At 43.9% G+C, this 125,829-nt stretch overlaps 2 protein-coding genes across 6 annotated transcripts; one reads left to right on the plus strand and one right to left on the minus strand.

Annotated features, from left to right (window-relative positions):
• Positions 1-1,159: 1,159 nt before the first annotated feature.
• LOC306701597 (alpha-2-macroglobulin) lies at positions 1,160-35,092 on the plus strand (the record flags this gene model as incomplete). Its single annotated transcript, XM_079166953.1, has 36 exons — positions 1,160-1,242; positions 3,333-3,513; positions 4,257-4,413; positions 6,395-6,447; positions 8,182-8,202; positions 9,652-9,820; positions 9,937-10,021; positions 10,579-10,699; positions 10,791-10,905; positions 11,008-11,117; positions 11,471-11,626; positions 11,843-12,076; positions 12,625-12,688; positions 12,841-12,986; positions 13,960-14,109; positions 14,194-14,385; positions 14,605-14,695; positions 14,772-14,928; positions 16,676-16,901; positions 17,755-17,881; positions 19,347-19,468; positions 20,343-20,394; positions 20,897-20,980; positions 21,067-21,243; positions 21,794-21,875; positions 23,179-23,335; positions 26,915-26,989; positions 27,587-27,752; positions 29,081-29,277; positions 29,357-29,572; positions 30,077-30,195; positions 30,883-30,973; positions 31,055-31,123; positions 31,235-31,340; positions 31,853-31,894; positions 32,420-35,092. The coding sequence occupies 36 exons, from the start codon at positions 1,160-1,162 to the stop codon at positions 32,440-32,442; spliced, it is 4,416 nt and encodes a 1,471-aa protein (XP_079023079.1). The 3' UTR covers positions 32,443-35,092.
• A 58-nt stretch (positions 35,093-35,150) lies between these two features.
• phldb1b (pleckstrin homology-like domain, family B, member 1b) lies at positions 35,151-101,799 on the minus strand. 5 transcript variants are annotated; one of them, XM_079166115.1, is made up of 22 exons: positions 101,727-101,799; positions 100,610-100,711; positions 95,401-95,524; positions 95,051-95,221; positions 76,723-76,830; positions 68,523-70,030; positions 57,995-58,273; positions 57,499-57,645; positions 56,463-56,600; positions 54,941-55,069; positions 52,459-52,614; positions 51,423-51,533; positions 50,798-50,887; positions 48,793-48,942; positions 45,437-45,553; positions 45,212-45,314; positions 44,293-44,620; positions 43,054-43,144; positions 41,174-41,320; positions 39,758-39,977; positions 37,714-37,799; positions 35,151-35,419 (listed from the first exon to the last, which is right to left on the minus strand). In XM_079166115.1, exons 1-22 carry the CDS (start codon positions 101,760-101,762, stop codon positions 35,279-35,281), a joined length of 4,482 nt encoding a protein of 1,493 aa, XP_079022241.1. In that variant the 5' UTR covers positions 101,763-101,799; the 3' UTR covers positions 35,151-35,278. The 5 variants fall into 5 exon arrangements, with proteins under 5 accessions (XP_079022241.1, XP_079022240.1, XP_079022242.1 ...); XM_079166114.1 differs by having other exon boundaries at positions 57,935-58,273; XM_079166116.1 differs by lacking the exon at positions 54,941-55,069 and having other exon boundaries at positions 57,935-58,273.
• Between the last annotated feature and the right edge of the window lie 24,030 nt (positions 101,800-125,829).

The following is a 125,829-nucleotide window of genomic DNA, read 5'->3' on the forward strand; positions in this document are numbered from 1 at the left end:
AATCAAGAGAGAAGTAGAGTCATTTTCTCATAGACTTCTATACAATCAGAGGAGTCGCCCCCTGGTGGACACTAGAGAGAATGCAGCTTTAACACATGAAGCATCGGCTTCATTTTTCAGAACTGGAGGTTGACGTCTGGAAGTTTTATTAACTCCTCTGTCAAGACAGAAGAACCATTTTGGGCTTTGAACCTACAACCCGAGTAACAACCTGGAGGTGTGAGGTTTGATAGAGTTGAACAAAGAGACCCAATCAAATGGAACTAGATGTTGACACATAGCTCGACATATTAAAGGTGCCCTGTGGAGTTTTCTTGAAAACCAACTCGACGTTAAGATGTCGGCCATATTATTTGCTGAGAGAGTTGGGTTTTTTTGCTGCTTTTTTACATTCCTACCGATGCAAATTCAAAAAAATGAGTGCTGATGATGTTTTTCTGAAGTAAATCGATTATTTGAAAAACACGTCTCATGTTGTGAGGAAAGAGCCTGGAAGACGTTCAAATCAGGCCGTCTCATTCGTATTTACACCATTTAAAGCCCTTTACAGCCTCTCACACTCAACCATTGAACTGGTGGCGTCAGTGAGTCCTTGAGGGTTCAGGGTTTGAGGCTTTAAGGGGGACACTGGGCGCCGTGAACTATCACCCTCTTGCTCATGTATCTTCTGCACACTGCAAGGATTTAGGAGAACATCCTGGTATTTCTGTGCATTGGGACTTACTGAATCTAGATAATACGGTTTTAAGGGTGAGATGATCTCAGCATATGTCAGTCGGGCCTCTTGTTGCTCAGCTGTGTTTAAATTGCTCGGTCATCATGCTGGATCAGACAATGGCTCCTGTATGTTCACCTCCACAGCCTCACACCCCCATTCACTAGAATACTGGAGGAGTGGACTTCTGGCAGCAGCTTTTTTGGGAAGTGAAACTCTTTCGGGAATAGGGAGGAGGCTGCAAAGGTCCAACGAATTTGGGGGGGAGTGACTCCAGAGGGAGGTGGGGGTGTATAAACAGCAAACCACCGCCACCACCCCCCCTTCGTTGGTGAAACTTGCCCCGGCACATCCGACTTTAGTCCGTCCGCCTCTCCGTGACTCCAGGCCCGCTGCAGGCTGGAACTTGTCCGCTAAAAAAAGCCCCGAGTGTGCTCCGCAGACATGGCACCTGTCCTCCAAACGCTCGTGCTCATCATCGCCTCAGCGCTCGTGCAAACTGCGCGGGCGGCCCTCTTCAATGACACGTGAGTAAAAGAAAACTTCTCATGTTTTTCTGCAAAAAAAATGTAAAGTTTGCTTTGTGCGTCACGCCAGAGGACGCCAAGTGCGCGCGCGCCAGTGTTTTTATCAGGAGACGCAGCTGCAATCTGCACGTGATGAAGTAAAAAGTTAGATGTTTTTTATGTTGTGTTGTTGTGGAATCACTAAGGACCAAAATCCAGCAGAGTCCAGTGTTTGGCCTTAAAATACTGTTATGCAATCTGTGTGTGTGTGTGTGTGTGTGTGTGTGTGTGTGTGTGTGTCCATCTATTACCACTTAACTATTTAGTTAATAAGCTGCTCTATCAGCTGAACTTAGTGGGAACAGTGACTGCCAAAGTGTTTCTTGGTGAATCTACTAAACCATCTGAAGTGGTGACGTCTGTTCTTTAACGGAGATCTTTGCTCCTCTTCATATTGATTCTGTTCTGACCTTTGTTTTGTGTGTTTACCTGAATTCAAACGCCTCCTCGTAGTTTTTGTGTCAGAGTCCGATGACTTTTCATCATTGTTTAACTTCGGCTCTGGTCAAAACAGCATCAATATTCTCAGCAGCAGCAACCAAAACTCAATTAAATGTGTCCTTTATTTCTCATTGGCAGCCGCGGGCCTGTGTATGCCAGCCAGCCTCACACACAGCAGCAGAGCGGATGTTTACGGCTCCGTCCATGTAATTGAAATGGAAAAACCATTAAAATAACAACACATTTCAAATACTGATTATTTTTGTCTTTTTCAGGGGTGGAAAAAGTATTTACAACTCAAAAGTAAAAGTACTTGCTTTGTGACTGATGTTATATTTCTACACATGAAGTATAAAGTAGCATAAAATGAAAATACCAAATTAAAGTACTAATGCATTAAAACTGCAGCACTTGAGTAAATGTACTGAGTTTCTTTCTACCGCTGGTGTTTTTTGCACATTTCAAAAACGCAACACTGACATCGTCGTTTAAATGAATACAGCAAACGTACATTTGTCTGTTCACATCTACAAAAGACAGGAAGCAACAATAGCATTCTTTTGGAGTTGTGTTTCTGGACATTTGATGAATTGAAGTCCAGTATTCAGTCGCCTTTTTGCTCCGTTTTTGGTCTCCTCCAACTCCTGAGAAAAGCTGTTAAATGCTCCAGAATGTCCCTGGTTGGTAGGGTATCGTGAGTTTTTATCATAGATGGATGATGCGTCTTCACTTCATCCCACTGTACAAAAAAAGAAGCCAAAATATCCCTGATACGGGAGCGGCCATCTTGAGATCTGCGGAGTCGTGATTGGGCGGAGCCGGAGCAGCGGGTATGGAGGTCCCGCCCTCACAGCCACCCCGAGCCAATCACGAGCTGAGCAAAGCCACAGATTGTTAGCGTGAGCCACCTAGCTGCTACGTTAGCACCACAGGTAGCTGTTTGGCTAGAAAGACACAACAACAACAACAACAACCATAATATCTTTATGACTACATTTATTTTTGAACTGACACATTCTATGACGGAGACTCGTGACGGGTACGGAAAGTTAAAGTTATGTCGGCCTCTCTTGTACGATTCCCGAGACTACAACTTATTACAACCAAACTTATCCGAATACTTACATCAGCGTGATAAGAACGACCTAAAATGCTTGACGTGTACTGACGTTTTTTTACCCATACGCTAACATGGAGGGGGCGGGGCTTATGACCTCTATTGCAGCCAGCCACCAGGGGGCGATGGAGTTGTTTTGGCTTCACTGTTGGGGAGCCGTCACGTCGTCTTTTCTTTTATATTCTCTTGCTTTTTACAGATACGAGCGACACCTTTCACGTTAATCATCTGCATAGTGATTTGATTTGTTTTTATTGTAACATTTTGATTATGGTCTCTTTAATCTCTAAACTCTACCACCTCATTGCTTCATGTTACGCCAATAACTGCTATAATTTCCTCTGCCAGGATTTCAATGACATAGGAACAATATTCATACACTAGAATGATTATTATAATGCTGGAACAGAAACAAACATCTCTGCTTTTGGTTTTATTTGTAATGTTTTGTTCAGATCTGCAGCACATCTTGTCCTTTTTTCTCTACCTGCAGTATTTTCGCGGTGACTGTGAGCTCCCAGGTGCGAGGAGGGAAACAGGAGACCCTGTGTGCTCAGATCCACGGCCCCAGGGAGCCCGTCACCCTGACCGTGGCCCTGGAGCTGGGCTCCAGCAGAACCGCCATTCTGGAGCAGAAAGTCAGCGAGGACTTCTACCGCTGCCTGAACTTCCAGGTCTGACCCGACACACGCGTGGACACGGCTAACATGCATTTTGCTCTTTGGGGGCGGCGAGGTAGATCTTAATAAAGGTCTTTAGCGGTTAAATGCGTCCAAGAGGCTCCCGGGTAGAACCTCCGTTTAACGAACGAACTCTGGAGTCGTTGCTTCTCTGTAAACTGCTGCTCTGGTTTCTGTCACACCGCCGCTCGCTGTTATGCAACTTACTGGTGGGCCTTGATCCACAACGATGGAACCGACCCGCCGACCCCAATCAGCTCTGTGACAATAGCGCTTACTCTCACTTGGTTCCCCAGTGTTTGCCCCCCCGGTGCAGGCAGACCGAGTCTAGCATTTGTCTATCTGTGACTAAACAAAGGCTGCTTTCTGCCAAAGGCTAGATATGTACCTGCATTCCTCTGGACTACCTCCCCCAACCCCCCAACCCCCCAACCCCCCAACCCCGCTACCTTCAGTCTCACAACACACACACTGAAACACACCTTTCACCCAATTTTGGAAGCAGTCCCTGTTATTCATCAGCAAGTGGAAACATATGCTACACAAGTATGACGCTATTTCACTCAATTTCAGCAGAACTCAGATGGATTTGCTTCCCAGCTGTTTTTGTCATAGTTGACCAGATGTTTGAACAGCGAAAAAAACCGAAATGTACGATCTAGAAAAGTGCACAAGACTACGTTTTAAAAGCTTCCAATATCCCTCTGACGGATGCATGTTTTCTGGGTTTCCTGCAGGTCCCTACCGTGGACTTCAGAGCTGTGGCAAACGTTATTGTCACCGTTCAGGGTGCGAGCGGCTCGATGAGCAAGACGACCAAAATCGTCATCGAGCCTCCTGCGTTCATCGACATCATCCAGACCGACAAACCCGTCTACAAACCCGGGCAGACGGGTGAGTGCTGAGACCCGTTTGGAGGATGTTTTAAAGGGAATAGCTGCTGCTCTGCTGCAGTCGTACTGTTCATACCGCCCACGTTAGCCCCGCCGCGCTGCTTACTAATTCAGCTGCATTTGCACAATTCTGGTCTACATTAATATATCTGCATAATGCTGAGCCACTGCTTTAGGAACGCTGTCTAGAGTCAACACACGCAGGAAGGGTAGTTTCCTCAAGAGCTCCTGTTAGAGGTTGTGTTCAAGAGGAAATATATAAAAACATCCATCAAATCACAATTAAAAGCTCATGGACCGTTTTTAAAAATGTATTTAGTTTTTTCTTTAATTTTGAGGAAGACTTCAGCCACACAACGACCTTCTGTATCAACTACTCACTCAGTGAAGAAGAAGCAAAAACTACATCAGAACATCCGTCTTCAACCTCAAGCAACTGGTGCAGAATAATCCAACTCATTCATCCGGTCGAATGCATCTTCACATCTGTTGCTAAAATGGTCACTTCAACGGAAACGAGCTGTAAAACACAATCAGTATAGCAAACATGCACGCTTACATAAAACACACATTTGTCTGTTTACATCTCCTAAAGACGGGGAGCAACTTTAGCATTCATTTGGAGTTGTGTTTCTAGACATTTGATGAATTTAAGTCCAACATTCACTCGGCTTTTTGCTCCGTTTTTGGTCTCCTCCAACTCCTGAGAAGGTGCACGAGGATGTAGTGAAGAGAGTTTTTAAAAGGTGTTTGTGAAGGAGTGAGCCTCTGAGACTTGGATTATTCTGCAGCATTTGTGTGAGAGTTGGTAAACGGTTGTGTTGATATGGTTTTGCTGTCGTGAACTTTACATTTCTACATTTGTTGATTCGCTGCGGAGGCGAGAGTGAATTCAAGGTAACATGGACTTTGATGCACGCCCCCACAAAGACTGTGAGGGTTCAGTTCTGTCCTCATGTCTGCAGACTTTGCCCCAACGTCACTGCCCAGAGTTCACAGCAATGTGACGTTACACACAGCGTTACTAGGAGAAGCACGGAGACGTAAGAAAGAGACAAACGGAGGACGGCTCGTGTGTGTTCAGCCTGAAATATTACACTCTGATTTATTCTATTAAAGCTTCACAAAAACGAGCAAACGGATTATTTGACAAACGTCTCATCTCGTGAGGAAAGAGTCTGGAAGACGTTCAAGTCCAGGCGTCAAAAGTTAGAATAAATACCCACAATTCTACAGAACGTGACATGTCTCAGCAAAGTGCCGTCTCGTTCCTATTCACACTATCTCAAGTCCTCACAGTCAAACTTCTGCCAGGAGACGTCAGTGAGTCCCTGAGGGTTCAGGTTTAGGGCCTTAGAGGGACGCTGGGACGTCTCAATACGATGCCGGTGGTTTTATCAGGTCTTGTGTTTCTTTAAAGGGGCATTTCACACATTTAGTGTTCTAACGTCGGGGCGTGTGTGGGTTCTGACTCCAAGTCCGTCATATGGGTCAAGCATCAAAAACACTTCCCAGAATGCAACTCGATGGCGTCTGTCATTACGGCGTTGTCTCTGGAGGAGCGCTGTCTCGTCTGAGGGAAGGATCGCAGTGATGTCATCGGGGTGGTTTTGGCTCGTGCTCGGGGGTTTTTCACAGAAAGCCTGTAAAACAAAAAGGCACAGACTGTTGAGTAGCATTATGGGAATCTTTTGGAGCTTGGACCCCGACCAGGAAGTCTTTAATTTTGACTTTTCTTTTTGTCGGTCTGTACCAAAGTGCTGCAGAACCCCTTTACAACCTGGTTTCTCATAAAACATAAACTGCTGCTACTTTCTTTTGAACTAAAGATGAACAATGTGTGCCGTCAGATGCCCCTCCTCAGCTGTACTGTAGGATTTAATTCAATGTATTCTCTGTTGGCCTTACTGATTGTATGTATTGCTGTGTTTTTATTCAAATATGGTGATTTCTTTGTCTGTTTTTCCGTCTTTTCTTTAAAGTCCAGTTCCGAATTGTCTCCATGGACGCTAATTTCATCCCCGTGGATCGAGTGGTGAGTTTGAGTTATTTTTGTATTTTTTTGCCCTTGAAAATGATGATGATATTGTACGACGTGTGTGATAATTCCAAGCAGTGAACTTCTGCAGTCTGGTGTGATTTCTACCGAGCAGTCGGTGAATCTGAGGAGCGAGGTCTATTTTGGTTCAGGAGAGTGGGAGGTGAAAGGAGGGCTGTTTGTTGGTTTAGAAGACGGCGTGGGCGTGAAGCGCTGTGTGGAGTAGTGTGATAAACATGCTGTCAGAGTTCATTTGGCACACACTGCATCTGACCCAAACATCTGAATCAATACGGGGCTCAAGGCCTTTTCCGCTTGTGTTAGAGATGCTGAAAACACGACCGCGTGCAGCGAAATTAATTCAAATGTGTCGTATGACGAGGGAAGGTTTGAAATGGTCTCGTAGGAAACTGTGAAGCAGAAATCGATCACTTTCCGACCTCAGGTTTTCCATTTGAACATGTTTTCTTTTACCAACACGGCAACAAAATAATGTCTGAATGTCTGAATGAGATGAGCAAAGCTTCACACGGTCACGTGACTTAACACCACAGACTGTAAATAAGAAGTGGACGTAGTCATGGTGATGTCATCCATTGGTTTGTGGACTGATGTTTTGAAGCCTTGAGTTTGGCAATTTTGCCGTCACAATCTTGGATTACGGCCGAGAGAGAAGTAGAGTCATTTTCTCATAGACTTCTATACAACCAGAGGAGTCGCCCCCTGGTGGACATTACAGAGAATGCAGCTTTAGCACATGAAGCATCGGCTTCACTTTTCAGAACCGGAGGTTGCCGCCTGGTTTACACTTCACATTTTTGCTAACTTGGACTTTATACGTAATTTTAATTTTCAGTTTTTCAGTCATGTTATGATGAACAAATAGGAAGTAATATTTGAGGTAAAACGGAACATTAAAGGGTATCTTCTGTATTTTTCTTTCTCATGTTTTTGTTTCTAAGTGACTAAAAGAAACCCTTCAAGGACAGAAGTCTGCTGTTGCTCACAACACGAAAACAGATGAAGAAAACTCTAAAACGTATTAAAAAATTCAGCAAATTAGGTTTTCGGGACAAAAAAACCCTAATATGCATATTTATTTATTTGGACAAAAAGTATTGAGATTCTAGTTTGTTTCGGTTGAACCGTACTGATATCTGTGTCTTTATGAGGCGTGGATTGGTCATTCTGGTTTATCAGACCACATTCCAACACTCTCATATCCGGTTATCATGTCTTCAAATAGAAAAAGATGTGCGGTCAAAGGGAATTCTGACTGCTCTAACTATAATTTATAAAATCATATTTTTTATGTTACTTGTAGCTGCTGTTTCCAACACTTCATCAAAGATATGAGTAATCTGTCAAAAATGAAAGTATTCTATATGTTTTGTACATCATATTAAATTGGTATCACTGTATTTTTTTAAGATACGGTGGGTATCTGTTTCCCACACAAATATATATTTTAAGTTCTAGTCAAGATCTCAAGCAAAGTTTGTCAACAAAGTATGAATTTGTGGGTTATGTTGGGTTAAAAGGGAGAATGACATTTTTTTTTTTTCTTTTTTTTTTCCTGTTGAAGTTTGAATTTCTGTAGGTTTTTGCTGGATAAATAGAAGATATTCTCTTCTGTGAACTATCTTTACACATGTATTCTAAATGCATATTTTGTCCAAATTCCATTTACAGCTTATTAACTTTTATATAATTTTTCTTTTTCTTTTTCAGTACATAGTGGTGGAGCTCAAGGTAAGATCGACTAAAAGTTATTACATGAGAGACTGGCTCAGGTGCTTTCTGTATGAAACCCAGCATGGCACCTCTCCTGCCAACTGTTTAGCTTCCGTATTGTACAGAAAACTACAGGGATGATGTATTTCTGTAGTCCAACAGGAGGTCACCCTCCACAAACAGCCATAATATTTTTGATTGTTACAGAAAAAAAAACAACGTTTCTGATTCTTCCAGGTTTAGTTCATCAAGATAATCATAATGATGTTTGAAGTGTAAAGTAAAAAGCTAACGTTTAAAGGGAAGCTAAAGGAACTCCACCACGGTCACGTGACTTCAGGTCTCCTCCACTAAGCTAAAGGAGGACTAGTGTTCTAGTGAGGACGCTTAGTCGTCTCATTTACACTCCTTAAGATTCACCAGAGGGGTATTTACTGACCTATTTTATATCAGAGAAATAAACGTTAGAATCTCTTCAGCTTGTGTTAAACACAGACTTTATTTCAGACATCTGACCAAAAACACTTTAAAACAAAACACAACTTTGAGACGAGGGAACAGGAAGTACAAAAATACTGACTCATGTCTGTGTTTTAGGACTCAGACAGAATATTTTGGGACTTATGATTTAGAGGAGGATGTGATCAAATCGTTCAGGGACTTGATTGGATCGCTCTAAACTGTGGCTGGATTAGTCATCATGAATGTGTGGAGAATTACAGTGATGCACAGCTGTAGAAACAGTTTACCTCCTTTATATGATGACATGGATTCATTTAGATTTATCTAAAATAACATTTAGATAAATGTATGTATATGTTCCCTAATATTTTTAATGACGAGATATATCTTGACAAATATTTTAAAGTTTCACAGGAAGATAAGAGAGAGGGATTTGATATTCAACAGGAGATGGAAAAACAATTCAGACAGTTTAACCACATTTGTTTTGTGTTTCACTGCTTTTATAGATTAGAAGGACACGCACAGAAATGCTAATCTTTGACGTAAAAACGTAACATGCACATTGTGTGCTAATTATAGAATTATATTTACATACAGTACAGAAATGTAATATTGTATTTTGAAGTCCAACATTTTAAAGCTCCAATGTTGAGGATTTTAGAACTTTTGATTTTGGCGGCCTCAAGACATCAGAGCCGGAAGTTGCGTAATAGTTTTCATAATTTTTATGTCATTTTTGTACAGACAAAAACATTTGCCCTCTGAAAAATGTGAAAGATTTTAGAATATAAATTCACACATAGCGGATTGGAGTAGGATTCATGTTTCCTTATTACAGCAGGTAAAACAATCTTGTGGGCTTCTATGTTCTGAAACACTCCATCGGTCCACAGTCTACCTGGTCCGTCCTTGTTGACAGTTGCTTTTGCTGGTCATCTGCAGCAGATAGCCGTTAGCTCTGAACTCAACCTTCAGTCAGTGTGCCTCTGTCTTTTTATGTAGGATCCCAATTTCAACCGCATAGCCCAGTGGTTGGATAAGACCGTCGTTAACGGCATCCTTGATCTCTCCCACCCGATGATTCCTGAGGCGGTACAAGGAAGCTACATGATCGCCGCCTTGACGGAAAAGGGAGAGCAAATATCCCACAACTTTGACATCAAGGAATACGGTCAGCAGCAGTTACATGCAAAAAAACTACAAACAAACGTAGTTTACCAGAAATAATGATTTGATCTATGTACATTTTCAGCGGTAATATTTTTGATTCTGTTTCCTTTGCCTTAGTTTTGCCAAAGTATGAAGTAACGGTTCATCTACCCGGTGTGATTACCATCCTGGACCAAGAGGCAACGCTAAAGATTTGTGGAAAGTGAGTGTCCCACTTAATCGGGACAGACGGAGGTTTGAAAATGAAGTTTAGGATTCTACACTTCTTCAATACAGCATGATGTTCATTTAGTAAATGATGGTCCATTTAGAGTCAAACAGACCATAAAGCAGGGGATGCTTTAGGGGCGGGGCTACACAGTGATTGACAGGTCTCTACCAGAGACGTATACGTCGTCTCTACGTCACTCCTCCTCAGTCCACATATGGTCACTTCCTGTTCATTGGTTTCGACGGCTGTAATCCAAGATGGCGTCATGATGACTACGTCCACGTGTTATATACAGTCTTATGATATTACCACAACCTTTTGTTACCGTTTACTGTAGCGGCCATCATGGATTTTGAGGTCTGGGGTTGGTGAGAGTTTGTCCGACTTTCTGAGTTTAAGAATTTATGATGGATATTGTGCTATATATTGTCTTTCTCAGTGAATACAACAGTTCAATACCACACTTGCTGTCTGTGGGATGATACTAACCTAAAATGCTCAAATCTAATTTCTAACATCTCTGCATCCTTTGTGCTTTTTCCTTGCAGATACACCTATGGGAAACCCGTTGTTGGTTCAGTCAAGGCAGTGTTTTGTAGAAAAGCCGTCCGGGCATACTGGTATTCATCTCACCAAGAAAAGGACCTGTGCAAGACGTATGAAATGACGGTGAGTAATCCAGATATAAACCTCTGACTTGCTGTAAGCGCCGTTTTCTTTCACAAATTGTTTGAAATTGACTTGTGTTATTATCTTCCAGACGGATAAAACTGGTTGTGCCACACAAACTGTGAACATGACAGCGTTTTCCCTCAACAAGCACATGTACGAGGAGCACTTTGAGGTGATTGCTGAATTGGAGGAGTACGGCACAGGTAGGTCGATTTGAACACACGTCGACGGTTGACCGGATCATTGAGTAACCGGCGCTAGTTCCTGATTGATCTGTGTGATTCTTTATGTCCACTACCATCTAGGGGTCATTCTTAAAGGCAGTGGGCAGGCCAGCTTCAGCAATAAGATCCGAAAGGTCACCTTTGAGGACGTACCTGCCGCCTACAAGCCTGGCATCACATTTGAGGGAAAGGTAATCCGTCTCATTGAAGACCAATGGGAGCTGTGGCCTGCTGTCAGCACAGCAAAATAAAGAATATTTCTTTATATCCTCGGTGTTCACGAAGCTGTCAGCCGGTTCGCCACTTTTTGGTCTTTTTTCTGGTCACTTATCTGGTACTTTTTTCAGGGCAGATTTCCGTAAATGTTTCTGAACACATTTATACTCCCGGGGGAATAAACCCTTTAGCTTTTAAAACTTTGAATGACCAGCACTGCAAAGTCAGAGTTTTTAGTCCTGCTGGACGGCAAAATCATTTAGTATGTAGAAGGAATGATAAACTTTCTGCTGAGGGCGAGCTTCTGCTTTTCTGACTTGTTTTGCAGGTCAAAGTGATCGGTCCGGACAAAACACCTGTCGGCAACGAGACGGTGCATCTGTTTACCGGCAACTCTCTAAAATTAAGGCTCACTACAGACGCGAGAGGCATGGCTTCATTTTCTTTGGACACAACCCTCTGGAACGACACTGTGGATATGAAGGTTGGTCACAAGAATCAATTCAGTTCCTATTAATAACCAAATCAGTATTCATCTGTTACACAATCCATATCTAATTAAAGAAACTTTCCACCGTATCGATCACGTTGGAGGTGAACAACTTTTTTTTTTTAGATCTGGTTTATTGTGGGTTCGTTGGTAATGATAAGAGTGTGGTGTGAAATGTGACCTTTTGACTTGTGGTTGTTGTGTCAACAGGCGACTTCTGGCCAGGAGGAGACTGAGGGGTACGTTGGCAACGTGCGCAGACCGGAGTACATTCCGGCCTTCCACAACGTCGAACAATTTTACTCCAAGAGCAGCAGTTTTCTGAAGCTCATGCAGGTGAGCGGGAAGTTCGCCTGTGACAAAGATGAGACGGTGCGCGCTCAGTACATCATCCAGGGGGAGGAGCTAAAGGAGAACCAGGAAGTCCTCGACTTCTTTTACCTGGTAAGGCTCTTGTTGTTGAGTTCCTGTCAGAATTGCATACATCATGTGTTAAAAAGAAATCACTTAGATCACACATCTTGCCTACATTATGACTCTCGTAAAGGCTTTTTGCAAAAAGGAACTGCATCTAATAGCTCAGAACGCCTTTATGTTCAAAGCTCCCTCTGATATATCTATATATCTATATCTGAATAATCTACCTGTAAATATTCGTTCCATATCATCTTCTGTTCAAAAATGCTTCTTATTATAGGATCAGTTGTGCATGTCTCTAAAATTATGTGTAATGACTTCATTATGTAATGCTATCACTGACGTTAATACTTTTCTATAACCTATGAAAGAATTATCCATTTCCATGCTCTTAATTCATTTTATTTCAAGTTTTTGTCATATTTGTTTTTTTAAAATTATCTTATGTTTGTTAAATGTTTTGTCTAATTGTGCTTGCGTTGTATAATGTCGTTGAGGACCCACTTATTCCTAATAAAGAATTTCTATATTTGTGAAAGATACGCATTTAATTAAAGTGTTATGTTTCTTCGTAGGTGATGTCCAGAGGGGGGATTGTGCAGCACGGTCGTGTCCCAGTGGCTGTTAAAGCAGGAACTGGTAAAAACTAATGTTACTTAACTACGTCCACGTCTTATACAGTCTGTGGTCTGCGGATTTGTTGACAATAAAAAAACATAGTATATTATTTGTGTTTGATATGTTTTGATAGTTTCACACTCATTTCTTTGTCTCTCTGTTTCATGCTTCAGTCAACAAAGGAGAGCTGTCCGTCTCACTCCGTCAGGTTACAAACCTGGCGCCGTTTGCCCAAGTGGTGGTTTACACCGTGATGCCCAGTGGAGAGGCCGTGGCCGACAGCAAGGACTTCCCTGTTCGGCTCTGCCTCAATAACAAGGTACCAGCTGAACGACGCCTTTCTACAACATAAATGAGTCCAAGTCTTTGAAATACAATGAAATATTAACTTTAGATTATGTAAGTCTGTACTTCTAATCAACTCTGAAACTAGAGGTGTGACAGATCCTTGTTATGTGAACCTCAGATTAATGTCACAGTTTATCGTTAACCATCACAGTGTAAATAAAGTTTTACTGACTCAGTAGAACTTGTGTTTCTAGTCTCTGATCATGTTTCATTGTAAACAACCAATCAGTGTTTAGACCAGCAGGAGGAGAGCTAGTAACGTTAGCAGCACCGCTAACGGCTAACCAATCAGAGGAGAGCTAGTAACGTTAGCAGCACCGCTAACGGCTAACCAGCGGAGGTTCACTTCAGTTACATCATGATGCCTTCAGGCTCTGCTCAGTGAACATGAGTACTGGCTGAAGCTACATTATAACGTTATCATGATGTGTTCACATGTCATCTGTAAAATGTAGTTTTGGTGATAAACTTGAATAAATCCAGTAGTTTGAAGGAGATGTTTTCACGTGAATATAAAATGGATGTTAGAGATGAATTATGAACTGTTTAACTTCTAACACGAGCTCTAAACACATTATTATACTTCATTAAACATAATAATGAAGAGATTTATTTTAACCAATAAAAATACAATCTTTAATTTCCTTATCATTTGAAAAAACCCTATAAATTAATATAACAAAGTAAAAGGATAACGTTTCAGACTTCAGGTCGGTTGAAATGATTTTTGGGACGAAACCAAAGTCTGGATCCTTGTAGACCAGCTGCTCTAATCAAACAACAAAGGGATCTGTTTCTGTTCATATGGATCGTCAATGATCGGTTATTAGTATCGGTAAAAGTTATATTTGCTCCTTTTTTTTTCTTTTGTGCTGATCTGAAGCCTGAGTTTTATAATAACTGAGACGAATGACTCTCCACCTTTTGGTGTCTCCTGTGTTCAGGTGTCCCTGAAGTTCTCCTCTCTCCAGGAGCTTCCAGCGGAGAAGACCACGCTCAGCCTGAAGGCTCACCCAGGCTCCATGTGCTCCGTCAGGGCCATCGACCAGAGCGTCCTGCTGCTGCAGCCGGAGCAGGAGCTCACCGTCGACTCTGTACGTCGCCATCTCTGGCTCTAGTTTGACCCATGTTAACAATCGATGCTTTTAACACCTGAGTGTGTGTGTGTGTTGATGCAGGTGTACAGCCGGCTGCCTCTACAGAAGCTGTCGGGATACTCCCACGAAGTGGAAGACTTTGAGCCGTATCCCTGCCTCCCTGAGCCGATGCCGGAACTAGAACCGGAGATCGACGATCCAGATGTTCGATCGAAGCGCTCGGTCTACTTTGGACCGGCCAATCAGAAGAACGATGTCTACAGCATCTTTAAAGTAGAACATTTTGATTGGCTTTAAAAAAAAATACAATGCTGAAAAAAGATGTTGACATTCATCATATAATTTGTGGTCAGTCGTATATTTATCTGGGTCATTTAAAAAAAACGGTAACGTTTTCTGTTTCATTCTGTGTTCATCAGTAGTATTACTTCATATCGATGGCTTCTCTTATTCGTATTTGGTTTTACCATCTCTCTCTCTCTTCACTTCTAGGAAATAGGAATCAAAATTGTGACCAACTCTGATGTGAAAAAACCTCATGACTGCAATGAAAGGGAAATTAGACATTTTGTCTTATACGACGGTACGTTTTATGATTTCCCACTAATGTGTACCATTCATATTGACCCTACAAGAGATGATTTACTGTAACATTTAAGATCTGGTTGCAATGGAGGACATCGAGATGGATAGTGGATCTCCCGTTAGTGCTGTAGCAGACGTTGTCGTTGCCAAAGCAGCAGAGGCTGAAAAGACCGAGGAGACCGTTAGAACATACTTCCCTGAGACCTGGATCTGGGAGCTGGTGTCCGTTGGGTAAGTTTAGTTTTGTAATCAGACTTTTTTTTTTATACTGGTGTGTTCCTAGATTACGTAGACTCTCCGGTCCCAATGGCCAACAAGATGCCAAAGAGTGCAGCTGGTACACTGAAAGGTGATGAGGAGGAGGAGGAGGAGGAGAAAAAGGAGGAGACCATCAGGACATTCTTCCCTGAGACCTGGATCTGGGACCTAGTTCCTGTGGGGTAATAATCAAGGATCAAATCATCAATATACGTTTTTCTTATTTTCAGATGCTTGTGCGTTTTGAACTCTTGAGTCTTCATATTGTTCCAGACATTCTTAATTTTCAATAATTAATAATAATTTCATAATTATTTCACTAAAATATTTCCCATGAAGTGATGTAGTCATGCTAGCAGCGTGGCTTTAGGTACGACGATGTCGGACAGTTACTGCCACACATTGTACAAAACTTCATGGAAATCCATCCAACGGTTGTTGAGATACTTCAGTCTGGAGCAGACGTTCATGGTCCCCAGAGGCGACCATGAACGGTGATCCACCGACTGTTCTTCAAGCACCACGAGGGGGTTGATGTTTTTTTTAGCTTTTACTGAAAGATCTTGCTAACTGTGTAAAAGTTCCTAGCAATCCATCAAACAGACATTCATGGTGCCCAGTGGATAAACCCTTATGATTTTGGTCATCCTCTTAACTTTTTTAATTTATTGTTTTAGCGTCACCATCGGGTCAATATTCAAATGTATCTAATACTTTGGTTTATGACGAAATACCTGCAAATCCTATGAATGACATAAGCAAATGTTACGTTTGTACAGATATTCATGGTTCCCAGACGAAGCATCTTAATGACTTTAATATTCTGGCTTTTAGCACCAGAATGAGGTTAACATTTGTGGATTTGACTGAATATCTCGACAACTGGCTCAGCCGCCGCAATGTTTATAGCCGAGTGGAGACGATCCCACAATCATAGATGAGCAGATGGTATGTTTACCACGTTCACGATCATCATTTATAGATTCTAAATTCTAAATTCAAAGCATAACATTTGCAAGTTATCATTGACATTGAGCATCGTTAGCATGCTGATGTTTGAGTTTACCTCCAGAGCTTCTTTTACAAGTTGAGTTTGGGTCCAGGAATATACATTTCTTTCCACCACTGAAGACCGTCTTTAATCCCTGATATCTCCAGCTGCAGAATTGGCTATTTATGCTAGTGCACCTTGAGTAATAAGCCCCTTAACGTCAAACCAGGAGGCAACCTCCGGTTCTGTCGAGTGAAGCCAAAGCTTCACGTGTTAAAGCTGCATTCTCTCTAATGCGACTCCTCTGGTTGTATAGAAGTCTATGAGAAAATGACTCTACTTCTCTCTTGATTTATTACCTCAGTAAACATTGTAAACATGAGTTTATGGTCTCAATCTCTAGTTTCAAGTCTTCTTCAATACAGCATGATGTTCATTTAGTGAATGATGGTCCATTTAGAGTCAAACAGACCAAACAACAACATGGCAACGGTCGTAATCCAAGATGGCGACGGCCTTCAAAACAACAGTCCACAAACCAATGGGCGACGTCACCACGACCTCTTATATGAAGTCTGTGCATCAAACACACAGGATATCTCATCGTTTACTAGTGCAGATTGTCATGAAATGTGCTCCGCGTCAGTGTTTCCACCCGTAGAACTTGAAGAGGAACTCTGTGCTACTTGAACTTTCTTTCATTTGACTCTCGCTCGTGTGTTTTCTCAGAGACAGCGGCTCGGTGGACGTGGAGAAGACGGTTCCCGACACCATCACTAAATGGGCAGCCGGAGCTTTCTGCGTCTCCTCCGTGGGCTTCGGCGTGTCGCCCAACACCGGGCTGACGGCCTTCCAGCCGTTCTTCGTCAGTCTCACGTTGCCGTACTCCGTCATCCGAGGGGAGGTGTTCACACTCAAAGCCACCGTCTTCAGCTATCTCTCCAAGTGCATTATGGTAAAATACTGAAGGTCCTACAGATGGATCTATTTAAATGGATATATCTGTGTAGTCTGAGGGTATGATGAACTAAATGTTCTCCTGAATCTCTTTGCGTAAGTATGTTTTCACTAACAAGGACCACGCCAATAAAAGTATGAGTTTCGAGAGGTTTATTGCATAACGGAATGATTGATAGATTAGGAAGCGGAAGGGGTAAAGGGTAGAGGGATGAAGGGGAGTAGGGTAGAGGGATCATGGGATGTGGGGTAGGGATGAAGAGATGAAGGGATGTGGGGTAGGGGTTGAGGTAGAGGGATGTAGGGGTGTAGAGTAGAGGGATGAAGGGATGTGGGGTAGGGATGACGAGATGAAGGGATGTGGGGTAGGGGTCGAGGAAGAGGGATGAAGGGATGTGGGGTAGGGATGAAGAGATGAAGGGATGTGGGGTAGGGGTCGAGATAGAGGGATGTAGGGGTGTAGAGTAGAGGGATGAAGGGATGTGGGGTAGGGATGAAGAGATGAAGGGATGTGGGGTAGGGGTCGAGATAGAGGGATGTAGGGGTGTAGAGTAGAGGGATGAAGGGATGTGGGGTAGGGATGAAGAGATGAAGGGATGTGGGGTAGGGATCGAGGTAGAGGGATGTAGGGTAGGGATGAAGAAATTAAGGGATGTAAGGAAGAAGAAATGAGGAGGGTTTGTAGAAAGGAGGTTAGGCGATCGATGGGGGACCGTTGGTGTCCGGTGGCTGGCAAGAACAGAGCTTGAGCTTAAATACTTGTGCGGGGGAAATTAGCCGTGTCCTGGGCGTGGTCCCGTTCCTGAACAAAGTTTATAAAACTACATTTATGTATCTGTTTGTCTCTGCAGGTGAACGTCACGCTGGCTGAGTCAGACCTGTACAGCTCCAGAGACTGTGACGGCTGCCGTTACACAGTGTGTCTGTGCGGCGAGGAGAGCCGGACCTTCTCATGGATCGTAACTCCAGCTGCTCTAGGTAACGATAGAATGCTGGCTCGGTCCCATGTTAGATGTATAACCCATGTTATTCACCTTTACATAGTTATGAGGGCAGAACACCATTCAGTACATTCAGCACAAGATGAAGATGCTAAATGTCCTTTCGATGCCCCGTCCTCCACTGGGCCTCGTGGCTTCGATGTGTTCTTCTTACGACTTGGTTGCTTTTTTACATTTTATGTAATATCTAGAAATAAAACGATGGAATAAATAAATACAAGAATGATGTGGAGGAGATCACACGGCATGAAGATGACAAAAGAATGGTTGAATGATTCAAACAGATGATGTTCATGTCGTTCCCCATTTAAAGGCCCCGAAAACCTGGTTTCAAAACAAAGACGAGAAAAGTACATAAAAAATAAAAAAACACAAAATCCCTCGTGTGAAATAATCCAGTTTGTTCATTTAGGACCCAATAAAAGGCCTTTTACAGATTTCTAGACATTTTCTCTTTTTAAAAACACATAAATTAACGTTCATACTACAGATAATAATACAACTTTTACAACAATGAAAGCAGAGTCGTTTTATTACTGTATGGACGTTAGAGTCTGACTGAAGGATGTGAAATACGATGTGTGAACACACGACATTAACAGATTCAAACACTAAGTCATGAAGGAGTCGCTGCTCGTTTAGCAGCTCTCACACTCGGCACTTAGACCGCTGAGTTTTGATTTTAATATCCGTGCAAAAATAAATCTTCGGCGTCGAGCAGCCGCTGCCTCCTCGTGTTCATCACTGTCTCTAACGATATAATGCAACCTTCCCCTCTTCATCATTAAATACTGACGATGTTTGTTCCGTCCGACGCTCAAACTCACACTCTGGGTGACAAAGATGAGACGGAACAAGCTAATTAATCTCCATTAAGGGCGCTGACAGCTGTTGCGTCTGCACTGCTGGAAGCAAAGAGGGGGGGGGCTGAAAGAAGAGGATTTCCATCAGCCTCCATCAGCAGGGATGGAATACGAAGCTCTGATGAATGTCAAATTGCGCTCCCCTTAACTCCCCCCTTAGAGGAATGCTGACAATCACTTGTACTAACAAGTCAGGTAGCGTCTCTGACGAAACACTCCGAAACCGCTCCCTCGGGGGGTGATCTGTACTTGTCCTCTGTGTGAAGGATTGTGGGCTGTGAAGGGAGGGAGGGGGAGATGGAGCGGTATAATAAGGGAACAAATGGGGAGTAATGAGGGCGAATGAGATGGGAGACAGTGGGAGGAAGGCAAACAGACGGGAGGTGATGGAGAATAATGAGTGGGATTGAAAAGCAGGACGGGGGAAGCTTGTTTTTGTGGGTTTTTGCCTCCGTACACAAAAATGTGACAGTGTGACAGGAAGCGCTAATCAATACAGCCCCCATCTTTCTGAGTAATGTGTGTGTGTGCGTGTGTGTGTCTGTGTGTGTGTGTCTGTGTATGTGTGTGCGCACACAGGTCAGGTGGATCTGAAGGTCAGCGCCGAGGCCCTGAAGACCGACGTACTTTGCGGTAACGAGGTGGCCACCGTCCCCGACGTGGGCCGGATCGACACGGTGGTCCGCACGCTGCTGGTGGAGGTCAGTGACGCGAGCAGAACGTCCGGGTTCCACTAACGAGGACACGCATGAGGGATTAGGACTGCGGTGCAATTTCCCTAATTTTGCCTCTTTTACGCAACTTCCAACCAAACATCGGCTGCTTCAGTTCAAATCATTTTAATTCAGTAGATCTCACAAAAAACACGACATGAACCGACGAAGCACAGAAGTTTCTGACTCCGTTAACACACTCTGGATATTTAGTTTCACTGTTTTCCACATTCGACACTCTGACTCTTTTAATCACATTTTATGACGTAAGATATGAAGGTTTTTAAGACTTCTTAGACGTGTGTGTATATATATATATATATATATATATATATATATATATATATATATATATATAACATATATAACATTTCTTTCGATTTTATTTAAACTATGCTTTGACATATTTTTCCATACTTAACTACGATATTTTTTTTTTACTTTTAATACTTTCCTCTGATTATTAAATTAAAGTATATATATTAACTATACTACGACATTTTCATGAATTCTTTTTTTACACACTATTCTATGACGTAGTTTTAATGACATACTTTTTTTATGACCGTTTTTATCACATTTTTCCCGACGTAATATATTGTGACTACTTATGGAAGTTAAACCTCACGATTATAAATGTTTTATGATGTAAAACGTTAAGAAAAGTCTCATGACGTGATCACCTGTGTAAATTATGATTTTTTATGAAAACATAAATCTGAAGTTTAATGTTTTTAAAGGACACTTGATGTTATTCACACACACACACACACACACACACACACACATACACACACACACACACACACACACTGTCTGCGTTGCCTGTTGATGTCTCGTTCTCTGTGTTTCTCTCCACCAGGCTGAAGGAACGCCACAGATGGTCAGTCACAACGCGCTGCTCTGTCCAGCAGGTGAGCATCTCGAGGTTGTCCATCCTCCTCAAACTTTAGTTCACGTTGCGGCGTACAAACAAATATTTGTGTGAAATGTGAACTCTGCATTTGAACCCAAGCTGAGGTCAGACTGGAGATCTTTTGTCCGGGTCAGTGATTGTTGTCGTCTCTCAGAGACGAGTTAGTTTGAAATGTAGCAAACAGAACGTTTGATTGTTTTAGTCATTTTCCATCTTGTCAGAATAAAACATCCGTGAAAACACTGACTCATTGCAACATTACGTTATTAATGTTGCAATGAGATCACACGTCAGGGGATGTGTGTAACAAAGTTACTATTAGCTTAGCATAAAGACTGTAAACTGCTAGCCTGGTTGTGTCCTGTGTAGATGAATCAAACTACATATAACGTGTTAATTACTGAGCTTCTAAAGGATATGCTCCGCTGTGGTTTTATGCTAAGCTAATTAGCTTCATATTTACTCTCTTCTTCGTGTCTTATTCATGCGTCTGCTCTCAGAGGGGCCTGTGGAGAAGAACGTCTCCCTTCTGATGCCCGAGATGTTCGTGGCCGGATCGGCCCGAGCCTCCGTCTCCGTGCTGGGTTAGTGTCGCTGTTTATCTCAGGACTAACCAACGCCGTCTGCTGTTAAGCTTCCAACGCGCTAAGTGTCGAGTCCTCTTCTGCAGGTGACCTGATGGGCCGGGCCATGAAGAACCTGGACCGGCTGCTGGCCATGCCGTACGGCTGCGGGGAGCAGAACATGGTGCTGTTTGCTCCAAACATCTTCATCCTCAACTACCTGAAGAGCACCGCTCAGCTGACGGAGGACATTCAGAGCAGAGCGACGCGCTTCCTGGAGAGCGGTGAGTCCTCCTGTGAATAAAGTCCTGCTGCTCTCTGGACCAGAACCACCACGAGTAGAAGAACCAGAACACGTCTTTAGTGCAGAACAACAGTTATGATGACGTCAGTTAAAAAGAAAACACAAGCTGAATTTCTATCATCATTTCTTTTACAAAAATTCTCTCCTCTGCTCTCCTCTCCTCTCTCCTCTCTCCTCTCCTCTCTCCTCTCTCCTCTCTCCTCTCCTCTTCTCTCTCCTCTCCTCTCCTCTTCTCTCCTCTTCTCTCCTCTTCTCTCTCCTCTCCTCCTCTCTCCTCTCCTCCTCTCCTCTCCTCTCCTCCTCTCCTCTCTCCTCACTTCCTGTAGTTCAGTCAGAGTTTCTGGTTTCTGGTCACATGACTGTTGTTCTCAGATGAATCAATCCGTCGTTTTCTTGGATCCATTGTTCAAACCAAACTTCTGGGATTCTATCAGCGTCTCATCAGCGCTGGTTTCTGTCTATATTGTCTTAATTTAATTCTGTGTGTGTGTGTGTGTGTGTGTGTGTGTGTGTGTGTGTGTGTGTTGTAGGCTATCAGAGGGAGCTCACCTATAAGCATGACGACGGCTCCTACAGCGCTTTTGGGAAGAGTGACGAGTCTGGAAACACCTGGTGAGTGAAGTTCAAAGTGAAGACGTCGTGAACACACAAATAGAAACAAATGTAATATTTAATCGAATGTGAGTCTGTAGTAATGATGGAGCACGTTTCACACATTTATATATTAGAAGAGGCCATTTTATGAAGTACTTAAATAAGTGTTAATAATAAAATAGATTTACTTCTATTTCATGTAGAAAATGATTATGTTGAGACTCTAGTGTCATTAAACCCACTTTACTGAAGTGAAGTTCCACTAATAGCATGAAGAACAGAACATCTTCATGAACGTTGCATCATTCTGACAGAACATTTATTTAGAGCGTCGCTGTTCACATTTCTGGACTCAAATGTCACACTTCATTTGATGAGAGAACACACACACACACACACACACACACTGTGTCCTGTTTGGCACCGGCAAGTATCCTAATAATTTACTTTATAAGGAGCTGCCAGAATATATTAATATTTGCATTAAATGGGCTTAAAGCTCAGAGCCTCAGGGGATCCAACAAACAGTCTGCTGTTTGAAAGGGTGCTGGGCAGTGTGTGTGTGTGTGTGTGTGTGTGTGTGTGTGTGTGTGTGTGTGTGTGTGTGTGTGTGGCTCTCAAGTGTTCAGTTAAATTGGAACGGAATCGTCCAAATCCCTTTAAACCCCAGGACTCCCTAACAAGGAGAAAATCTGAATATTTGTATTCAAAGACGCATTAATAACACTGTTTCTGACCAATAGATCAACAGGACGGTGTGTTAAGGGACACGTGTTGATGATATCGATGAACCGACAGAGATCTCAGCTTTTTATCCTCTTTTTACCGCCGTTGTTTTCTTCTCTTAGACCCACAGACTGGACTCAGACAGCAGGAAGCTGTTTTTATTCCCCTTTATTCACAACACCGCTGCTGCAGAGTTATTAGCGCCGCTGCTAACAGTGAAGCTGTTTTGCCCTCATTGTTCATGTATTGTTCTGAAGTAAAAAGTAAAAAGAATAATCGATGTACATGACTATAACCAAACTGAACGATCTGTATCTGCCAACACGGATCATCAATGATTATAATTATCGCCGGTAAAGAAACGTGATCGTGGATCTTTTAAAAGTTGTATTTATATTTATATCTATATTTTCTTTTGTGCTGATCTAATCTGTGACTCTGATCCGTGATACGAGCCGAACTTTTATGATCTGTTGAAATATAATAATGCAATAAAATATACTGTATATATGTGGATATTTAACTTTCTGTGTGTGTGTGTGTGTGTGTGTGTGTGTGTGTGTGTGTGTGTGTGTGTGTGTGTGTGACCCTCCAGGCTGACGTCTTTTGTGATGAAGTCCTTCGGCGGGGCGAGACCGTACATCTTTGTGAACGACGCCCACATCGCAGAGTCCAGGAAGTGGCTGTCCAGACTCCAGCGCCCCGACGGCTGCATCAGATCTGTGGGGAAACTCTTCCACAACGGCATGAAGGTGACGAGTTTCAGGGTCTTTAACGTCGTCTGCTTTTTAGTGGCTTTCAGAGCTCTGCTTGGCTGAATTCTTCCTTTAAGACATAACCGCAGAATTGGCTCAATGCGAGGAGCAATTTGCATAAAGTTTCTGAGAGCAGAGATTGCCCCGGGCACACACACACACACACACACACACACACACACACACACACGGAGCAGAAGAAATATCCCAAACAAATTATTGCGAGCCAGTTCCTATCAAAGCAGTGTTTCCTGAAGCCGAGTAAAACCAAAAAAAGCCGTGACAGCTGTGTGTCTGAGACAAGTAGCTGTTATGGATTCAAATATCTGTAATCCGTAAAACACTGATCAGTGAGTAGTAGTGTAGCGGTAATCCGTACGGAAGTATCGAGATTAATGACACAGTTTATCGTTAACCATCACAGTGTAAATAAAGTTTTATCGTTAACCATCACAGTGTAAATAAAGTTTAATGTTAACCATCAGAGTGTAAATAAAGTTTTATCATTAACCATCACAGTGTAAATAAAGTTTTATCGTTAACCATCACAGTGTAAATAAAGTTTAACGTTAACCATCAGAGTGTAAATAAAGTTTTATCGTTAACCATCAGAGTGTAAATAAAGTTTAATGTTAACCATCACAGTGTAAATAAAGTTTTAACGTTAACCATCACGGTGTAAATAAAGTTTTAACGTTAACCATCACAGTGTAAATAAAGTTTTAACTTTAACCATCACAGTGTAGATAAAGTTTTAACGTTAACCATCACAGTGTAAATAAAGTTTAATGTTAACCATCACAGTGTAAATAAAGTTTAATGTTAACCATCACAGTGTAAATAAAGTTTTAACGTTAACATTAGTGTCAATAAAGTTTTAACGTTAACCATCAAGAGTGTAAATAAAGTTTTAACATTAACATCAGTGTAAATAAAGTTCATCGTTAACCATCACAGTGTAAATAAAGTTTTACTGACTCAGTAGAACTTGTGTTTCTAGTCTCTGATCTCTGATCATGTTTCATTGTAAACAACCAATCAATGTTTAGACCAACAGGAGGAGAGCTAGTAACGTTAGCAGCACCGCTAACGGCTAACCAACGGAGGTTCACTTCAGTGACATCATGATGCCTTCAGGCTCTGCTCAGTGAACATGAGTACTGGCTGAAGGTACATTATAACGTTATCATGATGTGTTCACATGTCATCTGTAAAATGTAGTCTTGGTGATAAACTAGAATATTGCTCAACCAGGCGATTGACAGTAATTAACGGGGGAAAACTGATTTGATGCAGACATCGAGCTGTTAAATCAGTCGAAAAATTATATAGTTCATCGTAATTAAAAACGACGGTGCTGCTCCGCTCTGTACTATTTCAACTTGTATGTACTTTTATGACGTTTTTCTAGCGTCTCGGTGTGGGCGGGGCCTAAAGCGAATGCTTTTATGTCAAATGTCGTCTTGTGTTGTAAACACATCAGTGATATATTTTTGGTGATCGAGATATCTCAGCAACACCTTCAGCAAATTTATTTGACTATAACTAATCTGTAAAATGTCATTCAACATAAATAGATATTAGAGATGAGTTACGACCCGTTTACTATGGAAGCCCATTTCCGCCCGCAAAAAAAAAAATAAAAAATCCACCCCAAAAAAAAATAAAAAATAAAATATCCACCCAAAAAATAAATAATATCCACCCAGAAAATAAAATAAAAGATAATGTTGTTTTTTTTGCATGTCGTATTTGTTCCGGAAAAAAGTAAAAAAGAAAAAAAAAAAGAAAATTATGATGTTTTTTTTTTTTTGCTAGCAAAAGAGATTAGAAGTGCGCATGCGCTTCAGTGACGATCTCCTCACAGGTCCCTTCATCCCCTCCAGTCTTTCCATGAAAACGACATGCAATTCTACATATTAATACGTATAATGATATATAACATCTAACATTTACAAAAGTCACCAGTAATAGTTACCTTGTGTAGAATTGCATGTCGTATTTCTTCCGGAAAAAAAAGAAGAAAAAAAAATGTTTTTTTTTTTTTTTTTACTTTTTTCCGGAACAAATACGACATGCAAAAAAAAAAAAAAAAAAAAAACATTTTCTTTTTCTGGGTGGATATATATATTTTTGGGTGGATTTTATTTTATTTTATTTTTTTCGGGTGGATTTTTTATTTTATTTTGCTGGCGTGAATGGGCTTCCATACTTTACAGTCCTTAAAAATACAATCTTTTATTTCCTTATCATTTAAATTGTGTGTTTTATGAAGAACAAACATTGAGAATAGTTTTGATGGTTTATTGACTTCAGAGATGTTTGAAATGGTTTTTGTGACGGATGGATCCTTGTAGACCAGCAGCTATAATCGAACAACAAAGGGAGTGTGTCTGTTAATATGGATCAATAACTAGTTTCAGCGGCAAAAAACACGTGATCGTGGATCTCTAAAAGTTATTCGCTCCCTTTTTTCTTCTGTGCTGATCCGCTCCGTGAGTTCATTGATCCGTTGCTCCTCTAATGAGGAGTTAACGGTCTCACAGAACCAGATCAGATTCAGATCCGAGTTTTATCCGCCGGGCTCAGACTCGGCGTGTCTTCGGTGGAGAAGGTGAGCGTTTCGTTCCTGTGCTTATTTCCTCGGGGAAGGAAAGAAGAGACGAACTGTTCAGTTGAATTCAATCAACCAGTTTAATGGCTGATGGGAGTTCATGTGCAATAAAACAGCGACGCTTCCAATCAGCAGTAACTGAATCAATTGTCACCAAGTGAAATGTGTGTCTCTCTCCCGTCATTTAATGGCGTCTTGTCTGACTAATAAAGGATTTAATGCCCAAAGAATACTTAAAAAATGTGTGAAATATTACATTTAACTTTGAGTTTCTCGTGATGAGGACAGTTTAATGTATGATAACGGTAAAATGTGATGGTGTATTAACATTGTTAGGGATTTGGTTGAGCTCTGTAAACTCATATTGTAGCTCTATGTGAGAACAAATGCATCCGAGGTCACTGGATGAGATCAAAAGTTAGCTAGATTTACCCCCAAAATATGTATACAACATAACAAAAGTAACTAGAGAAGTGCCCTCGTTGAAGCGTATTTTTTAACGTTGACTGTTTAACACTTGAACAGAAACATTCAGTCCTGCTGTGTTTTTGTTCCGTTAGCCGTTAGCCGTTAGCCCCGTTAGCTAAACAACAACGCACGACTGCGCTGCCCGCCGGCTGCTAACGGCTGCTAACGGCTAACTAGCCCTCTCTTCCTAAAGAAGAGCCGCTCTGTTCGGTATTTCTTTTTGCTAAATGAAACATATACTTACAAACACACAAACAAAAAAGTGTGAATAATTAAAAACTACAAGAGGTTCTTTCAGCATAAAGTAATAAATGAGCACGACAAATATGAGGCTGTCGTGTCTGGCAGTATGCGGACAGACGGACGGAGATGAGCACGCACGCGCAACCGAATACATAATCTCCTGGGGGAGATGATAATAACTACAACTGTCATTATTTGTAGTTCTGTTTTAGTTTGGTGGAGCTGTAAGTGTGTCTTTGTGTTGGTAACAGGGAGGAGTGAGCGACGACGTGTCGCTGACGGCCTACATCACCGCCGCTCTGCTGGAGCTCAACGTCAACGCAACGGTCAGCCTGACTCCTTTTATTATGTTAAATGTTGTCTTTTAGTGCATGAATGCATCTTTTTTATTTATTCATTTGTATTAAATATCATGTTTTCCGGTTGTACTTCCGTCCAGTCCATCTCAGGAACACCTTTAGCAAATTTCTTCAAATTTAGCACAGACGTCCTCCTGCACTCCAGGATGAAATGATTAGAACTTTTTCACTTTAGAAGTCACTGTGACTTTACAAAACACATTTTTGGCATAACTCAATAATTGTCTAATGGGATAAAATGATGAGGTGCTGACATTTTGGACAGACATGGATGTAAACGGAGGCAAACATCTGAGAGGCGGTCATTCTAATTCTAGACAGGAAGTCAGACTTAGAATTCCATTCACTCTGATCAATATTGAGCGGATGTGATCGCTTGTCATCTTTACTTCAGCGTGTGCTCCTTATTGTCTCTTCAGCTTTAAATAGTTTGTCTCGAGGGCTTCGTCTGTTTGAAGAAACTTTCATACAACTCTTAATTTTTTTGTAAGCCTGCAGAGAAACGATTGGTTCATTAAACTGTTTCACTTATTAAGAGTTCTCTCCACGTTGACGCATTGACAGGACTCCGTGGTGCAGAAGTGCCTGAGCTGTCTCAAGGTAGCGGCGGCCGGCCAGCTGGACAACCTGTACACCACCGCCCTGCTGTCCTACACCTTCGCTCTGGCCGGAGACCTGGAGATGAAGAGCAAACTCATCACGTACCTGCATCAGAAGTCCAACACTCAGGGTGAGAAAGTGAAACCATCAGCAACGTCTGCACGTCTGGTCTGTACAAACACAAAACTTAAAAACGGCTACATTTGAGAAGGTGAAATAGTAGTAAAAATGGAAGTGCAGACAGAGGTAGAAGTTTCAGTTCAAAGGCGAGCGTTGACGAGTCAATTTAAGGTGTTGAAGTCCAAGCACTGAAAGGAGTTGAAATGTAGGCGATAAATTGTGCAGAAAGTTTTAGTTGGAGTACTGAAAGATGTTCGTTGAAGTGCTGAAAGCAGTTGAAGTGAGTTGAGTATGAACAGTGGACGTTTACGTTTTTTGTAGACCTGAGGGTTTGAAGTGTCAGTGTTAAAGAGTTGACATTTCAACTACATTCATATTTATCTTCAACTGACATGCAAGTGTTTCAAGTAGCTGCAATGTTAGTTGAAGTGGAGACGCTGAAGTGTGTGTGTGTGCACTGTAAGCAGTTGAAGTGTCAGGTTGGTGTGTCAGCACTCACTGCAGTGAAAAGATGTTGAAAGCAGTTGAAGTGTCAGTAAGAGATGTAAGGGATGAAAGCACTTAAAAATGTAATTTAAAGGTTAAAAATTGCTGTGAGGAACATTTAACTGATTATGATCTCAATTTAATAAAGATGCCACTATATGACCTAAATAAGTAAAAACCATCAGCGAGAAGATTGAAGGGAAGAGAAGAGAGAACCAGGACGGAGCGGCAGTGAAATGAGAGCTTTTCTAATCTAAAGGGACTCTGGTGCTCAGAAACACTACCGCGTTAGTCCACAGGGACCGCCAGAGTCAACACAACACTAAAGTTAATGAGACGACTCAATGGGTCTCTTGCTGAAAGATTTCACCAGTGCATTTCTTTTCTTTTATATTGTCTTGCCTGTGCTTTCTTCTTTGTAATAGTAGTATTTTTATTAGACTTTAGTAGTGCTGCTCGCAGCGTTCTTGATATCGGCCCGTCGCTCGTTAAAGACGCGCTCTGCTGCACAGAGACCTGCTAATTATAGTTTGTTCATATTGAACGGCAGAGCAACACACTCACAAAGCGAACGACTCGGTGTGCCGAGGAGAGACGGACCGATTCCCTGTTTCATAGTTAAATGTTATCTTTGACCTTCGCTTTCTCTCTATGACATTTTTATTTTTTTCAAAGTGACGATAAAAAGGTTTGTAGCAGGTTCATCATTTCCATGATGAAATGTAGAAACAGCCGCAGTAACACACTTTAGTTCATCTTAAATCTGCAGGCTGTAGATCTTCCTGCTCACTGATTTAAGTGCACAAAGTGAGTCGTCTCTAACCTTCTAACGGAGGAACTTCTGACCGGCAGGTGGCACCCGTCACTGGAACAGAGCCGGGGCTTCTGGGAAAGGCCTGGACTCTCTGGAGGTGGAGATGACGTCCTACGTGCTGCTGGCGCTGCTCTCCGGTCCGGCTCTGCCCGGCTTCGGGTTGGATTACTCCTCGGGCATCGTCCGCTGGCTCGCCCAGCAGCAGAACCCGTACGGGGGCTTCTCCTCCACACAGGTAGGACGGATCACACGCAGGGTTGAGTCTCAAACCGTGTGGTTAAAGGCTTCCCATGAACCACCTCTCTGCTCCTCAGGACACCGTGGTCGCCCTCCAGGCTCTGGCGAAGTACGGCGCCGCCACCTACAGCGCGGAGGGCAGCACCACGGTGACGGTGACGTCGGCGGGCGGCCTGCACAAAGAGTTCACGGTGGATCAGAGCAACCGGCTGCTGTACCAGGAGGAGAAGCTGAGCGAGGTGCCCGGAGAGTACGCCGTCCGAGCCCGCGGGCAGAGCTGTGTGCTGGCTCAGGTACGCTAACGCTAACGCAGGACCGCCGAGGAAGACCTCCACGCTGCTGCGAAGGAGAGCCGAACGCATCGGCTCCTTTTCATTATTTAGTGAGAAAAAAAAGACATTTAATGAAGAAAAGAATCGTTTCTTTATTATTCTTGTGTGTAAACAAAGTCAACACAAGAAGTTCTAAAATCTTTAAAACACATTCTCCGCTAATCAATGACCTCAGTGATCGTCTCTCAGTGATGATCTTCTTGTGATCAAACTCCGTATGACGTCACTACCGTATGACGTCACTACCGTATGACGTCACTACCGTATGACGTCACTACCGTATGACATCACTACCGTATGACATCACTACCTGCAGTGGACGAGGATTTTTTGCACTTTTTCGTTATTGTGTAGTTTTTATTTTTAGCCTTTATTGAAAGTAATGTTAATATTTGCTGATATCTATTGATAAATATCTATTATATCTATTTATTGTTCCGTTCTGAACGTTTGTGACGTCCACAGATCTCGATGCATTACAACGTTCCTCCTCCTCCAGACTTCTCCGCCTTCAACGTCTCTACGGACATTATGGCCAAATGCAGCGTCAGCCGGCCTCAGCTCATCCTCTTTGTGCACGTCAGGTGTGTGTGTGTGTGTGTGTGTGTGTGTGTGTGTGTGTGTGGCTCTTAATCTTTCTGTTTTGTTCCAGGTGAGTTTTGATTTACATAACTTATAATATATAACTGGTGTTTAGAGCGCATGAAGATATAAAAACAGAAAATTCTTCGTCTGTTTTGATAAAAAGTAAAAAACATCAAAAGAAAACATTTAAAAATGGAAAACTAGAACAGATTTTATTATTTGACCCTCCGGGCTTCCGTAGCTGACGTGTGCTTTACTTCTTTTTTTTATGCCGAGATCATGTTTCATTGTTCCTTTAGCTGCGCTGAAGTCGACTAAAGCTTCTCAACTCAAATATTTAGAGTTTTCTTCTGTTGACGTTCTGGACTTCAGAGGATTTCACTGGATGAGGAAACTTTTTGCATCAGCAAACCGTGTTCTAATATAACAATATAATAAATATAACAGAACGTGTTTTAATTATGAGCAAAGGACCAGAAACCTGTTGGGCTTCAGTGACGGCTTTGACCGTTTGTCATCATTACAAACTTCTGGACACAGTTTTATAACTTGTGTACATTTTGTAAATGATGAATTTAAACACGTAGTAAATTCAAACTAAACCCGAATCTCAACGAACCCGTTTCAGATACTTGAGAAGAAATAATAAACATCAGAACCTTCTGTGTGTGTGTGTGTGTGTGCAGGTACCAGGGCAGGAGGGAGGAAACCAACATGGTCATCATCAACATCAAGCTGCTGTCTGGATACATTCTGGATAAAAGCTCCCTGAAGCTGGTCAGTTCTCCATCAGCAGCAGTCTTTGACGTACTACTTCATGTTTGGTAGTATTCTGAAGGTGCTTTGTGTGTTTTGTAGCTGAAGAGCGACCGCTCGGTGAAGCGCGTGGACGTGGAGGAAGGATTCCTCAACATCTACTTAGACGGGGTACGAAGCACAAACGCCTTCATGAACATCAGCACAGCCTTCACTTCCTGTTACGAGTCAGTAAATAGTGACGTATGAAGAGAACCTGACTGGTTTGTTTGTGGTTTGCAGCTGAAGAAGGACGAGACAAAGATCCACAGTGTGACACTAGAGGAGGACGTCGCCGTCAGGAACCTGAAACCAGCTGTGGTCAAAGTCTACGACTACTACCAGACCAGTAAGAGCTTCAGCGTTCTCTCTGTTCACGTCTTCTTTATCTGACCGTTCCTCAGGTCTCCAGGTGGAGTCCTCTGTCGGGGTACCGGGTCGTTGCTATTGGCCATCGGATCCTTGTGACAACACATTCCCGGAGGGTGTTGACGTCACTAATCCCGTCTGTGAATATTATAGACTGGATCTCAAGGAACAGCTGGGGAGGAGGAGAGTCTCTGGTTCAGGATTGTGTTTCTTTGCAGATGATGTGGTTCTGTTGCTGTCATGATACCGGGACCTTCAGCTCACACTGGGGCCTCCAAGTCTGAGGCCAGAGTTCTACGCTAGAACATCTGGATTTAAGTGTGAAGAGTTCGCGCCGAACAAACTTTAACTTTGCTGTGCATCAAGTCCACGGCGCTGTAACACCGTTCAGTCAGCTCGGTGTTGATCTCTGATCTTTAAACTAGACGTGGCCGTTGGTTGGTCTGGTGTTTGCTCTGCTGTTTATCCGACGTGTGTTTGTTCTGTTTTCAGGTGACGAGGCGGTGACTGACTACACTTCCCCCTGTGCAGAGTGTAAGTCAGATTCTATTTTCCTCTGTGATGCTACTCACGACCCGTCTACACATCTACGTCTACGCATGTCGTCCACGCGCAGTTTTAAGTTACTAAAACAACGTTTTGAAGAATCTGCACTTTAGTTTTCACTTTGTTTCTATGTCAACGTGTAAAACGATAACTTTGTGCGAAACATTTTACGCATGCTAATAACGGCGGACGATGATGTAAAAAAAATCTGTTTAAATAAAGCTTTAATATGCTGCTGTGGCTTAACTATCGTTTGATTTGTAAATCAAAGAATCTTCTTCTGTGGTATTTGATGAATCGTAGTCGTAGCCTTTATCGCCACCTGCTGGTACGGCGAGCGTTCGGACTAGTTTTGCGTTTTTAGTGTGGACGGAGTACAAATATCTGTTTTCCAAACTCGTGGTCCAATTTATCAAGTGAATTAATGTTTCAAATATCAAAACCACATGAATGTTATGTCTCTGAGCGTGTTGGCAGTTTAACGGTTAATAACTGAACGCGTTTTCCTTCCAGACGACGACGTCAACGAGCTGTGAAACCCTCGAGTGAATCTCCGCCGGACGTCTTTCACTTGGAAGAAAGAAACTTCTAAATGTTTGTTTTGTTAATTAGTTTAATTGTTTTTACTCCTTTTTAAACTTGTTTTTCCAGCTGTGGTTCGTGGTTGAATTCCACTTTTAGGGAAAACATTTGAACTTGTTCAGCGTCCCGGTCAGTAAAGAAGCAACAATCAGTCGACTCTCAACCCGCCGAGATCAAAGAAGACGAGATCCTGGAACAGTTCTGGTTTCTTTTAATAGATTTGACAAAATCCATATTATTCATACGTGAAGTCAACGCATGAGACATACAGGGTACCAATAACACAGTATGGTCCGAGTAGAGTGTGTGTGTGTGTGAGAAACAGGATCTACTTTCTAGAAATAAAGTGTGTGTCTGTGTGTGTGTGTGTGTTGCTGTACCAGTTTTAAAAAACAAACGGTAGATTGATACATCACTACCATACAATTTGAAATGTAACTGACTGACAATAAAATTTCTAAAATGACAAAAATAAGTAAAAATTGTACTTCTCTTTAATACAATACGGTTTCATTTCAATAGCACGATTATTATATTTCATTCAGGCATCCTCCTCTTTACAGTATATTTAGTTTCCTCTTTTCAACATCGATCACCACGCTAACGTCTCGACCTACTAATCAACAGAATGTTTAACAGCCGCGCCGTGTTGAATAGTTTGGTTTGCACGTGTTAAAGTAAAGGCAGGGGACAGAATATATTAAGGTCTTTACACTAGTTATTTATAAAGAAGTAAACGTGTCACTATCTCAGGCACCACAACCATAAATTAGTATTATTACTACTGTACCAACACATGAAACTAAACAGTTCCACATGCTCAGAACATCACAGCGCAGTTCGTCCGCTTCTACAAAAAAACAGTCGTGTTCACGGCCGATCGATCGAATGTGACGATCGATACAAGTTACGAGTTCCTCGGCTCACAGTGGGGATTCAGAGACGTGTGACGTTTAGTAAACACACTTAATAAGGCAAACTACAATCAAATATTTAAATATATATATTATACCAAATTTCCAAAGAGTATAGCGTCGTATCACCATTTATTTTTACATCTAATCTAAGCCGTCAGACGGTATTTACGTCGCTAGCATTTTCACACCATATGATTCAACAAACATCGGGGCAGTCGTATGTATTTACGAGTGTCGATGGAGCAGCTACGATGTTAGCGTAGCATAGCACCGATCGATCCAAACTCCATTCAGAAAACGAGCATTTTAAATTCAAAAACACAAATTCAGACTTTTTACAAATCTGTATTACGTTAATTCTGCATCTTTTTATCCGTTGATTGAGATTCCATGACAGCAAAATCAGGTTATTTTGGGTTCACGCAGCTTCAGTGCGGCTCGGTAGATCGTGAAACGTCTTGACTTTACTTCAGTAGATCACCGGCTGAACGAGCTGATCCCAGCTGTGCTCGGGGCCTCCGCACGTCCCCGTAGTGGAGAACGGTTCTCAGGTGAACGAAGTGAAATGCATTCATACGATTGAAGCCTTCACACTCACACAGACATCAACACGGTGAAGGCACAGTTCAGAATCCTGCATCCTGTGCTCGTGTGGTCTCTGCAGCGCCCTCTAGTGGTCGCTGCTGGCAGTGACGGTGGCTGCTCCCTCCCGGCTAGCTGTAGTCACGTCTTCAAGTTAGCTAAAAGGCTACTTGGCTGTTTACTTCCTGTTAATACGCAGTTTGAAACCTCGAGCCGGCAGCTTCATACAGACGGTGACTGAAGACTGAGAATGTGGAACGCTATGGTCAGACCAATAAAATGGGCTTTTTATTTTGGGAGTGTTGGATATCATCCTGTCCTTTTAAAATGTTGTTTTGCTTGCTTAGCCTAGCTTAGCACAAAGACCGGAAGAGGGACGCAAGTGATAAAGCCCTTCGACGTGTCCATTAAGTCCTGATTATGGAGACCTGAAGACATTATCCCGCTTAAACCACGGGTCACTTTGCCAAAGAACAAAACAATTAAGACCATTCATTTATATTTTCATGCAAACGTCTTTAATTATTCTGGGTTTAGTGGAGTATTTGAACATCAGCGGGCGTTTCAAACCCCCGTATTGGTGGAACCGTAGTGAGTCTGCAGAGTGAAGCCCTGAGCGTTCGTGGGTACTTTGGTAAACCTACGTGAACGTAATCGGACCCGGATGAAGCTCAGGAGAGTTTCAGTGTTTAAACGTCTCAGAGCAGCACTGAGGTGAAGTGGACTTTAATGTGTTTCACTGTTACAGACAAAGTGAGCTGCTTTCCATCATTTAGAATACGAGCATTTCAAACATCTCTAAACTGTCGAACCCTTTGATTGAAACTCCGTCTAAACACTCAAACAGAACATTGGCATTATGTCATTTGGCAATTTTCTCTATAAGTAAAAAAAAAGAAAGAAAACAAATAATACAAAAGGTTCAACAAACAGATCTCCATTTGGCAAATATAGAAAGGCTTTTTAAAAGTCTTTGACAGTTATACATTTTGGTTTATATACAGATGTGTGTGTGTGTGTGTGTGTGTGTGTGTGTGTGTGTGTGTGTGTGTGTGTGTGTGTGTGTGTCTCCTCCCTTTTTCAATCCAAACTGAATCACGTAGAAAATGTGGAGGTGAAAACATCTACACAGTAAAATCAAAGTGAGATTTAAAAAAAGAAAAGTAACAAACAAGGCGCCGTGTGTCCGGAAACAGGAAACAGGAAACAGGAAACAGGAAACAGTCCCTGCCCAAAAAAAAACGAATCTTCTCGTCACCTGCGCTCTCTGATCTGATGTGTAACGCGTCCGTCAGTTCATGAACTGTGTGTATCCCTCCGCCCCCGTGACGATCACGTCCATCCAGATCCGCATGGCGTCCGCGGCGGGCGCCACCATGTAGTAGAGCCGGTCGTGGGTCTTCACGCAGAAGGTCAGCGAGGGGTTCGGGCTCTGGAGGGGCCAAAGAGAGAAAAGCTAGAATCTAGACCTTCAACAATGTACCAGGTAGGAAGTAATACACCCGTAGCGTCGGCCCACAGTACACCCGTAATATATTTTGTCTTTATTAATAATAAATGAAATGAATGTGTCATTTGAAAGATTTCTGAATGTTCACATAACGTTTTAGACATTTTCTTTCAGTTTGTTTATTTATTTTTCTGGAGCGTATCTTAACTTTCGTGATTTATCTTCATCAAGCTGAAGTACGCAAAGATGAACTACATCCATGTAGTAAAATAAATAAAGAATAAGAAGGTTAGCTTTAAAGGCTCGTTAAAAGCAGCTTAAGCCCACTGGTGGGCCTCAGAGCGCCCTCTAGTGGGCCACTGGGGTTCTGCCACAACGCACCGGTTAGACTAATTAGAAAAAAGCGAGTTTATTTTATCTAAATGTGCTCAATAATTAACATAAATAACAAAAGAACATCAAATTAAAATGCACTACTTCAATAACTAATTACGTGTTTTCACTGTTAGCTGCTAACGCGACGCAAAACAAATCAGTTAAAACAAAAAAGTAAAAGCTCTAAAGCGTGAGGTGGAGAAATGTTATCCTGAATACATAGAATTTGGATTAATTATTTATTTATTTCACATAAAAAGCTTATTTATTTGGTCTATTATTTAGGAAGGCGGTCTTTCAACTTTACATTTTTTAAACAATCAGAAGTGGACGTTAAGTTAAAAGAGTTTGAGAACATCGGAATAAAAGATATGGAAACGTACTTTTACTTACGTACGTTACTCTTTAGTATTTCATATTTCTCGTGCAAAGAAACAAGAAGAAATATTTCTGGTTACAATCTTCAGGCTCAACTTGTTTGAAAAAATAATAAATCTTTGATGTGAGAAGATTCCTTCAGGATTCTGAAAACACCAAAGATCATCAGGTATTTATTATTTTACTTCTGAGCTCTGAATATAGAAGTAATACACGAGAGACTCACAGTTCAGCCCTAAAGAACCTGCAGCGTCAGTATTAGAACATAAAAACACTGGAACTGTCAATAACAAGCATTCTACATCTACCGGCTCAGACGTCATGAAAAACTCAACTTTAACGTCCGACCGACCGACCCAATTTATTTCCTCACGTGTTCCACTCGTCTGCATCACTTCTCCTCTAAAGCTTCTTCTCTCCGTCTCAGAACTGAATCAGACTTTTAAACTTGTTTCTTTCCTCTGTTATGTGACGAGTAGAATCAAAGTTCCAGCTGATCACAGTAAGAGAGAGCGCAACGCGGCGCACGCACGCACACACACACACACACACACACACACACACACACACACACACACACACACACACACACACACACACACACACACACACACACACACACACACACACACACACACACACACACACACAGGCAGCTTTATGTCGGAGATGAAAAAACAAATGAGGAGACGTGTGCGGCTCAGCTGGAGCAGCACGGATCATAAAGAAAAGAGAAAAGTGGCCAAAAAACGCCTCCTCCGGCTCTACAGAACCATCTCGTCTTAAACTCTTAAACTTCTGTGGAACCGGAACCTCTGAACCCCAAAGCATTTCAAAATGTGATTTCTTTGAAACTTTATTTTACAAAGATTGGAGAAGAATGGAATCTAAATATCCAACATGTTTACAAGTTTCCACAAGTGTTATAAAGCGTCTCTGTGTTATAATCACTGAACTATTTACATGCGTCAGCCTCTCCTTTAATGTTTTTACACACTCTGGTTAAAGTGAACGCTTTATTAGAGGAGAGATTTATAATGACAACATATAGAATTAAATGTTTCTGATGAAATATCAGGATTTTAAACTTCGTTTCAGTTTCTTTTTCTGACGGAACCGTTTGTCACTCATGATGCGTTCAAGGACCGACAGAAAGACAACAATCTGACCATAACGTCTGTTTTTAACGCTGTCGGTTCTCCATCCTGCCGGAGGGTTTGTCGGGGTTCAGAGGGTTAAACATGGACGTTCTCTCCTCACCTGGAGTCAAACATTAAGCGTGCTCAGGGTGTGTGTTCACACTGGGATGGACAGAGGGATGGGGGGGGGGGGGGGGGGTGATACATACACTGGTCACGTTCAGGTTGAACACTCCCCTCTGTGTGACGGCAGCCGGAGCACAAGAAGCAAAAGCACCAACAAAAAAAGAAGAGAGGAAGCAAAAGAAAGAGAGAATGTGCAGAAAGGAAGTTTTAAAAGAAGCAGATGAGAAAATGAGCAGCAGCGTGAAGCAGGAGGTTCACCTTGGTGGCGCTGCGGAGGTGATCGTAGTAAACCTCCTCGATCGCCTGGAAGTAGATCACGCCCTTCAGCTTGGCCTCGTGTTTGTCTGTGTGGGAGGAGAGTCACGCTGGTTACACACATATAAATACACACACACATATATATAAATATATATATATATAAGCATCGACTTGACTTCCTGTCACCTGGGATAACGACAGCAGGAACACACGACACGCTGGTTAAAGGAACAGAGATCTGACTTTGATCATGACCGATCCACGCTTTGTGATGATGGATGAGAAAAGACAAGCGCAGCACTTCTTCCTCCTCCTCTCTGGGTTTCGGGGCTCTCATTGTATTTCTTCAGACTTGCCTGCATTCTTACGCTGCTCTGGTACATCGTTGCAGTTTGTTTCATCAGCCTCTGCAGAGCTGCAGCGAGGAGCACCGTGTGGAGGAACTCTCTCTCTCTCCTCCTCCTCCTCCTCCTCCTCCTCCTCCTCCTCCTCCTCCTCCTCCTCCTCCTCCTCCTCCGGGCACAAACACAACTTAAAGAGGAGTAGGTAGGAGAACGCAGCGCCTCATTTCCAGGAACAACACTTCTACATTTAGTTTTCCTGTTGTTAAAACACGCAGCTATTATCCGCTAATGACCTCTTTAGCATTCAAACAGCCGTATCGTTCGCATCTCATCCAGACTGCGTCTAAATAAAAAGAAACGGCCGTCTGCTGGTGATTAGCGTGAATTAACTCCCGACGCTCAGGGTCAACAGACGAGGACGAGCGGCTGCATCTCAATCAACCTCAGGGAGGGAGGGGGAGGGGGAGGGGGAGGGGGAGAGAGAGAGTCGCGGTGCATTTGAACTAACTACCAGCAGTAATCTGGATACAGCTCCTCACACCCCGGCTGCTCTCAGCGGTACGCTTCCAGCAGCTTCCAGCAGCTTCCAGCTGAACCTTCATGAGGACTTCAAAGAGCTGCAGAGCTGCAGAGCAGCCGGTCACGCTGCGCCCGTCACTCAGCCTCTCTACAGGTTCAGGGTTTCACCCTCGCAACCCCACAAACGCTCTCAGGGTCTCCTGTCACATTCGACTCTCTGTGGTCTGAATATTCACTTCAAACTAAAAGAGCGTAACCTCTGAGGAGACAGAACCAATGTGACGAGAAGTAGAGACTCAAACGTGTCTTTAGAGCAGAATAACGGTTAGAATGACATCAACCACAAGAGAAGAAGAAAATCAAATTTTACAAAAATTGGCAAACAATGAATCTATGTATTCCACATGTGGGGAAGCAGACTGTTCATTGTAGGCCAGGTGTTAAATGAGACATGAGAATAAAATGCTTTTGATGAAATATCACAATTTTAAGTTTTGATTTGGTTTCTTTTTCTTGACAGAAGCGTTCGTCACACATGATGCGTTCAAGGACCATCGGAAAGATAAAAAATGGGACGATAATGACGGTTTGTACAGCTTCTGGTTGTGATAAACGGAGTCGTTTTGGCGATTGTTTAAAGAAAACATCCCGCTGGAGGGTTTTTAGGGTTCAATTTACAAACAGAACTTATTTTTACTGAAGAAAGTTCAGCTAAAAATAACAGACACAGTACACAGTACACAATACACAGTACACAGTACAACAGTAAAATACAACCAAAATCCAGACTGTAGTATCTGCTGATAACACTCCCAGAAGCGTTTTTCTGCTTTGGGAGTACTTTTAAAAGGTAACTTGATGTATAATAATGAGTTTAGAGCTCGTGTTAGAAGTTAAACAGCTCATAATTCATCTCTAATATCTATTTTATATTAACGTGAAAACATCTCCTTCAAACTACTGGATTTATTCTAGTTTATCACCAAAACTACATTTTACAGATTACATGTGAACACATCATGATGACATTGTAATGTAGCTTCAGCCAGTACTCATGTTCACTGAGCAGAGCCTGAAGGCATCATGATGTCACTGAGTGAACCTCGTTGGTTAGCCGTTAGCGGTGCTGCTAACGCTACTAGCTGATTAGTTGTTAGCATTAAAGAGCCTCAGAGTCTCACCGGCGTAGTAGGAGAAGGTCCTCTTGAGGCGGTCGAAGACGAACCAGCGCTTCTTCCAGGACTTGATCTTGCCGCCCATCTTCACCAGGTAGCCCTTGCACATCTTCTCCGTGAGGATGAGGTGGTAGCAGGAGTCCACGCTGTGGCCGGAGGACTCCACGTGGGAGCGCAGGTCGAACTCCTCCTTCCGGATGGGCAGGTAGCGAGTCATCGGACGGGCCTGGAGAGAGGAGGACCAACGGGAGGGTCAACAGCTGGACCAGACAGGAAGCACACTGAGATATATACATACACACATATGTATGTATGTATGTATGTATGTATGTATGTATGTATGTATGTATGTATGTATGTATGTATGTATGTATGCACACACACATATATACATACACATATATATATATATATATATGTGTGTATGTATGTATGTATGTATATACACACACACACACATATATACATACACATATATATATATATATATGTGTATATATATATATATATATATATACATACACATATATATATATATATATATATATATATATATATATATATATATATATATATATATATATATATATATATATATATACATACACATATATATATATATATATATATGTGTATATATATATATATATATATATATATATGTGTATATATATATATATATATATATATATATATATATATATATATATACACACACACATATATACATACATATGTGTGTATGTATGTATGTATGTATATACACACATATATATATATATGTGTGTATATACATACATACATACATACATACACACATATGTATGTATACATACACACATACACACATATGTATGTATACATACATACACACATGTGTATGTATGTATGTATGTATGTATGTATGTATGTATGTATATACATACATATATATATATATACGTATGTATATATATATATATATATACACACATACATATATATATACATACATATATATACACACATATATATATATATATACACATATATATATGTGTGTATATATTCACATATATACATATATATACACACACACACATATTTACACACACATACATATACACATACGTACGTATACACTAAATACATACCGATACACAGACATATACTACATGTTTTAAGAACATTAAATTAAGGGGTTACTTTGGTATAAAAACAATCAAATGTATATATTATTATATTATATAACTAGAATGTATATATGATGTTAAGAAGCAGAAGCTTTCTGCTCAGACTCGACTCATTTTCCACTTCCCTCCCCGTGACCACTAAATCTCGTCTCCTTTCACCGTGACCACTAAATCTCGTCTCCTTTCACCGTGACCACTAAATCTCGTCTCCTTTCCCCGTGACGACTAAATCTCGTCTCCTTTCACTGACCTGAGCGAAGTTCTTGGCTCTCATCTTGACCTCCTTCTCCACCAGCTGCTGCCGGTGGAACGTCTCCTCCTGCAGCCTCTTCTCCGCCTCCTCCCTCCTCCTCCTCTCCTCCTCCAGCATCTGACGGCGAGCCACGGTCTCTCGCTCCTGGAGGAGAAGAAGAAGATGATTAGAATATGTCTCTGATGTATGGAGGAGCTCTGCATGCTTCACCTTCACGCATTTAAATCTCTTTAAAACACATTTTTACAGACTGGCTTTTATGTGATGTCATATTTTTATTTGTTGATTTTACTAAATTGTTTTATTTTATTTCATTTATTGTATTATTTTATTATTCCAAAAAAATATTTATTTTATTTTATTATTTAAAAAAGTATTTCATTTATTTATTTAATTTATTTATTTAATTTATTTTAATTCATTTAATTTATTTTATTCATTTATGGTATTTATTGTATTTAATTTATATTATTTATTTTATTTATTTTATTTATATTATTTTATATTATTTTACTTATTTCATTTATTGTTATCATATGCTATATAAATAGTTATTAGTATTAATAAAACACTGCACGAGTAATAATACACAACCAGGAGGAGAAAAATAGAAATAAAAGTGTTTTTAATAAAATCCTGATGAGAAAGAAGAACTAACGAGGCCGTGAGGAGGTCAGAGGATGCATACCGATTAGCTTATTTGCTCACTTCCTTGAAGTCTCTACCTCTGAGGAGACAGAGGAGAGAGGAATCAAGGAAACATTTTTGGGGGAAATTAGATGGTTATACTTGAGTTACTTCTGTTTTTTATGGTCTGTTCACTTCAGTTATAAACAGCCTACAGAGAAGGAGTCAGGAAAGTACTTCACTGATGGGTCTCCTCACTCATGTCTCCTCACTCACTCGTCTCCTCACACGTCCCTCCTCACTCACTCGTCTCCTCACTCATGTCTCCTCACTCACTCGTCTCCTCACACGTCCCTCCTCACTCCCTCGTCTCCTCACACATCCCTCCTCACTCACTCGTCTCCTCACACATCCCTCCTCACTCCCTCGTCTCCTCACACATCCCTCCTCATTCACTCGTCTCCTCACACATCCCTCCTCACTCACTCGTCTCCTCACACATCCCTCCTCACTCACTCGTCTCCTCACACATCCCTCCTCACTCACTCGTCTCCTCACATGTCCCTCCTCATTCACTCGTCTCCTCACACGTCCCTCCTCACACATCCCTCCTCACTCACTCGTCTCCTCACACATCCCTCCTCACTCACTCGTCTCCTCACACATCCCTCCTCACTCACTCGTCTCCTCACACATCCCTCCTCACTCACTCGTCTCCTCACATGTCCCTCCTCATTCACTCGTCTCCTCACACGTCCCTCCTCACACATCCCTCCTCACTCACTCGTCTCCTCACACATCCCTCCTCACTCACTCGTCTCCTCACACATCCCTCCTCACACACTCGTCTCCTCACACATCCCTCCTCATTCACTCGTCTCCTCACACATCCCTCCTCACTCCCTTGTCTCCTCAGAGGACAAATAGGATTTGTGGGACTTCACGATGAGACTTCCAGGTCTTTTTGATTTTTACTCAACACGCTTACAGCAATAAGAGTGAGATACATTTAGTGAAATAAGTAAACTAAAGTAAATTCCAGACACATGAGAATATATATATGTACATATAGAATATGCAGCAGAAGTTATAGATCTGATGGTTTGTATTTGGTCTCCTTCCTGAGGACTCAGAGGAGGTTAGAACTGAACCATCAGTCTCTCTGGTGATCGATGCAGCGCTGCAGACAGCAGCTCATCAGTCACACGCTGCAGACTGAAGGATCATCTTCCTGTGAAGTCGTTTCTTACCCTCGACTCGATAAGTCTGGCTTTCTCCAGCTGAGCCTCCCTCAGCATTTTCTCCATCTCCTCGATCTTCATGGCGTCCGCTCCTCCGACACTGCAGTCAAAGGACGAGGCGTTATTACATGACGGTCACGTGACGGTCACATGACCTTACAGCCTGCTGACAGGCTCCATCCTACGAGCATCACTTCACAGCAGCACTCGTGAGTGAATCCCTGCAGATCAGAGGGAAGCCTGTTCTCCAGTCTACAGGAACCTGCTCACTGGAGAGACGTTAAACTTCGTCTGTTTGAGTCTGAAGATTTCTACGTTCATTCGCCTCATTTGCATATTTTAAAATGACATTTCTGAAAACTTGTAATACAATAAATAATCCTCTTAATGTGAGTGATGAACTATTACAATTGTTTCATCGAGCATCCATCTCACTATAACGGACTAATGAGACTTCAGTTTAACATCATAAGCAGCGTTTGATGCTCATCTCTGGTTTTAACGCTGCGTCTGCTGCTTCACGTCCTCTCGTCTCCGTTCAGCTCACAATAACCAGACGTGTATATTTGCCTCCTGAGAGCCGTTAACAGGCTGCTGACAACACGCTGAGCTTTATTAACAGGTGAGACAACCTGTGGACAAAGACTTCACCTGAGCTGAGCGACGTCACGGTCTGATCCATCATTCAGAGTTTAACCCTCTGAAGCCCAAAAACATGTTGTCTTTAAAACAATCATCAATCCTTCACCGTTTATCTCAGCTCTCTACTTCTAGTCATCATGGTTCTGTTTATATAGAGGAGCAGGACTTTTATTTTGAAGTGACGTTTGTTTTTTTGCAACCAGTGAACAGGAAGTGACCGTATCAGCCCTAAAGCATCCCCTGCTTTATGGTCTGTGTGACTCTAAATGGACCATCAGTTAATAAATGAACATCATGCTGTATTGAAGAAGACTTGAGACTAGAGATTGAGACCATAAACTCATGTTTACAATGTTTACTGAGGTAATAAATCAAGAGAGAAGTAGAGTCATTTTCTCATAGACTTCTATACAACCAGAGGAGTCGCCCCCTGGTGGACACTAGAGAGAATGCAGCTTTAACACATGAAGCATCGGCTACAGAGCTGGCGGTCGCTGCCTGGTTATTAGGGTCAAAGTTCGAGATGTTATGAGGGAGTAGTATGTCCCGACTGAATGCGTACTACATGTAACAGTGTGTACTACATGTAACAGTGTGTATTTGTACCTGGACATGTTGTCCGGCGAGCAGGCCGAGTTGTTCCCCGTGGACACGCTGGTGTCCATGCTGTCGGAGCTCTCCAGGCTCAGCGTGTCGTAGGGCTGCTCGCTGGACGACGGCGGCTGGTGGTGCAGGATGGAGTGGTGGACCAGAGGAGGGGGGGGGTGGTGGCCGCCGTAGACCATGACGGGGGAGTAGGAGGGAGACGAGGACGACGAGGTCATCAGGTGGGACTGGGAGCCGTGGAGCGCCTCCCACTGACAGTGGGCCTCCACCGCCGCTCGCTGCTTGAGCTCCGCCAGACGGCGCCGCTGCTCCTCGATCACCTGGTGACCTGTGGGGGGGGAGGGGGGGGAGAGCTCAGCATCTAATGCTCCTCTTAACGGCCACGCGGGCACGTTTAGAAACCAGATCCAAGGAGCTCGTCCAACATGCAAGATTTATTCTCCACCAGCAGGAGCAGCTCATGGAAGATTGATGGAAGAAGAAGAAAGAGCGTTTTCAATGTGTTACAGACAAAAGACGAAGAGATGAAAAGAAATGTCGAAGGAGGAGGGGGGGGGGAGAAGACGAGTTAACGACACACCAGAGGAAGATGAAGAGCGGAGCCTGAAATGAACTGTTGTCAGAGTTCTGGTTAATGTTTGATGGATGAATCAATAACAGTAACCTGCTGGACCGACAGTCTTTAGTCTGTTCCTGCTGCGTCCTCACAGCTTAAAACTTCATGTGAATGATGATGAACACATGAACAGTGAGCTCATCCACTTACAAATGAATCAGAATATGACAACATTCTGTCTTAGATATGGTTCATGTGAACACATTACTCCGGTTGTATATTCTGAATTATGTCTTTAGTGCGTCGTATCCTGAGTTAACTCATTACGCAGCGTTCACTCGCTGAGCGCTTCGGTGTCGTTACCTTTCTGCTGCAGAGCGATCTGTCTCTTGGTCTCGATGTCCTGCAGGGTTGCAGCCAGGTTCCTGGGCAGACTGCCGGTGCTGTTGGCCACCAGCAGGGGGCTCTAGAGGGTCAGAGGAGGGCCGACATCAGAGACACATTAAGAAGAAGAAGAAGAAGAAGAAGAAGAAGAAGAAGAAGAAGAAGGTTCAATGATGAGATAATAAATCAGGGGCTGCGGTCTACCTTTGAGCTGGAGTTGCGTCCCAGTGTTGCCGCTCCGTGCTGCAGAGGGGACGCAGAGCCGGACCTGGGCTGGTACAAGGAGAGGCCCGGATCGCTGTCCAGCTTAGACCGGAACACCTGAGGGGGGGCAGAGCGGGAAGAGATCCACATCAGAGGGAGGGATGAGAATTCAAGCACCTGCTGGGAAACTACAGGTTAGAAGCCGTGTGTTAGAGACCCGGATGTCCTCCAGAAAGACTCTGGACCAGATGTGTCCTAAAGGGGGTCCGTTCAGGTCCACAAGCAGACGTGAAGACAGACTCGCCGTCTCTGATTCACGTCGTCTCTCACTTTTCATGTTTGTGAATAAAGGTTTAGCAGTTTGAATAATGAAAACGGATTAAAAGAAAGTTTAGTGATGAATGAGACTTATGACTTTAGAGAATCTGTGACATTTTGCTATTGAGGCTTTCAGGGGGTCTGAAGGGGTCTGAAGGGCCCCCCCCCCCACTGAGAACCCCGATCAGCATCGAGTGCTACTGAACATAGACGTTAAAACAAAACGCTGGCTTTAAGAAATCAGAGGTTCAATCAGCAGTTTAAGTTTCAGTATCAAAAGAACAAACTATCAAAGACCACACACACACACACACACACACACACACACACACACACACACACACACACACACACACACACACACACACACACACACACACACACACACACACACACACACACACACCTTTGATTCGTTAATGCTGCGTTCATGCACCGTGGGAGTTTCCGTGTGTTAACGACTTGACGTTCAAAGCGGTGATTTGAAAGAGTTCACAACGTTTCGACTGAAGGTTTCCGTGGCGATTACTCAGCTTTACTACAAACGTAGCACTTCCTGTTTTACACCCGAGCAACAACTGAAAAGTCCCAGCATGCAGCTGGTGACCTGACGTCTGTTTCAGGAGGAGATGAAGTGAACTCTGCTTCTAGAGGCTTGAAGAGAGAACTTGTTACATGAACTTACGTTGTGAAGGAGAATGTTTTGTATTTATAATATAATTATAATACGCGTGTCATTTAATGGAGAGTTTTTAATAATAATAATTCATCGGCTGATTGTTTCCCTTTAAACAGACTACGGTTACTAAGAACCTTCTAGAAACACAAGAGGGAATTCTTCAGTAGCTGAAGGCTAACACTTAGAGATCAAAGGCTTCTCCTTAAAACATCCTGCGGACATTCTTATGCTGATTTTATCTACAGTTTTCTTCCACTGAGGCATCTTGAGTTTGAGAGCAACCTTAGTGAAGTGGTTTAATGCAGCCGGGTGCCGACAAGTCACGACTCTTCATCTTCCTCAAAGTGTCTCTGAGCTCCAGAGTCTCTTTAGAAAACCTTCCCTCCAGCGGGTCCAGCAATACGTCGTGGGTCTCCAGCAGCGAGGAGAAGCTCTGCTCCTGGAGGAGGAGGAGGAGGAGGAGGAGGAGGAGGAGGAGCTGCTGCTGCTGCCGGGAGCTGAGTTCTCCTCCTCCTGACTGCAGGTCCAAGAGCTGCAGGTGAAGCCGGATCTGGGTCTGTCCACGGTGGTCCGGTCTCTGCTGGAGGTCGCTGCTTTCTGGTGAACCTGCATGAGTTCATCTGGTTTCACCAGAACCCGACCCGGTGGCTCCGATGACGAGCATCAAGAATAACTCTATAGAAACAGACCATCTTCTCTCTGATGGTCTCGTTACTGATGGAGGTCTGATAGAGGATCAGGACTACACTGAGACTGGTTCAGGACCAGATAAACGTTCCCACACACACACACACACACACACAAACAGCAGCAGAATAAGTGGGAAAGAAGAAGAAGAACCCTCTACCTGCAGAACAGGTCTGCGACCCGACTTGGCCGGCAGAGAGGGGGGACAGAGCTGGACCTGGTCTGACATCAGGTCCTGGTACCACTGCTCTAAATCTAGCTTGGGGAGGTGAGGCCTACTACCTTCAGACTGGTACTGGAGAGACCAGCAGAGAGGAAACAGACGAGAAGAACAGGAGGTTAGAAAGCATTCAGAGACATCGGTTCAACACGTTGTTGGTGTCAGCTTCTTTGTGCTTCACACCCTCCGGCTGCTTCATCCATACTTTACACGTCTGGATTCTAACGCTATGTTGCAGCTGCAATGACCCACTTTTTAAGGTTTCATCCAATTTGAGGTTTTAATTCACTGGAGCCAAAAATGTGTTTAGTATCTCCACAGCAACATCTTAAAGAACAACACTTTATTCTTGTTACTGTCTCTGCTGTGAAATAAACACTTTAAAACAGCCAACAGGCAAGCTGCTAACAGACAGGACGCTAACAGACAAGCTGCTAACAGACAGGACGCTAACAGACAGGACGCTAACAGACAGGACGCTAACAGACAAGCTGCTAACAGACAGGACGCTAACAGACAAGCTGCTAACAGACAGGACGCTAACAGACAAGCTGCTAACAGACAGGACGCTAACAGACAGGACGCTAACAGACAGGACGCTAACAGACAAGCTGCTAACAGACAGGACGCTAACAGACAGGACGCTAACAGACAAGCTGCTAACAGACAGGACGCTAACAGACAAGCCCGCTAACAGACAAGCTGCTAACAGACGGGCCGCTAACAGACAAGCCCGCTAACAGACAGGACGCTAACAGACAAGCTGCTAACAGACAGGACGCTAACAGACAAGCCCGCTAACAGACAGGACGCTAACAGACAGGACGCTAACAGACAAGCTGCTAACAGACAGGACGCTAACAGACAGGACGCTAACAGACAGGACGCTAACAGACAAGCTGCTAACAGACAGGACGCTAACAGACAAGCTGCTAACAGACAGGACGCTAACAGACAAGCTGCTAACAGACAGGACGCTAACAGACAAGCTGCTAACAGACAAGGACGCTAACAGACAAGCTGCTAACAGACAGGACGCTAACAGACAAGCCCGCTAACAGACAGGACGCTAACAGACAGGACGCTAACAGACAAGCTGCTAACAGACAGGACGCTAACAGACAGGACGCTAACAGACAGGACGCTAACAGACAAGCTGCTAACAGACAGGACGCTAACAGACAAGCTGCTAACAGACAGGACGCTAACAGACAAGCTGCTAACAGACAGGACGCTAACAGACAAGGACGCTAACGATGACTGATCTGTAGTCAAGTTCAACCTGGTTATTAAAATAAAATCATATCCGACTGAGACATAAATCTGGGGTTTTCCCGAATTTATATAATTTTACAAACTAAAAACATTCAAATACAACACACTTTTTGGTTGAGCTGGTGACCCATAAAGGAAAGAGGGAAGGGAAGGGAAGGAAGGAAGGAAGCACACTACCTCCAGAGAGAGAGAGAGGGAGGAGCCGTGAGGGGAGAAGGCGGGGTCTACGGGTCCAGACTGCAGGGGCTGACGAAGCGGGGACGTAGGAGACGACTCCACCTTCGGCATCCCATACATGTGATTTAACTGACCCACTGTCACGTACTCCTTCAGGACAGACAGACAGGAAGGAGAGGAGACAGACAGACAGGCAGACAGTAAGGAGAGGAGACAGACAGACAGACAGTAAGGAGAGGAGACAGAGAGTAAGGAGAGGAGACAGACAGACAGTAAGGAGACAGAGAGACAGACAGGCAGACAGTAAGGAGAGGAGACAGGCAGACAGTAAGGAGAGGAGACGAACACGAGACAGGCAGCAGTAAGGAAACATATCAAGTTCAGTGTCTTCCTGCATCATGAAGCAGTAAATAGAAACATTCCTAAAGTTAACTTATCGAACAAACTGTCCTCTAAGGATCCAAAGAAAACAGTAAAGATTAATAAATATAAAAATATGTAGAAAGAATGTTTAGCACAGAAAGTCTTTCATCATTTCTCTCTCATGTTCTGTCTCGTCTCTGACTTTCAGCTTTCAAACACAGGAATAAATTATATATATATCAAATAAAACCCAGCCCTGCTTGTTGTACAACTATAGTTTTGTTTTACAGGATCAAGAATAAAGTTGTATTAGTTATTAATACAAAATATCAGCTTTTGGTTGCCTCAAAGCAAACCTGATTAAAGTCTGTTCTGCTGATATGATCCGTGATGTGTTCACTGTAAGACATCAAAGACTCGTGAAGCACAGAACAGTTCAGTCACTCTGAGCAGCACCACATGAAACAGGAAGTGATGCTACCGACAGACAGGAAGTGATGCTACAGACAGACAGGAAGTTATGCTACAGACAGACAGGAAGTTATGCTACAGACAGACGGGAAGTGATGCTACAGACAGACAGGAAGTGATGCAACAGACAGACAGGAAGTGATGATACAGACAAACAGGAAGTGATGCTACAGACAAGCAGGAAGTGATGCTACAGACAGACGGGAAGTGATGCTACAGACAGACGGGAAGTGATGCTACAGACAGACGGGAAGTGATGCTACAGACAAACAGGAAGTGATGCTACAGACAGACGGGAAGTGATGCTACAGACAGACGGGAAGTGATGCTACAGACAAACAGGAAGTGATGCTACAGACAAACAGGAAGTGATGCTACAGACAGACGGGAAGTGATGCTACAGACAGACGGGAAGTGATGCTACAGACAAACAGGAAGTGATGCTACAGACAGACAGGAAGTGATGCTACAGACAGACAGGAAGTGATGGTACCTCGCCAGCTAACGCAGTGTCTACGGCTAACGAGCGGCCGTGAGAGGCGGAGCTTCTGCCGTACATCTTACAAACGTCCGACAGCTTCATGTACTCCTGAGCACCAGAAGCCAACAACAATCAGACAGGACGAGAACATGAACACACACACACACACACACACTTAACCCGACTGTTTGATTCCTGGTATTACAGCTAAACGGACGGACACACAGGTTCACACCAAGCAACACAAAGTGCTTCTTAAGCATCACAACCGGCCGACACACACACAACGTCACACACACACAACGTCACACACACACAACAGGCACTTTAGTTGTCCGTTACACAGACCAGTGATGTAGCGGTGAATAAAAACATGCTGCACATGTGACCATCATAAAGGTATTAAAACCCCTAAAAGGCATCGAGTCATTTAGTCCTCCTCCATCAACAGCTCAGCCTTCTGGAGCGCTTCCTGTTTTAACAATCAGGAATAAAGTGCTTTTTTTTCTACGGACACAAGCTCTGGTCCAACTCGAGTTTCCCTCCGTTAAAGCGCCCAATGACGACGTGTCAAGAGTTAAACAAGTCCGTTACCAGATTAGTTTGCTCTCCACACACTAAGACCAGCACAGATCTTTATATTAGTAGAGTTAGAGCAAATCACAGCGAGGCGTAAATGAGTTCCCTCACCTCTCTCATGGCTGTGGAGGACTTGGGGAAGCTCCTCCCACCCGTCAGGCCGTGGTACCTCTTCTCCAGAGCTGACAGCCTCTCCTTCTCCTGAAACAACAACAACACACACACGTTAAGTCACAGGTTGTGTTAACCAAATAAGTCCTTTCTTGTGGAGCTCATGCTGCAGGATTTTCCTCCACCGGTGAAGCGAGCGCTTGCATGATGGAGAAACCCACGTTCACTAGAGTCCGGTCAGTCCAGAGAAGAAGAGAAGAAGAGATTCAGCCTTTAAACGACTAACGTCTGTCCGAGGCAAATACGGAAACATAAAATACGTGTGCTTCGTTCTGTAAATGAATTATTAATAACACAGCGTACTGTACAGCGAGCGCTGTTTCAATCCTCAAAACAAAACTCTAAATGTTTTTAAAAAGTGAGGAGATATTTGTTAAATTTGACAAAAGTGTATTAGATTGGAATCACAGACTCCGCCTCTAAATTTAACCTGTGTATTACAATCATTTTAAAACTTTAAATGGCCGGTAGAAATAGATGACAGAATTTTTACAACCATGTCCCTCCAAGAATCCCACTTTGGGTGAAATATTGTTCAGAGTGAGTTTGAACTTTCACTAAGTACCTTTTGGAGCATTTGCAGAGTGAGCGTCCGATCTTTGGCGAGCCGCTCGCACTCCTGAGACGCCTGCAGGCCGAGCTGGCTGGCCTGGTTCTCCAGAGCAGAGACCTTCTCCTAAAGAACGCAGAGAGAAGTTCTTATTGCAAGCTGAGCTACGGAAGCCCCGAGAGGCCAATAAGAGAGAAACAAATGCTTCCTCTCCTGTGTGACTTCAGAACAGGTGAGCAAAAGGTATCGCCAAGATAATCTCTCAAAATTCTTTTAAAAATTAGGGTCAAAATTTTCAAATTTTTAAAAATTTCAAAATTAAAAGAAAATCCTTTGTGAAGTTCTACCAGGAGAAAACCAGGATAACCACCACCACACGCTCCAGATAGGACTAAAAGCTGAGATTCCTTTTCCCCATGCACTGTAAACACAACGTACATACATTGTGTGTAAGTTAAAAGTCACCTGGAAGAAAACATGAATGCTTTTGGTCATATTTAAAACACGGGGATAGTCGTGCACTCTTTGCCTCTTGTGGCCAGAATGAGTACTACAACAACAAACACTTCTAATCCACCTGGCAAAACCTTTTATTCACATGTTCTTAAGTCATAAACACAGGAGAGGAAAACGTTCAGATCATTTTAAGAAAAAAAAAATTTCATCACACAAAATGTACAAGTTTTGATAAAATGAAATCTTCTGCTTCCATCGGAATGTGTTGGCGCTTAAACACAGGAGAGAAAACTGTTGAGATAGCTCTTAGAAAAGCGATCACCAGCGCTGTATATTAGCATAGAAAGTAATGTACAACTTTCTAAATCCACGAGAGGAAGGATGCAAAAATGAAACGTATGACTGAAAAGACTGAAACCTCTAAACGGCCATGGTGGGATTCTGATGTTGTAAATAAACTGAATTCACGCCCCGATGGAAATAAGCAAACCCTGTCCGGATGGTTGAGACTTTGTTTGGCTGCTAGCTCTCTGTAGCGGATTATTGGTAGGAGCTCCCGGGATATTCGGCCGTTAATAAAGTCCGTGTTGCTCACCTTCCTCTTGGCCACGCTGCCGTGGTACTCGGCTCTCTCCTGCAGCAGCTGCTGACTGATGGTCTCTCTCTCCTCCTCCAGGCTGCTCTCTCTCTCCAGCTGCTGGAACTCCAAGTCCTCAAACTTTTTGGTTCCCGTTTCCAACGCCTCTCCGTCCTGATGGAGGCCCACACACACACACACGTCAGCGGTTACATAAACAGAAATATAAGGCGCTCCTCTGAAAGCCAGCCACTATTCTCAGACTGAAATAGTTTAAAGTGTGTTCCTGGATGGCTGAAGCTCTTTTTGGGGGACAAGAACAAGCACACGGTGCTGTCATGAAGAACATGCTTCTGCTGTAAAGGAAATACACAAGGAGGCAAGCAACGGCAATTAACATAATGTGTTTATGTTAATTGCTACTTTGCACTGGAAGATTTGTGGTCAGATCTTCTACTTAAACTGCTAAAGAATTTATAGTACAAATACTTGATGGTAAAAAGGCGTTTCAGGATATTTGTAAAGAAACCCGACAGCCTGCGAAGTCACTTCACTTACGTGCAGAGTGTTCAAAACAGGAAAAAAACATCTACGGGAGGCGTTAAAGGTGCAATGTGTGAAATCTGGCCACAATCTCAACTTTAAAACATTCTAAAAAATTAACATCATGAACAGAATGTGAAGACGTTACAGTGTTGACGTTGCAAAGACGTCCATGTATTGTGTTGCAGAGATATCTAATGAGCACGCTAACCAGCTAGCCTCGTCGAGTGTTGTAATACCACGTGTTACCACTAGAGGCGATAGTGAGTCACTGTAGCGTCCAGTCTGTCCTCGGTCCAACACGAGAGGATGAAGAAGTAGAGTGTGTTGAAGGTACAGAGAGTTTGTTTATTGGATTAAATCCTAAATGGCAGAAACGATAAACTGCTCGTATATCTGATAGCTGTGAAGCAACTCAAATTCAGGCATCACAAACCCCAAATCTGGAGGTTCTGGTCCCAGGAAACGAGTCCTTTTTATCATTTCTGCCACTTCGGATTAAATCCATATTATGGATCTCGCAGATGGCCGACTTAAACTACTGGCCGACACCTGAAGATAATTTTGACGGGCTCTTATTTTGTAGTAGAGGTGAAATGCTGCCCCCTATTGGTTTGGAGCAGGTGGCAAAATATCCCACAGTGCACCTTTAAACAGAACCTTAACAGAACCTATGAACAATTAATTTACCCAACAAATACATGTAGACAATAACGCTTCACACTGGCAGAAAACAGAAGATTCATCTTTTGGTTTCATTTGCAGAAGAGAAGTCACAGGATGAGAGCGAGGGGAGGACAGAGGATGCATCTAGTCAAGAGTTCTATGTTAATTGATTAGTGAGCAGTTACACACATTATGCGAGCCGGGACAAAGAAACCACAGCAGAGATGCAGATCAGATTCACACATGCGGTGCAGCAGCACGACCTCATCACTTGATGCACGTTTTACCAGAAATGCATCGCTCTGAGGGCTGAGGTAGCATGACGGTGTGGAGGAGGGAACATCCCTGCAGCTCGTCTGTGAGGGGGCTTCTCATAAATACACTAACTGTGTGTGTGTGTGTGTGTGTGTGTGTGTGTGTGTGTGTGTGTGTGTGTGTGAGACCACTCGAGGGTTAACAGTGCCTGTAGCACTATGTGTGATGGTATGTGCTGAGGCCTGTTACATTTAGTACTGACACAGAAGCAGTGAGAGACGTTTAAAGTTTATGAGATATTTTGGTTATCGTGGTTCTATAAATGTAAGTAATGGTGCTGTTAGATTGCTGCTCGACCAACGCGTTAATGCAGGTGCTTCCTTTCTTTGTTTTTTACCGCATGTTTTAACATTGTTTAAAGGCTAACATAAATAGATTAAAGCAGAATATTTCGTTAGATAAAAACGAAATAAATAATATAAATTTATTTAATAAATTTATAAATTTCAGAAATGCTAACATTTATCTTTTTCGGACTTATTGGAAACGTTCGGATGACACAAGTCCGTAACAATCCTCAGCATCCACCACTGCAAACTAATCCAACAAATAGTTTAAGACTAATAATATTAATGCAACTTTAACTGGAACTGTGCACAAATACCAGGTTAAAGAGAATCAATAAACATGCAAATAAAAAAATAAATAACGCGAGCTCTGGATAGCTCTCTTGCTAGCTGTGTATTTGACTTTTTCTCTACATTTACATATATTTAAAATTCTAAATCCAAAATCAGGTGCTCAATACTAAATATTGCTTCAGGCCAAAGCACTTCAGCTGCAGTTTAGAAGAAGCTACCTGGTGAGGAGAGGAAGCTAAGGGACCGGGTTGATGCCACTCAGTGAAAGGTTGTGTGTGTGTGTGTGTGTGTGTGTGTGTGTGTGTGTGTGTGTGTGTGGTGATGTATTGGGGAAGGCTACTGGGTGAGGTGGGAGTGGGGGGGGTCTAGGTGCTTCTGCCGGACTGACGACCCACCCTTTTGAGCTGTTCCTGCAACTGTTCCCGCAGGGACTCGGGACAGTTATGGAGCTGGTTCTCCAACTCAGCGTGGCCCTCCTGGAGGCTCTGCAGGGCCCGACGCTCAGCCTCAACATTAGACCTCTCCTAGAAAGACACAACACACACACCCACATACAGGATGGATGGACGGGGGAGACAGAGCGAGAGAGAGAGAGACAGAGAGAGAGAGAGAGACAGACAGAGAGACAGAGAGAGAGAGAGAGAGAGAGAGAGACAGAGAGACAGAGAGAGAGAGAGAGAGAGACAGACAGAGAGACAGACAGAGAGAGAGAGACACTGCTTAAAATCCACGCCATGCAAATCAAAAGCTGTAAGGTGTTAGCAAAAGACATGTGACAGATTATTGGGGCTCTGCAGGAGACAGGAAGTAGGAGCTGATTGGTTCACAGATTGTTTTAAAATAGACAAATTCAATTAATGTCATTTTCAGTGACGATACGTTTGAGCGTCTTCGTCAGACAACCAGTGTCTGTAAATATCCAGAGAGAATCCATAATATCTGTCAACAAACTTCATAAGCTGCAAACATGAGGAACATCACGTCTCTCTGGTGCTGCTTCACTTTACGTCCTCACTTTGATGTCTGAAGACAAGCGGCAATAAAAAGTAAAAGACTTGTGTCTAGTGTCTGCAGAGTCGAGGGGAAGCTTTGAGGAGTTCTAAGAGACACCAACGAGTAGCACAGGGACACCTGGGGTCCCCCTTCATCTGCATGCTAAATGATGATCCAGGAAGGATTCCTACATAAGATAACTGGCGGTCTTGGGGTCATAATTAAGCCCAAAATATTCAAAGACAGGTTTATAAAGTGGAGGAGGAGGAGCTTCACTTAACCTCCAATAAAACAATCATCAATGACACCTTTAGAATCAGATCAGAACCAGAGAATCTGAATTAAAAAACGGTTTACTACCACGTGTGTTTGATCAATGTGGTGGGTGCATGTAACAAGAGAACATGCTGGTGGTTTCCACTGTCCACTACCAAGACTTACCGAACCAAAGACTACAGACCCAAGGACTAGAGACCCAAAGACTACAGACCCAAGGACTACAGAACCAAAGACTACAGAACCAAAGACTACAGATCCAAAGACTACAGACCCAAAGACCACAGACCCAAAGACTACAGAACCAACCAAAGACTACAGACCCAAAGACTACAGACCCAAACACCATCAGAGGACAGGTTCACCTGAGTCTGACATGCAGACAGAGAAGAAACTGAAGCAGCAGAATCAGGATTAAGGGTTAAAGATGTTGGTTAGTTAGTGAAGTCCAGCTGAGGAGGACACAGGTGAGAGTCCACCTGAGAGAAAACCACTAAAGGTGAAAACATGCTAAACCAGATCCTGTGTTCGGCCCTTTAAGTGGCTGTAAACGTCTGTGACAGACATTGTTGACGTGAAGAATTGAACACCAACAATGATGAACCAGAAGTCCAGAGAAGAAGACTGAAAGCCCCCCGCTCCCTGTACCTGCTCTTTCTCCCTCTGGATGGCGCTCTCCAGCTCGTCCAGCTTGTGCTGCAGCTGAGTGATGATGTCCGTCTCAGCCTCGATCTGGTCGAGCTCCGCCTGCCTCTCGCCCTGAAGCAAGGCACGCTCCATCTCTGCCTGGAAGAGAGGACCGAACAAGTGAGCAAAGATGATGCGACCACAACCCGTTTTACTACGGAAGCCCAGAGAGGCCAATGAGAAGAGAATAATCCTGGTGATCCGTGTTTTAAGTCTGATCTAAATACTTTCTCTCCTGTGTTTATGACATGAGAGCAGGTGAAACAAGGTTTTTACAGGATTATACAAGGAAAAACAAAAAGGTTGTTTGTTGTTGTAATACTCATTTTGGCCACAAGAGGCAGAAGCACACCACTACTCATTCACAAGACTAAACGTAGTTCTGTTTTCTTCCAGGTGAGTTTTAATTTACATAACTTTCTAAAACATAATGTATGTAGTTTGTGTTTGTGTGAAACTAAAACTCAGCTTAAAAACATGAATGCGAAGGAAAGAAATTGCTTTGTTTTCATCTTTAAAAAAACTGGTAAAAAAAACTATAGTTTCTGCAGGTGAACATTTATTTCTTTGTTTTTAAGTGTTTGTTGTTGTAATATTAATTTCAGCCACAAGAGGTGGAAGTGCATAAACATTACGTCTTTAAAAAGTCTTTGCACTCTAAACACAACGCAGATATATTGTGTGTTAGCAAGTTATGTAACTTTACTTTTGTGTCTTTCTTTCTGCGATAATCTGCCGTCAGAGAAAACGAGGTAGTGACGCACTTCAGCCTCTTGTGGCCAAAACGAGTATTACAACAACAAAAGAAAACCGTCAAAGCTTTTTTTTTTTCATGTGCAAAATCTTTTGTCCCCTCGTTTACAGATGATTTTGAAAAAATGAATTTAGATCAGTTTTACAAAATGGATAACCAGAACTTTTTCTTCCGTAGCATTCAGGTGGAAACTTGTCTTCCAGACAGAAGTTTTACTTCAGTATAAAATGTTGGTGCAATAACCTCCTGTCTGGACTCCTGGAGTTGTTGCTCGAGCTCCGTCAGCCGGCCTTTGAGCTCATCGATCCGAGCGAGGACTCGAACCCGCTCGTCCTCCAGGTAGTTCAGCTCCAGACGACCGGCGCCGCCCGAACCCGACGAGTCCTCGTGCTGCAGGAGGGAGAACGTAGGAGGTGAAGAAGAGAGTATCTCTTGTAGAGAACATATTTAAAGTCTCGCTGTACTGAGACATTCTCACTGTTTACACACCAAGTATTCATCTATTTATTCTCTGAATACTCTTTGCGGTCTGTGGTGCATTCAATGTCTTAAACCTGATCTGATATGAAGAGACGTTCAGGTGCTAATACACATTCTCCTGACGGTCCCTGAACCTCACTTTAAGCAGCACATTTATAAATCTGCACATGCTGGTGTCATGCAGAGCGTGACCTCTGACCTGTCCGTCTCCGTTGTGCGCTGCCGGCGGCGGCATGCCGAGAGCGGGCGGCGTCCTCACCTCCTGATGGGTGCTCTCCGTGCTGCTGCACTCCTCCTTCAGGTTCTCCTCGTCGCTCTCCCTCTGCCTCTGCAGGAGGCGCAGAGCGGCCGCCGACGAGGAGGACGCTATCGTCGTCGTCCCCGGGACGTTCTCCGGGGACGGTCTCCGGCACGAGCCGTCCACCGACCCCCCACCGGGGAAACCCATCCTCCCCGAGACCAGCGGGTCCAGACCGGAGGGCTCGCCTTTGTTGTACTCGGCACAGAGGTTGAGGATGGTCTCCAGCCGCTGTCGCTCCTGAGGACGAAACAAAGTTCAAATTAATAAAACCAGAAGTATTTATAAGATCCGGAGTCAACGGTTCTGCTGTCGGTACTTTAGAAGTTACGGAGTCACAAACAATAAAAAAAAATGCCCATCCTCGTCCACTGGAGGTAACGTTAGTGATCAACAGGGTAGCCCCGCCCCTAAAGCATCCCCTGCTTTATGGTCTGTTTGACTCTAAATGGACCATCATTTACTAAATGAACATCATGATGTATTGAAGAAGACTTGAAACTAGAGATTGAGACCATAAACTCATGTTTACAATGTTTACTGAGGTAATAAATCAAGAGAGAAGTAGAGTCATTTTCTCATAGACTTCTATACAACCAGAGGAGTCGCCCCCTGGTGGACACTAGAGAGAATGCAGGTTTGAAACCAGCCTGATGAGAAATAAGTAAATGTGTAAAGACAGCAACAGTCAAAACACGAGAATTAAATTGAATAAAATGTGCCACCAAGTCTCCGTTTGACTTCTCTCCCTCAGGTGCTGCTTGGGAGTCCTGGCTGTGTGACTGGTAGTCCATCTGTCACTATGAGGGGGGGGGGGGGGGTGTCAGCCCACCTACATGGGGGGCCCCGGGCAGACCTGGACCAACATGGTGGCCTCTGGACTCTAAACGTCAGCTGCTGTCTGCTGCAGACTCGGCGTCTCTGAGGTCTGCAGAGCCTCACAGACTGAGTGTTCGGTCTCATAAAAATAACTTACGTTTCAAACAGAGAGCATGATGGGAAAACCTCCACGCGTTTCAGTCGAGGACTTCTGTGACGACATTCAGACACAAAATCAAGCATTTCTACGTCACCAGTTTAGAGGAAAAGGTCTTTTTATGGCACCTCGAGGATTCAGAGCCTCACAGATGTTTCTCACTTTATGACTTTATTAAAGTAATCTTAAATAAAAATGTACCATTTTAATCTCAGAAGGTTTTTTTCTTGTAAAACCTTTCTCCTAATCATATTAAATATATTCATATTTCACCTCGTAGTTCACTTCCTGTGACCACATTATTAAATAATGTTAAATGAACTGAATAAACTACATTCTTTAGCTTTATGTCGGCTCATTAATTCAAACAAACTGAACGACCGGCCATTTAAACCGAGAAACATCCTCCAGCTTTAAAAACTCAAACATCACAAACTCATCGAAACAATAAAACAATAATCGGTGGTTGTTCTGGCTTCTTGTCGCTCTACTTAAATCGGTTTCCTGTCGCAGTAGAGACACTTTGCAGCTGAACGTTTCTCACTCACACCTTTAAATAAAGCTCCGGTGGGCCGGCCTGTAATCTGGGACCAGTCAGCTGCTGACGGGGTTCAAAGTGGAGGAAAGACGTCCTGTGGAGGAGTCAGACATTAACTCCACATCTGCATGAACGTTCACAGAAGAAACCTCAGAGATCTGACTCATTATATTATATTATATATGTTAAATATATGTGATTCCCAGACAGTCGGGCTCCTGCTGCGTGATGACTGAGGAGGATTCTAACCTGTGAATGTGTCTCCTCCACATGAATCAACCCGACGAGCACAAAGAGTTTAAATGAAGCGTGTTAAATCAACGGGCTGCTGACAGTCTGTTAAAGATGTTTCAGCGCCGCAGCGACGACGACGACCTCCGAACATTAAAACCTTCTTCTAGATCTGGAGTTTAAAAGTCCCACAAGAGACAAACACACACACAGGAACATCTTCAGCTTCAGAGTCCAGAAGGTTTCAGTCTGAACAGTTTAACACAAAGAACGTTTCCTAAAATATTACAAATAACTTCTAGTTTTTAATATCAAGCTAATAAAGAACAGTGGTTTCTTAACTTTTATCCTAAATTCTGTTTTCAATAAAGAACAAAAGGTTTACTCACTCTCATGATGGACGCTGTGACTCGTTACAACTCAAACCGTGAAATGAGGCAAACGGTGAAGACAGATGAACAAATACTGGCCTTTAAAAGGCACCACACACACACACCCGCACGCACGCGCACACACACACACACACACACACACCCGCACACACCCGCACACACACACACACACACACACACACACACACACACACACACACACACACACACACACACACACACACACACACACACACACCTCTCCTGTTTAAAGAAGCTTCTCACGCTGATCAAATATGATGCATTCAGGTTACATCTCAATAATTGGAGAAATGAGTTCCTTGACTGGGAAAATTGACGAGAGCGGAAACTCAACAAAACAACATTTTGATGACACAGAAACGTGAGGACAGAAAGTCAATGTTGAGTTAAAACTGGATTAGTTAGAAGTTATTTACTGAAGGGATGGATTATGTCCAACAGGAAGTCGTCATCACTAGTTCCCTCCACAGACAGCCAATGAGATGCTTCCATCATATTCTGATTGTTACGTGAAATAAACAACGTTTCTGATTCTTCCAGGTTTTAGTTCATCAATGATGATGTTTGAAGTAAAACGCTAACGAGGGAACAGGAAGTGGACGAACGCCGACTCATTCCTGTAGAACTGTCAGAATGAACCCTGATAAGCAGAGCACCTGAACGCACCACTACTACCACAGAACAATGGTTACAACAAAGTAAATAAACTACCTTACATCTTAATTAAGAGAAAGAAATCAAGCACTTCAGAGGCATGCAAAGTCTTCTTATAGCAATAAAAACCCGTTTCTATGAGTGTTGACCTGATACATGAAGCTGATCTCTGTTAACAGCTGAGAGCTCGGCTGTGTCGGGGGGGCATGAGGTGATCGAAGACGACGAGTCACAAGTCTAAACCACCAACACACACACACACACGAATACAAACTTTCCTTTGTCAGCTTTCTGCACTTTAAACTGCACCAAATGAACAATTAAACAATTCATACTTTCATGTGCGTGTCTCCTAGAAGAGGTTCTTCTCATAACTAACTTCCTGTAATGTCTGAGCAGACGAGTAGTCAGCAGCAACGTTAACAGCTGAGACCTCCAGACGACCAGCAGGGTGTGAGGAATGTCTGCTCCACGACAACAAAAACCAACAAACTCAGACAACTATGAACCTACGGACGTGTTCAGACTACGTGACAAGCGACAGCGGCAACACGTCACACATAATAAAAGCTCTCATCTACTATGGGTGGCAAAAGCTACGAAAACTAATGTAATGTGTAGACGAAAACATGATGTTATCCACGTAACTATGAACGAGGAAGTATAAAGAAGGCACAAAACATCAATAATAAACTATATTCTAGATTAAAAACAGCAACTCTTTTGTATTATTGCAGAAAATAAACAAACATTTATGATTCTTCCAGGTTTTATTTCAGCTAAAGTCTCATTTAAACGTTAACCATCGGAGTGTAAATAAAGTTTAACGTTAACCATCGGAGTGTAAATAAAGTTTTAACGTTAACCATCGGAGTGTAAATAAAGTTTTAACGTTAACCATCGGAGTGTAAATAAAGTTTAACTTTAATCATCGGAGTGTAAATAAAGTTTTAACGTTAACCATCGGAGTGTAAATAAAGTTTTAACGTTAACCATCGGCGTGTAAATAAAGTTTAACATTAACCATCGGAGTGTAAATAAAGTTTTAACGTTAACCATCGGAGTGTAAATAAAGTTTAACGTTAACCATCACAGTGTAAATAAAGTTTTAACGCTAACCATCGGAGTGTAAATAAAGTTTTAACGTTAACCATCGGCGTGTAAATAAAGTTTAACATTAACCATCGGAGTGTAAATAAAGTTTTAACGTTAACCATCGGAGTGTAAATAAAGTTTAACATTAACCATCGGAGTGTAAATAAAGTTTTAACGTTAACCATCGGAGTGTAAATAAAGTTTAACGTTAACCATCGGAGTGTAAATAAAGTTTTAACGTTAACCATCACAGTGTAAATAAAGTTTCACTGACTCAGTAGAACTTGTGTTTCTAGTCTCTGATCTCTGATCATGTTTCATTGTAAACAATCAATCAGTGTTTAGACCAACAGGAGGAGAGCTAGTAACGTTAGCAGCACCGCTAATGTTACTAGCTAGTAACGTTAGCAGCTAACAGCTTCTCAGCTTAGCTTCTGTTGCTTTTTCGTGATGTGTTTAAGGACCGTCGGAAAGATGAACATCTGATGATAATGATGTATTTAACAGCTTCTGCTCTGATAAACGGTGCCGATCGTCAGAGGGTTAAAGTCACTACAGAAGATCATCTATTTGTCTCTTCTTTGTCGTGTTTAAACAACATTCCCCCCCCCGTACCTTTGATCAGAGCGGTTTACTTTACGATAACGCCGCGTTTCACCTTCGTCACAGAGAGTCTTTACAGTCGTAGTATTTCCAGAGCAAACCGGGGAAAAAGTTCAACAAAAGCCTTATTCTCAACATATATCTGCAGGGACGGGGGGGCAGTCTGCAAAACAAACCCCCTTCATGATGAAGACCAGGATCCTGGGAGGGTTGGGGGGTGTTCATGGTCCCAGAGGAGGAACAAACACACATTCTTCTTCTCTCTCTGTGGAGCATCAAAGGACAGATAACCTCTAGCAGAAGGAGCCGGTGGTCCTCCGTGTCTCTGGATCTCTGCTTCCTGCTGAACCCTGGAGGCGCTTCTCTCAAAGTGAGGACCGGGTTCCAATTATCACGTCAAACTCTTCCAGCGAAGAGACGAGAACATCAAAAGATCCACAGATTAAAAGGTTCTTTTTTAACGTTCTCTAAACACCGCTGCCGATAATAAGCAGCCTCGTGGCTCCGTCGCTGTTATTATGGGATGGAGGTGAAGTCTGCAACGTCTCACCTCGGTTGCATCAGCGTTGTTGAGTTTAAACAATTCGCTGCGCACAAAAGAAATTAGGAGATTGAATATTTGATATCTCTCCCCCCAAATAACAGCTGATCAGCTGAACTGTAGCTCCATGAGAGTCTGTTCAGTCAGAACAGCAAACATCTGCCTCAACACACAGGTTACTATTAGAAATAAACTACTTAAAATATGCAAATGAGACCTGAAAGAAAACTAGTTTTAACGTTGCAAAAAAAGGTTTTGCAGATGTTGAATTATATTCTGGAATTGTGCCGAAAACAGTTTATGTAAAGAAACTAGACGTCTGCAGCCGAACCAGCACGCTAACGCCTTCATGTTTAGCAGGTAAAGAAGCGTTACGACCCGCCCTGTGCAGCATTCCAGCGCTGTGATTGGCTGATTTGTTCAGGTCCTTTGTCCTGACCAATGGGCTATCCTGACCCTGGAGGTCAATGCTTAAACTTTCTCCTCCATGTTGGTACTTTTCCGGCTCCATTGGAAGCAGAAGTGCGTCTGTTTACATCCTCACAGGTTCGTTAATCACCGCTAACCGTTAGCATCGTTACCTTCATGAGCGCCGCCACGCCGCTGAGAAGCACCGGCTTCTCCTGAGTCAGAGCGAGCAGATACAGGACGGCCTGCTCCCTGATCGAGCCTCTTCTCAGGTGGTACCGGTCCATCACACACACACACACACACACACACACACACACACACTAACACACTCTCTCTCTCTGGTAGCAGCACTGGAGGACGCAGCTTCCTCTCTCAGCTCCTCCTGGACTGTAAAGTGATTTCTGTGCTACTTTAGGACGGATGGAGAGAAGCCAAACCCTCTAACCAGACTTGTGAGAGGAGGTGAGGAGTCTAGGGGGGCGGAGTTAGGGATCGTAACCTTCAGGGACTTCCTCGGGTGGGAGGCGGCCTGCTGGTTGGGTTATACTTACCGCCTGCTCTTTACTTGAAATAGACTTTTAACTTCACAACAAGGCCTCTCACACGACGACACGACCTCTACGTCCTGCAGCAGAACCCTGGAAGCTGTAAACATTACAACACGTTCTACCTGAACTCTCTCTGTGACACGTTTCCTCACACTTGAATCGACGGAGTCTGTAGTTTGAACTGAAATAAAACCCTCGGCTCTGCAGGTTCTGAACTACTCAGCTATCTGCATGGTGGACCAGGACAGCGCCCCCTACGGAGGGAAACGTTACCAGAATCCACCGGCAATATGAGCCGCTGCTTTACTTTATATTGATTTGTTTTTATCGTTTATATTTGACTTTCTCCTGCTCTAGTCATGTTTTCACTTCTCATGTTTTAGTTTGGTTTGTCAAAGAACTTTGTGAACTCGTTTTTTAAATAACGTTCATATTATTATTATATAAGAGGAATAAATCAGCGATTTAAAGACATGTTGATATTTTTTTGTTTGAATAGTTTGTGTTATTATTGATATTCTTAATATTGTTATTAAGAATATTTCGGTTCGCTCTAAAGATGATGGAAAGAATGAAAAGATGCATTCAAATATAAAACAACAATTAAGTGATTCGTTAATTCACATCAAATTAATCTTCACCTATTTGATGATCAGTAAAAGTCATATTTTAACGTTCTCTTTGTCTGATGTGATAATTAAAATATTCTGAAATTAACTCATTTATTTGACTTTTTACCGCCTGAACGCTCAATTTATCAAGAAAACAATATAATAATATTATGCGCGTTAATATTTAACTGTAATTAAATAAACAGGACATTATGAACGAACAGCTCAAAGTGAAACAACACAAACAAAATGTTGCAACTCAGCTCGTTATCATGAAATATTGTTTTGGTTGATTCACTCTGTGGAGCGTTGAACAGTGAGACGACGCCCTCTAGTGGAGAGAAGGAGACACTGCAGGTTTACAGAGAGAAGAACTCAGCCGGTTATTAAAACATTATGAGAATAAGAAGCTGCATCAGGGACGTGACGCGTCCTAATCAGGGCAGAACACCAGCGCGGCGTGTCAGTTGGTGCCGTCTAACACCTGGACGGGAGGAGAGAGACGGACTTATTTCCTGTTTAAACGTTAGAAGTGAGCCTCGTGATGACGGGCGGGTTGATCCTGGAGTCTGAACATTCGTTGCTTTCTTTCTTATTTCTGCAGAAAGTCTCATTAAACTGTGTGCAGGAACTCAGTAAAGTGTGCCGGTCACTGGGTTTGTGCAGCGCCGGGCGTCTGTGGAGCTAAAGGATATATTTGGCAGCCGGGGGGGGGGGGGGGGCGGGTGGCCTGCAGGAGCTGGTGTAGAGATAGATATATATATAAATATATATATATATATATATACATATATATATTTATATGTGTATATATATATATATATATATATGTGTACGCACAGCCGGCATCTGTGACTTCCTGCTGGGATGGAAGGAGGACACAAAGAGTGACGAGCAGAGGAAACGAGACGACGGTTGAACTTTAACATCTCCAGTGAATCAAACGTCTGCAGACGTTATAGATCCGTCCAGAGACACTTTCTGGGGACTTTGTCCTTCTTTTCCCCACGCGAGCATCCAGAGACAGAGGACGTCTTACGTTTGTGATTTTGACGGATATTTTTAGGGTAATTCTACGACTCGTGTGGAGTTTTGTTAAAGACGCGTGGACCCAGAGGTCACGCTAACAGAGCGCGTTACGTCATTTAAAGACGCGGAGGCCTCACAACGGACACCAGAAGTCAGCTGATGAGGCAAATATGAGGATCAAAAAATCATATTTATTCATCTTCTCTGTGTGCGTTGACATGATCAGAGTCCACACGCTCTGTTTACATGCATCGTCTATAAGCCTGTTCTCTGCAGTAATGACTAAACACACAAACTACATGTTTTGATAAAACACACAATGTGTGAAATAAACTCAAAAGTTCTATTGAAGCGTCTTTAAGAGCAGCGTCTTCAAAACCAACACCAGCCTGTTCACAGAGCAACGCTGAGCCGGTCGCAGACAGACGACGCTCGCTGCGACTCGGCTCACGTGCCAAGTGTGTGTGTGTGTGTGTGTGTGTGTGTGTGTGTGCGTGTGTGTATGTATGTGTGTATGTGTGTGTGTGCCAGGACGGCGAGTCAGACAGACGGCCATGTGGACTCAGCGGTGCCAGGAGGGACATCTTGGCTCAGACCGGAGAGAGACCGGGTTCATCAGAGAGGCCGTTGAACTGACACCAGTCGGCTTCTGAAGGACGCTGACAGCAGAACAGGTTTCACACTTAAAGGGGAAGTTTGCCAATATTTACAAATATTCAGTGTTTAAAGGCTGGAGCACCGACTTCGTTTGGGCCGTCACCATGTTGGCTTTTTTACAACCAGTGAACAGGAAGTGAGCGTATCTGGACTGAGGAGGAGGGACGTAGAGACGAGTCCCCCGTTAGTCCACTTCCTGTTTGTCTTATTCTTATTAGAAAGAACTGATGACTTATGGACAAGCTGGACTCGAGCTGCTAATTTCTTTGAAAATATTTCAGTCTTCAGTGTTTCCTAAAGTTCCTCTGAATGCCTCAGTGTAAATATAAATACTACACATGAAGCGCTGCATAATGACGGGATATGAATCAGTAAATTAAACTGCATTCAAACAACACCGACGGGCCCAGAGCTGTGTTTTCCCAGCAGCCTTTGCTGCCCCCGAGCTGTGTGCTCCTGTTGATGTCACAATAAGTCCTCAGCAGACTCTGTTCACACAGCTTTGTTTTCTGGTGATCGGCTGTGTGAAGCGGTGGAAGAAGCAGACGCCGCGGTGAGTCGGCTCACACTAATTAAAGGCCCGAAGCAAAGAGAGGAAATAAAGAGAGGAAACTCTGAACGCCTCGTTCCCTCCACCAGAGACTTCTTCACCTCGTGGTATATATATATATATATCTAATGTCAATATTAGTCTGTGTGGCTGGACGTGTGCAGCGGTCCAAAGGTGGTTTAATAATAAAACCTTTCAGTGAGAACAAAGGATTTAAGGTTTGACTGAATAAATAACTCGTTTCTCCTCCAGGTGTTATCGTTGTAACAGTGATAAAGCTCGTATCAACGTCTTAATCAACTCATTACATTTATTTAGGTTAGTTAACAGCGTGGCGATCAGCTGCATTCTCTCTAGTGTCCACCAGGGGGCGACTCCTCTGGTTGTATAGAAGTCTATGAGAAAATGACTCTACTTCTCTCTTGATTTATTACCTCAGTAAACATTGTAAACATGAGTTTATGGTCTCAATCTCTAGTTTCAAGTCTTCTTCAATACAGCATGATGTTCATTTAGTAAATGATGGTCCATTTAGAGTCACACAGACCATAAAGCAGGGGATGCTTTAGGGGCGGGGCTACACAGTGATTGACAGGTCTCTTGAACAGCCTCGTTGTGTCGACCTCATGCTGCCTCTATAGCCACACACACACACACACACACACACACACACACACACACACACACACACACACACACACACACACACACACACACACACACACACACACACACACACACACACACACACACACACACACACACACACACACACAAAACACAGAAAGGCTGTTTGTCTCTGTAGCTTCATTCAGACCAGTTCAAGATGCCCCCCCCCCCCCCCTCTGTTCAGTTTAGGAAACAACAAACAATGTGGTTGCTATGGGTTACAGGTTTACCAAACAAACATGGAGGTCCTCCAGGTCACACGGGGTTCAGGTTAGACACCAAAAGCCTGACTCCTCTAGTGACGATCACACTGAGGAAAGTCAAACTACATATGACTCATTCAGACAAGAAACAATATTTACAGACTACTCGTGCAGCACAGTTCCAGTGAACACGAGCATCTTCTCTCATTTCTGTTTCTTAGTGACGATATAACACAGTCCGAGTGCCTTAACTGTTACAGTAAGGATTGTGACCAATGAGCCACCGTAGATAAAAAATGAATTCAGAATTTATATTTTTCCTGCTGAAACAAAAGCAGACCGAACCGTGACTTCTATAGTTTGTAGCTCTCCCCGTCCTGAACGCCTCAAAAACACCAAAATGAAACTAAACGAATGTTTCAGAAGTCTTCTCGTTCCCGTCACGAGTTCTGAGCAACAAGACTTTGGTGAGTTCACTTATTTATCTTAAATATTCTTCAGCTGACGAAGCAAAACAAACTGAACTGGAACAGAAGCAGCTACAAGTTTAACCTCGAGTTTAGTGACTCTCGAGGCTGATTTCAGGATGAACCGTCACTTTAACACCAGCATCAGAGTATCCGTCTTAACCTGAGCACCCTGATAAAACTGACCCAAAGTCACGAGCGAGACGAGGGTTCAAACCCCGCGACGCATCAGGTAAACGTGTTCGTTAAATACAGACTAAATAACGGTGGTTAGTCGTGTGATCCGGACTCACCAGTCTCTCCATCTCCTGCTCTCTGAGCCGCTCCTCTCGCTGTCGTCGGTGGTACTCCAGCAGCTCGTCCTCGTTGTCGCTGATCTCCGAGATGCTGTTCTTCCGCTCCCTCATGCCGGGGTGCGGCCTCCCGGCGGACATCTTCCTGCGGCTCCTGGGGCTCGACAGCGGGGACGAGCCGGGCAGGGAGCCCAGGCTGTAAGCGGGCGACAGGGAGTTCCCGAAGCTCGCCTTGCGTGCTCCCGATCCACCACCACCACCACCGCCACCCTCCATCATCGTGGAGGTCGGCGACGGACTGCGGGCTCGGATCCCCCTGCCGCACGTGGGCTCCTCTGACGTGGATCCGGACCTGCGTCGGAGCCTGGGGCTCTCCGGGATGAGCTTTCCCAAACTCGAGGGGCTTTCCGGAGTCCTCAAGGCGGGGGGGATCGCCCCCGGGAGCACCGGGACGCCTCTCCGAGCCATGGAGGGGCTGAGAGGCGGCAGCTCCCTCATGCTGCTGCCCCCTCCCCCTCCTCCTCCGCCGTTCAGCTCCATGTTCCTCCTGGCCATGCGGGGGCTTTCGGGGGGCTGCAGCGAACGGGGATGATGCTGCTGGAGCGGCGAGCCTTGGATGATGTGGACGATGGGGTCCAGCGGCGGCTGGAAGGCTCTGGCGGGTTGGGAAAGTTGCCTGGAGATGCAATCGGCCAGACCGGTCTGGTCTCTGAAAGGGCTCGCGGGCCTTTCCTGGAGCACCGTGGTGGTCTTGGTCCTGGGACTGGAGGGAGACGACGGGGATGGACAGGTGGGGAATTTGGGAGTGAGTCTGGGGCTACACGGCACAACGTTTCTGCCACTCAGAGACTCATTAGAGGACAGAAGTCGGGGGCTCTCGGACCCCTCTTGGCCTAGTCCTCTGCGGCTCGGCTTGGGGCTCTGCGGGGCCTCTTTTAGGACCTTCCTCTGCAGCCGGGGGCTCTCCTGAACCTTCTGGCCCACCCCCCCAACGCTGCCGCCGAAGCTCGGCAGTATGGTCCGCGGCTGGGGTACGGGCGGAGGCTGGGCGGCGGTGAAGTTGTAGCTGGAGGAGCGTACAGGCACCGGCGGCAGCAGAGCAGAACTCTGGTCCTGGGGTCCTCCGCTGGGAGACGGGCTCGTGAAGCTCCCGCTGCTGGCCGCCGAGGGGGAGGAGAGAGGGGAGAAGGGGGGCGACGTGTTCTCGTAGCTGGACCCGACGGACATGGCCCCGGGGCTGGTGGGAGGGGACAGCAGGTACCGACCCCCGCCGTTGACCATGGGCGACAGCGGGGAGCGGGCGACGGACGGGCCTCCGGCGGGCGTCCTGCCCTCCGAGGAAGACGGCTGGGGGTCGTCCATCACCAGAGAGTCCATGATGTCCTGGAGGTCCTTCTCGATGGAGCTGACGATCGCACTGTGCTCAGACTGGACTCTGGTGGCTCCGGGAGCGGGGGGAGACTGGGCCGGACTGGCCTGGTGATTCCCATTGACGTAGCTCTCCGTGTCTGAAGGGAAAGAAGACAGAAAACGACCCGGTTATGTTTAGTCTCTTGGGCAACCGAGTCTGGATTGGAAGTCTGAATTATCCTCAAACTGAAGAATTCAAACAAACTAGACTGTATATAAGAAGTGGATGCAGTTGCCGTGACCTCACTCGTTGGTTTGTGGATGTTTTAAAGCCTTGAGTTTAGCATTTTGGCAGTCGCCATCTTGTATTTTTGTAACCAGTGAACAGGAAGTGACCATATCTGGACTGAGGAGGAGTGACATAGAGACCTGTCAATCACTGTGTAGCCCCGCCCCTAAAGCATCCCCTGCTTTATGGTCTGTCTGACTCTAAATGGACCATCATTTACTAAATGAACATCATGCTGTATTGAAGAAGACTTGAAACTAGAGATTGAGACCATAAACTCATGTTTACAATGTTTACTGAGGTAATAAATCAAGAGAGAAGTAGTAGTCATTTTCTCATAGACTTCTATACAACCAGAGGAGTCGCCCCCTGGTGGACACTAGAGAGAATGCAGCTTTAACACATGAAGAACCGGAGGTTGCCGCCTGGTTCCGAGCCATTAAATATCAGTTTCTCAAACTAGCAATATGAACTCAAAGCAAATGCATCAAACACAACAATTACTTGAAATAATAAGTTCGTAAATCAGTGATATTCTACATATTTTCATGATTTTTTTTCCATATTTTACCGTGTTTTATCTGACTTTCCATAACTAATTTTGGGTGCCATCACGACCACAACATGTTCTTTCCTTCCTGGTTTAGTTAGGTTTCCGTGCAGAAAATATCTCAACAGGTTTGGTTCCGGTCCAGTCGGACTGAACATCTTGTAACACATGGACCGCTTAAGAGAATTTAAAAACATTTCCTTCAACTTCATAGCACGAGGACAGAGGAGGGATTAGCGGTGAGGAAACGAGTTAGGACGCTGCAGGAAGGAGACGACCAGACAGACAGACAGAGCTGTGCGTTCGGATAGCGATCAGGAGAAAATGTGCCTCGATAACCCAATTACTGTGTGGCAACAGGACAACGTAATCTAATCTCAACCGCCTCTCTCGAATGTCAGCGTAGTAGATTACAACAACAGAGACGCTCGGCCACGTGGGACGAACACCAGCGTGGCCTCGAGGCCGGGATCAGAGCGTCACTATTAATGCTGAATTAATTCTGTTTGAATAGAAACATGAGGGGTAAAGTGCAGCGTTGGAGTCATCAGTGGAAACAGACAACAGAGCGGCCATGACTAATACCTGATGTATTATAAATAATACAAAACGACTGAGATGGCAAAAAGAGATCTGAAATATAGAAGCTGCACAAATAATGCATGAGACGGGAGCAGCTTCCTGCCTTCATGACAAACATCTGACCACAGCACACGTCTCATTTACATGCACGATTTACAGCAAGACTTCAGCAGAACAGACATCGAGCCCCGTGGAGCAACTGCATGAATGTTAATGTCACATCGTGAAAAACGACTGGGGGTTGTGTGTGTGTGTGTGTGTGTGTGGGGGGGGGGGGGGGGGGGGGGGGGCAATAACAGCAACCGTTTGCTGAGGGAAAGCCCATGCAATGATGTCATGGGATCCAGCCTGAAGTGCACCGTGCCAGACTTCATCTGGCAAATCGGGCAATTTAACTGTCGACTCACCCGCCGATAAAACTGCGTGTTTGACATTATGAGTTAATTACATCATATTACATTATCGCATGCGGGGAGCGCAACAATTCCACGCTGACGTGTCTTAAAAAACACGCCGGGTTCATCTGATATTCACTCAATTTGAACCTCATCACTCCTCAGTGTGACCGAAGCCAAAATGCGATAATATCTCGGAATTAAAGACGCGTTTATTGATCACATGTCAGCCGAATGACGCGCGACAGTCCAGTGAATCACAGCTACTCTGTCATGAGTCGCACGTTCTGTGCACGTTTCCGGAAAAAGCGAGTGAACATAAACGGAGATATTTTTGAATGGAGTTTGGCGGTGAGACCTGAGGCTTCTCTCTTCTCCTGCAGGAGGGTTTACTCACATGAAGGAGCAAACCTGCGACCCGGTCAGTCTCAGTGCGGTTCACCTGCTAATATGACACACACACACACACACACACACACACACACACACACACACACACCTCCGGACCGCCGGTACCAGACCGGGTGTGACGGAGCTCCGCACGCACACCGAGGGAGCGGTGATATTTCAGCCGGTGGTTGGGGTGCTAGGCACCGCTGCTGCCAACGGTACCGCTGCGGTCAAGTTACTTAACGTGCAGCAACGCGTTTCCGGTAGGGGGCCTTCAAAATAAAACCACAACGTACTTTTAAAGTCCACGTAAAAATAAATTGTTCTCATTAACGCGAGTAAATAATATGAGGCTTATTGTAATGTCCATCTAAATGTGGCAGACACACATAATATAGAATACATAGTATAGAATACTAGCGTTTGCATTATACACGGCACTATTGTTTAGTTAGTTAATTTAAAATGATTCTATTTAATTGTATATATTGTGCAATTTTGTATTTAATATTTATACTCTGTTATTTTATTTACCTATATCATAATGCTGCTGTAGTGAACAAATTTCCCCTTGTGGGATTAATAAACTATCTATCTACATGTTTTATTTTGAAGGTACTATCTTCCCTTTTCCGGTGTCATGGCCACCTTGACGTGGCTCTTCCTCTCCAAGCCGATGTGAACTACTGCGAGATTTACAGTTGTAAAGAGTCACAGAGGGTTTATGGCTGCTCATTGTTATTGTCCGTATTATGCAGATTCTGTCAGTTTGATATGAGACGAGGGAGAAAAGAGCAACTAATGAACCATCTGGAGAACAAACTGTGGCTCATTTTACTGACATAAATAACTATGATTATTATACAATCATTCAAATATATACTGACCGAAGAAGAGTTCATTCCTTTAAATAAACTGATTTTTTTACTGCAATATAAAAACATGTAATTCTTCCAATGAAAAAGTCACTTGAGTAAAAAGTATTTTCAGCAAAAATGTACTTAAAGTATCAAAAGTATGTGAAGTAAAGGCAGAAAATGGTCCCTGTGTATATTAGACATATTACATATTATTGATTGTTGTGTGTGTGAGCAGCATTTTACTGTTAGCTGGTGAAGGTAGAACCGTTTTCTAATTATTTTACATTCTGCTGAATTTATAGCATTGCATCTTATTTTATAAACTCATCAGATGTTTTGCATGTTAAATGTTGATCTGCGAAGTATCTACATCGGTCATATAAATGTACAATAGTTCCCTGAACGAGTGGAGCAGAAGATATCTAAATACTCAAGTAAAGAACAAGCACAAAGTACAGTAGTTGAGTAAATGTACTTATTTAGATTTGACCACTGTTTAAAACACTATTTGGTGTAAATTAATGTGATGTTAAATGAGTCAAAGCAAAGAAATTTGGAAGGAAGAGTGAACTTAAAGTTACTACGAGGAACTTCTATTTAGTGTTGGTTCTGTCGCCCCCTGTGGACTAAAGTGGTAGTGTCTCTGAGCACCAGAGTCTCTTTAGAAAACCTCTCATGTTACTGCAGTATGGTCTGACAGTCTGCTCCTCTCAGTCCTGGTTCTGGTTCTCCCGTGCCTCCCTTCCCTCCAGCGGGTCCAGCAATACGTCCTGGGTCTCCAGCAGAGAGGAGAAGCTTTCTGGTGAACCTGCATGAGTTCATCTGGTTTCACCAGAATCCGACCCGGTGGCTCCGATGACGAGCTTTAAGAATAACTCTATAGAAACAGACCATCTTCTCTCTGATGGTCTCTTTACTGATGGAGGTCTATAGAGGATCAGGACTACACTGAGGCTGGTTCATAGAGGATCAGGACTGAACTGAGACTGGTTCAGCACCAGATCAAAGTTCCTCACAGTCACTTTAAGTATAACTACAGCCATTAAGAGGTTATTAAAACCAGCTTTAGTGGTCAAGTACGTGCACACATACAAAGAGTTTGTGTGAGAAACTTTTCCATACAAAATACTGCGATCTTATTGGTCCTTAAAAGAAAGGAGAAACTTTCCTCAGGGATGGAAATGTGGGTTCTTTTTGGTTTGTAAATGGAAATAAATGGTCAGGAAAGATGCTGACTGCCTTCAATGGCTAAAAGATTCTCTGTCTGTTTGTGCAAAAATGTCCAGTTGAGTTTCACAGATGGACACTTTATTACACAATAAAAGAAACATTATAACTGCATCTCACTCATTCAGCCATACCGGCTTCAGCCAGAGGCAGATACAGCAGCCAAATCACATTCAGTTAAATAGAATAGAGATGGCAGACATTAGAGTGGATCTGGAGGTTTATAAATAGTGTCTGAAAGAGACCCTGTAACTCCAGCCGTAAGTAAGCAGCTCAGAGCCACAAAGCCGTCTGCTGGCCCGGGACAGAGGGGGGGGGGGGGGGGGGGGGGGGGGGGGGCAGGAAACGTCCAATCAGTGAAGAGATAGGAGCTGAAGGACAGCCGGTCAGCTGACCGTCACTGTCCGAAGAAAAGCTTAAATAACAGACGTCAAAACAACACGTGTCCATTTACACTCGTTACATCCATACAACATAAACTAGTTAGGTTCAGTAAAAGATCGTGAAATATTTAGTTAGGTTTAGGAAAAGATCGTAAAATATTTAGTTAGGTTTAGGAAAAGATTGTGAAATACTTTAGTTTGTGAAGTGGCGTTACTCAAGAACAGTAGTTACGAGAAATAAATGCACTTTGACTTCTCGTTTCTCACAGGAAACGAACGTCCGTCTTCTGGTTGAAAGATCGTATTTTTCTGCCTCGTAACGAGCGTCACTGTTACACAACGGTTAACCGGGACGAGCTCCAAATCCACTAAACCAGCCTGAACATGAAACACTGATGAGTCTACGGAGCAGAGCTCCCGGTCAAAACTGGATCACGCTACACTGCGATTGGACAGTCTGCGTTTAAAGGGGCGGGACTTAACAAAAGGGTCAATTAGCTGGGTTTGCCCTCCATAATAGCTCTGAATTCATACACAGATAACAAGTGTAATTTACTTTGCAAGTGGATATGACGGATAGATTATCATGGGAGTGGTATAAGCAGGTTTTCTTTATCTGAATGCAACTGAGGAATGCATAATTGAGGGAAATGACAGGTTTCTAAACAACGGAAGGCTTTCATTACTGGACGAGGAGGTCCACAGCAGCCAGCATGCCATGTGTGCTATACTTAACCTCCCGGTAGACAGGCAGCGTCAACAGCGCAACGAGGGAAATAACAAGATGACAGATCCCTGGTAGAGCAGCCGGGCCAAGAAAAGGTATACACTTACAGTTCTGCCAGGAGGAGCACTTTAACCCACACACACACACACACACACACACAGCGGAAAACTTTGCCTGGAGACGCAGAGGAATGAGATGCTCATAAAACATGCATGGTGTGAACTCCAGGACCAGGTCCCAGCTGGGCACCTATTCAGGCTGCAGAGTTACAACTGGTCTTAAAAGGCCGATACAGACGACAACAACGCTGTTGTAACAGAGCTGCAGAACACGACTAGTCTTCATTCAATGTGGTTATGGGTAAATAGGACCATATCTGAGAGGGACAGACTGTCAGACCTGCTGCAGTGAGATGAGAGGTTTTCTAAAGGGACTCAGAGACACTACCACTTTAGTCCACAGGGGGCGACAGAGTCAACACAATGAAAGTTAGTTTTAATGTAAATAAAAACGGAAAGCATTCCAATTCGACTTTTTAAATATTGTCACATGGACGTTTCCGGCAAGACAGACTTCTTCGGTATTCTGTCAATTTCACCATCAATATTACAATTCTAGAATATATAGAAATATATAATAATTATTTTAACTATAGGTGACCACAATCTTTGCAGGTACCGAGTCACATGATGTAGAATATTCAAATATAAAATAAACAAGAAAACATCACACATTATTTTCACTTCATGAGAATAAAAGACTTAAATTTCCTCATTTATGACTATTAAAGATCGCTTATCTACACACAGGTTGGCATTCATCACGTTTACGCTGCTCATTTACAGTTATCTGAAGTTTGGAGCGCACAAAAGAAAGAAAGTTAAGATAAGAAGAGGAAAATGTTCTCGCATGAAGTGGAAACTTATTGTCTTTAAATAAAGAAAAAACTATGAATAATCAAAATAAACATACTTTTTCCTCTTTAAGGATTTCCAAGTTAAAAGACTCGAGTCCAAGTCAAATCACGAGTCATTGGTGGTGAAGTCCAAGTGGAGTTGAAAGCTTTTTTATTCTCTAAAGTCTTGCGTTCACACATGAATTCACTGTTCTAGTCCCATTCTTGTGCTTCTACGTCCTCCACCCTCTCCGGGCCGTAAAAAGAGGGAAAAATGCCAGAAGGTTTACTGCTGAGCAAACATCCACCTGTAAAACTCACTCTGCTCCACCTCGCCCCCCCCGCCTGCAACAATCACACCCATTCATCCTCACAGGCCAGCCGGAGGCTCTATTTTTCACGTACATAAGGTCAGTGTGGCTTCACACTGGATCCATGTTTGACAACAGAAACCCTGACACGACGTCAAAAGTAGCAGTGCAGAGTGAAAACAGGCTAGATGTGTAATATATACATAATAACGTATATATAATGTATATATGTGTACAGTACCTGGACATAGTCTGTAGTCTCCCTGGGGCATCATGCTCTTCATCCTGAAGGCTTCTTCAGGGTGGTTGAAGCGGAAGAAGACTGACTGGCCAAAACACAGCATGCAGCCTGGAAAACATCACACACACATCATTTGTGTTAGTACAGGAACTTAAAAACACACTTTGTGAGGTTAACTGAAAGTAAATGAGTCAAATTGAACCACAATCGCTGCAGTGAGCACGTCCTGATAATGTGGTGACCGTACGTCTTTAAATTAATGGAACCGTTTGACATATTTGGAAAATATCGTGTTTTTTGCAGAGCATTAGAAGATTAAGCATGTTTTCTAAAAACATGTAGAAAACACCAGTAACGCAGCTTTCATCAGTTTATACGAGGTGCTTGTGGGGGTCGTCCTGACGAAGCGGTAAGTTCTGAGTCAAGACTGACAAGTCCCGAGTCAAATCCCAATCACAACAATGAATGTGAAGGCGCATAAAACACGACACATGAACACTACTTTCATGTCTGTATGCTAAATATGAAGCTAAAGTGTAAACTATTCCTTTGTCCACAGAGGACCGTCGTATTAGCCAACAGAGAGGTGAGTGAGGTGAAGATCGGGCGTCAGAGTTGTTGTGACAGCATCAGAGGTGAAAGCAGTGCAAAGAGCTAAAACAGGAACCAACAACACCAGCAGGATGTGCTGACTCAGCCTTCACTGTCATTAACAAGAGACTCACAAAAAGAACAAAACACGAGGACAGCGAGTCCCTGGTCACCATGTAAAAGTGTTGATGGATGATTTATTACAATTTCCACAAAAACACACATATTTGCATTTCAAGCTGCATCAGAAGTGTAAATGACTTTTTCTAATTATTGAAATGCGCCCCAACATCAAATACGTCCGTCTTCTCTGGCTGATTGAAATCCCTTCGGTTTAGTTGGACTATCTGATGAGCCTCGCCCAGACATCCTGCAGGAAATACATCCAATTAAGGAGATAAGACGCTCTAAATAAAAAAAGCCCAGCAGTAAACAAAGTGATCGTCTACTTACAGTCAAGTCTGTTAGAAGTTCGTTAGCTGGTCGAATGTAAAAGTCTGAGAAGTCATTTGAGGTTTTTAGGTTTACCGTGTTATTATCTCAACAAAGTGCGGCCTCACTTTTCTGGGTTTAACTTCTTGGAGCTCGTCAAAGCACTAATCAATAATCTTATAATATTAATAATGGATGAAATGACTGTGCGATGGTGAAAAGGTATCACTCTCAGTGACGGAGCGACTTAGATTTATCACTAAACTCTACCTCGTCTCTACAGAGCGTTTCATTGTTCTTCAGCTCGTTTGTTTTGGTTTCCCGGAACGTAACGTTAACGTTTTGGTTCACTCTCACGGCTCTCATCAGCCGTTTACGGCCGCAGCAGAAAAGAAATCTAATAAAACTCACTGAACAACAACTGACAGCACCAAACAACTGATGGACAAAGGTCGTGACTTGAGACTTGAGATATAGCTCAAAGACTTGGAATCACATTTGTGAGCATCTCTGCCTCAAACTTGCTGAAATAAATCAAATTATTGGTTCAAGAGAAAGTGAAAGTTGCTCAACGTTGCTCTGAAATGTTAATCACAGTGCTCACAGTTCCACCCATGAGTCAGTAATATTGATTATTATTACATCCATTCATCATGAACTGACTGTTGATGCTGATCAGGCCTGTATTCACATGACACACTCGGTCTCTGTGGCACCATTCACCATCGTTTAGCATCCACTCACCATCCCGGTTTGAAACCTAAAAACCATAATGTGCATCAATAATTCATCCCCTTCATGAGCCACGAGCTCGACAACAGATAAGCGATCTCGTGTTTATTGCCTTCACCAAATATAGCAGCGCTGTCCTGCTGCGATTACGAGGGCCGAGATAAGATCCGTCGTCAGCCGGGAACACGAGATAGGAAAAGATGGAAACTTCTCCATTACGTGAAGGTGCCAGATGCTCTTTTATTTTGGCGGGACAGACACAGTTGACAGCTTTGTGAGGAAACCGCCTGATTATGAGCTGCGTGCAACGACGCAAATAAATGGAAAATGTGTTTAGATCAGTTTTAAAAAGCAGTGTTCTGTGCAGGTAATAGGAAAAGAAAATACATTCCTTTCTTTTTATTCTGTTGTGCACAAAAGACTATTGTAACGTGCAGCTGCACGCTACATCCTGTGCACACGGTTGTGTTCTCTGGAGACAGTTAAACTTTGAATCCTTTTTTATTGGTACAATAAAGGACCAAATGCAGCACTTCTTCTTCTTCGCCATCGGTTTCCGTTATTATAATTTCCGTCAGCGTTCCCTCCGGCGGTTTACGACACCGTCTCCAACATAACTTTGGTTGGTATTTTTTTCCACAGATTGAACTGGTTTGTGTGGATATTTGGAAGTCTCATCAGGATGTTAATGCGGCGGTCTGCAGCTCTGATTTCCTCTGGATTCTGTCTCTGCTGCCTCCACACTTCTACGCCTGACGTGCACGAACACGATCTCAAACCGCTGAAGATCAATTGAGCCGATTCTTCTGAGCGAAGCGCTGCTTAAAAGAACGTAGCTCGAGGCGTCTGGTGACGGATCTGATTCAGTTCTACTCAGCAGTTAAATGTGTCTGTTGGAGGGTTTGGAGGAAACACTGATGGAAGGTGAATAAAAGATCATAAGTCCAATGTATATAATGTAATAAAACACCTAAAATAACCCAAAATTAATCAGGAACAGCTCCTCAACCACGAGGCGCATGTGCTTATTTCTATTACAGAGTGAATGGATATGCAAAGGACGGAGCTTCAGGACTGTACTTATTGATTGTAGTTCACTTCTGCTGCTGGATGCTGCAGATAACCTGCTAACCAGACGGCAACCTACAGTTCTTTAAAGTGAAGCCAAAGCTTCATGTGTTAAAGCTGCATTCTCTCTAGTGTCCACCAGGGGGCGACTCCTCTGGTTGTATAGAAGTCTATGAGAAAATGACTCTACTTCTCTCTTGATTTATTACCTCAGTAAACATTGTAAACATGAGTTTATGGTCTCAATCTCTAGTTTCAAGTCTTCTTCACTACAGCATGATGTTCATTTAGTAAACTACACAACCTGGAGCTTCAGAGATTGTTCAGTGTTTCGTGGACATTCAGGACAAAGAGGACGCTACGAGCTGATGGATGAGAGGAGACGTGTCTCCTCCTCTTCATCGTCCTCTCACCACAAACTGCTGCCGGCAGCTGACACTCACTCTCTGCCCCTGTGTGTGTGTGTGTGTGTGTGTGTGTGTGTGTGTGTGTGTGTGTGTGTGTGTGTGGGGCCACCAGGGATTAGCACATGATGAGTCAGCAAAACAGAGCACACACACACACACACACACACACACACACACACACACACACACACACACACACACACACACACACACACACACACACACACACACACACACACAGTACACAAACACACAAACATGCTCATTCAGAAACAAAACACTGAGGTTGTGTGTTTTCCTCTGACAGAAGATAATGACCACTAAAGTTACTTTACATGCAACAGACATGTTTAGGTGGTAAAAACATTCAGCTAATTATTATTTGTTTAAATAAAACTAATGCGTCTCTAAATTTGGTGATTTTCAACTTTTCAGAATTCTAGTGTAGTAGATAGTCAAATATAACAGAAGTGGAAAAACACCAAACACACCATCTACTGACTCCTTTGGTTTCTTTAACGTATCTACATTGTGCGATTACTTCCTAGTTTATCTGTTTTATCGTAGTTTTCACACTTTGTTCAAATTGCCGACCAGCATGAGGAAGTAAACCTTTACGTTAAGTTCCTGCTAAAGCTGCTTCACAATAAAAGCATCCAACAAATCAACCAGGACTGAAATCTTAAAGATTGCTGTTTATTGCCCGTGTTTGCATGACTTCCATTTATATTGCTCAGATTTCTCTTTTTCTAGAATATACCTCAACAGTTAACATGCTTGACATTTACTGACGCTCATTAATAACTCTCACACGGTGACATTTTAAAGGAAAACAGGCCGTAGACACAGAAAGCTGACCTTTTAAAAGATGGTTTCAATAACAATAAAAAACTAATTAACGGTTGAGTCACAAAGCGAGGCCAATAAATCAATCGCTGAGCTCAACATGATATTTATCCAAATCAATCCATCTGGTTTCATCCATTACTGTAAATCTCTCGCTGCCACGATCAGCAATCATCAACTCCGCCACGACAACGCCAACCGGCTCCTCTCACAGCCAGGAGAGACCCCTTCAGGGAGCGTCCGACAATAGAGCTCCACAGAACCAGTGTGGATTTATGGAGTATTTATCCAGGTCCCCGGAGGGTTCTGGATCTAAAGCGGATGGTGCATCACACTCAGCGAGGAGCGTCGGGATCATAAATCATGTGGTTATTCATTACAGAGCAACCCGGCAAAACGTGTTGACACGGAGAAACTGCAGCGCTTCATTTCGCAATTACAGGAAATTAAATGTAATTCAATGGACGGGCTTTGGTGTGAAGTCAATAAACTGGACGTGGGGAGGTCTGCTGGGACGTTTTCCAGCTCCGACGAGGTTAAATGTTGCAGAAAGAAACCGGCAGCTCGTCAAACGCTTATCTTTAGTGTTTATGGAAGCGACGCGTCAACCGGTCTCCACTCAAACAACAGGGGGGGGGGGTTTCCAAACCTTATCTCCAGACGAGGAGGCTCTCATATTAAAAACAGGCAGCCGGGCGTGGGCGGTTAATGAGACCAGAAGAAGAAGCCGAACCCAAAACCACGCAGAGAAAACAGCCCCACCTCAAAACCACTAAGTCCTTGTGTTCAGACTGGAGCGGCTGCAGATGAAGATGTTTAGAGATGAGTTGATTTTTTCCAGCATGTCTGAATGTTGCTCAACACATTTTATGACTTTGTGTTCCTGACAACTACGTAACAAGACTCAGTAGAGAGAAGAAGAAGTCCACGCCCTCGTGGAAAGAAACATGGTAGTCAACGGCGAAAGATTGTTTAAGATTTTAACCATTTGGGCTACATCCACATTACTGCGTTTGTTTTAAAAGACAAATGAACTCGGTTCAGACGAGTGTTTTAGCCGTTAATCTCCGTCCGTACTACCACGTCTGAAATTAAGGAGGCAACCTCCGGATCTGTAAAGTGAAGTCAAAGCTTCATGTGTTAAAGCTGCATTCTCTCTAGTGTCCACCAGGGGGCGACTCCTCTGGTTGTATAGAAGTCTATGAGAAAATGACTCTACTTCTCTCTTGATTTATTACCTCAGTAAACATTGTAAACATGAGTTTATGGTCTCAATCTCTAGTTTCAAGTCTTCTTCAATACAGCATGATGTTCATTTAGTAAATGATGGTCTTAGAGTCAAACAGACCATAAAGCAGGGGATGCTTTAGGGGCGGGGCTACACAGTGATTGACAGGTCTCTACCAGAGACGTATACGGCGTCTCTACGTCACTCCTCCTCAGTCCAGATGTGGTCACTTCCTGTTCACTGGCTGAGAAAAAAAACAAGATGGCGACATTTTTTACTTCTATTAGGCGTTAGTGGTCTGCTCACATTGGTGTTCTTTGACTAATCTGAATCATGGAAGTCTGATGTTGAAGTTGACACAGTGATTGACAGGTCTTGAACATCGTGCAGTATCTTGAACATCGTGCAGCTTTAAGACACTTCAGCATTGACTTCCCTCTTAAGAACCAGAGGTCGCCGTCTGCTCCAGACATGAGTTAGTGAGCAGTGACTTGTGGGGAAGACGCAAAACGCCGACAACACATTCTTTCCTGATAGCCTATCGAGCACACTTCTCCCTCGGTGGTCCGGTCGAACTCTGGTTTTAACTTTCAAGGCCTCGTCTCTAAAAAGGTCCCGTTCTCCACAGGAGCTAATCAGCTGAGGTGACAGCAGAGAGGGTGGTCTCTCTGACGTGGACGTCTAAGTTTCCAAACTCAAACCTGAGGGAATGAAAGAAAACAGGAAAAACAAGCTCCTTTTGGGGTAAATGAAGGACAAATGTTGAAATATTCTCTCTGGGTTTGATTCAGATCTGCATGTTTAAGCGGTTTCCATTCAGTATTTTAATGCTGAAACTGACAATTCTGGTCTGTAGGGAGCGACACAGATTTACTGAAAGCTTCTTTCTCCACCAGCAAGATGAAAAAAAGGAAGATGTGATCTTTGTTTTTCTGCCCCTTCAGTTAAAGAAGCGTTACTTGAACAACAACATTCAAGACATCATCAGGATTCTTTGAAGTCCAAATGAAACTCATTTTCTCACTTTATTAGCTACTTTCCCATCGTATTAATTTCTCAAGAAATCTACTAAATTCAAACGGTTTAGTGTCCCCACATCAAGTTTACCCGTCCAAATCCAAGATGGTCTATTTCTATAGAGCTATTCTTGATGCTCGTCATCGGAGCCACCGGGTCAGATTCTGGTGAAACCAGATGACATCATGCAGGTTTCCCTCCTCCTGCTTCTCCTCTCAGGGAGCCGACACCGACACCACGCTGCTGGAGACCCGGGACGTGTTGCTGGACCCGCTGGAGGGAAGGGAGGCAACGGGAGAACCAGAACCAGGACTGAGAGGAGCAGACTGTCAGACCTGCTGCAGTAGAATGGGAGGTTTTCTAAAGAGACTCTGGTGCTTCTTTAAAGGAACCGGGCATACAAACTAAACCGCTCACATATTCTTCACTCTGAAAATGTATCCTCAAAGGAAAGAGCTCATCTCCAAACATCACTGCAGGGATGGACCCAGACTTGGGTCCTATTCCAATTTAAAATCACCAACGGCTCATTAACCGGGATTTGGATCAGTGCTGCTGCTGCTGCTGCTTGCTTTCATGTGCAGCAGTACAATATATCAGCTCCACATCTGGCAGAAAACACACAGCAGCAGATCTTCTGGAACGAAAGAACGTCAGGATTCTTCCAAGAACACTGCGGTTCAGGATTAGTTTTCTCCGAGGCTGAGCTCAGCGAAACCAGAGAATCCACTCAATCAACGGCTGTGCTTCCAAAAAAACAGGGAAAATATGACACATTGCCATTTTCCTAATGATAACAACGTCATAAGAGGAAAGCAGAGGCAGCGTTGGTAAGATTGGGGAGCGACTGTAGTGTGTCCTGTGAAAATCCAGCCAGGTAATCAGTTAGATTGATTCCCTGAACCGGAGCGAGAAACCAACTCAAACGCTCCAGGAATGATTCATCTAAATCGCCGCCGCCCAATCACGGTGAGTGCACTCCGAGTATTACTGCAAGATCAGCATCTTTCAGCCCGAGCGCCGTCCTCCAGAGCGGCTCCGCTTCCAACCGAGAAACAAGCGAACGCGTGCCAGGAAGAGGCTCAAAGGGTTGGTGCATTAAACGCTCCGCGGGCTGACATTCATCACGTCTGCAGAGAGCTTCCCATGTGGCTCGTCTTCTAGGAGTGAGGACACAAAGATTGTCACCACCTTCCCTCAAGGACACTTCAACCCCGTTCTCTAATAAAACTAAGTGGATTATAGAGAACATGCTGTGATGCAAACAAGGATCCTACAGACTGAAGGTGAAGATCTATTAATAGGACTCGTCCGTCAGCAAAATAGAAAACACACAAAGGCCGTCTTCAGTGTTTCATCCTCATGAGTACGCTACGAAAGATATACTATAAGATGTGTAATACTGGAAATATTCGTTATACATTTGAGAACCACATAAATTACTTCAACAACCAATTCACTTTCAATCAGCTGGGGCTGAATTAGCTGTCAACACACTTTTTCAGATACCAGATTTTAAATTATAATTTCATTCTATATATTTTTATGCACTATATATCTGGAACAAACTCGCAGAAAACTCTCTTCTGATTGGTTGGTACTCGTTTAAGTGTATTGCTGATGGAGAAGGTCTTTCTTGTAAAGTGCTCTCATATCCAATTATAATGTCCTGATTTTGGGAGACATTTAGTTTTTTAAATGTTGCTGATATGGATGGAATAAATGTACAGATTTGGAAAAGCTATTCGACATAACTATATAACACAAAGGACTTGCGCTCAGAAGTTATGAGCACAAGTCCTTTGTTGCGTCCAAAGTTTCCACTTTTGATCACGTCTTTGTGGTCGGCGATTTGTCCGGCCCTCCGCTGTGATTGAACGGTTGGGTGAAAAAAGTGAAAAAAGATGGGACCTTAATCAGAGAGCATCTATTAAAACTATTTATTTAATACCAGAACAGACGAGAACAATCGTTGTAAACCCGTTGAGAGTTTTCCTCTGAATCTAAATCCTGCCTCGAGCGTTCTGTGGCATTAAGACGGTTCGTCCAACCGATCTGACATGTGAGACCCAATATTCCATCATTGCTCCAACAGCATGGGTTGATTCCCTCTGGTATGACCGCATGACCTCTTTCCAGTGAGTCAGCTTTGAAGATTAGACCAGAGGAACCAGAGAAACCAGAGAAACCAGAGGAACCAGAGGAACCAGAGCAACCAGAGGAACCAGAGAAAAAAGAGAAACCAGAGAAACCGGAGCAACCAGAGGAACCAGAGCAACCAGAGCAACCAGAGCAACCAGAGAAACCAGAGAAACCAGAGAAACCGGAGGAACCAGAGCAACCAGAGGAACCAGAGGAACCAGAGCAACCAGAGAAACCAGAGAAACCGGAGGAACCGGAGCAACCAGAGGAACCGGAGCAACCAGAGCAACCAGAGGAACCAGAGCAACCAGAGGAACCAGAGGTGGTCGGAGAGAGAACGCTTCATGTTCATGTAGAGTCAGGAGAGACGCCACAACTCACCGGCAGGATTGATAAGATTGTTTTTTTTTTAACAAATCGGCAAAAACTTCACCGTTTATCAAACCAGAAGCTGTAAAACCAGACATTATCGTCAGATTTTCATCTTTTCAACGGACCTTAAACACATCATGTGTGACGAACGCTTCCGTCAGGAAAAAACAGCCAAAACTAAGCTTTAAATACTGAACTTCAGGAGGTGAACACAGAGAGGAGAGAGAGGCTGGAAGTAGAGGATGTTAAAATGTAAATAGTTTAATATTTAACACATGGAGCCTCAATTAAATGTTTCCAACATTGGTGACACTTGTAAACATGTTTGATATTTAGATTCCACTGTTTCCACTTTTTGTAAACGTTTAAAGAAATTCAACTTGCATTCTCTTTTTAATGATTGACGTCATCATAACTGTTGTTCTGCACTAAAGACGTGTTCTAGTTCTCTACTTCTAGTCACGATGGTTCTGTTTCAGAGGAGCAGGACTTTTATTTTGAAGAGAAAAACGAGACCAGAGAGTAAAATGTGACGAGAGCATAAAACTGCTTCAGTGTTGCTCACACTTCTCACGACGTGACAAAGAACTTCTCTAAATGCTCGTAGTAGCACCTCACAGCTGTGACTTCACATCCAGCTCAGCCTGCGTTCACACGTTACTGCCTCTCTGCAGCACGCTGCCCGTCAGCCAAAACACATTTCATTTAATGCAGCATGTTCACAGGAATCCTGTCATCCAGAACACCAGAACCAGAGCACCAGAACACCAGAGCGACCAGAACACCAGAGCACCAGAACGACCAGAGCACCAGAGCGACCAGAACACCAGAGCAACCAGAGCACCACAACACCAGAGCGACCAGAACACCAGAGCACCAGAACGACCAGAACACCAGAGCGACCAGAACACCAGAGCAACCAGAGCACCACAACACCAGAGCAACAGAGCGACCAGAGCACCACAACACCAGAGCACCAGAGCGACCAGAACACCAGAGCGACCAGAACACCAGAACCAGAGCACCAGAGTGACCAGAGCACGCAGAACACCAGAACCAGAGCACCAGAACCAGAGCGACCAGAACACCAGAACACAAGAACCAGAGCACCAGAACACCAGAGCGACCAGAGCACCAGAACCAGAGCACCAGAACACCAGAACCAGAGCACCAGAGCGACCAGAACACCAGAGCGACCAGAGCACGCAGAACACCAGAACCAGAGCACCAGAGCACCAGAACACCAGAACAGAAAGAAACACAGTAACAATGTGTGCATTCAAGCTGTAAGTAGTTTACTTGACTGGATGTATATTTGATGAGGATTCTGTTAGCGCTGTGTACCAGAGGAGCTTTTTATTTTTTTAAGTATCGAGATATTATCGTATCCTGACTAAAGATCCTGATAACATCGTATCATGGGACCTCTGGTGATTCCCACCCCTAAATAACAGAAGTATTTCCAGCACACATTCTCCTAAAAAGCTGCAGTTTGGTGTATTAAAGTTTTCCACTTGATACCACGATGAGAGCATAACTCATCCCAGCAGCATCGGAGGAAAGTCCTGACTGTGATTCACAGCAGAACATCACCGTCAACAACCCTGAAGCTGTGAATCTACACTTCATTCCAGAGTTCATTCTCCTCGCCAAGTCTCTTACTTGTATCAGTTGACTATGAGGAGAAACTCTGCGCATGTCGTGATGTTACAAACAAAAGACACGGTGACGTCTCTGAAGCAGACAAAAGAGATTCCCAAAACCAAAGCCGGCGGTTGCTATGGAAAGCTGACGGTTTACGGCCTCGGCAAAGGCCGGGGAGTGGAACCCAGCGGTTAATCAATGACTGTCTTCAAACACAGACGCACATACCAGAGGAAGATACGGGGCCGGTTTGAAAGGAGGAGGAGGAGGAGGAGGTCTGACCCAGCATTCCCATCATGTGGTGAAGGAGCGTCTGAAAGGTTGGAAGAAGTGATCACATGTTGGAAGCAGCCCGACGCCGGCGAGGTGCCACGATGGAAGATATCTGGAGACGGCGGCTGCTGCTCACACACACACACACATGTGCTTTTAACTTTAAGTTGCAAAAAAATCCAGTCTCACAGGTTGAGTCCTTTCACAGACGGAGATCATGGAGTTATATGCGGAATACAAATATGCAAATTTTCAGGTGGTTTAAAAAATAATCAATCAAATGTTTTATGGTTGGATGGGTTCTATGATGAAACCTCTTCATATACGCATTTTCTCTTAGACTGTAGATGAGAAGTGGACGTAGTCGTCGTGACGTCACTCGTTGGTTTGTGTTCTGCGGTTTTGAATCCTCAAAAATCAGCGTTTCGGACGTCGCCATCTTGGTCTTTTTTGCAACCAGTGAACAGGAAGTGACCATATCTGGACTGAGGAGGAGTGACGTAGAGACGCCGTACACGTCTCTGGCAGAGACCTGTCAATCACCGTGTAGCCCCGAAAATAGTCATTTTCTCATAGACTTCTATACGACCAGAGGAGTCGCCCCCTGGTGGACACTAGAGAGAATGCAGCTTTAACACATGAAGCACCTTCATGAGTAAAACCAGCGGACTGTCCCTTTAATTAAAACTCTTAATGAGATCTCGTTGCTCACAGCGTCTTCATCTCACGGACCAGATGTAGTCTACAGCAGGCTGTCAGCTGCTGGTGGACGCTCTCCACGGCAACACGTCCGAGGCTTGTCCGAACAGATGTTCCTCCCTCCCCCCCATCGTCATCATCCCTCTCCTCCTTTTGTCAGAACAACTAAAGCCAACCTCCTGCTGTGCAACACGCTCCGGAGGCAGATGGCTGCAGGTCTGAGCGTCAATAAACATGACACCAGACTGTGTGATCTACACGTGGTTTAGAGGAAGTCTGTGGAAGTTTTGGCCCTTTTTAAATAACCAATAAGTTCAATTTCTAAAAACTGCGTTTGTTGCTCAGCACGACTTTCAAAGTATTTCAGTTGGAGGTATTGTTGGCGCCTGCAGCAGGTTCTTATTTCTGTCAGTCGGGACGATATTACGCAACAAAACTAAAGTTAGGTTCAGGAAGAACATCATTGTTGGGCTTAAAATAAGTAAAGCCAACTTATGTTTAGGCAACGGAAGAAAAACCTAATTGTCGGGTACAAAATAAATGTTTAGAAAAGAATGTTTTGAAGGAGTCTCGAACGCCTCGTGGTTGTTAGTCCTGTTTTTTTTGGACTCGTCTACAATAAGCGGTTTCTCTCGACATTTAATACGACGTCATTGACTCTGACTGGTGCTAGGTTACGTGGATGCGTTTGATTCGTGTTTACATCATGAAAGAAGATCTTTATTGACTTTCATTCTTATTGTTTCCATGCTGAGCGAGCTGTAGGTTCAGAGATCTGAATCGAGAGCATCGCAAATAAACTAAATGCACTATAAACTAAATTAAACTGATTTCTTTGCAGTAATATTGTTTGTGTTCATTATTCTGAAAAACTGAACTCAGGATGCACTGACCCAACACGCTGGACTGGTTCACATCCAACGCCTTCCTTCAATAAAGTCTTTGTCGATGTTTATATCATTGTTTTTAGTCCCCGGCTTCATTTAAATTCACATTCAAGTCAAAGAATAAGTTGGATCGGTCCCCTAAACTCAATGTTTCACTTGTGATAAGAAGTAAATCTTTTACGATGAAACTTTCTGGGAGTGAAATGTTTCAATAAAACTCAAGGACTTTCAATGAAAACACCACACGAGCTCGTCCTGCTTCCATTCGTTCCCCTTTACGTGCGCCACATGTTCTGGAACCACAAACATCCTCATCACACACACGGGTGAACATCAGAGTCACCAGATATGATCGGCAGCGAGGAGCTCAGCACAAAGGCCTCTCCGGTGTCTCTTTGCTTGACCCTCGGTGTCGTCGGGAGGATGTAGCGGTTCACAGAGTGTGTCAAACACAACATGCAGCAACACGACCAGCTGCTGCCAGCTTCCCCTCCTCACACGTCTGACCTGGTCTCTGGGCCCCGCTGGAGAACCACATCACATCCACTGAGGACTGTTTGCAGAGGGGGGGGGGGGTCTCCTCTCTCTGACTCCTCACATCCTTTCCCCCCCCCTCTCTTACAATGGGGTCAACGCAATGTGTCAGAGAGATGACAAGTGTTGAGGAGGTGTGGTGGAGCAGAGAGGAGATGGTCCTGGTTTAGTACTGCCCCCCCCCCCCCCCCCCCCATGGCAGACTGGGACCTTCAGATCCACAGCGGTACTTCTAGTACATGCATGACAACTCGTGGACCCAGAGGCCTCTGGATGAGCAGAATGCATGAAAGCAAAGCTCAATTCTATTCCAGGTAGCTGGCCCGGTTAGGTCACATTGGCACCCAGGAATAGCAGTGTAACAGTAGACAGACACAGGGGTCTGGTCATGCCAGGCTGCATGGGGGGGGTCTGCAGATCTGGCAGACTTGTATATGTTTGTAGTCTATAAACAGAAGTCACATGGAGGCAGGGGGCAAGTCAGCGCTGAAGAGAGCTGGAGACAGGAGCAGGTGTTGCATGTGTGAGGGGACAAACCAAACTCCGTTCAAAAGACTCGCAGTTTAAAGTGTCCGAGCCTTCAGCGGGAATGTCTTTCATTGAAGTGAGACTTAAACAACTGGGTCTTGTCTGAAGAGTATTTCTAAAAGAATCGGCATGAAAACTAGCCCGGAGCAGCTCTTTGTGTAAATAACATCCGTGTTTGTTATGTGCTAACATCGCTAGCTGTGACCCAGCGAAGCTACATTCCAGAGGACGAGCAGCCCGTGAAGAGCGGGCACGAACAGGAGCTTCTGGAGCCGCTGGAGTCGCTCACGTTCGGTGGATGTAAGCCGAAGTGAACAATGACTCCTCAGAAACCTCAGAAAGACAAAACTAATATTCTATCACATGTACTTTACCGACTTGAGAGCACAACGTTACACTCCACGGCTTTCTAAACGGAGTTTGGTGCGATGAGCGTTTTGACCTAAAACTTGCAAGAAACTGAAGCGATGCAAGAACGAGCAGGTTTCCAAATCAGCGACAACTAATGCCCTCAATCTCTGACAAGTTAGCCCCACAAACAGCTCTTAGACCCCCGCAGTCTGTAACTCCATCTACCGGCTTCAAACTCACTGCAAAGCCGGGGCAAGTGCTGCAGGCAAACACCGCCACAACCACTAACTTCAAACCCACCTTTAACAGAAAACCTCCAAATATTTAAAAAGCAACTTACTTTAACTCCTCTGCACGAGCCTCCTCTCTGCCTCGGTGCTCATCGCGTCTGCTCCGCTCAAATAAAGCCACGTGTTCGGGATTTATTGAGGAGCGTTTATGGCTCTTTATTGTCCCGACGCGCTTTTGTTATGATAATCCTTCTTCCACAGACTCTTTAATATATGCTGCAGATATGAGAGTGTTCACACAAGAGAAGCTGTCTGTTTGCCCCACTTGTTAAGAACACGGGTCCACGGAAGCGTTGCTGTATTCCAGTTTATTATTATTAAAATAAAAGAAAACTGTGCGGGGTTTTTAAGTCATTGTTTTATCCATTGTCTCTCAGTGTAGACGCGATCAGGAAGAAACAGCTGGTTCTCAGTCCGCAGAGAGAGAGAGAGAGAGTCGGGACTGTCAGAGAGGAGGAGGAGGAGGAAGAGGAGGAGGAGGGGGAGGAGGCGGAGGGGGGAAAGAAGGTGGAGATCCTGAGTCAGAGTTGTGCAATAAGAGACAGGAGGAGGAGGGGGGGGGGGGAACCACACACATCTAAATCCACAACAGAGGAACTTAACTGATCAATAACATGTATTGATCATCATCATAATGTCAGAACATCTCTTTAAACACACACGTGCCACTTTAATAGCATACTTGTCTTAACGTACTCTTTATTTATTGATTTGTTTATCACATTTTATTGTTAATTGTCATGTTGTCTATTTTTAAATGACGTCTCTTACTGTTGCACAATGTCTATTGTCTCGCACCGATCCCTAACATTCCCTTCATGTGTGAAGTATTTGACAATAAAACGTTTCTGATTCTGATTCTATCATATTTTTACAAACATCAATAAAGCCGACACAGATCAGCCAAGGTGTGTCTCTCTCTCTCTTATCATTGTATCACTAAAAGAACAAAGGTCAAAGTATTACCAGATGTGAAAGCCATATAAATACACATTAAAGGAAGTATTCAGTGTTCCCTGGAGACACATAAATATGCGTGCGTGTGTGTGTCACTTATCTTGACTTTAAATAGAGTGAATGTGTAACAGAAAGACAAATTAAGAACCTGTTCCCGTGTAGAACCGGGTTTCGGGCGGCATAACCTCTCACCTCACCACAATCACAGCAATAGCCAGCATGCTAGCGATTAGCATCTGCAACTAGCATTAGTGCTATTAATTTAGCAGAAGCTAATTAAAAAGGGTAACTCCCAGCGTGAACAGTAATATAAAACAAAACAGTAAAGTCTGGCTAAATTGTAAAAGCAACGCAATCAAAGCTCAGCAGTTCATGTGGGTTTTTACATGTTCTAGAACTGTAGCATTAAAGCATGGATAGCTAGCTAACTAGCTAGCTAACTAGCCAGCCGCTAACTGAGTAGAATGAAACGTAATGCTTCGTCCACACACAGCGTATAGGAAATCACATAGAGAGGCGAAGTCCCGCCCCCTTTTTACTGTGTCCCCCAATGGGACCTTATTTTGGCGACAGACGAATGACATCATCACTATGACATCACAGTGTTTCCATGGGCCCTAATGAAGCTTCACCTCTGCAGCAGAAGTCCATATATATATACAACTGGTTTTCACAGGCTGAGTATAGTCATAGTGACTGAATTTGATGTTTAAAAATGGTGGAGTGCACCTTTAAACTTTCTAAATTATAAAAACATAGGTGAAATATGGTTGTTTATCGCTCTGTAAATGGGTTTCAGAAGTTTATCCCTCAACTGGCTCGTCTTAACGTCCTCCTCTTCCCCGTTGTTGTTCCTTTAAACATGTATCCCTCTAAAACATCAGCTCATCCCTCTTTGAACAAACCGGATTAGTCTTTGTGTATCACGAGCCCTTCATTGTTGGGATTTCCCTCCACTTCATTTATGCCGCAAATCCAAACAGATTACCGCTTTTCATTTCGCAACAACGCCGACGTGTCGCTGCTCGATCGACGCCGGCGCTCGACTACTTCTTTGCAAAGTAAAAGAAAAACAAACCGCATTACATCAGCGACTGTCTCACTATGATGCATCCTCTACTTTATTAAGTGTACTGTCTCATGGTCAGTTTAATGTTGTGCAACCAGTCACTTCCTGTTGCAGCTCTTCTGATCCTGACACATGAACTCTGGTTTACCCTCACACGCCTTCTCCTGCCTGAAACCCCCTCTGGGGCTAAAGTGGGATCCATGGGGTAAATATAGCCCCCCCCCCCCCCCTACCCCGCTCAGGTTACCCGGCCAGAGTCCAGGTTGAAATACCAAAAGACAAGAGGGGACAACGCTGACGGACGACACACAGCTCTTCTTCTGCATTCTCTCTAGTGTCCACCAGGGGGCGACTCCTCTGGTTGTATAGAAGTCTATGAGAAAATGACTCTACTTCTCTCTTGATTTATTACCTCAGTAAACATTGTAAACATGAGTTTATGGTCTCAATCTCTAGTTTCAAGTCTTCTTCAATACAGCATGATGTTCATTTAGTAAATGATGGTCCATTTAGAGTCACACAGACCATAAAGCAGGGGATGCTTTAGGGGCGGGGCTACACAGTGATTGACAGGTCTCTACCAGAGACGTATACGGCGTCTCTACGTCACTCCTCCTCAGTCCAGCTATGGTCACTTCCTGTTCACTGGTTGAGAAAAAAACAAGATGGCGACGGCGAAATCTCCCAACTGGAGGCTTCAAACCATCAGTCCACCGATGAGACGTCATGACAACTACGTCCACTTCTTATATACGGTCTATATTTAACCATTTAACCATTGACGGTTACACTCTGTAGAAACCTGAGTAGATTCGGACATCAACCAAACATTTAGATGTTGGTAACAGTTTTAATTCAACGTTTATAGTTTTTAAAGTCGTCTGGATGTTCTGTGGAAAATAATGACATTTCTGCTGATAACATATTCTAGATGACGTTATCTTATAAGGAGAATTATGACCGGAGGGTGTGATGACACAGCAGCAGAGGTAGGAGTTCACATCCTGTGAGTCATGATGAGTCGTGTCCCTTTAACTTACTCACATTAATCCCTGTACTTCCTCTAAAAGGTAAACTTCTATGAATTTCCATGACTACAGTGTAGTCTACAGCTCTACTTCCTGTCTGATTGGTTGAAGCAGCGCTGGGATGAAAGGATATGACTGATACAACATTTAGATTGTTTTTCTGGTGTTTTAGGAAATCTCTTTTTTACATACAGACGGATCTTTTCACTGAAGTTATCTTTAGACCTTTAGACCACCGCTTCCTTTTCCTTCAAAATAACAATCCCAGCGGATCATTTTAGTGAAATTCTCAGCTGTGATCAATCTAAGCTCCACTCAGTGTGAAGCAAATTGAAAATCAATCCGTCTCTCCCTCTGGTTTCTTCAATATCATGCTTGAGCTTGTTAGCTTGTTAACACAGGAGCCTCGGGCCGTTCTCTAATCGATCGGCCGTTTAAAAAGCATTTTATCGACCAGACCGGCTGGCTTGAACGCTGTAAAAAATGTTGTTTCATGTGATGTTTGTTTGGAGAAAATCCAAAGTAATCAAAGTAAAGTGCTGCAGAGACCCGTCCAGTCCAGCAGAGCCTATCACGGGCCAGGTGTGAGACCTGGTTCCTTAGAGACAGGTGTGAGACCTGGTTCCTTAGGGACAGGTGTGACAGGTCTGAGACCTGGTTCCTGACGGACAGGTCTGAGACCTGGTTCCTTACGGACAGGTGTGAGACCTAGTTCCTTACATTCAGGTATGAGACCTAGTTCCTTAGGGACAGGTGTGAGACCTGGTTCCTTACGGACAGGTTTGAGACCTGGTTCCTTACGGACAGGTGTGAGACCTGGTTCCTTAGAGACAGGTGTGAGACCTAGTTCCTTACGGACAGGTTTGAGACCTGGTTCCTTACGGACAGGTGTGAGACCTGGTTCCTTAGGGACAGGTGTGAGACCTAGTTCCTTACATTCAGGTATGAGACCTAGTTCCTTAGGGACAGGTGTGAGACCTGGTTCCTTACGGACAGGTTTGAGACCTGGTTCCTTACGGACAGGTGTGAGACCTGGTTCCTTAGAGACAGGTGTGAGACCTAGTTCCTTACGGACAGGTTTGAGACCTGGTTCCTTACGGACAGGTGTGAGACCTGGTTCCTTACGTTCAGGTGTGAGACCTGGTTCCTTAGGGACAGGTGTGAGACCTGGTTCCTGACGGACAGGTGTGAGACCTGGTTCCTTAGGGACAGGTGTGAGACCTGGTTCCTTACCTTGTGACAGGCGGACCGGCTGAGAGACCCGGAGCCCATCGATGGCACAGAGGTTCCCACAGGGGTGCAGCATGATGACCCCCGACCTGTTCTCGATGTAGCAGTGCTGGGCCGCCACTCCGGGGCCCTGGATGTTGACGTCCATGGAGCCATGACCCAGTGTGGTCCGTCCTGTGGGGGGGGGGGGGATGTAAAAACATACATCATATTATTGAGAGGTCTCTGAGAGCTACGAGGTGGAACTGGAGCGGCCATGTTGGATGGACAGACGTCTCTTAGCCGTTATATTGCTCGCGTCACTCGTAGTGTGAACTTAGCATGAAGCTAACAGTTTGTGAGTTGCGTCTCACCCTCGGGTAGCGGCAGCAGGGTGATGGCGGTACTCAGGCGTCCACTACCCAGACTGACCAGGTGGGGGCGCTCTGCCTGGAACTTCAGCCCCTTCCCGGTCTCGATCAGGTCCAGAGGAGTGCTCTGCAAACAGACGTCAAAGGTCATCAGTGAACTGAGATTCATGATTGGGATGAATTAACCTGTTTTCTGGTGATTATGTGTCTTCATCTTTCTCTGGACAGGAAAATAAAAACACATTTGTTGTTTACTCATAATCCATGTTTATGTGCTTGTTTCTATTTTAGTTCCATTTACTGCCAACATGTTTCCCTTTTTACAGCAGAATTACTATAAAAACACACAGAAATCACAGGAGCTTTAGAGGAGCATCAGAGGAGCATCAGAGGAGCATCAGAGGAGCATCAGAGGAGCATCAGAGGAGCAGTAGAGGAGCATTAGAAGAGCAGTAGAGGAGCATCAGAGGAGCAGTAGAGGAGCATCAGAGGAGCAGTAGAGGAGCATTAGAGGAGCATCAGAGGAGCATCAGAGGAGCAGTAGAGGAGCAGTAGAGGAGCAGTAGAGGAGCATCAGAGGAGCAGTAGAGGAGCATTAGAAGAGCAGTAGAGGAGCATTAGAGGAGCATCAGAGGAGCATCAGAGGAGCATCAGAGGAGCATCAGAGGAGCAGTAGAGGAGCATTAGAAGAGCAGTAGAGGAGCATCAGAGGAGCAGTAGAGGAGCATCAGAGGAGCAGTAGAGGAGCATTAGAGGAGCATCAGAGGAGCATCAGAGGAGCAGTAGAGGAGCAGTAGAGGAGCAGTAGAGGAGCATCAGAGGAGCATCAGAGGAGCAGTAGAGGAGCATCAGAGGAGCATCAGAGGAGCAGTAGAGGAGCATCAGAGGAGCAGTAGAGGAGCATTAGAGGAGCATCAGAGGAGCATCAGAGGAGCAGTAGAGGAGCAGTAGAGGAGCATCAGAGGAGCATCAGAGGAGCAGTAGAGGAGCAGTAGAGGAGCAGTAGAGGAGCATTAGAGGAGCATCAGAGGAGCATTAGAGGAGCAGTAGAGGAGCAGTAGAGGAGCATTAGAGGAGCATCAGAGGAGCATCAGAGGAGCAGTAGAGGAGCAGTAGAGGAGCAGTAGAGGAGCATTAGAGGAGCATCAGAGGAGCATCAGAGGAGCAGTAGAGGAGCATCAGAGGAGCATTAGAGGAGCAGTAGAGGAGCATTAGAGGAGCATCAGAGGAGCATTAGAGGAGCAGTAGAGGAGCAGTAGAGGAGCATTAGAGGAGCATCAGAGGAGCATCAGAGGAGCAGTAGAGGAGCATCAGAGGAGCATTAGAGGAGCAGTAGAGGAGCAGTAGAGGAGCATTAGAGGAGCATCAGAGGAGCATTAGAGGAGCAGTAGAGGAGCAGTAGAGGAGCAGTAGAGGAGCAGTAGAGGAGCAGTAGAGGAGCAGTAGAGGAGCATCAGAGGAGCAGTAGAGGAGCAGTAGAGGAGCAGTAGAGGAGCATTAGAGGAGCATCAGAGGAGCAGTAGAGGAGCAGTAGAGGAGCAGTAGAGGAGCAGTAGAGGAGCATTAGAGGAGCATCAGAGGAGCATCAGAGGAGCATTAGAGGAGCATTAGAGGAGCATCAGAGGAGCATCAGAGGAGCATCAGAGGAGCATCAGAGGAGCATTAGAGGAGCAGTAGAGGAGCAGTAGAGGAGCATTAGAGGAGCATCAGAGGAGCATCAGAGGAGCATTAGAGGAGCAGTAGAGGAGCAGTAGAGGAGCATTAGAGGAGCATCAGAGGAGCATCAGAGGAGCATCAGAGGAGCATTAGAGGAGCATTAGAGGAGCATCAGAGGAGCATCAGAGGAGCAGTAGAGGAGCAGTAGAGGAGCAGTAGAGGAGCAGTAGAGAAGCATCAGAGGAGCATCAGAGGAGCAGTAGAGGAGCAGTAGAGGAGCATCAGAGGAGCAGTAGAGGAGCAGTAGAGGAGCAGTAGAGGAGCAGTAGAGGCTCCTCTCTGTGGGGGGTCGTCTCCATCGTTAACAGACTCCTCCACACACACTGGAGGGAGGAATCAGTCCTGACTCCCCGCTCGTCTCCCCCTCGTCTCCCCCTCTGCCTAAAGCGCTGCAGTGTGAACTCGACACAACGAGAGGGGGAAGGGGGGGGGAGGGATGTCGCCATGGCAACAGCACTTTCCGCAATTAAGAAAACCCGATTCTCCTCGAGGTTCGCTCAACGAGCGGAGCGAGAACAACAAAGACATGAAGACAACTCTGCTGTTTCGTCTTCTTCTTCGTTCATAATGACGTGAACGTCAACATGTTGAGTTCACACAGTAAACTACAGGAGATCAGGACCACGTGAAGGTTTCTGGCTTCACAATATGCAGTTTTACATCATTTTTGGCTACTAAAACGCCCCAAAAGCTTAAAGACTAAACTAGTTAAATAATGATATTATTTCACACGTCACAGCCTTCATTTAAAGGCTACAGCATTCTGGCAATGTGTTGCTCTCTGTATTTACTGTAAATCAAAAGAGGAGATTTTAAATACTTTTAAATACTTTAAATACTTTAAATACTATAAATACTTTAAATACTTTTACTTGTTGACAAATAAAAAAGCTGTGATGTAGAGTTCCATTTTTTACAGAAAGGTCTTGAACACTGCTCAGGATAAATCACAGCCAACGATATTTAAATGATTTAAAACGTTTAAATACTCGAGTCTCACGGGACCCGGTCTGCTCATCAAGGTCACGACCCCGAGCTTGAGAAACCTTCCTTCCTGGTTTTACTGGCTTCAGAGATGATTCAGCAGCTTGTCATGCTTCAGCGTACAGTCGACCATCCAGCAGGTGAAGAGTTAAATAAACTCATTTGCATATATTTAAAAGCTGCTGTGTCTTTTTGTCCCTCTTTGGAGCCCTTACACTTCTTATTTACCACCAACTCCGGCGTCCTGACGGGATGACGTGAGGGCGGAGGAGACCTGGAGGATCCTCAGCACCTCCTCAGCACCTCCTCTGCTGCTCCCGTGTGGTTCACACAGCAAACACTCTGCGTCTTCACATATAAACTCTTCACGGTAAAGGTCTGTGTTTGTACCTCATTCTGTCCTGTGCGTCGTCTATTTCTCCACTTTTCTGCTTTTAGTTTCTTATTCCAGACAGATTTGAAAATAGAGAAGCTTTAGAAACAGGAAGTGTTAAAAATCTACATTTTAATAAATATTTATCAGCCAAATCAAATAGTTTAGAGGATGTTCAACCTTTGATTCTTTATAATACATAAAGAAAGGTTTGTCTGAAGGTAGTTTATGAATATGAGATATGAGTTTATAGATAATTATAATGCCTCCTCTCTAGTGGAGGTCAGTTTAAGGTGTTTTGCCGGAATGAGCAGATTGCTGCTTCCACTGGTTTGAATCTTCACAGTTCATCTGTTTGACCGTCCTCTGGTGTTAATAATGCAGCGTGTTGATCATGAACACCTTCGTCCTCCCGTCCTGTGAGTTCTAACAGCAGCCATGTTGGTTGTTTATGTTCCTGGTGATCGTTTAGGTGAAGCGTCTTCAGAGGGAACGGACTGTCGGTGTAGATTCAGAACTTTTAGATCAAGCGCTGCAAGATGCTTTCATTGTAAACGAGGCGGCGACGCAGGTTTTTAGGTTGGATCCTCTTTAAACTCTTAATTTATCACGTTTACCAACAGCTTCACGTGGAAAAGTGTCGCAAAATAATGAATAAGAAAACTTAAACAGATCGTAGACACGTAAAGAAAATCATCCCAGTTCCCCCTAAAGGAGTCATTAAAGTTTATTCTCATTCGGTTTTATCTTCCATTCTTTGCCTCTTTACAAGAAAAGACTGAACACACACACACACACACACACACACACACACACACAGCCCCCCCTTAAAGCCTGATGGGATTGTCAGACCCAGCAGGTGGCGAACGCAGACAGCCAATCTCCGGCTCCGTCTAATTACTGGCTGACTGAAGGTTTCCTGCCTTCAGAGGACGTATTTACTGACATGTGGTGTCAGGACGCGTCTCAGCTGCCTGATCTGAACCCGCTGCCTCTTCAACTCTACTCATCGCTCATGGAGAGTGTGAGAGCAGCCAGCGTGGTGACATTTAACGTCAATGGATCCGCTGTTATCAGAAGAAGAGAGCGCTCACTGTGAGAGCGAGCTGGAAAACATGGAACAAATCCGTCACTCTGATAACATGAGACTGTGTTTTCCTGTTGCCGTCTCAGGCTCTCTCTCTCTCTCTCTCTCTCTCTCTCTCTCTCTCTCTCTCTCTCTCTCTCTCTCTCTCTCTCTTTGTTTCTTCTTCCATCCAAGCGTCATCCTCCGGTGTTGACGAATGAAACCAACGCTGAAGTGCTGAAAACTGTAGTTCATCAAATGGCCACTTGAGGCTCTAAAAGCGAGTAAATCCCCATAGAGCTCTATGTTAAAATGCACCACCTCACAGCACAAATAAACACATTTACTACCTGGAAGAAAATATCTCGTTCATGACGAGTGTTTTATGGAACTCACTCCTTTAAATTTTATCAGGGCTAAAGGGCCTTTCACACAGAACGCAACAACAGCACCACTGCTCTCTGAAAAACACCCTCGCTCACCCTCGCCCTCCCTCGCTCACCCTCGCCCACCCTCGCTCACCCTCGCCCACCCTCGCCCACCCTCGCCCTCCCTCGCCCTCCCTCGCCCACCCTCGCCCACCCTCGCCCTCCCTCGCTCACCCTCGCTCACCCTCGCTCACCCTCGCTCACCCTCGCCCACCCTCGCCCTCCCTCGCCCACCCTCGCCCACCCTCGACCACCCTCGCCCTCCCTCGCTCACCCTCGCTCACCCTCGCCCACCCTCGCTCACCCTCGCCCACCCTCGCCCACCCTCGCCCACCCTCGCCCTCCCTCGCCCACCCTCGCCCACCCTCGCCCTCCCTCGCCCTCCCTCGCCCCTTCTGATGCAAAAAACAAGATTGCGATTCCAAAACACCATCCCAGGCTTGTTAGCTTAGCTCATTGTGCTAAAAGACACTTTAAGGAGTCGGCTGTTCATTTTTGGACGGACAAAAACCAAGATGACAATGGGCAAAAACCAAGATGGCTTCCTACTGTGTATACAGTGTTAGCTCCACATCCCTCACATCCTTAAGCACACACACACACACACACACACACACACACACACACACACACACACTCACTCACCTGTAACACCTGGTGGTTTTGTCGTCCACACTCGGGCATGTTGCTGTTCAGGCGGTCCATGTCCACTGAGCTGTCCACGGCTCCCTGAGACACATGAAGATCCTGGAGGAGGAAGTGACATCATGACGTTAGAGAGGAACAAGAGTCATCATGGACGACGACAACGGTTAGTTACAGCATCCAGATGTTGTGCGTTTTGGTGTTTTTGTGGTCAGAAATGTTCTCATATTCAGTGGCATTCCCCCTCCCCACTCTGCCTACACACAGAGTGCTGTGTGTGTGTGTGTGTGTGTGTGTGTGTGTGTGTGTGATTCATGCTGTCAGCACACACACACACAAACAGATGGTAGACAGTATTTAGCAACACACTCTGAGGAAGTGACACACTTGAAACACGCACACGCATTTAAATCTCTTGGTGGTTCACACATTCACTGGAAATCCGCCACCTTGGCTGAGCTCTTGTCTCTCAGTCTTTATGAAAACACACACACACACACACACACACACACACACTCACCGTGCCCAAATCCCATACATTCCTCCCTCCTTACTCATATTTTGGGGTATTTCCATCGAGTCAGCACTGAACAAATGTCTATAAATATGCTCCGTGTCTATATCGGTGCAGGTGTTAAACGGCCAGATTCTGTAGAAATGTGTGTGTAGAATGTGAAGAAGTCATTATAGGAGATGTGAGAAGCCTGTGGTTGTGAGGAAGCACAATAAAAACCACACGGAGCGGTTGGAGAACACTCGATTATAGCAATCACTGAGATTCAGAGTACCCGGAGTCATTTGCGTGCCTAAAATGTTGTGCAGCTGGGATGGAAAGTGTGTTTGTGATGCTCTCTGCCCTGCAGGAGAACTAAACACTGCGACAGCATCGTGTTTGCTCTCCTGAAATGATATTCAGTCGGGGCCGCGGGGAAGCCTCCAACAGCAAATCACAAAATAATCAGCCAGAAAATAAGAAACAAATGTTGAGAATATATTATCTGCAATGAGGAACTCTTCTTCTGAGCCAGAAGGAGCAAGAAGTCTGCAGACTACAGCGTGTTTCCTCAGGTTCAGGCTCACCTGTCCTTTTGTTGTTGTCTCTACATGTAAGAATTACCTTTCTCCTGTTGTCCAGCACATGCACAGCCTCCATGGCAAACAGCTGCTCACTCAACCCTCTCAGTGTGAACTTGATGGACCAGGACGCCTCTGAGACCAGACCGTCTCTTTGTCCTGATCTCACTTCTTTGTCCTCCGCTATAACTCCCGTTCCAGGAGGTGGACCTGTTGCTGCTTGCTCCGCTAAACTAAGACCTACATTCCTGACTGGCAGCAACAAAAAGCCCCGGATAACAGAGACGTGAGTGTGTTTACCTGACGATCAAAAGAGAGGAGAAGAAGAAGAAGAAGAAGAAGAAGAAGAAGAGGAAGAAGAGAAGAGGAAGAAGGGAGAGTGGTGACTGAAGTTTGACAAGAATAAATCTTAGAATAAAAGTGGTGGAAGAGGAAGGAGGAGCTCTGTAAAGGCATCACGATGCTTCCACTACACAATTAATCGTATAACACAATGTGCTCATTTGTTTATTTCCTGCAGAAAGACAAGAGAAGCTGAGCAGATTAAAAGCTTAACTGAAGCTTTACGTCATGCTCTTACTGCAGCAACGCTTCAGTCCAGATAGCTCGTTCGTACCAGTTATTTTTATAATTTTTGCTGTTTGTACACAGAACATTCTGAAACAGATTCCTGTAAATATGTGTTAATGGCTGCGTGCGCTCTGTGTTTGAGTGACACGTAGCAGACGACTGCTGAAGCTGAAGTGAGTCTGAAAACACTGGTCCGCCTTTGTGTTTATGTTTGTCCTCCAGGAACTTCATGCATCCAAGTCCTCTGAGACTGTTGAGGTAATGCGTTCATTAATCATGGCTGGAGTGATATTTCTTTTGAAAAGGTGTAAATGGAGCCGAAAACTTCAAGTCCAGTCAAGTTTCCACTGCTGCTCAAACTCCTGCCAGGAACCAACTTCATGTGATTCAATTGATCAAACACATGCCAAGTCGCTTTTTTTTTAAGTGCCTGTGTAACAAATCATCTGGCGGGTCGGGTTAGGTTAATGGGCTTCAATGAAAAAATCAGAGCATCTATTGACTCCACACAGCTCTCAACATGGCGGCGGCTGAGCCAGCAGCGGACGGTGCTAACAGCGCTCACAACAGCAACAGTGCTGACAGAGCTAACAGCGCAACGTATCCTCACACAACGGTTCTATGATATCCTGCAAAGAGTTACGTTTCCTTACAAAAGACGAGCTACACGTGAACATTTAAGTTTGTTACATGAATACGGTCTTTTCAAAATAAACTTCCTGAGACCAGCTTATACTTCACATAGATGATAATTCGATGTACTGATGTTCTGAATGTCGTATAGAACCTTTAACATTAAAAATAAAACGTAGCAGTCTTGCTTTTGAAGATGTGAACGTTAGCAAATTAGCTAACGAGCTAGCCTCGCTGGCCTAACCTCAAACTCACTCAAAAGTAAGCTAGCTTTGTTTTGTGTTCATATTTTCTCTTTAAAGTTCCTTCTTTGCCGTTAAATTACAATTTCTAAACTCCCACATTGGCTGTGAGTATATCTGTGTTCTCACCACATCAAAGCCCGTTTCTCTCGACTGACGTCGGCAGCTTCTCTCTCTCTCAGATCCAGAAACTCACTGGAATACACAAAGAAGTCCATTTCTGTCCCTCCCCCCTCTCTCTCCCTCCCTCCCTCCCTCTCTCCCCCTCATGCCAGGGCAGAAAGGCTGGCATTGTTTCCTGTCGGGCCGGCGTGGATCTCTCCTCACACATGAGGGAATCTTGCTTTATTAGTATTATTATTTGAAGGGGTGATGAAAGCGAGGGAGGGGAGCTGGACGGCCGACTGGATGGTGAATAAAAATGACGATGCGATGATTTGTTTTTGTTGCTCCCGTCACATTCTTGTCTCTGAACGGGAGAACGGGAGTAAAGTGAGTCCGTCTGTCTGAGGAGAGGACGTTGTGCCGTGATGTCCGTCCTCTGGGACGAATAAAGCGTTTTATTTGAACGGTCGAGGGGCCGTCTGAGAGGAAGTGGAGATAATCAGGAATGTGAAAACAGAGAGATGGAGAGCTCTCTTCATACGGCATCGAACATTCCTCTAATGTCAGACCGATGATACGTTGTTCACTTCTGCACACACGAGCAGTGAGCACAAATGTTTGACCTCTAACTCGACTGCATTTCTCCAGAGATTTGATTCGTTGAGACATTTTGAACATAAGAATTTACTAAAATATCTCTGTAGAAGTTTCACTGTCCAGCTGTATACCTTTACGTTTATGTATTTTTTAATAATTAACATTTACAGTGAGTAACTTTTATCTGGTCCTGAACCAGTCTCAGTTTAGTCCTGATCCTCTATATGAACCAGTATCAGTGTAGTCCTGATCCTCTATATGAACCAGTCTCAGTGTAGTCCTGATCCTCTATATGAACCAGTCTCAGTGTAGTCCTGATCCTCTATATGAACCAGTCTCAGTGTAGACCTGATCCTCTATCAGACCTCCATCAGTAAAGAGACCATCAGAGAGCAGATGGTCTGTTTCTATAGAGTTATTCTTGATGCTCGTCATCGGAGCCACCGGGTCGGATTCTGGTGAAACCAGATGAACTCATGCAGGTTCACCAGAACCTCCTTCAGCTCAGAGTCCAGCAGAGACCGGTCCACCGTGGACAGACCCAGATCCTCCAGCAGAGACCTGGTCCACCGTGAACAGACCCAGATCCTCCAGCAGAGACTTCTGTCACTTCCTCTACTCTGAACCTGCCAGGTGGAGTTCTTCTGTTGGAGTTCTTCCGTCAAATACTTTGTGACTACGGTTAAAGGTCAAAGGTCACTGTTTGATGTTAAGGAACAAATGCATGCCCTAAAGCTGCAGATCCGTGTTCTATGTGATAGAACCACTACCGGCTCGTTACACGTGTGCAGGTTTGAACGTGTGTCAGAGAACAGAAGCCTCGGGGGGGGAAGACGCTGAGTCAGCGAGACGCTCACAGCAGGAAAGTCACAGCGACGAGGATTTGAATGAGCGGAGGTGAAGGAGGCTCTGAGGCTCTGAGGCTCTGAGGCTTTGCAGGTGTGTCACACACTTCCTTGCAAACACACCTGGCGGCTTTATGGAGGTCCAACGGATAAAATAAAGGGGGGGGGGGGGGGGGCAGAGTAAATAACACCACCTGTAAAGACACCTGAAGATGACTAGTCTGTGTCTGTGTCTGTGTCTGTGTTGTGAATGAGGTCTTATAGTATTTAAAACCTCATTCAGCTCATTGTTCTCTACCAGAGTCTCTTTGTGCGTTGAACACACAGTTAGTAGAGCTGCAGCAGAGACGATGTCCAGAAGAACAGAAGCAGAAACATCATGAAGGACTTGGACATCAACAGGTTTATAAGAACAAACATCTTCTAGAGAAGCTGTTAGAAGGAATGAAAGAGGTCCAACACGTCCTCCAGCGGTTACTCTGACTAGAGTGTGAACAGGAACATTAATATTGTTCTTTTCAGAATAAAGGCACAAACTGTGATATCTGGTGCATTTAATCGAGTCAATGAGAAGAATGATTGAGACGAACCTGAAACACGTCTGCCTGGTTTCAGCTTCAGTTATTAGTTTTATTGTATTTTGTTGCGGCAACTTAAAATCAGTTGCTGTCCTGATGAGAGGCAACAAAACGCACAAACACAATATTCATCTCTATTTTTATATGAATCATCTTAAATCTCATAACATCTCCCTTAAAGAGACTCACATCAGTCAAATAATCACGTTTTATCTGAAACAAATCAAATGCAAATGATCGACAAGATGGAAGGAGTTTAAGGAAAACACGAATAAAATAAAGAGACGAACGCAGTAAAAACAATCAGAGTGAAACTAAATAATCAATAAAAAATGTATAATTACTGAAACCATAAACATGAATATGGATACAATCAGATGTAATAATAATAAAAATCATGAAATGATTAGATTACATTTCATTATAATTAAATTAAATCTTTAACATCACGATCCGTATAAACACAAGAAGATGATTTACAATCTGCTCATTAAACCGTCTGTTTGTTTTCAGAAACAAACCACAGAAATGAAGTAAACGCTGCCGTGGGAGGAAGACGGCTCCTTGATGTTCACCACATGCTCTGAATACATATTATTATATATTATATATTCTATAAAAGATGAACCTTTTGAATTCATTCCAGCTGTGAAGTGTAAAGTTAAAAGTGCTCGTTTCAGTTCAATCCTCGTGGCTCTGCTGATAAAAACATCTGAACAACAATGACAAGATGGTTAAACATCTGGAAACCACAGCATGAAGTCTGCACACACACACACACACACACACACACACACACACACACACACACACACACACAGCTGAGAGTGAATTCATGGCTCCTACACAACATTTAAGTGAAACCACAGTCTGAGAACACCCAGCAGACAGACCAGCGCTGTTTGTTCTTCATTCAGCTGTGAGAGCAGAGCGCCAACAAGAAGACTACGAACGTCCAGCAGCACGAGTCAGTCCACACTCGTCACATGAATACAGTCCTTTCAAAATAAACAGATGTTTCGCCAGTTCGGTTTAGGAGGAGACGGATGTTTTGGTCTAAAATAACCACGGACGTTACTGAAGTATGGAAGTCACGTTGTTTGTTGAGAGCTCTGGAGCCGTTTGCATTTTGTTAGGAGACACAGCAAGAAGTCCAACTATGGAAGTTAGTGAATGCCAAATCACGTCCACCTTCTCTGCGCAGTGTTTTCCTCCATAGTAAACAGCAGACTGCATATTGTGGCATCGAGAAACCTAAACACAGCCTTTACGAGCCTCGTGGGTCGACCCTGGACCGCTCTCTGGTCGGTGGCGTCTCGGCTTCAAGAAAACAACTGAGACGACTTTCTCTTGAATGATTTAAATCCATCAAACAATGTGAAGAACGGTGGAATGTGAAGTATTTGTGATGGAAGTATTGAGCGGTTAGCTTCACTCTGAACAAACTGAACAACGTGTGCTATTAAATGAATAATAACAGGATTCAAGTCAATATTCATGTCAGAATAAAAGCAAAATTTAATCAAGGTTCAGATCAAAGAAATTGACCAATTATTGGGAGGATGAAAAAAGGTATTAGAACACATTTATATACAACAGAGAGCTGCAGGATGATGTCTGTAGTCCAACAGGAAGTCATCATCACTGGTTCCCTCCACAAACAGCCAATAGGATTCTTCCTTTAGATTTTGGATTATTACAGAAAATAAAAACATTTCAGATTCTTCCAGGTTTTGTTCATCAAGATAATATTTAAAGTTCCAATCACCTCAGCTTGGTTTAAACACACATCTAAACTAAAACACACTGACTTCCAGACGAGGGAACAGGAAGTGGAAAAGTAATTTCCTGGTTTTAGGACTCATTCCTGCAGAACTCTTAAATGTAGTTCACAATGCAAGATGGGAATATATCTCCTCCGCAGACTCAACGAGAGAAAGGAGCAACAGGAAGTGTGTGACATATAGAGGAAGAAGAAGAGTCTTCATATGGAGACTTCCTGCACAACGAACACTTCCTGTTAGGGGCCACAGGCCGAGGTCCAGGTTAACCTCTGACCTCATGCTCTGAACACGACTGAAGTTTGTTCTCATCACATCCGCTCAGACGTCTTCGTTCTGTTTGAGTTCTGGTTACAGTAACGAGCGTGATGTACGATGTGTTACTCGTTTATTTATTTTCTCATGACGACTTGTACGTCTCCTCTGATGTTCGTCTATTCTTTTCTCACTGAGAGTCGAGCAGATCGATGCTGCAGAGGAGACGATATAAAAACAACCAATAGGTGTAAAGTCATTCCAGTATGTTTTAGCGCCATTTTAAGAGTTTTCTGAATATTTTGATGATAATCGGGATAATATTGTAAATCCCATTATTTTGATGGTCTTTACTTTCTAATATTTTGTATGTAACTATCTGCTAACATGGCAGCCAGAACATCTTTATAAAGATGTGCTGCTGCCCCCAAGTGGCCCAAAAAATAAATGTCTGCAGCTTTAAACAGCCGGAGAAACGCTTTCAGGCTCCGGCGTGTGTTTGGGTTGCAACCAGGGCATCAGTTTCTGTTTCAATGCTTTTATGAACGGACTCAAGCAAAGCTTCTTCTGGCTAAACAAACGTTTGATGTAGAAAATGAGATTTGGTTTGGAAGCGCACTGACAAACCAGCCTGTCAGCGTTGGTATTGTTCCAATCAATGAATTGTGTGCTGACATCAAAAAAACGGCACAACAGAAGAAACGCTCCGGAGTTGGAATCAGAATATTGTATTTTTCCACAGATAAGACGAAGCCCGACCAGCGCGCATTAAAATGCAAATCTATGCACAGCGAGGAACCAGCGCTTCCCTCTTAGCCTGATAGCATGAGTGAACACAGATTCATTATGCTGGCATGAGACGCTATCAGCCGGCAGCTAAACGCACCAGCTGCCCCGTCTCAGAGTCTCCAACACACACACACACACACACACACACACACACACACACACACACACACACACACACACACACACACACGTTACAGAAATGAATTCCAGGACTGAATGTGGAAAAGAACAGAATGAATATGCCTCTCATCTTCCTCAGTGAGTACTACTGAGATTCTCTTGAGCAACACAACTGTGTATAGGCTTTACACACATGGGGGGTGTCACGAATAAACAACAAGGAAATAATACATATCTCGGGCTTTTATTGTGAAGGGCCGAGTGGATCTGGTAAGAGCTGCCTCTGTAAACGTGGAAAGAAATAATTTGCTGATATTTATATAGAAAAATCATAGAAATAGAATAGGAGTAGAACGGACATTTGACTGGTAAAAGAGAAAAGTAAAGCATGGTGGAATTAGCTAGCCAGCTAACTAGCCAGCTGTCCGCCAGTTAGCTGGTTAGCTGGTTAGCTTGTTAGCTTGTTCTTCTCCGGAGCATAACTTTCCTACTCCACTGCTCGTTTTAGTCGTTACTCTAATATCTCCCCTCAGTGAGTCTCTACTCACCGTTAAGTCGGAATAGTTCATACAGAAGCTAACCCGCTACAACGGTACACATCAAAAATGGCCGCCACTCTGACCGTCCTGTATGTTGATTTGAATGGGAATCTGCACCTTCTACGACTACTTTATTTTTTTATGTGAAAAACTGCACAACGTTATTGGTTGATGCCTTTATTTGCGGCGCAAAAGCTCAGAAAAATTTAACTTTTTCCCAATAAAAGTTATGCCGCATATATCGACGTACGAAAAATAATCACTCAACATAATGTGTAATGGATTTAACACTAGAAATCCGTGAAAAATATGATAACAACATGAACACAGAGGTTAGATCCTGGCTGCTTCATGTTACAGTCGTGTGTCACCACCAGCAGAGACGTGTGAAACTGCAGCACAGCAGCTCAGAGGATCAGAGAGCCTCTCATTATCACATTATCGTCTCCAGTGACACTGGAAATTATACCTCAAAGCCTCCAGGAAAGAATACTTGTTGTCTCCGTTCAAACCACTGCGATCCACTAGAACCACAGGCCGACATGAGTCACTGTTTTCTCTGGCTGCCTCTCTGCTCAGCTGGTTTGTTGCAGTAAAGTATTAAATATTTGAATCTTTGTCGCCTCCCTGTTAAGTCCAGTTGCAGATCTATTGCATTAGCTCAATGTTTCCACTTGCTGTTGCTGTTGGCAGTGAAAGGTTTACAGCACTGAATAGTGAAGAGTGTCAAACACAAGCTCCCTGAAGGAAAAGACTAAGAATGATGGTAACGTGCCGTCTTTACAACGAATACTCACAGCTGAGGAGTGAAGGTGACCAGCTTAAAGGAGGTTAAAGTCATGAAGTATGAATACTTTGCTGGTAATCTATAATCAGACTGGGATTCAAGACTTCCTTCATCACCGAGTTAATGTTCCTGCAAACGGCACCACCGTTGGTCAGTTTGGACGCAACCAGAGCCGATGTTGAAGTGTTTGAAGTAACAGATCCTTAAATTCCATCGGATGTTTTCATCCAGGAGAAGACTAACGACATGGAAGTCCACTGGAACAAGTCTCGTCTCCTAACCCTCTCAGAAGTCAGTCAGTTTAGTTTTATTGTCTTATTTAACCTTTATTTAGGAGCATAATCCCATTGAGGTTTTTAAAACTCATTTCCAAGGCGGTCCTTACAACAAAGTAAGTTGTGTTTTACACAAGTAGTTAAAGGTGATAAATGCAAAATTGAGTGTATATCTATTGCACAGCTCTCAACATGGTGAGGGCTGAGCTGGTGTCTTGCTGCTAACAGTGCTAACAGTGCTAACAGTTCTAACAGTTCTAACAGTGCGAACAGTGTTAACAGTGTTAACAGTGTTAACACTGTTAACACTGTTAACAGTTCTAACAGTGCTAACAGTGCTAACAGTGCGAACAGTGCGAACAGTGCTAACAGTGCTAACAGTGCTAACAGCGCTAACAGCGCTAACAGCGCTAACAGTGTTAACAGAGCTAACAGCGCTAACAGCACTAGCAGTGCTAACAGTGCTAACAGCGCTAACTACGGCAACAGTGCTGACAGAGTTTAACTGAGGGGGAACAAAAGGATGGATGCTTTGGATTCTTAATTTTTTTTAAATAACGTATGTCATAACTGTGTTATTCTGCACTTAAGTCATGTTCTAGTTCTCTCCACTTCTAGTCATGATTGACTATTGACTAGTTTCCATAGAGGAGCAGGACTTTTATTTTGAAATTTAAATCGAGGCCACAGAGAGTAAAACGTGGCCCCGTGACTGCTTGGAATACAGCAGTGAGAGTAACGGTCACGTTTACTCCCTAAATAGGGGCACAGAACAGGGAAGCCAGTGGGAGTGGGTGACTGGGAATGTGGTACTCCAGTGCTCAGTGGTTCCGTTGACTTTTGGCTCAGTGTTTCAAAGACGTGGAGCTGGACAGACATTCCAGCCTCGCGGCCACAAAGAGGCTCATTCAACAGCAGTAATCCTCTGGAGGAGGAGTGGGAACGCTGCCGGCCTGCTGCTGGATACTGGACTACAGGACCCGCAGGTTCAAACAACACAGTGACCCTGTTACACCTTGTTATGTGGGGTCAATACGGGGCTTTCATCAAGCTGTATTGAAGAAGACCTGAAACTAGAGATTGAGACCATAAACTCATGTTTACAATGTTTACTGAGGTAATAAATCAAGAGAGAAGTAGAGTCATTTTCTCATAGACTTCTATACAACCAGAGGAGTCGCCCCCTGGTGGACACTAGAGAGAATGCAGCTTTAATACATGAAGCGTCGGCTTCACTCAGCAGAACTATAGGTTGCTGCCATTATTAAACTATAGTAACCAGCAGCTTTGTTGCCATGTTTTAAAGATGTTTCTTTGCTTTAAAACACAGTATTGTTGAACTGCATAATAACTCTCTGTAGCCTCTTCACTAAAAGTGACCCATATTCACATTCACAGTCATTGCAGCTTTAAGAAGGTAAGAAATTAGTACATTCAATCAGTATTTCAGCACTAATGGTAATGTCAAAAAACGTTTTTTCGTACAAATGTAAAATCTTTATGATGAGAAAAATCACAGATTCCTCTACTGAAGCTCTCCGTGTGAACATGTGTTTGTGTATTAGAATGTGTTAAAAGTTTCCCACAGACAACTAATCGAGTATCGATCCATTCAGCAATAAATATGAAGTAAATCCGAACATCTCATCAGACTTGAGGCGGATGTGGCCTCACAGATCACAGAGCAGGTTCACTAATGAACATCATCCTATTTGTCACCAAAACAAAGCCGACAGCATGTTTCTGTCCATGAAGGAGGAGCTTTACCTTAATAACACACATAAACACTCCACACAGTGCCACTCACCCTCCTCGCTCTCTTCTGTTCAGCTCTCATTCAAAGCTTTACAAATCCACCCAGCGTCCTCTCTCTAACACTTCCAGACGTCCACGCAGCTTGTTCATGTGTAGGAATGAACATTGTTGGTGGTAAACTATGAAAGAAGGGAGTGACGGGGAGGAGGAGGAGGAGGAGGAGGAGGAGGAGGAAAGGAAGTGAAGGGGAGAGGAGGGGAGGGGAGGCTGGGATATCCCTTTGAGTCATGGAAAGTGGTCCAAAGAGCAGACATGTGTGTGTCTTTGTGTTGTCATTCAGCCTCATTAGCTCTGGAAACACTCACTGTACTTCCTGATGGAAAACATGCATAAGATCACCGATGAATGAACACACGTATTCTCTTTGTTCACCGCTGTGTCGTGTTCATTTTCTTTTGTAATTTTTCTGCTAGTTTCACTTTTTACAAATAAGATTCCATTTAATGTTAAAGCCACTATAAGGAACTTCCACTTCCTGTTGACTCTGTCGCCCCCTGTGGACTAGAGTGGTAGTGTCTCTGAGCTCCAGAGTCTCTTTAGTAAACCTCTCATGTTACTGCAGCAGGTCTGACAGTCTGACCCTCTCAGTCCTGGTTCTGGTTCTCCCGTGGTCTCCCTTCCCTCCAGCGGGTCCAGCAATACGTCCTGGGTCTCCAGCAGTCTGGTGTCGGGAACTGAGCTCTCCTCCTCCCTCCGGAGCTCCGGATCTGGGTCTGTCCACGGTGGACCGGTCTCTGGTGGAGGATCTGGGTCTGTCCACGGTGGACCGGTCTCTGGTGGAGGATCTGGGTCTGTCCACGGTGGACCGGTCTCTGCTGGAGGATCTGGGTCTGTCCACGGTGGACCGGTCTCTGCTGGAGGATCTGGGTCTGTCCACGGTGGACCGGTCTCTGGTGGAGGATCTGGGTCTGTCCACGATGGACCAGGTCTCTGGTGGAGGATCTGGGTCTGTCCACGGTGCCGAACACGATCACATCTATTTATATCCTCTTGTTCTTGGTGTATCTTGTTATATTTTGCTATATCTCTGTAAAGATCATCAAAGTTTCCTTTATAGTCTACGACACACACATCAGTGAGCTCACAGATTTTCCACCAAAACAGTCATACAAAGAGTGTGTGTGTGTGTGTGTGTGTGTGTGTGTGTGTGTGTGTGTGTGTGTGTGTGTGTGTGTCCCAACAGGCCAGGTGAAGATGAGGAGCAGCCGCCAAAAGACCATGACATCACCCTTTACAAGGCTGCTGCCTCTCTGCCAAAAACGCTGCGTTACTATAGCAACTCCACAGTGAAAACACTGTGTGTGTGTGTGTGTGTGTGTGTGTGTGTGTGTGTGTGTGTGTGTGTGTGTGTGTGTGTGTGTGTGTGTGTGTGTGTGTGTGTGTGTGTGTGTGGGGAGTAACTGCAGCATATGCCTTAGAGTTGTTGTAAAACGTCATATTATAGCCAGCAGCGCCTCTCACACAGCTCCTCTGTCGTCGTTGTGTCGGCCTGAAGGCTCGCTGCTGACAGAAGACAATGAAGGGAGGAAACGATGGGGGAGGACAAAGAAAGGGAGAGGAATCTGCAAAAGGTCACATCCCAATCTGCAGATGAAACGCATTCTGATTGGCTGCCTGATCCGTGTGTGTGTGTGTGTGTGTGTGTGTGAGAGAGTTGTGCATGCTGCAGCTGTTGGGAGAGGCGGCTCCAGTAGACCGTACAGCTGTTTGTGTGAATAACAAAGTGGACGGAGCCGTCAGTGACCTCTGTGGTCCTGATGAGCTGCTCGTTCTCACGGCTTCTTCCTCCGTCAGTAACGAGCTCCATCGTCCCTCTGAACGCATCAAAGCCCGACCAGAGGTGGAGCAACAAGTGACCCTTCTCTATGCCCTGCACACTACACACACTACACACTACACACACTACACACTACGAACTCTTCAGTCTTTGCTGAATGCAGTCAGAGAGTGTCACCTTTAAGTAAATGGACATGAACCAATCAGCAGCACACGGAGGTCAATTACCACTCAAAGGACGCTGATGTAGAAGCTGAGTGGATGTGATGCAAATTGCCCGACTCCTGCTCCACATTTAGCACATTTCCCCCCGTCTATGAATGCACTCACGTCCCTTGAGGTCTTCTACACTAAAGCCGCCGTGATGCACTGAAAGCACGAGCTTATTACAGTCCACCTTCAAGGCCACGAGTGTATCGCTGACAGCAGAAGTGGAGCACCTAGAGGAGGCATCCAGACCAGGGAGCGGGTCTGGATGGATGGGTGATGTGGTGGTGGTGGTGGGGGGGGGGGGGGGGGTAGATAGAGTGCCTCTGTGCTTGGCCTGATTATGCTCTCAACAGAATGAGCTCACACAACAAAGGATTTATTATCACGGGCTGGAGAGTCGCTGCGGTCTGGGAACTCCGTACGGACGGTTTTCTTCTGCCAGGCAGCCCCGAAAAATGTGGCCCCGGCTCCGCCTCCTCGGTCGGGAGGTTCAAACAACAGCCGGCCCTGTGTCGGGTCTGTGTCGGGTCTGTGTCGGGTCTGTGTCGGGTCTGTGTCGGGTCTGCGTCGGGTCTGTGTGAAGCAGCCGGTGTCTCTGCCTCTCACGGGCCCACGCTGTAGCTGTTCTTCCCTCCGTCTACAACCTCTGTCCTCTAAATACTGTAACACTGTCCATCTGGGCTTCACGGTGAGCTCAGGTCAAAGTCACTGCTAATGTTTAAAAATGATTTAAAACGTTTTAAAGAAAGAAGAAACAAGAAATTACTCAATTCAACGCACTCTGTCTGATACGACCTCAAGCTGATGGTGGCTACTGTTATCAGACATAAGTATACAAAACATAGTTTAATATTTGCAATATATATATATATATATATATGTATATAGCTATGTTGTTATTTTATCATGTTTTTTGTTATTATACTTAATGCATTTAGTGTGTAATTTCGGATTCAAACAAAGACTCTAAACTCGAAGCGCAATTAAATCGTTTTCAATGAAATAGAAATTGTAAAACAAACCAGGCTGTTGCTACTTTAAAGTAATCACACATCTTAAAGCAGACATGAAGGATTTTCTTTCTGGTCTCTAAGAGGCAGCAGAACAAGCTGAAACCATAAAACTGGCATTCTGTCGTAAAGTTTATACGGCAAACATAACAATAAACTCCCACATGCTGCATAAACCAACATGAGCCGGGCTTCACGGGGAGCAGACTCCTCCAGTCTGGACTAGTTGTGTCTGCTGCTGATAAGAAGAAGGACACACTCAGCTTCCAGAGAGGGAAACATCCCGACGATCCCACGCAGGACAAAGACGAGACATTATGTTCACTGATGAAGGCAGCGGGAGCAGCAGCTCATTGATTCAGCTCCACGTTAAGTCTAAGAGTGCATTCTTGGGTTATCGCAGTAAAAACACAAAAAAACAGAAACGGAAACCAAGGTCGTCCAATCAAAACTACCGACCTCATGCTACGGAAACACTGATGTCATTAGGTCATCATGTATTCAGTCACTGATAGCGCTGCTCATATTATCCAGACTGTGTATGAGAAGTGGTTTGTGGTCTGCTGTTTTGAAGCCTTGAGTTTGGCATTTTGGTCGTCGCCATCTTGGTTTTTTTTTGCAACCACAAGTGACACAAGAGGGTGGAGCTAAGTACAACAAAACTTTCATGAAGTGAAAACAAACTCTGAAAGAGTTAAAGTTGTAAGATGAAAACACGGACAACGCCGTGGTAGCGACCTGTCAATCACTGTGTAGCCCCGCCCCTAAAGCGTCCCCTGCTTTATGGTCTGTGTGACTCTAAATGGACCATCATTTACTAAATGAACATCATGCTGTATTGAAGAAGACTTGAAACTAGAGATTGAGACCATAAACTCATGTTTACAATGTTTACTGAGGTAATAAATCAAGAGAGAAGTAGAGTCATTTTCTCATAGACTTCTATACAACCAGAGGAGTCGCCCCCTGGTGGACATTAGAGAGAATGCAGCTTTAACACATGAAGCTTTGACTTCTCTTTACTGAACCGGAGGTTTCCTCCTGATGTTATCAAACTAAACCACAAGAAACCAAGTATCACTCCAAAGAACTCCAAATACATAAATCCATTCTCATACATTATTAGCCAATACTTTAACCAAATCATTTTTTGCGGTTCTTTCAGACATTTCCAGGAGCTTCAACACAATAAGTGCATGGAAATAAATATAATAACAGTACGATACAAGAAGTATACTTTGCAAATCATGACATAAAATAATTTCCCTGCTTTTTCAAATCAGACTGCAATCTAAAGACATAACAGTAGCTCTATGATCAAACTGTCTGACATCACAAACAGCATGAGAACGTGTGAAGCTTCTACTTTACCTGGTGGAGTGGTGGTTGTAGTTGTGTGTGTGTGTGTGTGTGTGTGTGTGTGTGTGTGTGTCTGTGTGTCTGTCCGAGGTGGGTGGGGGGTCCAGTAACACCACAGGACTACACAAACACACTGCTGCTCATGAAGACGGGACGCAAGCAAAACTCCAAAACTGTCCTCTCTCTCTTTCTCTCTCTCTCTCTCTCTCTCTCTCTCTCTCTCTCTCTCTCTCTCTCTTCTCGTCAGGGTCTCTCACTCACTGCCTGCACACCCACACACACACACACACACCCACACACACTGTCTGTTGCTGTCATAACACACACTGGGCTAAAGCCATGTGGCTGCTGACACACACTGTCTGACTGGCTGCTGCTGCTGGTCGCCTCCCTCTCACTCTCTCTTGACTTGCATGCTCACTCTTTCACACTCTCTCTTTTTTGCCTTTACTCTCACACACTCTCTCTCTCTCTCACACACACACACACACACACACACACACACCTTAAACACATGCACCCTGCGGGCGTTCCTGGTCCGGTCAGCCTCGCCCCAACACGAGGGGACACAAGGCGTCCATTCTTTCGGATGAAGAAATGCCGTGTTGTTCATGAAAAACCTGCAGAAATGTTGGGACTCGAAGGTAAACTAGGTGGTGAAAGAGGAGTGTAGTACAGTGAGGGTGGGGGGGGGTCATGTATTCTCTCACACTGGAGCTACTGTTACTCTGAGTCACATAATCCCACATGTTCACCTCTCAGCACTGAGTCTGCTCTAATAAACGGGCTTCTGTATCATTTAAACATATTTGATGTCGTGTTTGAATCACAGAAATGAAATAGGAGCAGGAAGGTCAGAGCGGCGGCCATCTTTATGTGTACCGCTGTGGCGGGCTAACTTCTAAACTAAACTGACTTACAAAAAGTGGAGGACTCACTGAGCTCAGGCTTTGCAGTAACGACTAAAACGAACAGTGGAGTAGTAACGTTAGGAAGCGTAGTCAGATTTAACAACTTAGTGTTTCATCCACACACTCTTGTGACAGTGTAGGAAGGCGCATTGCTAACAGATGAGTGTTTTCTGTAACCAGTTTGGCATTTAAGTTTGTAAATTCACAAACTAGCTAGCTAACTATCAGGCAGCTGGCTGGTTAGCTAGCTTGCTGATTCCACCGTGCTTTAATGCTACACTAGTGTACAAAAAATCAGCCGGAGAGTGAGCTGGGTCTAACGGTCCCCTCTGCCTCACCCCCTGTCGCTCCGGAGAAGGACAAGCTAACAAGCTAACAAGCTAACCAGCGGACAGCTGGCCAGTTAGCTAGCTCGCTAATTCCACCATGCTTTAATGCTACACTGGTTACAGAAAATTACTGACTAACTAACGAACAGAATAAACTAGTCTGAGCACTAGAGCAACAAATCATAAAACTCATAGCAGATACAGATCCCTTTGTTGTTTGATTATAGCAGCTGGTCTACAAGGATTCATCCGTTCAAAAAATAATTTCAACCGCTCTGAAGACAGCGAACCATCAAAAATACTAAATGTTATACTTTTACTTAGTTATTGTAATTTGTCGTGGTTTCTTTCGTCATAAAAACACACAATTAAAATTAATAGGAAATCAAATATTGTATTTTTATTGATTAAAACTAATCTCATCATCATTTTTAATGATGTATAATAATGTTCTTAGAGCTCGTGTTAGAAGTTAAACAGCTCATAATTCATCTCTAATATCTATTTTGTATTCATGTGAAAACATCTCCTTCAAACTACTGGATTTATTCAAGTGCTCAAAAAACAAATGTAAATGGTCTATTATTAACGAGTGACAAGTGTTCAGTTTACTGTTTTCTTTACACTCGAGAGCTGCAGATGTGCGTGTGGTTCTGTCTTTCTTTGGGTTTTTTATTGAGCTGAGTCAAGATGTACACCCACAATGTACCAAAGCAAACTCTGAGCGATATTTGTTGCCGTGCAAAGTCGTTCGTGCATAGAAGTGAAATAATTCTGTAATGCTAATTCACATGAGCTAAAAACAGAGTAAAAGTAATGCCATGTTCTAAGTCTACAGTACTTTGTGCAGCCTGCAGAAACACTGCAGACCGTCACCACCGTTGAACAGCTGGTTGCTCTCTGACCAAACTAACATCATTTAGCCCAAATTCCAGCTGTAACCACTGCATGCATCTGTGCTGATCTGGAAAGTCTTTTTGATTTACATGACAAACACATGTCTAACATTCCTGTAGGGCTGAGTGGGACTTATCATGATTTATATGTATATATATATATATAAGTGCCCTCATCATCTGTCAGCTTAAATCACACAGCTGGGCTGTTGCTGAGGAAATCATCCCAACCAAACCGTCTGAGACAAATTCAACCTGTTTACTCAAATGAAACTCTGGTGCTGGTTGTGGCAGCTGGTGGGAAATCTTCTCTGCAGACACTTCAAATTGCACAAATTGTAACTGCTGTAAATATATCAATGTGGGCTGACGAGTTAATCCCTGAGATGTCTGTCTTTCAAAACTCCCTTTTCTTGCTCAATGCTCAGTTCACCTCCCACCGTGACCATCTATGTTCCCACATTTCCAACTGCTCAGCAATGTTACAACAATGCACGACGGTCGGTTCTCAAGCTAAAATGCCTGATGTTGCTGAGTCCTCCCTGCAGCATCAGTTTGTGTATTCCTTCTTAACTAAACATTTGTGTTGGCAGTAAGTAGTGAGCTCACACGTCTCCATTGGGAAATTATATTTGATTTGCTGCTTACTGGCCTCCAACTGTGCTATTGATAGAGGTCACTTGTTTTTATTGGCCCAAGGTCTAAACCGGCCCCATTTTATTTTTGCTCAGGATACACAGGCTATTATTATTTATAGACCACATTTCTGTTGAAGTAAATATGTAGATGTATTTTTGTGGATGGAGCATAGGGGGAGGCAGAATCACGTTAGCTAACACTGGCTTGCACATTTTGTTGCCTGAAATAAATACAAATTTATCTCAATATATACGTTCACTCACTCCTCTGGACGGCGAGCACGTTAGCCGATTCCTACACTGCTAGCAGACCGCTCTGCCGGGAGGAGAGCAGACGGCAGCTCCAGAGAGGACGGCTAGTTAGCTAGCTAAATAGTCTTGGAAGCTACCGCCTGCTCCCCTCCTGGAGAAGTATCGACAGCTTTCACATTACGCATTTGATCCGTTGGTAATATTTTAATATATATATCGCTAAGTGGTCCTTTAAAGGTGCAAGATCAGAGATTGGAAGCATTCCTATTGCCTCTCAACGACTCTCAACATGTTGGCGGCTCGCAGCTAACGATGCTAACAACGCTAGCAGTAATAATAGTTTAGCCTATTAGCAACATTTCTCTTAATATCTCTAATAATTTAGCCTATTAGCAACATTTCTCTATAATACATATTGATATTGGCGTTTTAAGGGTGCAAGATCCGAGATTGGAAACATTTCCATTGCATCTCGGCGGCTCGCAGCTAACGATGCTAACAGCGCTAACGGTGCAGCAAAACCGCTGAAAGAGCAAACAGTGTTAACCTGAGGGGTTGTTTGCTGCTATATTAATGATGAATACAGCTCTTTTAAGTGACGCGCGGCTGGTGAACAGAAGGCTATGCACCGACAGATCGTGTGCAAGATTACCCAGAGCAGCTTTGATAAGCACGCAGTGAACATACAAATAGACGCGCATGTATGATTGTCCTTTACGTTTCACGCTTAGCATCCGTCTGGATGGATAGACGCTAACCAACACGTCACTGAGCCTCATATCCTCGTTGCTGAAGCAGTAAAAGAGGCAGCAGACAGTAGCAGTGCATGGACGAGCCTCCAGGTAACCACAAACCACCTAAAGGTCAACGGTTCACTTCTCTTTTATGTGAACACACACACACACACACACACACACACACACACTTAGCATAAACAGACATCTGAAACAGTAAAAGCTCTCTCGCTCCTTTCATCTTTAATGAAAAGCATATTTGGTTCTGCCCCCCTCATCCCCTCCCCCCCGACACCACACCAGCACCCACGTACCCATTGAAACCCTCACGTCTTTATAGAAACACACAGCAGCAGCGCTGCAGGGCTGAGCTGAGGGAAGCGCTCATTATGAACATCAAAGCTGTGGATGGGCGCTGACTTGATCCTGAGAGATGATTGGAGTATCTCACTCAGGGAACAAAAAAAAAAAAAGGTTGGACGTAGGATGGAAATTCAATTACCGAGCGATTCAGGGCCTGGCACAGGGAGGGGGGGGGAATGTAAAGATTTGAAGGAAATGGGTCATCATTTCTGCTGCCAGGATGTGTTTGCAGTGGATGGTGGTGGATCAGACTCCCACATGTTGCCCCTGAAGCCCCCTGAGGGGCCATGTTTCTGTAGGAAGCTGTTGTGGGCCCACAATGTGCCACCAGAGAACGTGTTTTTTTATTTTTTTTTATTGAACAACACCGTCGCTGAGTGTCTCCCCCCCCCCCCCCCCCTTCCCCCCACAATAACTTCCACGTCAATCTTTGTGTCATGCTCCGTCTTTCAACGCTGAAATGTTGTTCCCGTTTTGAGACAATGGCCAGCGGTGGTTTATGTGGAGACAAAAGTCCGGGAGTGCTGCTGTTCTGAGGGATTACTGAGAGTTTAGCTGCAGGCGTCGCTTCTTTATGATGGGAGTCTGAGCCTCTGAGACGGAGAGCAGGGAAGCAGCAGAACACCAGCTCCACCTAGTGCTGCTCATGCAACCCGCTTCATGCTGCACACATGTTAACTGTGACGGGAGACACAAAGCATAGATGTGTGGTCCTTCCTCTGCTTCTTCTCCTTTTAATACACTTTAATAACAAACTATATTTTGATGTCAACAGAGACCTTATTTTTCTGCAAAGATTGAATATTTTTGATGTGGATAAATAAGTAGTTTATATTACGTTATATCTTTAATTCATTCTTTGTAGGTTTGGCCCAAAATCTGGGTGCAAGATTAATTAATGCAAGATTTGTTGATAGTTATAAATCAATACGCCGTAAACCTTTAACCCATCTGATGAATATATCAATAACAAACAGTAGTCGGGGTCCCTCAGGCGTCTATATTAGCAGATAGCAGTTTTATTTTGTATATATTAACGATCTTCCTCAAGATGTTTCCTGTTGTGTCTTGTTTAAACCAGACCTTTGGCTAAAATCAGCACAAAGGTGTCGACACCAATGATTGCCTTGTTCACTATTTATTGTGTTAATCCTGCTGATTCTATTCATTATCTCACTCTGATGGACTATTATGTAATGTGTTGTTTCATGGTTAGCTTCTTGAGCTAACTCTGGTGCAGCTAGTTTTAATTGTGCACTTTTACTGCAAAAACTGGATTTTCCCGTCAGAAGCTCTGAATACGTTAAATTGAAATGACTGAAAAAGTTAAACACGAACACTTCATTCTGTTAAATTTGACACGATCAGGTTTTATAAAAGGGAAGTGAACCTGGAGGTTAGAGACAGAATGTAGCGAGTCGGTGTGAGAAGAGAGATCAGCTGACCGGCTGCTGTTTGAACGCTCACAGAGAAGAAAGTTCACATACGGACACAGAATTCCTCCGATATCGTCTCTGTGTGTGTCTGTCTCTGCTCTTAATGCAGACGAGTCAGGAACTGCAACTGTTTCTTGGTCCTTTATGAAGTCTGTTTGAACCGTGTCTTCATGGTTACGTAGGTCTTTACGTTTTAAGCGTGTGGTTGTGTTGTCTAAACCTAACTGTTGGTTGTGTTGTCTAAACCTAACTGTTGGTTGTGTTGTCTAAACCTAACTGTTGGTTGTGTTGTCTAAACCTAACTGTTGGTTGTGTTGTCTAAACCTAACTGTTGGTTGTGTTGTCTAAACCTAACTGTTGGTTGTGTTGTCTAAACCTAACTGTTGGTTGTGTTGTCTAAACCTAACTGAGCGTGCAGTAGTGTGTAATAGCGGGTAGTAGTGGTAGCGTGTAGTAGAGTGTAGTAGTAGTAGCACGTAGTAGTAGCGTGTAGTAGTAGCGTGTAGTAGAGTGTAGTAGTGGTAGTGTGTAGTAGTAGCGTGTAGTAGAGTGTAGTAGTAGTAGCACGTAGTAGTAGCGTGTAGTAGTAGCGTGTAGTAGCGTGTAGTAGTGGTAGTGTGTAGTAGTAGCGTGTAGTAGTAGCGTGTAGTAGTGGTAGCGTGTAGTAGCGTGTAGTAGTGGTAGCGTGTAGTAGTGTGTAGTAGCGTGTAGTAGTGGTAGCGTGTAGCGTGTAGTAGTGTGTAGTAGCGTGTAGTAGTGGTAGCGTGTAGTAGCATGTAGTAGTGGTAGCGTGTAGTAGCATGTAGTAGTAGTAGCGTGTAGTAGTGGTAGCGTGTAGTAGCATGTAGTAGTGGTAGCGTGTAGTAGTGTGTAGTAGCGTGTAGTAGTGGTAGCGTGTAGTAGCATGTAGTAGTGGAAGCGTGTAGTAGTGTGTAGTAGCATGTAGTAGTGTGTAGTAGTGGTAGCGTGTAGTAGTGTGTAGTAGCATGTAGTAGTGGTAGTGTGTAGTAGAGTGTAGTAGTAGTAGCACGTAGTAGTAGCGTGTAGTAGTGGTAGCGTGTAGTAGCGTGTAGTAGTGGTAGCGTGTAGTAGTGTGTAGTAGCATGTAGTAGTGGTAGCGTGTATTAGTGTGTAGTAGTAGTAGCATGTAGTAGTGCAGTACTACACACGTGATGATTTGTTGACTTGGTTGCTTTCTCACCCTCTCACCCTCTCACTCTCTCACCCTCTCACTCTCTCTCTCTTTGACACACTTCTCGGGAAACGTGTCACCTCCCGGTGGCTCTCAGGAACAGCTGCACCAACAGGTGAGAGTGTTAAATGACATGAAACAACTGTGGATGACCCTCCAATCAGAATATAAAGCCACATGACGCCATAGTAACTGTTGCCGGGGTATGTCCTTTCCATGGTGGAGGAGAGTTCAATAACTATTCGTGAACACGAGCGACTCAAAGCCAGAAACCAGAGAAGGAAGTCTCAAACTAGTGATGTTGTCAAGTATAACGTGTTGAGTTGCTCCTCAGACAACGAATGGAAACGGATTTTAAGTTTTCTATAAACATAAAAACAGCCGACTGTATAGAAGACGTGGACGTCTTTGACGTCTTTACGTCACTGGACTGATGTTTTGAAGCAGTGAGTTTGGCATTTTGGCCGTCGCCATCTTGTTTTTTTGCAACCAGTGAACAGGAAGTGACCATATCTGGACTGAGGAGGAGTGACGTAGAGACGCCGTATACGTCTCTGGTAGAAACCTGTCAATCACTGTGTAATTATAGTAAACTACAATAAATAACAAAAATCTATATTTAAGAATCTGGATCAGAAGTTGGATGTATGTATATATATATATATTGAATATATATGTTATATATATTTATAATATTGAATATATATGTATATATATTGTATATTGTGGACAAAACAAGACATTTGAGGACAAAATCTCAAGGTTTTAGGAAACACTTTTCAACATTTTATACCATTTTATAGACCAAACAACTCATCGATATATCAAGAAAATAAACAACAACAAAAAAAGAATGCCTCAGAAACAATATTGTTGTCACTGTGGAATATTTCTCAAGCTTAAAGCAACTAAAGTTAAGGGCTCTTTAATCTTATTTCCTGTTGTTTTTAATGTCCTTAAAGCACAAGAGTGGATTAATGAAAAACATAAAAGGTCATGATAAAGACACACAGATGTGGACATAATAACTAATAACAGGCTACTTGCTATTAGCGTCTGACAGCAGTAAACCTTCAGTGTCTGTTCCTGTGAATCTCTAATTATCACCTCGGTGTCACCAAACACACAGCGAGCAGCTCTTCCCTTTGAACTGCAGACAGAAGCAACATGTTGCTGCTTCACTTTGAAGAAACGAGACCTGATGCATGTGGACCGAAGACGTATTCAGCATCTGTCAGTTTCATTCATCTCAGGAGGATCCTATTTATTTATTAGGATCACATATCAGTGCTTTAGCTCTTTTCTTTCTCTGTTTAGTTTATTTCTCTAAAGCAACCGACTACTAGATTTCGCTGCTGCGTTTTCTCCAGTAAACGTCACGTATTAGTTCTGTAACTAGAGTTCGTGAGGAAGACCTTATTCTGTATGGTAGAATAAGAAGTATTATAGTGGTATTAGTACTGTAAACAGGACACTAGAGTGTATACGATGACTGAATAAAACATGAATAAACTCCACTGGGATCATTTTCTTACCTTGAATCTCACTTTCTTGAGCATCATCCTTGAATCCAGGTGAGTGACGAAGATGAGACGTTAAAACAAGACTTCTCCAAACTCCCATTCAGTTAAATGAAAACAAACAGAAACAGCCTTTTGAAAGAAGTGGAAATGCTCCAGACTGAGCTCCAGTGTCGCCCTGCTCTCCTCCTCTGAGACCCGTCACAAAGATAATCAGCCGGCTCATTCATTTAGAAAACAGATACGCCCACTTTTTTATGACTGGAGGGCTGCTATTAACACCCCTCCTCCTCTTCCTCCTCCTCCAACAACAACACCCCACAGTCCTAATATGGGAGGTGATAAGCTCTCTTGAACTCGCCCCGTCTGACCCTCGAAAGACCCCCCCCCCCCTCCTCCTCCTCCCACACAGACTCTTCATTTCCCAGCATTCACCCATCTGTCGGGCCGAAGCGTCTCAGCCGGTCCTTCCAGAACGGGCTGGTTTCCTTTAAACTTTATTAACAACGCAGTAATAAAAGAATCATCTGGAGAACGTGAGCCACAGCGTCTGAAAGAGCTGAAGAACCAAGATCTGAAAAGTGAAGTCAGAGCTTCACGTGTTAAAGCTGCATTCTCTCTAGTGTCCACCAGGGGGCGACTCCTCTGGTTGTATAGAAGTCTATGAGAAAATGACTCTACTTCTCTCTTGATTTATTACCTCAGTAAACATTGTAAACATGAGTTTATGGTCTCAATCTCTAGTTTCAAGTCTTCTTCAATACAGCATGATGTTCATTTAGTAAATGATGGTCCATTTAGAGTCAAACAGACCATAAAGCAGGGTATTATTTAGGGGCGGGACTACACAGTGATTGACAGGTCTCTACCAGAGACGTATACGGCGTCTCTACGTCACTCCTCCTCAGTCTAAATATGGTCACTTCCTGTTCACCGGTTGCAAAAAAACAAGATGGGGCCGGCTATTTTTCTAAAAGAAACTCCAACACCAAGCAACTCAATGAGCACGCAGCTAATACATGCTAATGGTTAGCAATTTAGCGACCTCATGCTACCCACACAAATATGTCACTTAGAAAAGCTGAGGCTCCACAGATTCCAACAGTTTAAGCTTCATCACTTTACAACCAAAACTCACTGACCCAGCCGCTGAAGAAGAAATATGAACACGTCTTACCTTTGAGGTTTTGTGATCCAAAGTTGTGTTCAAGTGAAAACTCAACTGCTTCAATGTCTCTGAATCACTTGTGGGTTCATGCCACACAGCTCCAGAGTTTGCACACCGCACTGCTGCCGTAAAGAGCATGTCCTCAGCCTTGCATGTGAAAACAGGGTCTTTGTCTCCATCTAGTGGATGAATTATATTACTACACTAAATCTAAAGGCTGCGAGATGGAATAAAGTCCAGAGAACGAGAGGTGATCGTACCGCTTCAGTCAGAAAATTAAAGAAATGTTCGATGAATAAACCAGGTGTGTAATGTTATTCCAATTTTACTTGTTTTATTTGTCCCATCTTAAATCATTGATGTAAATTGAATATGCTAGGCTGAACTAAATTTAGTTTCTTTTAACGAACACTACACATTG

Source organism: Pholis gunnellus, assembly GCF_910591455.1.
Source record: "Pholis gunnellus genome assembly, chromosome: 9".
Classification (NCBI taxonomy): domain Eukaryota; kingdom Metazoa; phylum Chordata; class Actinopteri; order Perciformes; family Pholidae; genus Pholis; species Pholis gunnellus.

Bases quoted from the DNA above. Each gene is read 5' to 3' on its own strand.
- phldb1b (XM_079166114.1), bottom strand. From the start codon at position 101,762: ATGGAGGCTGTGCATGTGCTGGACAACAGGAGAAAG. The intron at 51,534-52,458 runs GTGAGCAACACG...TGCGTTCTTTAG, and splicing joins GCAGCGTGGCCAAGAGGAAG to GAGAAGGTCTCTGCTCTGGA. The intron at 39,978-41,173 runs GTCAGTGAAAGG...TCCTCTCTCCAG, and splicing joins GAGCCAAGAACTTCGCTCAG to GCCCGTCCGATGACTCGCTA.